Genomic DNA, 141,605 nt, shown 5'->3' with positions numbered 1-141,605 from the left:
TTATAGGAGTAATATAGGGGCTAATTATAGTCTTAGTCTTATCGTGGAAGCTAAGGCAGGATTGCTCTGAATTTGAGGCCAGCCAATGGTAATTAGCAAAAAAAAAAAAAAACTTTGTCAGAGGAAGGGGGGACTTCTTGGAGTAATTTATTGAGTCTAATTACTGTAGTAGCCACTAATTACAGTATCTTTCGATTTATATCTTATGCTGGTATTTGTATAGACATATGTATAATCTCAATAATTGTAGCTAAGAATGGATGCCTTTGGATTTGATCTTTAGGTAGTATTACTGATAGTACACCTGACTTGTTCCATCTTTCTTAAAATAGGCACTGTATATTCAGGGTCTACCTCCAACTCGGCAATCCTACATATCACCTCAGACTGAGTACTAGGATTATAGGCATTAGCTACCACACCACATCTGTCTTGTTTTAACAGTTTGTTCATACCATGAGTAATACGTAACTTGATAAGAGTTCTGTCTTAGATGACAAGTAATCTGTTCGATAAATATTCTGTTAAATGAATACATTTCTCGAAATTGAAAGTTTTAGTAAAGCGATTGACACTAGTTTGACCAGAAAAGAATTTTAGTTGCAAAATAAAAGGAAATATAGCAAAATCCAGCTTTGATAAGCAGGGCATAGTTACTAATACTTTGGAGGCACTTCTTGACAACGTGTCTGCAGAAGGGAATTTTTAGGGTTTTAATTTTTGAGAGAAGGCGAAAAGAATAGTAAGGTGGAAGCTCCAGTGGTCTAGAAGGAAATAGACCCCCTCACTCAGGGCCAGAATGGGATCTGGAGAGTTGTTTCTGTAAGCATGAGGAGGTGGGTATATTCCTGACTACTCAGTGCACTTGCCTCAGTCATTAAATAGTAACTGCTTCAGAGCTGAGCCTTAGTGATCCTAGCCAGTTAAAAGTAGACAAAGCAGAGATTTTGTTCATTTGTGAATGGCCTCCTTGCATTAAATATATGTTGTGTTCATGCTTTGAGAGAGTTGCTCTGACCTAGGTAGCCTACAGTTCACAAAAGTATTCCTTCAGCCTTCTGAGATCTGAAATTACAGATATGTGCCATAACATTTGAGTATTGCTGTTACTTTTATACTAATTTAAAACGAGAATACTGGGATGAACCACTGTCCACTTAAGCATCTAGCTTTAACAGTATATACCTGTGCATTTCCAATTTTGAAGGTAACCCATATTGGTCCAAAATAAATCAGTATTAGGTAGTTTCACAGTTCTGGTTTTGCTAGTTGGAATCTGTGTTTTGCATTTGCTGTAAATGGGTAGATTTTAGACAGTTTTTTCACCTAAACCATCACCTGGGAAATTGATAGAAACCTCAGGTCCAAACCCTGAAAACGCTAATTCAGAAATACTAAGCAGAATTCAGTTTTAACATGGCCCTAAAAAGTTGTCAAGAGGTTCTGGTGAGATTTTGAGAAGGGCATTGGTTTATCAGGTCTGAAGAGATGAACTGGGCAATGACTAGATTCCTTCTGGCCAGAAAAGGAAGTCCCTTCTACTTTTGACCTTTACAAGAACAGTGAAGTAAAGGACCTCATTCTGTTGCTTCATTTTCCTCTGCCTCTGAAGCCAATGCTCAGCAAATCAGAGCACTTGATTTCTAAAGTAGATGAAGAACAAAAGTAATTTTAGCTTTAAATTTCTATTTTAATACAAGTTATTTGTAGTATTTTGGTAGTTAATGAGTACACTCAGTTTTATGTTACAGAAAGGTTACCAAAATAAGCTTGAGACCTAACGTGTACTTAGTAATGGGTTAATACCCAGTGCTGCAGACCACACCACTGCCATCACAGAGACCATTGCCAAGTGTTTCGTTCATTTCAGTTTCCGTTGGCCCTGCCCTCAAGCTCGGTGGTGGTATGTTTCAGTACAGTTGAGTCACTCTCAGGCCAGGAGTGTTAGCAGCTGGAATGTTGTCAAAGCACATACAAAGCCCTAGGTTCAATGCCTGCCACCATAAAAACTTTTCAAGAAAATGGAACCACACCCAAGTTTTCAGGAAACTGCTGTGTGACCATTGGCAATATGGCTGGTATGTATGTGAATGTCAGACTGCTTTCAGAAGTCCTGCCATATGTGTTTTGGGAATTTGAGCTCAAGTGACCAGAATTAGCAAGTTTCTTAAGCCACTGAGACATCTGGTCTTGGTTGTATTCTGATGAGTTGTAGTGCCCTCAGCAGTGCATACTTCTTCCACTCCCAGTTTACCGTTTAGTGACTGACTCTTTAAGGCATGAAGAACAAGCTCACTATAGTTGAATGTTGGAACCCTTAAAGCTTAAGTGGTTTCAATGCTCAGCTCAGGAAGTTGGAGCTAACCAGTTGCATCAATGAGTATAAAAGAAAAATCTCAAAAGCTCCTAAACTAAGTCTTTATGTAATTGTTGTCCCTTTTGGACTATTTAGCCGGCTCAGTGACAAGTCACATGTTCATGCTTATTGATAGCCTGAGCAACAAAACAAGGTGGATACAGGAAGAAGGAAAGTCAGTTCACCCTTCCCCTCAGTGGACTAATACACAGTAACAAGCAAGGGGAACTTCAGCAGTGGGGCTTGAGTTGCAGGGCTGGATTCCATTGTTTCTTTGTCCTATATTTGGATCTTGATTCTGCTCAGCTGAATTACCTGTCTAGAGCATCTGGAACCTTGTACATTTTTAAAGGGCCTGATCATAGTGAGTCATGGCTGCCCCATATTTCCCCCCTCTGCTCTTGAAGTTATTCTGCACTACTACTAAGATATCTCAAATCCCAGACTTCTGAGGGTGGGTTCAAAAAATGGCAGTATCGGCAGTCTAAGGGCAGGCTTGTGAGCCAAAATCATGAGCTTCCCTTCTTATGGTGACTATCTTGGGAAAGCTCTCGGGCCCATTGCTTTAGATTGAGCTCAAGAACTAACACCCCCACACATACACAACCTAGACCAAATGGGACTCCAAAGATGGCTCAACAGGTAAAAGCACCTTGCCACTAGGCCTGATAAAACCTGAGTTTGGTCCTTGAGATCTGTGTCATCTAAAGAGAACTGCAAACTGCTGTTTGGACACATGAGCATGTGTGTGCCTTAGAATGTGTAAACACAACCAAACTAGAGAAGTTATTCCTGTTAGAGCTACTTGGCTGACCTTCCAAAAGATCAAGTGAAAGCTGTATTTCTAAGCAGGATGGCTTAGTAGTTGAGAACAGGGCTTGCTTCCCTTCCAGAGGACCCAGGTTCAAGTACCAGCACCTGCATGATGGTTCAACAACTTCCATTCCAGTCCCAGGGGAGCCAGTCATAGAGAACACAGACATAACTTGTTTTTGTGGGCAGAACACTCATACAAAGTCTGAAGGTAACCTCCTAACAATACCAGAACTGGACTCCATCATTCCTATGTGAATATGTCTTTGTGTCCTGATGTTTTCAAATTGTACTATCTCAATGTGGATGCTATTCCCCAACAGGTCTGGTGGTTAAATGGGCATGTTCCAATGACTGGTGGTGTCTCTTTGGGCCAGTAGTACATTTAATTCTACAAGTGAACAGCTTGCCCAGAACCAATTTTACATTACCTTTCTGGCTTCAGTATGACTGCCAAAAAGGGTAGGCCCAAGGAGATGGTATAGCAGGTAAAAGCTTTTGCTGCACAAGCTTGATGTGTTTGATCCCTGGTGGAAGAAAAGTACTGGTTCTTCAGTCTTACTCTAACCTCCATTCATGAGCCATCGGCACATGTATGCCTGCACTCACACACATACACACGGTACTTTGTAAAGGGTGGGGCAAACCTAGCATTCCAGTGCATATGGGAATGAGCTTAGGGATTTGATCTCCATGGATGACTAAGTACTGAGCATCCAAGTAACATGATTCCTGAGCCACATCCCAAATGGCCTGTATTTTCCTAGCCCTTCATATAGTCTAGTAAGGTTGTCACAGGCCTATTACACGGTCCCCAAAAACCAAATTTGGTGATCTGCCAAAGCAATGAGCTCTAAACCACTGAGCCACCTCTCCAAACCCTCTGGTGGTATCTTTATGTATCCCTTCTGGGTTTCTGTTAATGATTCCCAGTTTGCACAGTCTGGTGTATCAATAGAAGCAGAAATGTTTTCATGCACGAGGGCAAACCCTACTTGGTATTCTGAGATCCTTAAATTACTGAATCAGTGACTTCAATTCTGATAGAAACAGGAAGTATGGGCTGCTTCAAAATGGTTCCCTCTATGCTTCTGTATGGCAACACCATATGGGCCCATTCTTGGGAGGAGGGTGGAATATGAAGGTAACATTGGACTTAACACCTGAAAGCAGGCTGGGAGCTCACAGGGTAAAGTGAGCATAGGAGCAGAGCTGCCCACATCACATTAGCCTGGAAGGGTCTCTCCATCCCTGAGGATGCTGGAATGAGCAGTAAGGTATTAAGACTAGTGACTATGGAAATGAGCAAAAAGTAGCAACTGGTGTCTATATGAGCTGTTCTGGGTTCCACCTGTTCAAATTCCACGCATCTGTTTGAATCACTAAAAAAGATTGGTAATTGAGAAACCATGTGTTCAAATAGATTTACCACTTTAATTCTTACCATTTTGGAATCTCTAAGTAGAGACCGGATAGAGATGAGAGTGGTGTGTATGTGTACAGAGGCTTCTATGGTTATCTCCATCCTAATCTTGTTCCTAAAAATACAAAATGTGATTAAAACCTTGGAGGCAAGGCAGAACACATGCAAAAGAATAGTTAAGATCTATATAAATTTAAGCTGTTGATCACAGCAGTTGGAAGAATATCCCGTTAAAATAACTTTTTCATCTGGACTAAGTCTAAATAAAAATGTGTCTGATGGCTACCACATAAACCACATAGACCTGTTTTCTGCGAAATAAAGGAGTAAAATTAAAAATCAGTGTATAAGAGAGAACAGGGGCACTGAAGAGTTGACCTCTTTCACGTGGATTAGTCAATCAGAAGACATTTATTAGTACCCACTCTGCTAGGAACGGGGATGCTAAAAACTGAAGGATTTCCTTGCTAGAGTGCAGGGTCTCAAACTCCCGAGTTACTCAAGTCTCTGATGATACAGACATGGTGCCAGAGTAAGAACCAATAAAAATAGCCGTCTGGTAGCGACAGATCAATTAAGGAAATGGAAGACACAAGAGGAGCAATAATTTACTCAAATCAACACAAAAGGAACCATTCTCGAACTCTAGAATATGGCGTGATAGCCTTCCAATGTTCAGTGGAAGTGGAGGAGGTAGTGATGTTCCCAAAGCACATCATCAACCAGCGGCAGTGGGTCATCCAAAGGCTGGTGTGGCTGGGGTTCTTGATGCAAAGCAAGCCCAAGGCGTCGCTACTCTGACTGTGTTCTTCACCCATCCTAGGAGTTCCCTGAAACTCCTTAAGTCCCCTTCTCCAAATCTGGAACCCGACTTAAGCAGGGTTGCAGCCTTGCGGGATACAGACCAGCTAGCTGGAGAGCATCCATCAGGCTGCCTGCATCTCCCAGCTTCCCAGGATACTATAAAAATCTCCACCCACTTCTCCAGTGCAGCTAGCCGGTCTCGCAGGGAAGAGGCAATTAGGCCTGCATCCCCAAAGCTCCGACGGAAAGCAAAACCTGCAACCTGGGGCCACGGCCATGCAGACCCGCCAGCTAAGGAGCTCCGCGCCCGCTCTGCAGGGAACAGGCCCGCCCCCCTGTGTGCGCAGGCGCGCGCCGCACCAGGCTCCCACGGTTGCTCGGTGCGGGCGGCAACCGCTAGCCTTGCAGGTAAGCACGGGGCAGTGGTTTCGGGCTGGGTGCTCCCAGGACGCCACACCCAGGTCCCGGCCAGCACGACGAGTGCTGGGGGCCTGCAGGCACCGTTCCAGGTCCTCTTCCAGCTCCTTCGGCACCGGCTGTGGGCTGGGGAGATGGCTCCGAAGACCCCGGGCCGTGGCGCTGCAGGTGGGGGGCTGCCGGCCATGGGCGAGCGAGCCCACCGGCACTATCTGCATCCAGAGCCGCAGAGAGGGGCAGAGCCTCGGCCTTACAGAGAGATGCAATCAAGAGTTTTCTTTAATGAGAGGTTATAGAGGGCTAGTTTGGGCTATCCATAGACCATTTGGCAAACTTTCCCCGTAATTGATTTTTCAATACTTTTAGCAGAAAACAGGATTTTTTAAATTTTGGCTATAAAAGGGGGACGGGCGGTGGTGTCTAAAGAATTCCGCCATTTTAACGTTTAAAAAAGTAACCCTTCTGCAGAGCGGAGAGATCAGTGACCGCCCCGCCCGCGACTGTCTGCATTAGTCCAAGAAGGTGGGTGGTGGCTTTGGACACTCCAGCCCTGCAGAGCTGCTTCCACAGGCTGGCTGCCGCAGGGAGTGAGCTGGGGGAATTCCCCGCCCCACCCCCGCCCCAAGTGTGCTGTGTGCATCCAGCACTAGCACCTACCCTACCACCTTTTACTGGATGTCTGCTGTTTGTATGATGGTCTCAAAGGACTCTGGGGTGGGGGGAGGGAGGGAGAGAGACAGAGACTAAAGCTTGACAGCAAGTGACAGCAGCAGAGACATGTCCAGAAAATGTTTATTGAGCAACTGCTATGTGCAACTGCTCTTGTTTTAGGTAGGATTCCCTGGAATCACAGACTAGGTTTATGAGAGTAGCCTTGTGAAATCAGCAAGATTGGGCAGAGATGGTGAAATGCTGACCTAGTCCCAGCAGAGGCCTCAGCCTGGGGAGCAGGAAGCCCTGAACCTGAGATGGCCCTGCAGAGACCCACCAAATGAAGGTAAAGGCATGGGGTCTTCCTAGTCCTCTCTGATAATCATCTATGGCTGACTTAGGGAGAGAGCACTTGAGAGACACTTCACCTGGCCACTTCCAGAGAACCTGAGGCAGGCCGACAGTTGTCACTCCAGAAGGACCTCACTGAATGCTTTCCTCTCACTGGCAGAACTCTCCTTTGCCCTCCCAACCTGTAACTGTTTTGGTTCTCCAAGGCTCCACTCCTGTAGTTCTTCCTCTGTCTCAAATACCATCTGCACACGACATCTTTCAGATCTGTCCCCAGTTCCAACATCATCCTCTATCGTTATAAGCCTCACAAGAGCCCTTTGTCTTGGTGGCACCTATGTCCTCAGAATGCAGAGCAGTGTTAACATTTCTTTGGTTCTTCTAGTATTACTGAGACCAGGCATCAAACCAGATCAGAAGGACCATCTTCGGCTTCTTCTCTGAGACACCCGCTGCGCAGGACTGGTTTAAAAGAGAGTTCTTTGACTAAGCCACCATTCTTGATCTCCAGTGTTTGAAACAAAAGATTTATTTTGTTTAAAATAATTAAAAGTGATGCAACTGTGGGTATGGAGAGATGGCTCAGGGTTAAGAGCACTTGTTGCTTTTGCCTAGGACCCAGGTTCAGTTCTCAGCACTCACATGGTGTCTGACAACCATCTAGACCTTCAGTGGGGTGGGTGGGGTGGGTGGGATAAGGTGCGGGGGAAATCAGAAGCCCTCTGGTGGCCTCAAAAGGTACTGCATGCACATGGCAAACCCATACATTCCAGCAAAAGCAGCCATACACGAAAAATAAAAGTAAGTATTTCAAAGTGGTACAAACTCTTCAGCTGTGAGAAGCAAATTAATTAGGACCGAAATTCATTTCTGGATTACAAGTTTTAAAAACTCATCTTGTTTGACCTTGTCAGCCTATTTATACTTCTAGTGATAGACATCTGAAATATCGTCTACATTTTAGGGAGGAAAACCTAGGAAGTAAATGAACATACAAAAACAGCAGGAGGGAGGGAGGGTGGGCCTTTGCAACCTGAGTTTGCAAGTGGGCTCAAGGTCCATGTTACTGGCCGGAAGCTGCCAAGCTCCCTGGGGTTTCTGTCTGAAGGGAGAGAAAGGGTTGCTATTGGTTGAAGGCCTGCTGGTATCAACAGGTCACATCCAGCATTTACCAGAGCCCCCTGAGGTGGGTGCCATTACAATTTTTGTTCTTTATACTTAAGAAACTGGGGCTCAGAGTGGGAACGTTACTTATCTGGAATCACGGGTATTAAGTAAACGTGGAGAAGCTAAGAGTCTGATTCAAAACTGTCCTAAGCTAAGCCACATATCCCTTCCTTATCACATATGCTAGATGCCATCGCCAAGTGCCAAGAAGCAGGTGAGTAGCAATCACACCACGGAATACAGTTCCTTCTCTTTTCTCTCCATCCATTCCCCAAGCCCTCTGCTGGATTTGAATCCAGGTTTCGTGCTTGCTAGGCAAGTGCTTTGCCAGTGAGTTATATTCCTAGCTTCTGGATCTTGTGCTGACTAGGTTTCACATGCCAGCCTTTCGCCGCTCAGGTGTGTGCTTGTTCAGCAGATGCTTTGGTGGAGATTTTACAAGCCCTCTTTCGGCCTAATCATCCACGGCTCTGCCTGGGCTTGGGTGGCGTGGTGTACAGGGAAACACAAAAGAACAGGGTCAGGGAAGACGTCACCTGCCACAGGGACCAGTCCTGTTTGGATGGAGTAGAATAAGGTTCATGGAGACTCTGAGTTCTCAAAGACAGGGAATGGAAGTGACCAAGAAAGTCGTGAATTTGAACTTAGTCTAGCTTTGTCAGTGGCCAAAGCCGGACCTTGGCCTGACTCACGTGTCCTATCATCCGTTTCTGTACACATCCTGGGCATGGTGTTAGGGGTACCTCACACATACCGCTATGCCCACCCTCACAAGTAAGGGCAAAGGAGAATGCAGGACCAGGCCAGAGTTCTAGAAATAACCTAGGTAAAGGCGAGGAGTCAGACCTGCTGCTGGCATCCTAAAGTATCTACTCAGAGATGAGACCTGTCTCTCCATGGTGCCGACTTGAGGATGGCCAGTTTCTCTTCCAAGAAGCCCCTTCCCTCCCTGTCCTCATCACCCTGGTGGCTGTGTTTGGTTTGTAGACACATCTGGATGGAGGGGCACAGTGACATGGAGATACTAAGGGCAGTGAAAGGGTCTGCCACAGGGGAGGTCAGTGTGCACCTGGTGGCCAGAGACAGCGCAGGTTCCCATCCTCACCTGCCTACAACCGCCTTCATCATTCCTAGTAAGTCAGGGTCAGTGGTCGGGAGATTCCATATTTGCTCAAGGTGTGTATAGTGGGAAGATGCTTTTCACTCTTTTTGTTATTGTTTTTGTTTGTTTGGTTGGCTTGGTTTTGTTTTCTTGAGACAAGGTTTCTCTATATAGCCCTGGCTGTCCTTGAACTTGCTTTGTAGATCAGGCTGGTCTGAAACTTAGACTCCTCCCCTAATTCTGCCTCCCAAGTGCTGGGATTAAAAGCCTGTTCCACCTCAGCCAGCCGTTTTAACCCTTCTGTAACTGTTTTCACCTTTATACGCATGTGTGGCAGGAGTGAGGCAGGGTCACCAGACTTATCTGTGCTTTGTCTTATCTATGTATCTGTTTCCAGCCAATGCAGCTACCCTTGGTCTGCCTAGCACTGCCCTGGATGTGTCCTACCCACGGGAGCCAGTCCACGTGGGTGCCCTGGAGCAATTGGCTGGCAGTGAACCCGTAACAGCCACCATTCTGCCACAACTAAGCACTGGACCAGGGACCAATAGCACAGTCAGGCTTCTGGATTGGACAGGGGTTTCCTCACCTCTAGCTGGGAGTGGCATGCGGGTCAGTTTTTGAAAAGATTGACAGCTGCAGGGCGGGGCCGGTGGGCTTGAAGGCGGGGCTTGAGGCGGAAAGACTGGAAGCTGCTGGTAAAAACTGAGGCTTTTTGTGGTAGGGGGCTTGGCCAGAGGGGTTCTGGAGCATGGCCCTAGAGGCCTCCTAAAGTTAAGTGGGTGACCCAAGGTATGGAGAGCTGATACAAAGGACCTAGTCCTCAGAATTTCCTGCATCCTAGTTCCGGATAAACGAGTACGCGCCCCTGAACATGATGGGAGTGGAACGACCACGAAGCCCGGAGCAGCGACATGAAGGTGGCACGGCTGGAAGCGATGCAGGCATCCAACACCCTGGTAGGACCCTGCTCCCAAGTGCAATACGTGGGTCGGTGTGGCTTGTGCTCTCCCACCCCCAACTTGATTAGATGAGCACGTGACCAGATGCGATCTTAAGTGGGAAAGGCTGCGGATGCTGTCCAATAGGAAATGGGTTGTAGGGGGATATGGGCGGAGCCTGAGTGTGCTAAGAGTGGGAAGACTGAGGCCCAGCGGGCTCCCACAGATGTTCACCCTGACCCTCAAGAAGTCACTTCTCAAGAACCCCCCGTAGACGCGAGCTCTTGCAAATGCCAGGCTTGTGGGCCTCAACAAAGTATTGGCCTAGACGTTGGTTCATCGGGAAACCCATGCCCTCAGCCTTTCCAGAAGCGGTAAGAACAAGGGCTTGCAGCTTTTCTTACCCTGATTTTAATTTTTAAAGCCTCGTTCCGGTTCCGGGCTTAGGAGAATGTGGATATACTGGATGCTACTGAATGTATAGAATTTTTTTTTCTAATAAGACCGTTCCATTTGTAGGTCAGTCATAGTAGAGAACTCAGGCTGTACCATCGCTTCTGAGCTCCTAAAACCTATGAAAAAGAGGAAACATAAGGAATATCAGAGCCCATCAGAAGAGTCCGAGCCGGAGGCCATGGTAAAATGAGGGCCGCGGGGAGAGAAATACGATGCTGGAACCTCAGTTTCAGATGCTTGTCAATCCAAGTTAGGGGGCTGGGTCAAAAAAGACTCCTGTTGCATATTTTCAGATCCCATCTTGAATCACGCGGTAGATTAGAGGATGGAAGAAAGGGAGAGAGGAAGGGAGGGAGGGAAGGAAGAAAGGCGGAGAGAAAAGAATAGGATTCCTCTAGGATTCCTCTAGGAATACAGCAGGAAGATTCTCTTGGGCAGGTAAAAATAAAAAAAAAAAAACAAAAAAACAAAAAAAAAAAAAAACTGTTCGTGTACTCAGTTTCCCCACTGGGAATGAGAATTGTAGTTAGACTGTATAACAGGGACTTACGTACTCACGGGGATCTGTTCCTCTCAGTGGTACAGACCCAAGCAATGGACTGACTGCAAGAACTCTGGAAGACTGCACGTACCCTAGAGGAAAAACCTCTTTCAATTCCAGGCATAACATTGGACCAGAGAGCCGGGCATGGGCCAGGGATCAGAGGCTGAACTTGTGTCCCGGCCCATGAGGACAATAAGCTGGCATTAGGCTTTCTCTTTACAGAAGCAAGGAGAGGAAAAAGACTCAGAGAGAGAGCCCGCCCCCAGCACCCCAGAAAACGAAGAGTGGAGCAGAAGCCAGCCGGGTATGGTAGCCTGCGTGTGTATTTGTTCCTGTGAAGTGTTTATATACTTCTTGAAGTGTGAGATTGAAGGTGCGGGGCATGGTTATAGCTGTATATGGTACACGTGAGCACAGGTTAGTGTATATGAAAGATAGTAAGGCCATTTGTGGTTTATTTGTGACTATATGTTTATTCTTGGGGTTGTTTATTTTGTGTATACTTGTATTATACTTCCTAGAGGAGGTCCTAGGAAGGCTGGGCTCTGAGGACTTGAGGAGCCATATGGCATTATTTTCCTTTTGGTGGGATTGGTAAGCCCACACTAGTCATTGGCCTGACCTTCCTGTTTAGGCCCCTTTCTTTTCTTTTCTTTTCTTTCTGTCTTTAGTAGAATGACACCAAGTTTCAGATTTGAAGTTTATTTATTTATCTTATGGATGTGAGCACACTGTCACTGTCTTCAGACACACAAGAAGAGGGCATCAGATCCCTTTATAGATGGTCGTGAGCCACCAGCTGGTTTCTGGGATTTGAACTCAGGACCTCTGGAAGAACAGTCAGTGCCTTTAACCGCTGAGCCATCTCTCCAGCCCCTAGGCCCCTTTCTTGGTCTTTTGGCTCTAAGGGGTCATCAGAGTTGGCTTCTGCTCTCAGGTCTGCTGTTAGTATGTCTATTGTCCCTGGTGACAGCTGTCAGCTGGATCTAAGCAGAACATATGATACTAATTATCATCAATGTAGAAATCTGTATGTCTTCCCCCACACACTTAAACTCTATCAACGCTGGGCCTGAACGTATTTATCTATTTATTTCTAGTTTTATTACACTGAGGAGAGGTGCATGTGCCTCAGAGTCTGTTGGGGGTCAGAGGACAATTTTCCAGAGTCATTTCTCTTCTTCTACCACATGGGTCCTGGGGAACCAACGACTGGTCATTAGACTTGGCAGCAAGTGCTTTTACACTGAGCCATCTTGCCAGTCTGGGGCCAAATCAGAGGTTGGCAGGATCACTGTGTCCTGGCTGCTAAATCTAGAGCCTGGTATGGAATGGATTCTCAATGAATGTTTGTTCAGTTGGTGAATTAATGGTGTGTGTGTGTGTGTGTGTGTGTGTGTGTGTGTGTGTTGGTGAGTCGTCGTGGACTGTACTTCAGTTGCACAAGTTTTCCCATCTTAGGGAGAAACGGAAGAGTGAGCTCAGAAGAAGCACCATGTGCCACCTTTCCTATGTACTCATTTTAAGGACAATGATAGGTGGGGATTGGTGTTGCACACCTTAAATCCCAGCACTACTGAGTCAGAGACAAGTCTCCGTAAATTCGTACACAAGCCTAGTCTACATATCAAACTCTATTGGTCTACATATCAAGCCAACTTCACTGTTCTGTTGCTGTAAAAAGAAACTATGACCAAGGCAGTTCTTACAAGAGAACCTTTAATTGTGGGTCTGCCTTACAGTTTCAGAGGTTAGTTCATTAGTATCATGGTGGAGAACATGGAGATAGGCAGGAGGAGCTGGAGAAGTGGCTCAGAGCTACATCTTGGTTGACAGGCAGAATGAGAGAGAGAATGCGTACATGAGAACTGGGCCTAGCATGGGATTTTCAAATCTTAAAACCTGCCCACTCCTAGTCACTCACTTCCTCCAACAAGGCTACACCTATTCCCACAAGGCCACACCCACTCCAACAAGGCCACACCTCCTAATCCTTCTAATCTTTTCAAACAGTTCTACTTCCTAGTGACCAGGCATTCAAATATATGAGCCTATTGAGGCCATTCTTATTCAAACCCCAACACCAACCATGGCCTCACAGTCTCAAACAACAAAGCGGGGTGGGGGGGGAGAAGACAAGGACATATTAGGGAGACCACTCAGCAGTTAAAGTTCTTCTGGACAACCAGGATTGGAGGGCCAACACTCACAGGGTTACTCAGCCATCTAACTCAAGTTCAAAGGATCCAGCATGCTCTTCTGGTCTCTACAGACACATGAAAAAAAATTAATCATTCTTAAAAAGATGGTAATTTGAGAACCTTATTCCACAGTGCTGGGTATAGCTGCAAAGATGTCCAAGCATTTGGGATTTGAGGACAAACTATATCCAATCTCTCATTCCATACACATCCAGATCCATAATCTAGTGGCACTTCAGTCGTGACCTTTTCAGATTCAGAGCATCGCTCTCTATTTCTTTATACTTCCTTCCTTACTTACTTTATTTATTTTTATCTTTTATATTGCTGGGGATGAAATCCAGGAGCTCACATGTTCCAGCCTCTGGGCTATAGACCCAGATACTTATTCTTAATTTAGGCAAATAGAATTTGGCCAGTTATCTTCTACTATTACTTATTTTGATATATTTGCTACTTTTTTTATTTTTGGGTCTTATGACAGAATCTCTGCAACTGCCTGAGACTGGTGATCTTCTTGCCTCTGTTCCTCAAATGCTGGGATTACACACCCATATGCTACCATATCCAGCACCATTAATTCTTTTTTTTTTAATTTTTCAAGCCTGTTTTAGTTGTTTTAAATATTTGTTTTTAATCTTATGTATGTGGGTTATTCTGCTTACATGTATGTCTATGAATCACATGTGTAGAGTGCCCACAAGGACTAAGAGAAGGCATTGGATTCCCTGGGACTGGAGTTATAAATGCTTATGAGCTTCCATGTAAGTGCAGGGAACCAAATTCGGATCATCTGGAAGAGCATCAAGCGTTCTTAACCTCTGAGCCATTGTACTGGCTGGTTCTGTGTCAACTTGACACAAGCTGGAGTTGTCACAGAGAAAGGAGCCTCAGTTGAGGAAATGCCTCCATGAGATCCAGCTGGAAGGCATTTTCTCAACCAGTGATCAAGAGGGAACACCCAGCCCATTGTGGGTGGTGCCATCCCTGGGCTGGTAGACCTGGGTTCTATAAGAAAGCAGGCTGAGCAAGCCAGGGGAAGCAAGCCAGTAACATCCCTCCATGGTTTCTGCATCAGCTCCTGCTTCCTGACCTGCTTGAGTTCCAGTCCTGACTTCCTTTGGTGATAAACAGCAATATGGAAGTGTGAGCTGAATAAACCCTTTCCTCCCCAACTTGCTTCTTGGTCATGATGTTTGTGCAGGAATAGAAACCCTGACTAGGATAGCCATCTCTCCAGTCCCCTCTCGCCCATTAATTCTTTCTGTATTCCAGATACAAGTCTTATGTCAGAGGCAAATACAGATTTTTTTTTTGCTTTGCCTTTTCTTTTATAAATGGTGTCTTTAGAAAAACAAAAGTTTTCAGTTGATTATATCCAGTTTGTCTTTAGGGGAATTATTGGGACAGGATCTATGTAACCTTGGCTGTCCTAGGGCTCACTCTGTAGACCAGGTTAGCTTGGAACTCAGAGATACACCTGCCTTTGCCTCCCAAGTGCTGGGATTAAAGGTGTGTGTTACCCCACCGAGTTAGTTCATCATGTTTAACAGTTAGTGCTTTAGGCATAAATGTTTATGAAGTGTAGGGTTTTAACAGCTTTATTCAGCTATAATTCACACAGACTACATCCCATCTGTTTGAAATATGTAGTTGTGGCATACTTTGTATGCTGAATCATGTATCACCACAGTAGACTTTTAAACATTTCCCTCCAAAGCAATCTCATGCCCATCAGTGGCCATCCCCACAAGTTACCATTAGCCCCCAATAATCAGCAATTTACCATATATATATATATATATATATATATATATATATATATATATATATGTATGTATATATATGTATATATATATACATATATTTCTTTGCTTGGGACATTGCATTCAATGCCACTGCTTGAGGCATCATACATGTGGTAGTCATAGTTTAGTACGCATGGGGACTTTATGCCCTTAGGTTAAGTAGTATCTGACCATCACTCGATGGACTGATTGCTTCTGTGTTGGGTTGTTATGCTCTCTCATCTAAATATTGTACATGTTTTTGTGTGGGTATATGCTTCAGTTTTATTGGGCAGTTTCATTTATCTGTGTAGCTCTCTCTGGCTAGCCTGAGACTTGCTCCATAGACCAGGCTGGCCTCAAACTCACAGAGCTCCATCTGCTTCCCTGGTGCTGGGATGATAGATGCGGGCCAGCACTCCCAGCCCTTTTCTGTTTTCAAATCATAGCCTATACTACCCAGGCTGACCTCAAAGGCATGGCTCTCCTGCCTCAACTACTGAGCTTCCAAGGCATGTACCACTGTGTCTGGTTTAGTGAGGTGTTTGTTTTTTTGAGACAAGGTCTCACCCTTTGCTTTCAGCTAACCTCCAACTCAGGTTTCCTGCCTCAGCTCTGCAGATCCTGAATCACAAGCAGGAGCCACCTCACTTGGCTTAGAAACAGTTTCTGACCTAGCTTAGAAACGAGTTCTGATTTCTGCTTGCTTTTTGAAATATGCTCTCACCCCATAAGAACAACAATACCAACCAACCAGAGCTCTCAGGGACTAAACCACTATCCAAAGAGTACACATGGATGGACCCATGGCTCCAGCTGCATATGTAGCAGAGGATGGCCTTGTTGGGCATCAAAGGGAAGAGAAGCCCTTGGTCCTGCCAAAGCTCTATGCCCCAATGTGGGGGAATGTCAGGGCATGGAGACAGGAGGGGATGGGTGGGTGGGGCCACTCTCATAGAAGCAGGGGCAGGGGAGAGGGGATAGGGGTTTTATGGAGGGGAAACCAGAAAAGGGGATAAGATTTGAAATGTAACTAAAATATATCCCAAAAAAAAGATTAACAATAAATAAACGGGGCCTCATGAAACTGAAAAAAATAAATAAGCAGGAAAGAAAATTATACCCTCTCCATGGACAGATGAAATAAGTACCATTTCATCTTCAAAAAAGGAAGAAAGACAGAAAGACAGACAGAAAGAAAGTTGCTCTCATTCTGTAAGCCCAGGCTGGCCTGGGACTCCCTATGTACCTCTGGCTGGTCTTGGTTTTGTGTCCATAGAGCTAGGCATGTGCTCAGCTATGTGAACACTTTAACTCAAGTTCCTAATCTAAAGTTGGATGCAAATTTTTACAAACTCTTGGTTTGTGGGGAGAAGACATTTCCCTGGCTTTCACTAGCTTCTCAAAGTAGTTCCTCAGTAGCAGTGTGTTCATGAGGCATTGCCCTCCTGACCTGGTCATCTGTCCCCACCCCACCCCTTTTTTAGACAGCATCTCACTATGTAGCCTTAGATGGCTCTTGAACACTGGCTAACTCTAGGTCCTGTCTACTGCGTATCAGGCACTGGCTAGGAGCTAGAGTTCAGAGTGAGCTAGACACCAAAGTTCAATCAAGAGGCTCACAGTTGCAGAGATGGATTTGCAGACAGGTAGCTATCATATAGCAGTATGATGCATTATATATCATTTAACAGTATGTTCTACATCATATAACAATATGTCAGGCATCACATGTGGGGTACATAAACACAAAGCCATTTCGCAGGACAACTCCCTCATTCCATGACTCCGTCTGTCCTTTTCTCCAGTCACATAACAAGCACCTGTTCAGCATCTACTCCTTGTAAAGCCCTAGCCAGATGTTGCAGCTGGGTCTAGGTCTTAGAGGGTAAGGAAAGTTAGGAGGATGGAAGAAAGTTGGGTGCCAGATACTCAAACCAGAGGGCTCTCAGCCTATGCAGAGCCACAGACAGAAAGGCCTAGAGCTTCCCAATACAGTGTGAGCCGGAAGGAGTGGCTAGTTTACAGAGGCTTTGTGGGTTGTGGACACATGTATGTTTTGTTCTTTAGTTGGAGATAAGATATTTTGGGACTTAAAAAAAAAAGTTCTTGATGTGCCAGAGCCAGGGTGGGGTGATACCCAGGGAGGGGCTCCCCCTTCTCAGAGGGGCAGAAGAAGGGGGAACTGGGAGAGGAGCTCTGTAAGGGGGGGGGGGGACTGGGAGGAGACAGGGGACTGATAGTGGGAAGTAAAATGAACAAATAAATAATGGATAAAAATATTCTTTACTTTGGAGACACTTTGGCAATGTGATGAGTTTGGAACAGGAAGATCAAGAAGGGGGATTGTGGGCTGGTTCGAAGCAAGAACTAATGAGGAGCAGTGGAGACAGGCTCAGGAGCTGGAACCAGCAGGACTGCAGGATTCTGGGGAGTAGAGCGGCATACAGGTTCCTAGCTGGATGAATGGAGAGACTGCCACCATCTGTGATTTAAAAAAAGGATCACAGGCTTTGGTGTAGTCATTTCCAGGTTAGCTTTGACCAGGCTGAGCTTTCCAAGGGCATGTGAGGAAACAGGAGCAAGCAAAGAAGTCTATCTGGAAGCTGGAGCACCACTGGAAGTTGGAGCACCACTGGGAGCTGGAGCACCTCTGGAAGTTGGAGCACCTCTGGAAGTTGGAGTACCACTGGAAGCTGGAGTACCGCCGATAGCTGGAGCATCACTGGGAGCTGGAGCACCACTGGAAGTTGGAGCACCACTGGGAGCTGGAGCACCTCTGGAAGTTGGAGCACCTCTGGAAGTTGGAGCACCTCTGGAAGTTGGAGTACCGCCGATAGCTGGAACATCACTGGGAGCTGGAGCACCACTGGGAGCTGGAGCACTGCTGATAGCTGGAGCATCCCTGGAAGCTGGAGCATCATGGAAGCTGAAGCACCTCTGGAAGCTGGAGCACTCCTGGAAGCTGGAGCATTATGGAAGCTGGAGCACCCCTGGAATCTGGAACACTGCAGCAAGCTGGAGCACCCCCGGAAGCTGGAGCATCATGGGAGCTGGAGCACCCCTGGAAGCTGGAGGCATCTGTTATACAGATTACCTCTGTGATGCCTTTATACATGTCATATAAATATGCCTATTCTTAGTAGACCAATCAGAAGAGGGCTTTTTCTTCACGATAGATATAGCACATGGCTTGGCAGGGAACCCAGCCTGGATGGCAGCCCCATGTGGCCCCTTCGCCAGGTATCAGTGTATAGTACACAGATTGTGCAACCACAGATGGGAGTTTTGTGACTTATTTGGGATAAGACTAAAAGTTCACCAGGAGAAAGGATACAAGAAACTAGAGGAAACTGGAACTTGCCCACGGAAAGAATTCAGATATTACAGGGAGGTATGGGAGCCAGGCCTCTTTTAAGTGGCTGATACGCAGTAATTGATCTCTTTTCTTGTCTATGAAAAGGATGCTAGCAGCCTTTCCTGTCTAAAAGAGCACCGACGTTCTAAAAGAGATGGCTATGAAATCCCCAAAGCATCCCTGGACTCCCAGTTCCGGGCAGCAGGTGTATCACACAGGAGACTCCGCAAATGGTGAAAGGAATAGTTAAGATAAAACCTGGTGGTGGTGACAAGAGACAGAAGGCCAAAGACCTGGTACATACCATGTCCGATGAGAGTATCACATTAGCACTGGTGGGAGCTCTCGAGATGGCTCAATGATTAAAAGCACTGTAAACTGGGCAGTGCTGGCATACACACATCTTTAATCCCAGCACTTGGGAGGCAGAGGCAGACAGATCTCTGAGTCCCACGACAGCTAGGGCTACACAGAGAAACCGATCTTGAAAACAAACAACAAAAATTAAAGAATACTAGCCTCTCTTCCCAAGAACCACATGGTAATTCACAACCATTTGTAACTCCAGTCCCAGGGGATTTGACGCCCTCTTCTGGCCTCCATGGGAACTGTATGCCCATGGTGCACAAATGGACGTGCATGAAAGGCACCAATGTACATTTTTAAAAAAAGAAAGAAAGAAAGAAGAAAGAGTAAGTACTGGTCCAGGCAAGGAATTGATGTGAGGGGGCTGATGCTGTAAGAGCTGACATCAACATGGTACCTATGAGAAGTGTCAGATGTGGCGGCGTGGCATGGGCATCTTAGAGCTTGGCTGCATCGGAAGATGGGTAAAGGGGAGTAAACTCAGGACTGGAGTATCTAGGAGCAACAGAAACCCGCATTTGTGTGTCTGTTCCTCTTAGTACTTGGGAGGACAGTGTTTAGAAAGGGTTCTTGTTTCTGTGGGTTCTCTCCTTCACTTCCTCTTCATTTCTCCCCCTGCTTCTGTATTTCTTCTCTTTGTCGGCTCAGGTAGCACCGTTAAGTCCTCTGGCTCATCAATAATCCTCATCCTGTACATTTCCAAGGACAGTGGCTGAGTCTTTGTGACCTCTGTTGCTGTATAATCCCAAGGGCTTCTGCTGGCAGTGGCTTGGGGGTGGAGGAGAAGCAGATAATCCTGTGGCCTCACCTCAGGTCTGAGCCCCCTGTGCCTGTCACTGTCTTAGCTGAGTAGGGCAGTAATGAAATGTTAGGAGACAAAGGTTTGCTTGGAAGTTAAGCAAGAGCTCAGGCAGGAGAAGCAGGGCAAATGCCCATGTCTCAGGAGCAAACCAGGAGCCAACCCGCCTCTCCTGTCTCTACAGTGTCTGCTGAGAAGAAGGAAGACTGGTCCTGGGAGTCCTACCTGGAGGAGCAGAAGGCCATCACGGCCCCAGTTAGCCTCTTCCAGGACGTGAGTTGGGCAGTTTTGGCCCAAGCAGAGTTTATTCTCTTAGTTCAGGGACTCACCACGTAGAGCAAGCCTTCTGGTGTTTTCTACTGAACAATCCTTGATGCACTAGCAGAATGAAGAAGTCCAGGGTTGAAAGGGGTGCCCTGTAAGGAACTTTCTGGATAGGGAGAAATAGGGAAGCCTCTAAGCTCACCTCTCACCACCTGACTTGTGGATGCTAGGACCTTTGACCCAGTTCAGCACTGACCTCACCATGAGGCAGCTGAGAAAACCCTTACGTCTATCCCTAACGCGGCCCTTCAGGATAGTTCTGCAGCTCTCTCGTCCTCTGGTAACCCCTACAGGACAGAGCCCCAATATGTCACCCTTTGAGGTCAGCAAGACAGATGGGGCCTAAAGACAGCTCCTTCACCCCAAGTCCACTAGGCAAAGATAAGGTTGGATGGAAGCTGGGTCCTCTCAACTCTGTGCGTTGACAGTCCCAGGCAGTCACCCATAACAAGAACGGCTTCAAACTGGGCATGAAGCTGGAAGGCATTGACCCCGAACACCCATCCATGTACTTCATCCTCACTGTGGCTGAGGTGAGCCGGAAATACCCTCCTCTCCCGCGATGTTTCAATGGAGCGTGATGGAGCCTTGATGGGAGGGGGCAGGGGAAGGGAGGTACTCTCTGGCCTCAGGAAACCCGGACATCCGGGAGGCGGGATCCATTGGAATATAGGGAGATCGAAAAGTAAACACTGGAGAGCCGATGAGAAGCCGTGGGACACCGCTATTATTGAATGCTATAAATTGTCTATGCTGGGGGCGGGGCACATGTCAAAGATACCAATGGTGGGGATGCTATCTCAGATCGAATAAGGCCCCGTCCTCTAGGAAGGCAGGAAGGGTCTACCTGCTAGAGCAGGAAGTCCCCAGCAGGTGCGGCAGCACAGGCCCTGAGGCATGAGATAGAAAGGAGCATAGCAAGGTGCACTGAGGGGGTACAGTAAGAGGAGGTGGCAGAGAGAGAGAGACCCCAGAGGCACAGAGCAATCTGTGGTCCTTTCCACATCCGGTCTGGGGTTTAGGGAGGCAGGAGAGTACCTACCTTGCACTCAGCACTCAGGGGACCTGTTAGCACTGGATCCCTGAGACCGCAGGCTGGACCGGAAGAGGTGAAGAAGGCAGAGGGAGGCGCCTGCTGGCGCTGACCTGCTTCTGATCCTTTTCCACGGCCAGGTGTGTGGCTACCGTATGCGCCTGCACTTTGATGGCTATTCTGAGTGCCACGACTTCTGGGTCAATGCCAACTCCCCAGACATTCATCCCGCTGGCTGGTTTGAGAAGACTGGACACAAACTGCAGCCTCCCAAAGGTAAGATCTCCCTGCGTTGGTCCCTGGAAGACCGTGAGTCCCAGAGCCATCTCTTTCTCCCTTCGGGTCACCCTGCAACCCACTTGGTTTCTTCATTGTTGTTTTGTTTTTATTCTAAATGCAGGGCAGTCTCTCCATCCCATTCTGATACAGCTCCCCTCTACCCCCAGGCTTCTCTAAACCCTTTGAATGTTCGCCAGTTCTGTCTTCCTTTAGCAGAGGGTCCCTAAGGGGCTTGGGGACTTCAGACCTGCCTGTTTCTACTTTATTATGGGGTCTTCGCTATGGCTCAAGCCTCTGCAAGGTGCTCTGTTCCTTCCCCCCCTCGAGGGGCCCAGGTTACAAGGAAGAGGAGTTCAGCTGGAGCCAGTACCTGCGCAGCACAAAAGCTCAGGCAGCCCCCAAGCACCTGTTTGTAAGCCAGAGCCACGTGAGTATCTGAGTAAAGGTGAGCATCACGCCTGAGGCCAAAGGCAATGCAGCCGGCCAGGGGAAGCTGACTCAGCAGAGTGGAACTCGGCTCTCCACTGGTTCAAAAGGCATGTCCTCGGAAAGACCAAAGCCAAATGGGGATGTGCTCTTTATGCACCCCGCCCCTGCTCCCTCCTTCATCTTGTCTTCATCCATTTTTTAAAATTACCTTTTAAATATTTTTTTAAAATTTTTGTGTGTGGGATGCACATGCCACATAGCTCACAACAAAGTCAGAGGACAGCTCATGGTAATGGGTTTTCTGCTTCCATGTGTGGACCCAGGGATTCAAACTCAGATTGTATGGCTAACCCTTCCCTGCTCCCTCTCCCCCCACCCCAGCCATCTCATCAGCTCTCATTCATTTTCTGTTGCTATTTTTTAAAAAAGTATCTAAACCTGAATAATATAGAAAGAAATAAGCGTTGTTTTGTCCTGTAGCTTCAGAAGAGGAAAGTCTATGATTAGGTAGCTCTTTCTGTTCTGAGGCTCCATGGGAGGTGACCCCACACTGCTGAAGACCTGTATGGAAGAAATCACAAGAGTTAGAGGCACTTGCTTGTTTGCTTGCTTGCTTGCTTGCTTGCTGCTTGTTTGCTGCTTGCTTGCTTGCTTGCTTGCTTGCTTGCTTGCTTGCTGCTTGTTTGCTTGCTTGCTTCCTCTCTTTTCTCCCTAACTTCCTTTATTTTATTTTATTTTTTCTTCTTTTGGGTTTTTGTTTTGTTTGTTTGGTTTTGGGGGGGGGGAAGTTTTGGGGTTTTTTGTTGTTTGTTTTTATTGTTTGTTTGTTTTGCTTTTTGTTTGTTTGTTTTTTGAGACATGGTTTCTCTGTGTATGTAACCCTGGCTATCCTGGAACTCACTCTGTAGAGCAGGCTAGCCTTGAACTCAGAGATCCAACTGCTTCTGCCTCCCAAGTGCTGAGATTAAAAGTGTGTGCCTCCACTACCTAGCTCAAACTTTAATTTTTTTTAATTTATTTTATTTGTTTGTGTGTGTGTGTGTGTGTGTGTGTGTGTGTTGTCTGTGTGTGTTGTCTATATGTGTATGTGTTGTCTGTATGTGTCTGTATATGTATTGTCTATGTTTGTGTGTGTTGTCTATGTCTGTGTGTTTGTCTCTGTGTGTGTTGTCTCTGTGTGTGTCTGTGTGTATGTGTCTGTATGTGTTGTCTATGTGTATGTGAGTGTGTGTTGTCTGTGTATATCTGTGTCTGTGTGTCTCTGTGTGTGTTGTCTGTGTGTGTGTCTGTTTGTATGTGTCTGTGTGTGTGTGTGTTGTCTGTACAGATACCAGTACCTATGTGCTGCACAGCCCAGAAGTGGCCATTGGAACCTGGAGCTGAAGTTACAAACATTCACAGGTCACGGGTGCTGGGATCTGAACTCCAGGCCTTATGACTAAGCAGCAAGAACTCTTAATCACCAAGCCATCTCTCCAGCTTGCTTTCTATTCTTTCAGTAAGGATTCAATCTTTCAGTGACCAGCCAGGGTCCTCCAGGACCCTTTAGAGGACACACCTAAACCATATTACTCTCTGCAGCAGAATTCTCCCCTGTACATCACAGAGGCCCTTGCTGGCCCTACAGCCTGGACACTGACTTGTCACTGCTCAGATATGCATCCTTTGGTTTGCTCAGCAGCTTATCGCATATGGTCAGGGTCTATCCTGATAGCCTTTTCCTCTTATCTCTGACATTGCCCCTAGCTCCCCTCCTGTGGCAGGTAGCTAGTTAGCAGTTATATATCACATAATCTCCAGCAAAGGGTCTGAGAGAGGGGGAGCCCTCACTCAAAATACTTCCACACTGGGGACTGGGTGTGCAGCTTGGGAGTAGAGGGCCCCTCCCAGATGACCATAGCCAAGAGCCAGGGACTCGACTCTGCTGTTCACAGGACCAGTTGCTCTTCCCAGTCCAGCTTCAGAGACTATAGTTGGGGTAACAGGTGATTAATAGGGTCCTGCCTCCTATGGTAACGGGAAATGCAGGGTTTTTTGTTTTTTTTAAAGTCAAACTACTTTAATTCTGGCCCTGCCATTAACTGACATTGTGCCCTGGGCTACAGATGTCACTTCTAAAAGGAGATGTTTGTGTGGGACATCTTGGAAGACAAGGGGGTGCTGGTTATGTTTTGTTTTGTTCTAAAGCTTTTGCCTGGTTGTGGCAACTCCCCACCCAATACTAGCATCCTTCCCACTCCCTGTACCCTTCAGGGACAGAACATGTCAGTGCCTCCTCCCCAACCATTCCACTACTGCCCCGGCTGCCTTGGACAAGCATGACAAGGCTTGTTCAGGTAGGGGAGACTTGTCCTCAGCCTGCCCAAACTTTTGGGTGAATACATTCTGACAGTCACCTACCTTCTCCCACAAGTCAGCTTGTGATGATCATTGCACTTGGAGGACAGGAAGTCCCTGAGTGTCCCAGAGCAACCTTCATTCCTGACCTGTTCCCCCACCCCCACCCCTTGTATTCATTTTCCCCCTCCCAAGCAACCCTTGTAGAGAACCTGCTCCTGTGTTTGCCAGGCGCTCTGGGCTAGCTCCAGCCAGCCTTGCCCTGGCTGTGGCAATCCTCTTCTTGCTCCTAGAGTCCTCCACCAGTGGGCTTCCAGGTGGGCATGAAGCTAGAAGCTGTGGACCGCATGAACCCATCCCTCGTCTGTGTGGCCAGTGTGACTGATGTGGTGGACAGTCGCTTCCTAGTGCACTTTGATGACTGGGATGATACTTATGACTACTGGTACTGGGACCTGTTGGGGAGGGAACACAGGGGGAAGGGCATCTTCTCTAGAACCTTGGACAGCATGTGGCTCCATCTAGTCCACTCCTGATATTTAGATCTTGTTCCAGATTGGGAGAGGGGAATAGGTCGTGAGCTGTCCTGTACATCTGAGGGTCGTGGGCTGTGCGGCTCAGTTTTTCCAATTTCATCAAAAAATACCTTGGTTCAGATGCACACACATCCCTTCATAGATCTCCACTCGCTATTATGGTGTGCTAGAGTTTTCAACTAATGTAGCCTTCTGACCCTATGTCAACCACACATCCCTTTCTCACACCAAGAAGGTAGGTGTGGAAGTCCTCGATACCATCTGTGAGGATGCCAGACTCAGCTCTCCCCATCTGTCCTGAGACAATGATATACTCTTGGGTTTCAGGTGTGATCCCAGCAGCCCCTATATCCACCCAGTAGGCTGGTGCCAGAAGCAAGGAAAGCCCCTCACCCCTCCACAAGGTGAGGTTGCTGTCCCAGCATGCATCCTTCCCAGGCCTGGTTCTCTCTCCTTGTCTATTAGCATGTTAAACAAATTCCCTGTACCTCATTAGCAGGTCCTTGAGGATAAGAGTAGGGAACAAATAGGGCCTGGAGCCCAGACTTTTTGGAGTTTCGGAAAAGAAATTTAGATGACTACCTCAAGCATGCAGGATCTCAAGCAAAGGACATATGTCCTTCCTCCTAGGACTGTCACATGCTCAAGTGTAGCAGAGGTTTGGACAGGACTAACTAGGAGCGATAGGCTCGTAAGTGATGGGAGCCAGGATTCCAACAACTCTGAGCTCTTAGAGTCCTGTGTGCTTTGTTCTCTCCAGGATCCATCTGCCCCGGGAGCCCCATGCAAACAGCTAACTGTGGTCACATGGGGGAAGTTTCTTCTCCAAGAGTCCCTACCCCTTCTATATTCATTTGTTTGTTTTCTGTGGGGCTGGGTTTTTCTGTGTAGCCCTGGCTGTCCTGGAACTGGCTCTGTAGACCAGGCTGGCCTTTATCCACCTGCCTCTGCCTACCAAGGGCTGGAATTAAAGGTGTGCACTACCATGCTGGGCTTCCCTCCGAGTTCATGATCCTGGTGACAGAGAGTTTCTTGAGTTCCTTGGCTGGCTCAGATACTGTTCTCACCTCTACTCTAGACTACCCAGACCCTGACAGCTTCTGCTGGGAGAAATATCTAGAAGAAACTGGAACCTCAGCTGTGCCAACTTGGGCCTTCAAAGTGGTAAGTTGACTCTTGCCGTCTCCAGAACTGAGCTTAGGAAGATGTGACCCTGTCAGCCAGCAAGAAGAGTCTTAGCCAAAACTCAAGTCTCCCCCGTAGCTCTCTTCTTGGAGCCTCAGATCTTCCAAGCTGAGCCTTAACCTGAAAATCTCTTATCTCCCTACAGCGACCCCCTCACAGCTTCCTGGTCAACATGAAGCTAGAGGCTGTGGACCGCCGGAACCCAGCACTGATTCGGGTGGCCAGTGTGGAAGATGTGGAGGATCATCGGATAAAGGTGACTCTGGGACCCTAGGCTGGAGATGGGGTGGGCAGGTCAGTGGGACAGAAATTCCATGGAATATTTAGAGATTAATCAAATTCATAGCAGGAAATGGGAAGCTGAAGACCTCAAATGACATTCCTTTCTTATCTGTGATTGGCTTTTGTGGGCTTGGATAGGTCCCTTTGCCTCTTCAAGCCAATCTTACCATCTGCAAAATGGGCCTAACAATTCTTGTCCTACACCAGGACTAAATGGAAATGAATGACATTTTAACCAGCAAATCGCTGAGGATACAAGGCCAAAAGCAGTTACTGTGTAGGTGGCCTCTATATTCTTCCTCTCCAAGATCTTGACCCAGGCTTGGAGAGAACCCCTGAGCCCAGCCTACCTCCTGACTGAGCTGGGCTCTGAGTGCAATACCTGACCCCTGAAGGCCTTTCTTCCCCAGCTCCACTTTGATGGCTGGAGCCACAACTATGATTTCTGGATTGATGCGGATCACCCGGACATCCACCCTGCAGGCTGGTGCTCCAAGACAGGACATCCCCTGGAACCTCCTCTCCGTGTGTACCCCCAGGGGACTCTACCATTCTTTCTATCTCTGACAACCCTCCAGGGATCCAGTGCCCACAGTGAGCCTGGGATGCCTATCCCAATACTTAGCCCCAGGACTTCCTGCTACACTAAACCAGGGCATACCCCCAGCCCCCAGCAAAGTATACCGGAGCCAAACCTTCCTTCTCCACTGATAGCTGTTACCCAATGGCAGGAATGGCACAGCCTGACTCTGAGTCTGGTCTCCAGAGAACTAGTTCTGAGTACTCTTCCCCCTACAGGGAAACTGTTGCTTCCTTATCCCATTCCCCTGTCTCCAGGACCCTATGCCAGCTTCTCTTTTTGCCTGTGCAGGACCCAGAGAGTCCAGCTCTGCCTCCCCTGGGGGTTGCCCCCCTCTCAGCCACAGGAGCCCACCCCACACAAAGACCTCCAAATATAACTTTCACCACCGGTAAGTAAAGCCACAGGTGAGGCCCAGAGGCAAGCAGGTATTGTTTAGGGAAGAGACTTTTACAACTGTAGAGTGAGACCCCTCAGCATTTCCTAGGACCTGAACAGGGCCAAGGTTAGGGAGGTTCTGTAGAGACTCTTGGGTCCACCCAACTAAAGCCTTCGTCTCTCCAGGAAGTGCCCCACTCCTGGCTGTGACGGTTCTGGCCATGTCACTGGCAAATTCACAGCTCACCATTGTGTCTCTGGCTGCCCACTGGCCGAGAGGAACCAAAGCCGGCTGAAAGCGGAGCTGTCTGACTCAGAGACCGCAGCCAAGAAGAAGAACCCGTCTAGTTTGTCCCCAAGGAAAAAGCCTCGCCATCAAGGCCGGTGCGGAGGCCAGGGATTCAGGTCCTGGGCTTCACGGGTGTGGGGCCTCACGATCTCTTGAGGCAGCCACTGATCCTCTGCTGTGGCCCTGGTCCCTCTCTCTCCAGGATTGGACGCCCTCCAAAGTATCGCAAGATTCCCGAAGAAGATTTCCAAGGTGAGTACAGTGCCCCGCTCAGGGTCCCCCTGCAAGTGGGTGCACGGAACGGAACACTCTGTGATTGATGGGCTCAGATCCCAGGGCGCCAGGGAGAGGGGGGCTGGGAAGGAGGCCGCTGCTTTGAGTTATTGGGGGCACAGAGCAGTGTAGACACAGAATGAGACTTTGAGTGACATCTGTTCCTACGGACCGGCTAGGAGTCTTTAGAAATGGTGAGAAGCAGGAAGAGTGCTGTATTTCCCCAAGGTGGAGCCCTGCTCCACTCTCCTGTGATTCTAGGCTTTCTCGGGAGACCGTGGCTGTCAGTAGTGTGTGACCTTGGGCAAGTTGCTGGACATCTCCGAACCTCCCTTTCCTCACTTGAAAGCGTAGCCAGAACCTCTCTGTAGAGCCAGTGGCTGAAATGATGACGGTCACTGTTTATGGAGCCATGATTTACATCCGCCCTCTCTAGCTCTCCAGCCTCCTGCCTTGTGTGGAACGAAGGAGGGACAGGAGGTTCGGAGGCAAAATCATTTGCTCCGGGTCGTTCACCTTGTGAGAGGCAGAGCTGGAATTCAGACTTGGACCAGACTTCTGCTACACGGCTCTAAACTTTAAGCACTGCACCCTAATGTCATGTTGGTCCCCTTAGATTCATTTGCATGGATTTCTATAACAGAGTGCCACAGACCCGGTGGTCTGAAGAGCAGGCATTTGTTTCTCACGGTTATAGACACGCAGGCAGGGTGTCTGGATTGGTATCTTGTCAGACCTTTCTCCCTACCCTGCAAGCTCCTGGTCTGTCTTGCGTGAGCATCCCAGGTATCTCATTATGTATCCAGAGTCCTTGAGCCTGCGTCATCAGTCAGATGCTGACCCTAGTTAAAGGACCCAGCCATCCTTGAGGGCTAGCCCAGGGGCAGGCTCTGGCTCCTCTCCTGCTTGTCATGGTGCACCAAGTCAGCTCCCAACTGCAGGACTACATTCTAACCACCAGAGGGCATGCCCTGATTGTAGTTGTAGACCATTCTTGTTGGCTTGTGCTTGGTGTGTGTGTGTGTGTGTGTGTGTGTGTGTGTGTGTGTGTTTGTGTGTGGTGCTTGTCTGTCTGTTTGGGGGCTCCAATTCAAGTTCTCAGACTTTCATAGCCCTTCACCTGCTAAGCCATCTCAGCAGCTCAGAAGATCCATGGCCCAAAAGAGAAGGCTCACTCAGGACTCACCCAAGCCCCTGAAGCATCCCAGGGACAGAGTGTAGGTGTCTCACCCCCATAGAGGACTCCCTACTGCACCAGCAGGCCTTTAACCAAAGAGGAGACGCCTCACACATCCATGGCAGACCTCAGTATAGGTTCTGCATGGGGCGGAGCACATCTTTCACTTCTGTGAAAGAACCTTTAGGCTCTGTGGATAGGTGGTTTTAAAAAATGCTATAAGTACTCAAGAGAGTCTGACTCTGCTCTGAGGACTAAGGTAGAACCCAGGGCATCAAAGGAGGGTTTGCAAGGAAGAGAACATATGGCCAGGCAAGGGAGGCATAGCCGTTGGGTCATAGGAGGAGCTGGCCATCAGTCACAGGGCACAACCCCTTAGTACTGCTTAGGTGAGCGGTGCACGGGTATGGGTCGAGATACAAAGACTGTAGGGAGTGGCAGCCAGGCCTGGCCTTAGGTGGAGATATGAGGAACCAAGAGGCTGAGGCTTAGGGGACAAGGGTGAGTGGGATGTTCTTTATAGCAGGGGCTACCATAGGGAATATGGCTACCTAAGGCAGAGTAAAGCCTGCAGAAAAATGGCCAAGCTGCCTGAGGTCTCTGGACCTGCTGGAGAAGATGGGGTCATGTTGTCAGCAGATGAATTGTGTAAAGTGCAAGGGATGAGTGCCGGGCCTGCTAAAGAAGAAGCCAAGCAGAGTAGCATCAGTCACCTGACCCATGGAGCCCGGGGCTCCTGAGCAGATCAGAAAGCAAGCAATAGGCAGCCCAGGGTTGGAGAGCTGATAAGAAGTCCTTCTCCAGGGCCAGAACCACCCTAGGCTAAGAGAATTGATCAGAGAGCTGATAAGAACTCATTCTCCAGGGCCAGAACCACCCTAGGCTAAGAGAATTGATCAGAGTTCAAAAGGACTTCAGAAAGGACACACAGAACTCTCCTCTGATGTCAGGGACGAGATTTTTATACACTGGAGACTTCTTGAGGCCAACAGCTCCAAAAGAGCATCCTCATGGGGTCACTCTAGACAGTGGGTGCTGAAGGCTGGGACCAAACAGCCCATCTGCCCTGCAGTAATAAGCGCCAGGTCACCCATGTGGCTCTACAGGCTTTCAGGAGGGGCCGAGTTCCATCTGCTGAGCAGCCAGTGTCCCCTGTGACACAGACGTGAGCCATCCCTAGTTCTGCCTGTCATGTTCTGCTTCTGCCTTCTAGCCCTCCCTCCCAGTGTGGTACACCAGTCCCTCTTCATGTCCACCGTGCCGACTCATGCCGATCGCCCACTCTCTGTGTGCTGGGAGCAACACTGCAAGCTGTTGCCAGGAGTGGCGGGCATCTCAGCCTCCACAGTCTCCAAGTGGACCATTGAAGAGGTACAGAGCCCTTCCTCAGCCTTCTCTTCTTCCTCCTTCCCCTCCTCTTCCTCTTCTTCCTTCCTTCCTCCTCTTTCCTTCTGCCTCCTTCCTTCTTCCTCTCTCCTCCCCTTTCTCTTTCTCCTCTTCCTCCTTCTCCTCCTTCTCTCCCTTCTCTTCCTCCTCTTCCTTCTCCTCCTTCTCTCCCTTCTCTTCCTCCTCTTCCTTCTCCTCCTTCTCTCACTTCTCCTCCTCCTCTTCCTTCTTCCTGCCCTAAGTCTCCCTCTAAACCATACCCTCTCAGGAGTCTCAGGCCAGAGCCTGCTCAAATGGAGCTGCATACCGCTCCCAACCCTGTGCCCACCCCTCCTAGCCACAGTCCCTTGATCTGGCCAACCAAAACAGAGTCCTTGTGGTAGATAGAAAGGGTGCCTCCTGTCAGCCAGGCTTAAGGAACAAGGGACTTTCCCTCGTGTGCCTTAAGACATGAGGATCCCCTGAGGCTGATAAGAAAGAACCTGCTGACACAGTTTAAGGGCACAAAGACCATGTAGTCTCATCCCCTGTCTCATCCCCTGCTCAATATATCTCCCTTAATTCCCAAGGTCTTTGGCTTCGTTCAGACCTTGACAGGCTCTGAGGACCAAGCACGCCTCTTCAAAGACGAGGTAAGGTACAAGTGCAGAGGGACAGAGAGGAAGTCACTGTCACTCAGCCGGCAAGAAACCGTCACCAGCATTACCTGAGCCTCAGAGAGGCCTGTGACCAATCGTAGTCACCCACCCGTAGTCTGTGGGAGAAATCTTGTAGGGACTGTGGCCCAGTTTAGGGATACTGTGTTCAGATTCCCTTTGGGAAGGAATCTGTTTTCTCTTGTGCTCTCTGCCCAGGGCTTTTTGAATGGAAGCATTTCATAGATTGGGTGCTGGGGAGAGAACGCAGCTTCAACAAGGCTGAGCAGCTATTCCAGGACTGAGCCACATCCCTACATGAATACCACTGAGCCCAGAGGAGATATCGGGTGGCATAGGTATAGGTGTTTGCTGGAGAGATTCTAACACACTGCAATACCCCCAGAGCTCAGGAAAGATCTGAACCGTGAGTTATAGGGAAGATATGCCAGGTTTGAAGACAGCCTGGGTTGCAATCCTAGACCTCCCAATTTGAGCATCTTGTCTCCGAGCACACATCTTCCTGTTTTTATGATGGAGGGAGAGCAAGTGCATTGAGGGCTGCCTTGCAAGTCATTATGAACTTTGGAAAGAAGGAGCGGGTCTTCACTGCAGTCATATCTAGCAGGGTCATATCCCTGGCACATGTGTATCTATCCGGCAACATTATAGAGTCAAATAGAAATCCCACCAATATACCAAAAGCCCAGTATGGCGGAGATCTCGATAAGTGGTAGTCTGACTTTTTGTGCGCAGTTGTCCCTAAATAAAGAACATTCTTTGTGACTCTTTTAATTTGTAGAGTTTGAAACTGGAAGGAGCCCTTGAGTGTATTTAAGGCCTCCTTCCAAAACAACAGAAGCATTCCCCTGCAGCAGCACGATGTGGTCTCTGGTCTCAGTGCTGGTCTTGCCCCTATATTGCCAATCTTGTTTATGCTCTCTGGGTGTCCAGACTGACTCCTATTTCTAGAACATTCTGACCATCATGGAGAAAAATCCACTGAGCTCCTTATCCCTGGGATGGCTTTTTTTTTTTTTTTTTACTTTCATTAGCTTGGGGTTTGGTTTGGTTTAGTTTTGGTTAAGCCCCAAGCTTCTTGCATGCTAAGACTGTTCTTTACCACTGCTCAGTAGCGATGCGCTCCGTCCACCCACTCCAGATGACCGAGGTGAATAGCCAGTGTCACACATTTAATGAAACACGTGTACTTGAATCCTCTTCCATCAAGACAGAACATCCCTATCACACCAGAAAGTTCTACCTCAGCCCCTTCTAGTCAGGACTCACACCAAAACATAACCACTGTAGAGCGTCATAATTTTTTAGCGCTGTAGACTTATAGTACTGTAGATTGGCTCTGTGGGCCTCTCTTTGTCCCCTGTCGTGTCAGGGGCGAGGGGCGTTGTGTAATGCTGCATACACGCATAGTTTTTCTCCATTTTATGCTCAGATGGCAGCCCTCCTGTTCATGGACATTTAAGTGTTTCCCCCTCTGAGTCCCTTGCCTCAGACAGCCCCCTACTCCTGCTTTCTTTGCCCACTCCCTCCTCACAAGTGGCTTTTCTCCTCCCTGACTGGAACGCACGCTCCTCAGCCTTTCACACACTTGTTCTGTCTGTCTTGGGGATGAGGCTGTTTGAAGTAAATTACAGGCACCACAGCGTTTCACCCCTGACCACTGCAACTCATGACTGTTTTTTACAATGCTTTTATTGCGCAATCAGTGCTAGCTCCTCCGACCGCCCACACCCTGCCTGTCCCCACATTTCCTGTCACCTCCGAACATTTAAAATCATTCTTAAGCTAAGGCCTATATAAATAATTTCCAGGGTTTTGTAACCCTTTTGTACCCCCATTCTAGGATAGTATACTTTTTTCTTCTCTCTTTTTACCTTGAGACATTTTTTAAAGTCTAGGAGTCGGAACCAGAAAGTTGGCTAATAAGCAGACAAAAAAAACTGCCTGAAGACCTGAGTTTGATCCCTGAGACTCCATGATGGAAGAGGAGCGCTGACTCCCAGGAATTGCCCTCTGTCCCCCACATACATGTAGTAACATGCAGGCATCCAACACTAACCCCCACACTTGTACATGCACAAAATAAATAACTTTAATAGAAAAAGATTTAAACCAGAAATCAGATGGAAAGACTTGTTTACATTCAGGCGTCCTCTGTGTCTCTGATTTGGGGTCAGGAATAGGTCAGAGGTAACAGTGAACGCCCTATGATAGTCCTCAAAATCCAATGTGTGCCCTGCTTGCTCTTAGGAGCACTGAGATTGACAGGTGGGTGGGTCCCCAAGGGCCGCTGTGGGGTTTCTGTTGTCTTTGTTTTCGTTTGTCTTTCCTCTGTTTTGGCTTCAGGCATTTCACAAATGCTAGATCACATGTGTGGATATGGGGGCTGTTGCCCAGGTTACAAATGAGTCCAGGCAGCATTTTTGAAGCTGATGACTAATGAAAGAAGCCGCTCGGACCAGGAGCCAGGCTGGCTCCTGGGGTGGGCGTGTGACCTGTGCAACAACATCCTGGGGCCCTGTGCTTAGAAGAACCTGGCGATTGGCTCCGTGCTGGGCTGTCACTATTTTGAAATTCTTACTAACTTTCAAGCAAGGAGCTCCATGCTTTTATTTGGTAGCAGACCCCACAACTGTGTCAGCAGCAACTGGTTTCTCGAAGCTACTGTCTGTAAGGGCTCCAAAGACACGTTTCCAGTGTAGATGCTGACACAGACTAGGCAGTAGAAAGACAAAGAAAACCTGTACGTGTGTGACGCGGGGACCAGGCTTCTTGCTTTCCTTCTCCATCCCCACTGTTGTCTTCCTTCTCTCCTTTTTCCCTTCCTTGTCCTTTCTCTTTGCCCTTCCTCCTCCTCCCTTCCCCACCCCCACATGCCCTTCCTCCCCTCCCATACTTCCCATCATACCTGCCTCTACCTTCCTTTCTCCTCATCCCCACCATGCCCGAACTCCCCCACACACCTTCCCCCCCCCCTCCGATATCCTCCTCACTCTCCCGCCCCCTCAGATGATTGACGGCGAGGCCTTCCTTTTGCTGACACAGGCGGACATTGTGAAGATCATGAGTGTCAAGCTGGGCCCAGCCTTGAAGATCTATAACGCCATTCTCATGTTCAAAAACACTGACGATGCCTTTAAGTGACTGGTTGGAGGGTGGCGGGGACTCTCTTCCCACCCTCGCTGGGCTCCCTCTGCAGTTGGTGCTTCTCTCCCAACTTGAGTTCTGCACCCCTGCCCTCACTGTCTGACTAGGTGTACGGGAGTTGGAGGAGCCCGGGGAAGGGGGTCTAAGCCCTCAGTCCTGGAGTTCATTTGTCTCCAGTTGCCCCAGGGAGGGTGTGACTAAACTGAGGCCTGACTGAGAGAAAGGGCCAGCAGGTATCCTGGCTAGGGCAGCCTGGATCTGCGGCCACCTTGGTTATTGTCTTAGGAAATAGGAGGGCCTAGGTATGGTAGGAATCCTCTATTCAGACCTATGTCCTTTTTGGCATCTCTATGTCCTTTCTCCTCCTACTAAGAAATGACCATGACCTGGGCATTCACATTTACAAATGAAAGGTGCCTCCTCCCTTTCCGCTTGTTGGCTGTGTACCCTTGCTCTCCATTCCTGGTCCAGCCAGGCCTCATGGCTCTTCCCCTGAAGATGCTTAAGTCTCAGAAATATGGGAACTTCCTCCTAGGAACCTCTGGCTGTCTTTTCCCTTAGAGATTCCGAGCCAAGGCCCCTTCCTGAACACCGTCAGTTCAGGATCACTCAGCTTTGACATGGGCAGTCCGACATGAGCAGATGGTTAGAGCCCATGTCAGAACAAGCAGGGCCTAAGTTCCCTGATGCTGTCTCTGCTGGGTGTGGGGCAGATGAAGTCTGGCCTGACAAGCAGTCCAGGCTAGGATGTCAGCCACATTCTCTGACCCGAAGAGTAGCCCCAGAGAGCATGATGGTAGGATCATTTTGTCTGTGGATCTCAGCCAAGGTATTGCACACGAGGGAGAGGCCCCTGCCAGCCCAGCCTGCCAGGGCACACAACCTCTGTGACATCACATTTGCTCCGTCCCTTAAACGTGTCTCATTTTGCTCTTGGGTCTAACAAAGGCCACATACAGTAGAGAGTTGGAAAGGTTCCCTCTCCTGTCTCTGAACACTCTGGCCCTTCTTGCCAGTCTCCGACAGTCTCTCACTGCCAGCTAGGTTCCTGCTGGGGCTCTAGGACTCGGACCTTGCTGTCCACTCAGTTACTGCCAAACTCACTTCCCAGCCTACGTGGGGAGTGTCAGAGCCCAGGAGGAGCCACCCCTCCGATAGGTGGGAGCCAGTGCCCAAGCATCATCTGGTGTTGACGTGGGGCTGCAGGCTGAAGAGCAGGGTCGGCCTGCAGTCCAGTATACTAATAAGTCATGCGGTGTGTGTCCTTCTGTGTGTGTGTGGGGGGGGGGGTGTACACAGGTGTCGGTCACTCAGCAGTATCTTTCAGGTGCAGGTGTGAGGTGCAGTGGTGGGAATAGTAAGGGCCTCTGTTAAACTATGAGGTTTTATTTTTGCCTCAGAAATGGGAAGCCAAAACTCCTGTTGATTTCCTGTTTCAGCACCTTGGGGACCTCCCCTCCCTAGGCCAGACAGCTTCTGGGGAACAGCCAAGTGGCACCCAGCTAGCCTGGCAGAGACTCAGATTTCTTTTCAGCCCTCGGGGGTAACTCTGAGCACAACCTTCCCAGGAGGACACTGGGCAAGGCCAGCCAAGCGGGGAGGGCGGGCTAGGCTGACAGATGTGACATCACTGCCCCTTTCCTGGAAGGAAAGAACCGGCTCTCCAGCCTCGGTTGTCTGGGTTACAGTGGAAACTACCCCCTCCTGGCCTTTAGTCTGCCCTGCCACACACTGAGTCTGAGGCAGCAGATGTTCTGTGTTCTTGACTGATACTAGAGGATCACACAGCTCCCAAGGAAATGGGCTGCTCAGCCTTTGCCATGTGATGGCTGCCTGCGGGAAAGACAGACGGATTAATGGCCTTGGAGAAGAAGATTTGCAGCCTCCCAACTCTAGGCCGCACCCCCTAGATCTTAAGAAGTTAAAAGAAACCTGCCTTCGAACCATCCCCCAACCATCCACCCCACTGGGTCCCCAGATGAGACCATTGCACCTTAACCTGGGAGTGCAGGCAGCAGGTAGCCATTTCTGTCACTTGTACCCTGATCTCGAGCAACGGGAACTACTGACATTTTGTCTGCAACAGGCTTGTCTAGCCTCTGCCCAGCCCTGGACTAGGACAGAGATGAACTTTGTCTAATTTCTAAGAGAATGGTTCAGAGTCTAAAAAATGAAACCTGTTTGTACCTTTATTCACACACACTATGATGGGGTTATGTCTTTTTTACTTGCTCTCTCTCTCTCTCTCTCTCTCTCTCTCTCTCTCTGTGTGTGTGTGTGTGTGTGTGTGTGTGTGTGTGTGTGTGTGTGTGCTCTTGAGCATACATTCTTAAAAATCCTCTGGTTTAAACTAAAGTGACTCTTGAAAGAGGAAACACTACAAAGAAAATATAGTATGATTTGTCTGTGTATTGAAACAAGATAAATAAATAAATGGTTGACCAGTCTGCGGCCAGAGTCTATTTCTCTTTTCGTGGTGAAATGCCCAGAGCACACAGGTGAACATCAGTACTGAGTGTCTGAGGAGACTAATTCCTCCCCTCTGCTGCTTGGTAGAGGTCTTAAGAGCAGTGTTTCTCAGCCTATGGATCGAGGCCCCGATGCTTTCACGGGGTAGCCTGAGACCACTGGAGAGTACAGGTGTTTACATTACGATTCATAACGGGAAAAATTATAAAGTAGCAACAAAAATAATGTTAAGGCTGGAAATCACCACTGCATGAAGGTCACAGCATGAGAAAGGTTGAGAAGCACTGCCCTAGAGAATCGGAATTTTTATACTTTAAAGGATCCAGTTTATAAAAATGCAAGTGTATTGAAAGAAGAAAGCCAAATTGAGACCACTATGGAAGGGATTTCCCACTTAGAAACACCTGCCTGGGAACACAGTAGGCCATCAAGGTGCACAGAGGCGTGAGCCAGATTATACCTCAGGCTGAAAGGGGACCTTGGCACCAGTTTTGCAAGCAGAAGAAATGTAAGTGTGGTGGGGGTCGTGGAAACTTACTCCAAGGCTCCAGAAAGCTGCCAAGGAAGACAGTGTGCTGTAGTCTTTCCAGGAGGCCTCGAGTGGCCATTGTACGAATCAATAAGGGTGGACCCCAAGTTACAGTGAAGACATCAAGATTTTTGATGTGCCAGGACTGTGGGCTCTCGACCACAGAAAGCTGCAGGTTGGAAGTAGAACTAGGCTAAGACAGGTTACCTGTGTCTCTGGCTGCAGAGTTGGAGATGCTGGGGTGCTGAAGGCTAAGGGCCCAAATGGTTCCATCAAGAGCACCAGATGTCAGATGCGGAGCTTAGGAATCTGATTTTAGCTGGGAGTGGGGGCTGGTTTGTAGAGGGCTTGCCTCACACAGAGGATGCCTAAGGTTGTTCCCCAGCACGAATGAACCAGGTCTGGGGGTGTACCTCTACAATCCCAGCACTGGGAAGAGAGACAGAAGGATGAGACGCTGAGGCCATTTTGCTACATAGTGAGTTTGAGGTTAGTTCTCATGAAATGATATCTCTAAGGAAAAAAGATATATAATATATAATAACTACATACCTGCTTGCCTTAAAAGTAATCCAGAGAGAGGTTCTGAGTTCAATTCCCAGAAACCACATGGTGGCTCACAACCATCTGTAATGGGATCTGATGCCCTCTTCTGGTGTGTCTGGAGACAGCAATAGTATAAACATTTTTTTTTTCTTTTTTAGAAAAGTGTAATGAGCTGGGGCTGGAAGGTTACCTCAGTGGTGAAGAACATTCCTGTTCTTGCAGAGGACCCAGGTTCAGTTCCCAGCATGCACCTGGCAGCTTCCAACTGTCTGTAACTCCAGGTCTAGGCGACCTGACACCCTTTTCTCACCCTTCAGGCACCAGGCATGCACTCACTGCACAGATATACGTGCAAGAAAAGCATATAAAATCACTGCATGGCACAGAGAAGTGTGCTCAATAGATATCTGTTGAGTAATTAAATCCACACTTTTATAAAAGTATTAAAAACAGGGCTGGGGAGATGATTCAGTCAATAAAGTGCCTGCCTAGCCAGGCAAAGATCTAAGTTCAGGTTCCCGGAAGCTCACTGGCCAGCTAGTCTAGACTTGAGGACCTAAGACCTCTAGACCAACACAGAATCTTTCTTTGACCACCCACCCCAGATATGCACCCATATATATACAGATAAGCACACACATACATACTTTTTTAAAAATTAAAAACAAGAGCAATAAGAACTGGGGTCTAATAACAACATTTTATATACATAGTCAAGGCCAGAGAATTCAATGGTGCCCTCTGGTTTTAAAATTAGCACGAGGGTTTCCAGTGTTGAAATGTCAACCTGGAGGGCTCAACTTTACGGTGACCAGTCATGCACAGTCCTTGTAACCGGCTCATCAAAATCTTTGATTCCTTTGCTCCACTGCCCTTCCAAACCACGTGACTAAGAATGCCAACCATGGAGCTGTCTGGAGAGCTCAGCTTCCTCCTCTAGAGCAGGAACTTCCCAGACCGGACAGATTGGTGTCAGGGTCGACTGATAGCATCAGGCTTCTGTGAATGGAGCTTCCATAGCTATCTAAGGGACAGCTTCACCTTAAGGAGCTTGGCCCCAGCTTCCCTTTACACGGTCCCCAAGCCTCCTCACCATGATGTTTCCCATCATCTCCTGTATGACCTCAAATTCAGTGTCACAGGAAACAGAGCTTGCACCTCCCTGCCACCCACATCTCTTCTCCTCCATTTCTATTGCAGTGGGTAAGTTGATTCTTCTTCCTGGAAGCTAATCCTTGACCAGCTCACTACAATAAACACACACACACACACACACACATGCACACACACATTCACATATAAGAAAAGGCTTTGGAACATTCCAGTGTGATTGCAGAAATAAAATTTTAATACACAGGTCAAAAGGGAAAGCAGAGGACGCCTCCTGGAAAGAGTATGGGGTGAGAGGATGCCTGCAGTTAACCAGAGATCCTCACCCTCAGGAGGCAGAGGCAGGAAGACCGTACAAGTTCAAGGATAGTCTGTTTCCAAAAACACAAAAACAATGAGATCAAAAATAGGAAAAATATTTGAAAATAGGCAGACCAGACAAGCACCAGATTATTTTAATAAACAAAGTCGGGGGCTGGCACGAAGGCTCAGTGGTTAAAACACAGGACCTGTGTTCAAGCTCACAAGTATCTGTACTTCTAGTTCCAGAGGATCCAACACCCTCTTCTGGCCTTCCTTGGGTCCCAGGTATGCATGTGGTACACAGACCTACATGCAGGAAAAACATCCACACACAGAAAATAATAAAACTAAGGAATAAAAGAACGATTCTGGAACTGAGATCATCAGTGTCCAAACCTAGGGGTCACACTGAATGCCAGAAGCCATGGCACATGACAGAACTGTAAATAATCAGGATTAAAAGAAGCTATATAAAAAGAAGAAAATAAAAAGAAGACAGGAAAGCTTCCAAGGAGAAGAAAACCAAGGAACAGCACGAATGATAATGTGGTTGGGCCTCTCTACATCGGAAACACCAGTAGAACTTAATTAGTTTAAAGGGGAAGAGATAATGGAGAAGTAGTTCAGAGGTAGAATATGTGTCTATCTCTCAGGCATGAAGCCTGGGACCCCATTACCATCAAGGAAAGGGGGGGAGAATATAGTTGAAGAGACGTGTGCACCCAAGGTGAGGTTGTCAATCAATCACTAAGACAGAGGAACATTTGCAAGCATACAACTCTTCTGACTTTCACCAGTGCACCTGTCATCAGGATGATATCAGCTCTTCAATAAAATTTGAAATTAGCTAGCCATGGTAGCACCTGCCTTTAGTCCCAAGCACTTGGGAAGTAGAGGCAGGCAGAGCTCTGTGAGTTCGAGGCCATCCTGGTCTGCATAAAAAGTTCCAGGCCTGCCAGAGTTACCTGGTGAGACCCTATCTCAAAGGCTCCCCACCTCAAAAAGGAGAGAAAGAATAGATAGACAGACAGACAGACAGACAGATAGACAGACATATGATAAACAGAGAGAAAGAGATAAAGACAATGGTTTTTGAAACAGGGTTTCTCTGTGTAGCCCTGGCTGTCCTGGAACTCATTCTGTAGACCAGGCTGGCCTTGAACTCACAGAGATCTTCCTGCTTCTGCCTCTGGACTCTCGAAAAACAAAAAGGAAAACCTAGGTGATAATACATTAATCAAACAGGAGGGAAACAAGTGGCAATCCCAAATGACACAAAAGCATCTGACAAAATTCAACCTTCTCCCATGAGAAGAAATGTTCAGAAAACATGAAAGTAAATGTCTGCCATACGGCAAAGGGCATTTGCACAAAGTCAGCAGCTAGTGCCATACCTGGTGGCGAAGTCCAAACATCTCTGTCAAAGGCCAAGAACAAGACAAGCTTCCCCCGCTGCTATTCTGACTCACAGATGCTTCAACCAGAGGAACTAGAGAAGAAAAATAAATTAAAAAAAAATCCCAAGTCGGAAAAGAAGAAGTAAAATTACGTTCAGAAATGATATGACCTTATTTCTAGAGAAGTCCCAAGTCAATAGGGAGCCGTTAGGCTGCAGAACAAGTGAGGCCATCAGAGAAAGACGATCAACACACAAAAATCAGGTGCATTTTTATCCACCTGCAATGACCAACCCGTAAGTGTGTCAGCATCACACTGCCATACAAATTATCCCATAGCCAAGCACAGAGGGCATTTTCTTTTCAAAGTCTTAGGGCTGGTTAGAATTAAATACTACCTAATATATATTTACCACTGTAAAGCCCAACCATTTTTTTTTTAGAGGAAGCTCTATTTTGTGCAAAGGGTCTAAACTCCAATTCCAGGAGGAAAATCACAAAGTCCACTAGAGCAAACATCCCATGACAATCCCCCGCACCCCCAAACCCCCTCCTCCTGCTTAACAACAGCCAGTTACAGACGCAGGGTCAAGGAACATAGAGATAACCTAAGACATCCTGCAGAAAGCAGATAACCTAGCCATCCTGTTTGTCAAGTGGCTTTGCCCCTGTGTTTGGTTCCTGCAGACTATGCCAGAAATGCAGTTTTTAAAATATTAACTTGCTGACCCGTATGGAAATTCCCCCAGCTTGTTGTAACCATGATAAACACCCTGCACCCCTAGATTCCAGGTTCTCCCTTCTGACCCACTGTGATGGTGAGTCCTTGCTTACACAATCCTAATAAAGACCCTTATGTGTTTTATCGGTGGTCTTTGAGATCCCTGCAACTTGGGCATGACAAGGACAATCATGTAATTTGTGTGTGTGTGAGTGTGGGCATGCACACACCTCTTGGAGTGTGTGTTTGAGGATCAGAGGACAGTCTTGGGATGTCGATCCGCGCCTTCCAACTTGTTTGAGACAGGGTATCTCTCGTTCACCTCTTTGTACACTAATTGAGCTGGACTGGGAGCTTCTGGTTATCTAGTCCCCGGTTCTGCTTCCCAATAGGGCCTCATTGGCATGACAGATACTCGAGTTACTTTGTCCAGCTTTTACTAGGCTTGGGGGTCCAAACTTGATGCCTCAGGCTTATCCGGCCAGCACCTTACCCATGGAGCCATCTCCTGGTGCACAATAAAATAATTGGTAAGGGGAATGCATAGGGTCCATTGAGGATGTAAAACAAGAGAGATACAGTGGTGGGAATGGAAGGGCCAGCGTGATACCAGACACTATGAACAACAGGAGAATGAGAAGGACCAGAAAGGATGGGAAAGATCTGAATAAACTCAGACCGACAGGTTAAGAGAATCCACTGTTTTATCAGAATTGAGTATGGCAATGCATAATTCTGGGTAAGGATGTTTAATATGTAGTCATGCACGGGTTCTGTTTCCAGCCCATGTGGGTCAGTTTTCTGGTCTGACTGGGTGGAAATTTCTGGACTGAATGTGAACATGTGATTCACTCTGCTTGTGGGAGAGTCTGCAGGTGGCCGTCATGGAGGGCGGAGAAGTCAGGCCAAAGGACAAAGTGCACCAGAGCATGTCAAGTCAGGGAGTCTTCATGGAGATGTGTCTGCACTGACTCAGTGTCATGTGTCCCCAGCTTCATCCCCAAGACTATATCTTTTTGTTAAATTTATTTTCACTCTATTCATGGGCATGTTTGGCAAATATGTTAAGCGCCCCAAGAAGAGGGTGTCCCCCAGAACTGAAGTTGCAGATGTTTTAAGCTGACACATAGGCACTGGGAACTGAACTTAGGTCCTCTGCAAAAGCAGCCAGGGCTCTTAACCACTGAGCCATCCAGCCCCAAGAATGTATCTTTGGCCTTTATACCCACACAACATAGTTTATGCAAAAGAGGAGGGAAGGGAAAAGAAGAAGGAAGAAAGGCCAGGAGAAGGTGTGTATGACAACACAGGAGACATCTTGGCTATTTTCTTTCAGGTCACAGAGAAAGGACAAGTTTGACCGTGGCGGGGAGCCATGGTGATTGTTATAGTAAGTTGGTAGATGAGCTAAAACCCACCCAGCTTTCCCAGTTACAGAGCACACAGAAGTGCTAGTTCAGGGCCACTGCTGTTCTCTGGGGTCTCAATTAAAGTATCATGAAATTAGTAACGCACAAATGCTTTGGGACAAAGAACAGACTAGGAACCCTGAAAGTAATCCCACCCTACAGAGTGCTGCAAACCATAGGAAAAGATAAAGATGGACTGGCAAGATGGCTCAGTGGGTGGAGGCACTTGCCGCACGGGCCTGATGACTTCAGGTTGGTCCCCAGAAGCCACGTAAAAGTGGAAGGAGAAAGTCAACTCCCAGAACCTCCTGACCTCCAGTTTTAAGGCGTAGCAAGTTGACTCGTGCCTTACGAGCAGAGGACCAAGGTTTGGTTCCCATCCAGCTTCTATGACAGGGAGCACACAACCACTATAACTCCAGTACCAGGGGACCAGACACCCTCTTCTGACCTCCTCAGGTGCCTGACGCATGAAGTACATATACACTCAGGCACACATACACATAAGATATTGGGGGGGGGAGAAGGAGGGGGGAGAGAGGGGGAGAGAGAGAGAGAGAAAGATATCAAACCTGTGATGATGTGAAAATATATACATGAGAAAATAAATTCCTGAGATTCAGTTTTGCAGGCAGGTGTGTCCACTAGGGCACAGACTGGAGGAGCTGTCACTGTTTAATTAACAGCACATACCTCCAGAAATATGAGGGATGCTGGGTGTGGAGGGAGCTTTCACTTTCAGTTTAACATTCTTCTGTAAGATGAAATTCATGCGTACGGCCCGTACAATTGATGTCATTGCGTGCGAGTGGCTCTTTTCTTTTTTTGTTTTTTTAGTACTGATTTGCTCTGTACACTCAGGGCCAGGGCCAGCTGCCTCCCCTCTCTGGACCAGGGCCAGACATGTGCTGGTGTGTGTCTTGAGAAAGGTGGTAAACTGAGGCCACCTGAGGTCACCTGAGTGCTCTGCAGAGCACGGCAGTGGTAGTTTTTAAGGCACTAATTTTGACCACTGAGTTGTTGGCAGGTTTCTGTTTTCCTTTGTTTTTAACAGAGTCCATGTAAACAGCTGTGGGGAAAGCCTGCATAATACACTCCCTTAGCATATGCAGGGTGCTGGCTTTGAACCCCAGCACCATATAAATTCTGGGCATGATAGTACCTCTCGTAATCCCAGCACTTCAGAGGTGGCATGGGGGAACCAGAAATTGAAATTGGTCTCAGTTATACAGGGAGTTCCAGGCCAGCCTAGGATACTTGGCACACTGTTTAAAACAGAGTGAAACCAAACTCTAAACACTGAAGTCAAAATCAAACACTGCAGAGAGGTCACTGGGAAGAACTTGTCCCCACCTGCCTAGTTACCCAACCCTGCCCCCCGACCTGAGTCAGAATGCCTGGTCTGGGAGCTTCAGGTCATTCACAAAAAATTCTTCAGTTCAGCTGAGCCCTGGAGCGGTGCCTGGCCCTCATATTTCCAACATTCCGAGCAGGAGCTCAATTCCACTCCACATCGTCCTCCTAAAATGATGTCAGGGTAGGTGAACCCCTGGGTGGTTAGGCAGCGGCTCGATACAAGAGAGACTGAGAGGCATCCCGCACAGCAGGAACGAGCTGCCGTTCCTGAGAGCTTTCAAGGAAGAAGGCTGCACACAGAGGCAGGTGGCCCTCATCAGGGAAATGGTGTAGGGAGCTGGAGGGAACAGGTCTTTTTATTGTCTGTTCTCCATATTCCAGGAAAAGTAGGAAGTGACTCAGATGGTGGCATCTGGGAAGGTTAAGTGGACAAGCCTAATTCCTGTCCGGGACTATGGATAGGGGAATGATTTCAAGAATGAAGGTGTTACAGTGTCCGAAGAGACTTAGGAAAGCCTTCGTGGAGGCTCAGGGATTCATGTGAGGCTCTGAGAGCTGGAGTCATTCACCCAAGGTCACACAGTTTGTTTGCAGTCTTTTAACAGTTTGGAGGGTCCCCAGGGCACAGCTGTCCCGGAGCCAGAGGTTCAGCAACCACGGTGATTCAGTCCAGCAGTTAATTAGTAACTGGAAGGTCCTGAAGCTGGCTGGCAGCTGGCAGTCTGGGAGGCTGAACCTGTGCTGGTTTGAGAGTCAGGCAAGTGGGTGACAGGTCACTCCTGCTTGGGAAGGTTGTAAGGTGAGTCAGGATTGGGTTTTAGGTCAGAAGGACGGTGCAGAGGAAGAGAACATAATTCCCCAGGACCTACGCTGGAACCCGGGGTTTCCAGGTAAGGAGCTTTCCGAGGGCACCTGCCTTACTCTCAGCTTAAAGCAGCGTCTGAGTTTTTCTGACTTAGGCTAGATTCTTTTCAAACCTACGCACCTTAGTTTTTTATACCCTTCTCCCCCTTTCCTTCCATAACTTCATCACTCCATTCCTCCTTTTCTTCTATCCAAGTTTTCTTCCTCCCTAACTCCTCTTCCCTTTCTGGAGTGAGAATTTTGATTTCTTTAAAAACTCAGACCGCTTCTTGGCCCTTTGGCTCAGATCACTTGTAAGACCACCGAAATATCCGTGTTTTCATTTTAATCGCAGGTGCGGGATGAGGCTGCTTCAGATTGTTCACGGCAGCTGACTATGACTTGCCTCATGCTCTAGAGTGGGGTGGGGGTGTATAGTTTTGCTAGCTGCAGAGAATTTTTTTTGTGATTGTGTGATGTTTGGAGTTGACTTTTCAGAAGGTATGTAGATGCCAGGGTCCCAGAGGCTGTGTGCGTCGTTGGTTGGTTGCTGTTGATTTCTTCAGTTTGTCACATAATTGTGCATGCAGTTTGTCACATAATTGTGCACAAAGAACATGCAACAAGAAGAAATTAGATATCCTGACTGTGAAGCCCAAACTTACCCTGAAGGGACTCAACACCCCTAATCAGCAGAAAGGAATCTAGAGATATCGCCCCCTTTTTCCTTCTCTCCTTTTCTCCTCTCCTATCAAGTGTCGGGGTTGAAAGGGTGGAAGAAGAGGGGTGGAAAAGAAAAGAATCCACCCACAATGTGGTGAAAGTCTGGCTAAGGCTTAGCTTCCCAGCCAACAGACTTTGGATTTTATATTTTTTAAAGGTTTATTTATTTATACGAGTATACTGTAACTGTCTTCAGACACACCAGAAGAGGCATCGGATCCCATTACAGATGACTGTGAGCCACCATGTGGTTGCTAGGATTTGAACTCAGGACCTCTGGAACAGCAGACAGTGCTCTTAACCACTGAGCCACCTTTCAGCCCGAAATTTCTATTTTCTTAATGAACCAGCCCATCACAGATTCACTTCCTCTCCACTTTCATTATTTCTGTCTAAATTCTTCTGGAGATTCTAGGCTGTGGATTTTGGGGTCATCTTGCCTGGGTTCAAATCCCGTTTAGATCTCTGATTAGCGCGGTGTCTCACTCGTGTCCTTTTTCTTCGGCATACCTTGGTTTCCTCCTCATTTAACCAGGGCTGGGAGTGGAGCTTACAGGAAGAGAACTTGGTTTGCAGTGCTGGTTTCAATCTTCAGCAGCACACACAGATACACACACATACACAGGTACACACAGCATGGACGGTGATAGTTCCTATGCTATGGGGTTCATAGGAACAAAAGAAGGCTAAGCTAGCCCTTGAGCTAAGAAGGCAGGTAAATGACATTCCAATGGAGTGAAGGCGGGACTGATGACAGAAGCAGATAGGAGAAGGGACACTGGACAAAGATTTTAGAGGTGGCAGATGAAGACCCATGAAAGGGTTAGGCAGGCAGGCCATGTGGGCAGGGAGGGGTTCTCAAGAGAGATCCGTATGTTGTTCCTAACTAGCCCATCATCAGGTCTAGGGATGTGGAAGCCGGCCTACCAGACATGGCCAGGGGAAGGCAAGTCTAAGCAGCAGATGATGGGAGGGATCATATTAAAGGCTCACGGATAAGAAAAGGGCTGGTGAGATTGCTCACTGGGTAAAGTGATGCCACCAAGCCTGATGACCTGAGTTTGATCTCAGGGACCCTTATGGTGGGAGAAAAGTATTGACTTCTGCAAGTTGTCAAGTTGTCCTCTAACACACACACACACACACACACACACACACACACACACAGATTCCAAGCTGGGCCAGGTTGTATCACAAGACAGTAATACAATATCGAAGGAACTCTGTGGGGGTGGGGAGAGTGGTCAGTGAACATTTTGAAGGGCTGCTGGGGCTTGATACTTTAGTAATTAAACAGGGACACTGTGAGAAATCTTCTGCAATAGTTCAAAAATAAAAAGCAAATAGCCAAACCCAACCATGGCTTCCTGCCCTTGTTGTAGGTATTCATGCAAATGCCTGTTGTCTTTTTTTCCCCACTTTAATAAATGATTACCCCCCCCATAGTGCACCCACTGTTCTTAAAATTTGCTTTCTCCTTGGAAATTGTATCGTCGGTGTGTGCCCCCCTTTTGATCCATGTAGGCGTCTATAGACAGAGGTTTCGGTTATATAATTTCTCATTTTGTGTGTAACAATTGATCGCTCCATTCCTTGCCTTCATTAGTCAAATGTACCATGAACACTGCCTCTATTTCAGGCCTGTTCTAGGTGTGGAGAAGTCAATACCAAGAAGAAGAGTCTGCCGTCATGGGCAGATATTCCAGTTTGAGAGCAGAGGCTCAGCACCGGAAACCCTAAACCCCAGATAGATCAAGACATCAGTCATCACAGGTGCCTAGAGGTGCCGCTGAGACAGAGGCCTCTGCCGTGTTATTGGAACTCAGCCATGTGATGTCCGGCATCACTGAACTTGTTATGAGTGTAGGAAATAAATTGAGACCCAAGGACTGAGCCAGAGATGAAGGAGAAGAGGAGAGTCCAGTAAGGGACCACAGGACATCTCAGAAAAGAGTGGGTAAAGGGAGAGAGACTGGTAGGTTGTCAAAGCCTGGGATGGTTGAATGAGATGAAGACACCGGTGTCATCACTGGCACATGAGTGTCCTCTACTGTCCACTGATCCCTTAGGATGCTGGGATGAAACCTGAGAGCGGTACAAGAGGGGGACAGAAAAGGGGTGAGATCGTGAAGGCAGACAACTCTTTGGAGGAGTTTAATGAAGAAAGAAAGAGGAGAATCAGGCAGTCTAGCCAGGATGCAAAGTGAGGAGCCCCAACATGGCTTGAGGCATTCCTAAGTGCCAGGCGTGGACATTTAGGCTGTCCTTAGCTTTTGTCCAGTGAATAGCCAGTGGAGATCTTGTTACTGAAATGTCCTTGGAATGTTTTGTCAACATGTCACCTTACAGATTTGTGTATTGGTTCAACATTTCTATTTGGTGGGAAAATGAAAGACTTTGATACTGTTTACTGTAGTATTCTTGGATCAATATCTCCAGGTCCCTTGAAGTTGACAGCCTATAAGAATGCCCAACCCACCCACTCTCGGTCAATTCCTTTCCCTCCCCTAAGCTGATTGAATAGCCACACAGAAAACTCTAGAAGACAGTTGCTGTGTTGATCCCCATCCTTTCCTTCCTCAGAATGCCTGTCCACCCCTCCCAATCTCCCATGAGGATCAGTATGTGAGAACCTACCTTTGTAAGCTCTTGAGATGTCAGCCCTCACACAGCAAAAGAGCTGTGAACCAGCCAGGTCAGCTTTAGGGACAGTGGCCCAGAGCTCTTGAAGAGCCCATGGGGAAGACCGAAGCAGTCAAGGGCTCAGCAGTTCAAGACCACAGCCAGCTGGATGGAGAGCCAGCTCCAGCTTTCCTGAAGCATCTACAGGATTTTGGCAGGTGGATTGTTCTCCATGGCCGTAGCTCAGTTCCCTGGACCTCTCCTCTAGATCACATGGTCTTTATGGTGCCTGGATAAGCCCCATGTTCTAACAGATGGAACACACACACACACACACACACACACACACACATGAGAGAGAGAGAGAGAGAGAGAGAGAGAGAGAGAGAGAGAGAGAGGGAGAGAGAGAGAGAGATGGACCTATATACATACATGTGATTATATAGTCAATGTGTACATAGTACTAGATACGTTTCTTGTCTGAAGACAGACACAAAGACACTCAAAAGCAGACTCACACACATAGTAAATAGAATATATATATATGTATATATATATATCCACATATAAAATATATACACATATAAAAATAGATGCTGGCAACCCTGAATTCTCGTGCGCACTCCCAGGCTAAGCTCTGTGTTGAAGACAACCCTCTGGCCCCTGCACTTTCTCCAGTGTCCAGTAACAGCAGCTGCACTGGACTTTGGACTAGAATCACAGAGTTCCCCGAACAGCCAGTGTGCACTGAGGTCAGATGGTAGAAGCAGTGGGCAGCTGGTCTATGTGCCCAGCGGCACAGTAGACGTGGTTGACTGTCTAGGATTTGGTTCAGGGCCTTGGAACCACCTAGAACTATACAGAGACACACTCAATGTCTGGGGATATTACATCCACTGCACACACAGCAAAAACAATGATGAACTCAGCACAGGTGTACACTCACATGTACACATGCTGTCACACCAACACGTGTACACATTCTTACACACACACACTGACACAAATATCTGAGATCCAGGGCCACACAGTGACACACTGGCACATATCTGCATGGAACTCTTACAGAGAGCACATACTCTGACCTACACAGTCACACATACATTTTTACAGTCCCCAGGTTCTTCTGTGACTGCTGCGTGATCCTTCATTTCTTAGGGAGAAATGGTGACCCCGGGAGAACAGAGGTCTCCCATCCCATCCTAAGAGCTGCTGAATCCTGTGTGACATCACCAGTCCCCTCACTACTGCCACTGCTAGGAGCTCTGCGCTCTGTGCTGGGGGCACCAGGCACTGACACTTGGCTCTTGTTGCGAGAACAGAGAGAGTCTCTCTTGTCCACGGCCTGTGCTCCGCTCCAACCACTGCATCTCCCAGAAGCTCTGCTCTGACCAGGCTGCGTAGGTATGTGGGGCCTGGGTAGGCAGCTGGAGCCAGGCACAGGGCCCATGGGGGACCACCTGGGCAGGGGTGGAGGCGGTGTCACAGCCTGGCTGTGGGAGCATTAGAGAGGCCAGAATGCACTCCCTCTGGTGGAATGAATTCTACAGCCACGCAGGAGTTTGGCAGTGCTGAGCCTTTAGGTCAGCCTAGCTGGGGGATACCCTCCCTTCCCCTGAAGCTACTGTCTCTGCTGCTGATAGCCTCCAGCCTGATGGAAGTTCCTGGCCACAGGTGAATGGGTTTCAATGTCCCACCTGGCAACAAGAATGGTGCCTCTTAGACCTTCCCAGGAAAGCAAGTGATCTAAGAGATATTAGGCCACATAGCCCAGGCCCTGCAGCAACCAAAACTGGGGTCTTTAGATGAACAGTTCTCACCTACCCCTGTGGGAGGGGTAGGTTCTAGGAGGTTCCAAGGCCCTGAACCAAATCCTAGACAGTCAACCACGTCTACTGTGCCGCTGGGCACATAGACCAGCTGCCCACTGCTTCTACCATCTGACCTCAGTGCACACTGGCTGTTCGGGGAACTCTGTGATTCTAGTCCAAAGTCCAGTGCAGCTGCTGTTACTGGACACTGGAGAAAGTGCAGGGGCCAGAGGGTTGTCTTCAACACAGAGCTTAGCCTGGTAGTGACCATGAGAATTCGGGGTCGCTAACATGCCTAGGTGGGAGTCTGGGAAGCCCAATCTACCCACAAAAGGTGGGACCCTGGGAAGTCCTTTTCTAAATCAAGTGTGGTGGCCTATTTCCTCATTCTCACCATTTGGGAGGCTAAGGCAGTTCTAGGCCAGCCTAGGATTTATAGCAAGTTCAAGGCCAGCAGGAGCTCCCAAGTAAGACCCTGTCTAAAACAATAGAGAAACAAAAGTACATAATGCCTTTTAAAAGATTTGGGGTTCCTCACTGAGAAGTATAGGGAAATATTCAGCTTGAGGCCTGCAAGGGTCCTTCCTGCCCTGGCCACCTTGGAGTTCTGGAACTTTTATGAACCGAAAGGGTCCTTTTGTCCTGGATGTCCCCAACCTTTACAGAGACCCAACCAGGAAGGATCCACCCTCTGTCCCTGTCCACTCCTCTGACTTGTTTAGTGAGAAAGGCTGGGCTGGCAAATGTCCTTTGTCCTACCCATACATGGACTGCTGGCTTTTGGAATGGAAGGCCAACCTCCTTCGTTCCTGTCCTTCCCTGTGCCCCCAGAGCCTACCTGATCACAGCTACAGAATGGCCTCCAGCCCAGTTGGAGTTCCTAGCCCACAGGTAAGTGGTTCTTGATCCTTTTCCCAATACCCAGCACCCTGCACCAGGGACTCACTTTCTCCCAAGGCTGAGGAAATCTGTAGAGATACTGACCAGCTCCATGGGCTTGCTACCAGAAGTCGGATCTTCCAGGTTAGTGTGAATTCACTGGGATGGCCACTTGCAAGGAAAACTGAAGAGAGATTTAGCTGGTGGGGGTGGTGTTACAAGAAGTAAATTTGGTTAGAAAAAAAATTATGACATTGGCTTTGAAAATACATGGTTCAAATCCCACCCCGGCTGCCTGTGAGGCCTTGAGCAACTCCTCTCTGGTTTTCATTTTCTTTCTTTATAATTGTCATGGTCTGTTAGATGTGGATGGTTAGATGGAGGAGTGAGAGGTGGGCATAAGAGACAAAAACCAAAGGAGAAATGAGGGTGGGGAGGGCGGGGGAGGGGTAAGCTAGTAGTGATGTTGGCAGAACTGGGGCCTAGGTCAAAGGAAAAAGAGGGGGCTTGCCGATCCTCATTGTTTCTTTCTTTATATGTCTTCAGCCCTCTAGGGCCAATGGGAACATCAACCTGGGGCCATCAGCCAACCCAAAGTGAGTTCTGGTTTCGAAGACAAAATTCCTACCTGGCTGTCCCATGGCTGGTTCTCCTTAGAAAGAAAATCTACGGTCCCTGGTGTACTCAAAGCCTTTGCCAGCTGGCCCAGAACCCTCTTCCCCTATGCCCACCCAGCTTCATCGCTCATTAACCTCTCTGCCTTGACCCAGGTTGAGCCTTCTGCCTGGAATGACCCCAAACATCTGCACTATCGGCAACCTTCCAGGCCCTTCTCCTACTGGGTGTGGGGGCAGGGATGGGGGTGGGGGACGGATGGGCAGACTGCCTTTTGCACCATGTACCTGATTTGTCTCTCCCAATATTAACTGGTCTGTGAGCTAGGTAGGAGGAGGGAGGTGTGTAAGGCTGAGTCTTTTAAGTTTCTTTGGGTCCTGAGACATGTTATTCAGGGGTAAGGCCATAAGGCTCCTGCCAGACCACCTGCCTTTTCCGGGTCTGAAGTTAACCAGAATCCTGGCTTCCTGAGCTTCCAAAGGCTAATCCTTGCTCTTCTGCCCACAGTGCCCGACCCACAGACTTTGATTTCCTCAAAGTCATTGGCAAAGGGAACTATGGCAGGGTAGGTAAGAACTGTGGGAGGCTGGGTTCTCTTCCTCCCACCTGCTGTCTCCATTAGCATATTAAGTGAAGGCTCATGTGCCATGTACCTGGAAAATGAGTGTGGGGGCTGTCAGGGGAACCTCATCATCCCTGACATCTTATATCTTTCCTTTATTCAGGTCCTACTGGCCAAGCGCAAGTCAGACGGAGCCTTCTATGCAGTGAAGGTGCTGCAAAAGAAATCCATCTTAAAGAATAAAGAGGTACCAGAGCTCAGGAAAGCTCACTGCCCTTCCTGCTTCTTGATCTCCAGCCTGGGGGGCGGGGGCTTCCAAAGATGGTCCCATCTCTGAGAAGTCTGGTGGAAACAACTCAGAAAGTTCAGCAGCACACAGGACCCTAACCTTTCTTGAGGAAGGCAAGCCAAGCCATCTCCCTAGGAGCCCCATGAAGGATGAAAAGGCTTGTCTATAACAGGATCCTCTGACGGACCAACTCTCTGCCCTCTCTAGGTATCAGGCTCCCAAATGCACACTGGGTTCACACCATGCCCTCTTCAAAGGGTTCCTTCAGTTGGGCCAGTTTGGAAGGGAGGTCTTCCTGCATGAATGGCCTTGAACACAGCCTGACAGTAAATAGCACTCCGATAGTTTGAGAAATAAACGTGGCATGGGAGATGGCTAAAGGCAGTAAAATACTCCCTGGGAAAGCTCGAGGACCTGAGTTTGATCCCCTAGAACCTACATAAATGTTAAGCATGGCAGTGTGTCTCTCTAATCCCAGTACTGCAGAGACAGGTCCAGTGAGACCCTGTCTCAAAGGATAAAGGAGAGGGGCTAAGGGAAGCATCGGTCATCAACTTATTACAGACTCTCTGGAACACACACACACAGAGCAGGGAGAAAGGGAGGCTTTTCAGATGGATAAAATAGCAGAGTCAGTCATGAGTTTTGCCATAGTATACGCTTTTCTTGTCACCCCAGGGCAGGGGTTTCTGAAGTTACACTAGTGTGAAGTGGCCGGGACTGAGGCTCAAGACACTGACTTCTAAGCACTAGACAGGGAAGAAGGCTGGAGACCATTGAGAACCTGTGTAGGCATTTGAACCAAGGCAGAAAGTCTTGGGCAGGACATTTCCATAAACAAGGTCCCCTGGAATGGACCAGACTGTGACATGGACCCCTGTCTGTGACCACAGCAGAGCCACATCATGGCAGAGCGCAATGTGCTCCTGAAGAACGTGCGGCACCCCTTCCTTGTGGGCCTGCGCTACTCCTTCCAGACCCCAGAGAAGCTCTACTTCGTGCTTGACTACGTCAACGGGGGAGAGGTGAGTGGACCGTGGAAAGGGAGCTGCTCTCCCACCTGCCCACCATGTACCCCACTGCACCCCGACAACAGACCCCACTTGGTAGCCCAAGAAACAGAGCTCAGTAAGTCACCTCTCAAGACAACCCAGTCTATACCAGGCAGGTCCTTTCCACACCTGCGGCTGTACTTCCTGGCCTTTCCCACGCAAGGTGGTTCAGACTCACTCTCATAAGAAAGGTCACTGCCGAGAGAAAATGGGTGGTCATTATTTCCAATACTGACATTTCCCACACCCAGGCCACAGGATAGAGATTACCCATTACTATCATTTCCTTGAAAATCTTACTTAGCTGGGCAATGGTGGTGTACACTTTTAATTCCAGCATCAGGCAGGCAGGGGCAGGTGAATTTCTGTGAGTTTGAGGCCAGCCTGGTCTACAGAGTGAGTTCCAGGATAGCCAAGGCTACACAGAGAGACCCTGTCTTGAAAAAATACAAAGGGGAAAAAATCTTATTTATTTCCATGTGTGTGTATTGTACTTACATTTTATGTGCAGGGCAAACATGTGAGCATGTGTGCATTTGCACGTAGAGGCCAGAGACTGACGTCATAGGTCATCCCCAGGTTCTCTTCCATCTTTTTCATCAAGCCTGGGTCTTGTAAGCAGACCCAGAGCTTGACATGTGGCTAGTCTTGCTAGCCAGCTTGCTCTGATGTCCCTCCATCTCCATCTTTTAAGGAGGAGTTTCAGATAGGCAGGCACGGCCACATGGCATTTATATTGGTTTCTGGGGATCTGGACTCTGTGATGCCCATTTCAGGTCAGAGGAGGGTCCTCACTTTAACCACCGAGCCATCTCAGTATCCTGATATCACTGCCCGAGTAGAGGCCCGAGCCACCTGCTAACCCCAGAACAGGGCAGGGACCTGCTGGGCACAATCTCGGGCTTCGCTTTGTCTCCCTGAGCAAGGGGCAAAATTTAGTGGGGCTCCCCTCAGGTGCATCAGGTTTCACCTGGAACCCAGTGTTCTTCAGCCTGAGTCCAGCAGGGGAGGCTTCATGCTGCACACCCCTAAATGATGGCTTCGAAACTCACAAAGACCAAACCAGGAGCTCTGATCCATGTGATATCCTAATGCTTAAAAAAAAGCACACGTTTGCTGGGCATGTATTACATGCTGTGCCTCACATGTAATCCCAACATATGGGATACAGAGGTCGAAGGACTGTGAGTTCAAGGCCAGGCTGGGTTACATATAGTCTACTCCCTGTTCTAACACACCCTCCCCCCACATACACAAGGTATGTCTTGAACTACCTGGTGTCAAGTTCTAGCCCTGCCAACTCTGAGCTGAGGGACCTTACACAAATCACTTAACTCCTCCTTCTCTGGCGTGAAACGGGCATCACGGTAGAGATTTTGAAGATGGTCATGAAGATTAAATAACAGGCGTGAAGGAGCCCGACTTGCAGCCTGGAATACAGTAGCTGATTAATTATGCTGACCGGAGCCACAGAGAGCCCAAGTGCCCGGAGGGGTGGGGTCAGCACGCACTCTTGGTTCGTTTACACTGCAGTTTAGAATAGGGCGACTAGTCTACACGGAGCAGAGAGTCTTGATGGCCCCTGTCTTGTGCGCCCGGAGCCCGGAGCTGGGAGCCGGGAGAGCCGGGAGCCATCTTTCTCTTCTGTCTTCCAGCTCTTCTTCCATCTACAGCGGGAACGCAGGTTCCTGGAGCCCCGGGCCCGGTTCTACACAGCAGAGGTGGCAAGCGCCATTGGCTATCTTCATTCTCTCAACATCATCTACAGGTGAAGACTCATCAGTCCCAGAACCTTCTTGCTCCACCAGGCAGGGACTGTGTGGGCTGTGACATCCCAGTAAACTCGATCCTTTGCTGAGGAGGACTCTCCTCCTTTGGGCGGGGGTGGGGCTTTTCCAAGACTGTTCTCTGTTTGCAGTCAACCCTTGGATTTCCTTATTCACCTCTGGGAGCTTCCATGAGTAGTTCTCCTGCTAGGACCGGAGTCCCTAATTCACTCAGGAAATAGCTGTTTTATTTTTCTTATTTTCTGCAGAGACCTGAAGCCAGAAAACATTCTCTTGGACTGCCAGGTGTGTGAGGTGTGTGTGTGTGTGTGTGTGTGTGTGTGTGTGTGTTTATACATGAAGCTCAAATCTGTATTCTCTAAACATGGTCTGTATACATTGGTACTTATGTATTACATATGTACGCACATGGTAGCATTCATTCTTGAGTGTATATGTACATATGTAATATTGCACATGTGTATGTATAGACTCATGTGTACAGGAGTCTATGTGCGTGAGCAGATATCAGTGCAGAAAAGTATACGGTATACATATACAGAACTGGTACACTGTGGTTGCAAGAGGCGCCTCAACACACTTCACAGGATTGGGGCCTAAGCAGGGATTGCTCTTTAGGATGGGAATAAATTGAGACAAGGGGATTTGGGCCTCCATGACCCTCAGCGCTCAGTTGCGGGATGGGGATTGTCCTCTAGGGGGCAGCATAACGTTGGAAAAGAGTAGAATCCCAGCGATGCTGTGAGGATTAAGCATGGCAGCTTCAGGAGTCTCATAAGAGCCCCTCGGTATCTCTCTCTGTCTTCTCCATCCTCACACCCAGTTAGCGCTGGTGGGCTTGTCAGACTCCAGCCCACCATCAACAGGACTGCTACCCAAAAAGAACCTCCCAGACTTGCCGGACTTGCCCCTGTGGTGGGAACAGGCCTGAATCATAATAAACTAGGGAAGATACCAGATTGCCACACCCACTGCCTGTGCACTGAGATCTCCTGGCGTCCGGGCCATGAATCTGGGTCAGCATAAAGCACACAGCTTGTGTCTCCTCACCGTACCCCACAGCCACTACTCTAGGGTGCGGAGTCCAAGTTGTGACCACGTTTCTCACCCACACAGGGTCATGTGGTACTGACAGATTTCGGCCTTTGCAAGGAATGTGTAGAGCCTGAGGAGACCACGTCCACCTTCTGCGGCACCCCTGAGGTATGTGGAAAATCTGTGGAGAAAGCAGACCATGAATGGCTGAGATCACAGACACTAAATGCTACAGTAGAAGAGCCTTATTCTCCCAAGCTCTTCCCCGAGTCAGCCCTATGTTCAATCTTTATTTCCTTGTGAGTGTCAGGGAACTGGCTTTCGGGGACCCAGCTACCTCTGGTGATTTCAGCTGCTGCCCAATGGAAACAGGTCAACTATAGCTGCATGTGGGGTTGCACGCCTGCAATTCCAGCGCTTGAGAAGTGGGGACAGGATTTTGAAGGCAGCCTCAATTATATAGTAGGTTCCAGGTCAGCTGGGAACTCCACGGAACCAAAACCAAATACATATAAACTTGATCTATTTATTGTGATGCTAGGGGATGAACTCAGAGCCTCAGGCATGCTAGGAAACTATATATTTTTAAAAAGTAAAGTAATGTGCTGGAGAGATGGCTCAGTGGTTAAGAGCAGTGGTTCCTTTTTCCAAAGAACCTGGCTTTGGTTCCCAACAATAACACGGCAGCTTCCAACTGTCTGTAAATCCAGGTCCAAAGGATTCAATGCCCTCTTCTGGCCTCCAGGGATGCTGCATGTAAGTGGTGCAAGCAAAACACCCATACATACAAAATTGAAATAAATAAATCATACGTATGTGTGTATACATGTGTCTATACATGTATGTATGTGTGTATGTATGTGTGTATATGTATGTATGTATGTATGTATGTATGTATAAAGACAGGGATGGAGAGATGTCTCAGCAGTTAAGAGCATTTATTTCTCTTGCAGGGGATCAGGAATTGGGTACTAGAACCCCAGGGCAGTTTACAGACATCTGTAACTCCAGTTTAAGATGATATGACATCCTCTTTTGGCATTTGTGGGCACTACACACATGTGGCACACAGACATACATGTAGGCAAAACACCCATACACATAAAGTAAAATTAAATAAGTCTTTAAGAAAAGCAAAACAGACAGGAATGGGGTCGTAGCTTGATGGTAAAGCATTGGTCAAGGCCCTGGGTTAGATTCCCAGCACCAAATACACACAAAGAAAAAAGAAACGGGCAATGCTATGACATGTTGACACATGCTCTTAATCCCAGCTTTCAAAGGGGGAGACAAGTAGATCTCTGCCAACCAATTAATCAATCAACCAATCAATCAGTAAATATTGCATATCTAGGCAGGAATTCATATGTCTATCTGACTTGCCTTGGGTATAAAACCTTTCCTTGAACACCCACAGTCTTGGATGTTGACCCTTGAACCTGGAGGGCTCCTGTAGCTTGAGCAAGCATCAGGAGGGGCAAAGGACTGAGGCTGAAAAGTGGAGCTGCTCCTCTCTGTTCACCCTGGGGCAGGGCTTTAGAGCCTCCCTGTTTGTCTCCATTAGCCTGCAAAGTTGTTCTGGACCTTCAGAGGGGTTCCTCCAGTTGGTACTCAGGGAGCTGATGGTCTGGCAACCTCTCCCAGCAGGTACCATTAGCTATGTTTGTACGTAGGGTACTGGATGAAGCTGACCAAAGACTGACAATAGTCAGTTCTTCCTTGGGCACAACTAGCAATAGGGGGCGGGGAGATATGGAATTGCTACTCATGTAGATAGAGGTTCCTTCTTCTAGAAATGTCACGGCTGAAGTCCCAGGCACACAGACAAGAGTTTCTACCTTTGATCCTGTGTCCCCAGTAGGGACTCCATGTCTTTTTTTCCTACTGTGTGTGTGTTTGTGTGTGTGTGTGTGTGTGTTATAGACAGGCTCATGTGTACATGTGTATAGAGGTCAGTAGATGGTGGCAAGTGTCTTCCCTAATCACTCTCACATTATTTTTTTGAGAAAATGTTCCAAACTGAACTTGGAGTCCTTCCGTTTGGCTAGGGTAGCTGACCAACAATCTAGAGATCTGCTTGTGTCTACCCCAACCCTGTGGCCTATCACGGGGGCTACAAACATAAGCCATCTCACATATACTGGCTTGTATGTGACTGCTGGGGATTTAGATATAGGTCTTCATGCCTATACACCAAGGATATCTCCAGCTACCACTCTGATCATGTTTCCATTTAAGGATACAGAAGCCAAAGTTCTGGCGGGTCAAGTGCTCTTTCTAGATACATACACTGAAGACGGCTCAGAGCTGTATGGTTTTCTCCCTTTCCATAGACCCATATAGTCCTTTAGGGCAGCTTTTTCTGTGGCTGGGACTCCATTCCCAAGCAGCAAAGAACTCCAGGCTAAGAGATCATCAAGCCCCTAGGATGGGCTGAAACACTGCAGTGTCTCAGCTTTTTTCCCTGTGCCAGACATGGATGGCTCCCTGGCATGTTCCCATCAGGATGGCCTGGAATGTACCTCTTTCTGACCTTCTCCCCTGGCATTAAGGTATCCAAACAGAGGTATGCCACATTCCTTTAGCTTTGCCCCTCTGTCACCTCGATGCCCTGTGAGGTGCTGCCAAGGCTTTCCCAGTCTTGGGACACAGGTAGCCTATAGGTGACCATATATAATTAAGAAGGCTTGGCTGCTTCTGAACGGCAGATCTGGCTTGGTGAGGAGGTCACAGACAGGCTGTAGATCCCTTTACCCCTTTGGCTGGTACTCTTGTGAGATATACAACACGCATAACCATGCAGGACAGTCTTGTCTGATTTCTGGTGTGCCCCAGTGCACTGCAAAGGGCCCGTCACCAACCAGACCTCTAGTGAGCAAGTGAGAAGCTATGACATTTTGATGGCAGAAACAACCCTCTGCTGATGTTCTCCTTTGAGTTCCTTGTTTATAGAGAAGGTGAGACTAGGGGGTCCTCAAATAACTATACTTCCTCGACAGTACTTGGCTCCAGAAATTCTTCGTAAAGAGCCTTATGATCGAACAGTGGACTGGTGGTGCCTAGGGGCGGTCCTCTATGAAATGCTACATGGCCTGGTGAGTCAACAGATATGTCTACAGGGCACGTGTGGCTTGGGATAGCTGAGGGTGGTCCCTGTTTTATGTAAAGTGAGTTTAGCAGCTTCCATTTATAACACGCCCTTTTTGGAGAGTAACCACTTTTATTGTGCCAAGAGGGAAACTGAGGTTGAAAGGTCACAGTGCTGATAGATTGGGAGCCACCCTGGGATATATGCTTAGGTGGAAGCTGTGTACACCTTCCTGAGGCTGGATTTCCTCTGGCTGAGTTCTTCAGCATGGCCTGGTGCCGCCTGGCCTGGTGCTGCAGAAAGAATCAGTTCTGAGCACGTAGAAGGACCAGTGGGCAGAAGAGCTGGAGGAAGAGCAAGGAGGGGTAGACTATGAAGGTAGTCTAGAGCTCTGCTCTTTTCTCTTTTTAAAATTATGTATTTAATGTATATGAGTGCACTATAGCTGTCTTCAGACACACCAGAAGAGGGCATCAGATCCTATTACAGATGGTTGTGAGCCACCATGTGGTTGCTGGGAATTGAACTCCAGACCTCTGGAAGAGCAGTCAGAGCTCTTAACTGCTGAGCCATCTCTCCAGCCCGCCCTGTTCTTTTCTTAGCTATGATTTAATGGTCTCCAGCTTTGTCTTCTCTCATCTGCCGGAAGCCTCTGGCAGAAGATGGCTGTGAGGCCAGGAAGAGATGAGTAAGGTGAGAATAAAATACTTAGTGCACAGGTGGTCCAAGGCGCTCCGGGAGCTTCCCATGGAGTGAGAAACCCTGTGACTTTCTCAGCAATCCTTTGTCCAGCACTGGAAGCCTGGAGGTCCTTTCTCTCTCTATCTGCCCCATGAGCTGTGGCCCTGGACACAGGCCCGGACAAATCCTCTGGGCTATCCAGCGTGCTCTAACACTCTGAAACCCCTTTCCGGCTGAACCTTCAGCTTTTCTCCCTGTCTCCCTAGCCCCCCTTCTTCAACACAGACGTGGCCCAGATGTATGAGAACATTTTGCACCAGCCGCTACAGATCCCTGGAGGGCGGACAGTGGCTGCCTGTGACCTCCTGCAAGGCCTTCTCCACAAGGACCAGAGGCAGCGGCTGGGTTCCAAGGAAGACTTTGTAGGTGACCAAGCAGAAGAGCATGGGTCTAGTGCATCTTCCTAGAAATTACCTTCCTGTCAGTTGAGCTCTCTCTCTTTTCCTTTCCCCTCTCTCCTTCCCCTTCCATCCCTCCCCCACTCTTTGTGCGTGTGTGTGTGTGTGTGTGTGTGTGTGTGTGTGTGTGTGTGTGTAGGGCAGGGGTTGATGCCAAGTGTCTTCTCCAATAGTCTACTTTATTTCTTGGGACAGAGTTTCTTGCTGAACCTGTAGATTGCCAATTGGCTATACTGGCTGCCCAGTGAATCCCAGGGAGCCTCCTGTCTTTGCCTCCTCAGCTCTGAGATTAGACAATATGCCCTCATCCTCAGCCTTTACCTAAGTGCTAGCGATCCAGACTTAGGTCCTCAAGCACTTTACCAACTGCCATCTCCCTAGCCCCTATGTTCGTAAAAAATGCAGAACTTTTGGGTCAGCCAATATTTGCTGAACACTCGTTTGTACCAGTGCTGAGGCAGGTGCTAGGGATTTAATGACCCTATGGCATGGTCTCTGGTATGGTTAAGCTTGAAGGTGGAAGACGGACAAAGAGCAGAACCTCTGTGCAGTTGTCACCAAGTGCGATGAATTTCAGGAAGGAAACGAAGGATGAACAGAGATAGAAAAGGAGAGTGTATGGGGACCACACCATCTCACACTGGCACGGCCAGACATGTCCTCTCTAAGGAGGTGACAAGTCGAACTTGGAATATGAGGAGCCATGCAAAGAGCCAGAAGAAGGCTCCCCAGCCGTGGGCACAGCATATGCAAGAGTCTTGTAGGATGAACAGGGAGGAGAATGGCAAGAAAGAGTGTGTCTGCTGAGCAGAGGCATGGTATGATCTAAGTATTCTTAGATCCCTCTGCTTCTGTGCAGAGGGACTTCACAGATATCTTGCTTTTCACAAATATCTAAAATTTTTTAAAAAAAGATTAAGGCATCACTTTAAAGATGATCTTAGTTATTACTCACTGTAAGATCATCTCAGGGTCAGCAAGAGAGTTTGGGTGTAAGCTGCCAGCTATCAAGCCTGACTACTTGAGTTCAATTCTCAGGATCCAGATGGCAGAAAAGAACTGACTCCCCAAAGTTGTTCTCTGACTTCCACATGTGGCATCTAAAGGACAGGTTCCAGTACTGCCCCCCTCCCCACCTCTACGGATAGCCCAGCTTTTGACCCATGTCTGGCATAGAACGTGGGTTTGTATCATATACACTAAAGGATCTCCATGCCAGGTACTGTGACGGGTGAGAACGTTTTGGCTATCTGCCTGTCTGTTCCCACAGCCAGCTTAAAGATCCAGACTTCTCTGTAGACGGATTCCCTTCCTTCCAAAGAGAAGTTTGCATCTTAGAACATGCCTGTGACTCTTTAGATAAACTATGCTGTGTTCACATGAGTCAAGCCTCTGGAAGGCTGTACTGATAGAAGGAGCTGCAGAACTGTTCAGTGCAAAGCACACAGACGGAGGACCCTGCTGGAAGGGAAGGGATGTTAGGAAAGAAGTGGGGAATCATGCCTAGGACTCACTCCTCACTTCTGGGACTCTGGAAATCTGGGGTTATTCATGGGCCTTTACTCCTCATGTCTTCGTTAGTGAGTGTGGGCTTGTTCTATATCTCTGGATTGCATTCTGAAGAATCAAGATGTATTAATTTGTGTGGAAGTTGGGGGTTGTCTTCAAGCGCCCCCTGCTTACCCTAGCCCTCTATAACCAGTTCGAAGCTTTGCTCACAGAAATGCCTCCAGAGCCTGGTACGGCGTGGGTGCTGAACTCTAACTGTGGAAAATCTAACTGTGCTGTAGGGAAGAATTCAGGTTCAGATGATGTGGGAGGTGAGATGTCTGTTGACTGAATGCTCTCTTAACTGGGTAGACTAGCCAGAGCTGCAAAGGTCTATATCTGTCTGTCTGTCATCTAGTTGGTGGCCAATAGTAGGTACCAGTTGGGAGCTGCTATGGCGAGGACTGCTTCTGATCAGTGCCTTATTTCTACAGCTCGACATAAAGAACCATATGTTCTTCAGTCCCATAAACTGGGATGATCTGTACCACAAGAGGCTGACTCCACCTTTCAACCCAAACGTGGTAAGCAAGCACAGGGTTCTCTCCAGATTTTGGCTTCTGGATTCCCAGGGCTGGTAGAATTTAGGCCGACTAGCTTTACATAACTGGCAAAGCCAAGGACTGGAGAGTCCCAGGGATTTGTGCAAGGCAGCAGGAATCCGAACTGGCTCTAGCCCCTGGAGGCTAGTTCAGCCCTAGAAGGATGAGCCATGGCTGCTCCTTCATCTTTCATCGCCAACCCCACAAAACTGATACAATGCTTGTTTTTGAGACGTGATAGCCCAGAGTAGCCTTAAGCTTAGGATCCTCCTATGTTGCCTTCACAGGCACTGGTCACCCCCACCCAGTGCCTGTACAGACCTTTCTAGTGTTCTGTGTCACAGTGGTACACCTAGGCAGAGCCATATCTTTAGACCCTTTCCTGATGATAAAAGTTACATGTATCCTTGTGCAAAGTGTGTAAGGTGAAGTTGAAAGCAGCAAGGGGGAAATTGCTGGGTTTCTCACCAGCCAACAGTTGGCAGACTCCCTTCCACACCCAGACACTGCCAGGACTCGTTCCCTATCTTCATTTTTTCTTTGGGGAGTTCCTGCCCATGAATGTGACACTAGATTTCTTTTTCCTTATTTTTCCAGGAGTCTAGATACTATCTTATTATCCCTATATTCCTGGCTGGCTTCAAACCAAGCACCAGGGCCAGCTATCACCAGTTTTGTGTGTGTGTGTGTGTGTGTGTACATGCATACATACATACATGCATACAAACAAACACATGCACATTTTTTTGAGATGGGGACTCTGTATGTAGCCCCTGGCTATCTTGAAATTCACTCTGTGTATCAGGCTAGCATCAAAGTCAGAGATCCACCTGTCTCTGTCATGTGATTATATTCAATGCAATGCTACATCACAAATGAATATGAATCTGTGGAGGAGCTGCAAAAGCGAAGATGACAGAGCAGTTGAGGGAACCCATATAGACTAAGGTTAGTTTGCCCTGCAGCGAGGAAGGACTACACATGCCAAGGCCAGCAATAGTGAGATTCTTAACCGTGGGATTTGCGCACCACTGAGGTGTTTGAAAACAATGGCTACTGCTGCCTTTGGCCTGGCAGTATAGGTGTGAAGCTATGAGCGCATGCCTAAAATCTCTACAAATGCAGTTTCCAAAGACAAGCCTAGAACCAAGCCCGCCCCCACCCCCGGCTTGCTCTTGGGACAAAATCATCATCATTTGATGATACCTGGATGCTCTCTCCTCCTGGAGTTTTCTGATAAGTCTGACTCGTCACTCATCCTGACTAACAGACTCCAGGGTTCACAAGAGGCCACCAGTCTGAGACACTGCTCACTGGGGACTAGGTTCTAGCACCAGGTTCTTGATAAAATGTTGTCAGATAGGATCTATAGTGCAGGGTCCTGAGACGTTACTTTCCTTTCAGATTTTATTTTTGTCTTGGGAATGGAACTGAGCCTCACATGCTAGACAAGTACTCTATCACTGAGTTATACCCCGGCTTTTGTTTTCTTTCTTGGGACTTAAAATGACAGTAAAGATGGTATAGCGACAGTTTCATGAAAATTGTATAATAAAAGAACAAAGAAAGTCATAATCAAGGCACTCTTCAAATATTCTGGTGGAAACATTAGGTAGGTGGGTTACAGCAAAATGGAGACATCTACTAAAGACATTCTTATGGTCTTTTATGCATTCCACTAATTTTATCTGGGCTACAGAGATGGCTCAGTGGTTAAGAGCACTGATGACTCTTCCAGAGGTCCTGAGTTCAATTCCTAGAAACTACATGGTGACTCATAATCATCTGTAATGAGATCTGATGCTCCCTTTCTTCCTGTGTGTCTGAAGAGAGCAACAATGTACTCACATAAATGAATCTTAAAAAGAAAACAAACAAAACTTTATCTGTTAGCCACAGGATGCTAGGTCAGACACAGAAGAGGGTAAGGAATCCTGATAATGGAGAGGAATGGCTAATGACAGCTCAAGGTAAATTGTAATTAGGTTCTAGACCTGCAACGTCCCAACCTCTCTATAATTATTGAAGTTTTAATCAGTTAATCAGACTGATGGCAGGTGTGGTTCCTTTTAGGAATGTTGGTTCACAAGATAGAATGCTCACAGAATCCTAGAAGAGATATAGGAAAATACAGTGATGTATGGGCCTTCCAGCGAGACATGGGGGAGGATTCCTGGTTCTGCTATTACTGTTGAGAGCTTGTCCACATTTCTTTAGTACCACGTTCTTCATTTGTAGAAAGTGGAAACGAATTGGTTGTCAAGACCTACGTAGCTAATGTTAGCCAAGGAGCATGAGAGAAATTCACATTCTGGTCCAGGAACTCTGAGCCTGGGCTGGACCACTGCACCCTGTGGCCCTTCTGAGAAGCTGGAAGCCGTGGCTCATTTGTTTCCTCAGTCCAAGACCTGCAGGCTAAAGCAGCTCTGCAGAGCCTTCCACCACCACTCACCTGATTATGTCAGAAACCCCAGGGGCAGTGTCTCCTCTGCAGGAACACAGTATTGCTTTGTTCCTGCCCTCTAAACGACAATCTTTTTAAAGATTTTATTTTAATTGAGTACATACTATATAGGTGAATATGTGCAGACTGGTATGGTGTAGGGCCCAGCGGAAGCCAGAAGAGGGCATCAGATTCCCTAGAGCTGGAGTTAAAGGTGGTTGTGTAGCTTTCCAGAGGGTGCTGGAAACCAAACTTAAGTCCTCTGCAAGAGCACCAAGCACTCTTAACTACTGAGTAGTCTCTCTGGGCCCTGAATAAGCTTCTACCTGGAGTCTATGGGTTTTTCAGAGTATACCAGGCCAGCATTTCTCTGTGGAGCCTCAACCTGTGGTTAACAGTGAAACAGCTGGTGCTAATGGTCTGGGATTATCTCACTTGTGGTGTTTTCCTGACTCCTCTTCACCTCCATCAAGCCAGTTTTGAGCCTGTGTATACGGTGGCCTCAGAGTACCGAGAGGGACACCTCCTAAGGTACCTTTTACAAGCCTTTGGTTAGTTGGCAGTATGATGACTGGGTAGTCACATGACTAGCCCATGTTAGCCATATATATATACATATATATATATATAGGAGTGGAAATGGAGAATCTATTATCTGTTTTTGAGACAGGGTCTGACTATGTTTCCCTGTCCCTGGCTGTCCTAGAACTCTTTATGTAGGTACAGCAGTAGACCAGGCTGGCCTGAAACTCATAGAGAACCACTTGTCTCTGTCTCCCTAGTCTGAAGATTAAGGGGGTTCAACCACTATGGCCAGCATTGTGTGCTTTTAAAGACAGGATCTATGTACTCCTAGATAACCTCAAACTTACCTTGTAGCCAAGGATAACCTGGGAATTCTAATCTCCCTGTCTTCTCCTCCCAAGAGATGTGATTCAAATGTGCACCACTGTGCTGTTTGTCTGTGATCATTTTTTTCCCATTTCCCTCCGATATGGCCTGCCTGCCCCAGTGTCCCCACCACATTACCTTATTTTACCTCTATTATCTAGGACTTTATTAGTCCTCTAAATGATCCTCCTGACTTTCCTCTGTTGTGTTCAGTCCTTGAAAGTAGAGGTTACTTTGTCCTCCCATATTCCCAGTGCTATGAGCTGAGCATACAGTAAGCATTTAGGATGTAGACATGACTAACGGCTTGTCTGAGGATGGTGTGGGGCATGAGATACTGTTAAATATGAAGGACCAGGAGGACTGAGACAGGAAGGCCTGATACCCCTCTTCCAGCTCTGGGATCCTTAGTTGACTCTGATCCCTGCCTCCCTTCTCACCCTTGGCTTCTACTGACAGGAAGGACCCGCTGACTTGAAACACTTTGACCCAGAGTTCACCCAGGAAGCTGTGTCCAAGTCCATTGGCTGCACCCCTGACACCATGGCCAGCAGTTCTGGGGCCTCCAGTGCATTCCTTGGATTTTCCTACGCACAGGACGATGATGATGTCTTGGACTCTTGAGAGACAAGCACTTGGGAAGCCACCAAGCCCAGCTGGCACCTTTGGGAACTACCTCCTGCTTCACTAAGACACAATGAGCCCCAAAGAAGTAAGACACAGTGGCTCAGACAAGATGGGAGTGTTTTCCATAACATAAAAGAGCAGTTCAGGGCTCAGGCTGTCTGCATAGGCTCCCAAGTACCCAGCCATCTGCATCTGCGGTTCTGGCTTGCCCTTCTTGAGAAATGACTTCTGTGCTTGGTTTTTCGTTTTTGTTTTGCTTGTTGTTGCTGAGGCAGTGACAAAATATGAAAGAATAGTAACGTAAAGAACATCTATTTGGGCTCAGATGGTTCAGCTCAGAGTTGGCTGATCCATCCATTGCTGTGGGTTTTTAGCCAAAGCTGAGTCATCTTGCTAGAAGGATGACTTCCTTATGCCTACCAGGAAGCAGAAACCTGAAGTCTGGGCTGGGAATAAAATACCTTCAAATAAGATATTCCCAAGAAGGATATCCTACTCCCTTCAAGCAGGGCCCACCTCCGAGTTATCACCTCTCCATGCTATAAAATTACAAATCTATGAATGGACTAAATTGCCGAGGAAGCCTGAGCACCCCTCCCCCATTGGATAGTGGTCCAATCATTTACTAAAGGCCTCATCAGCTAAACTCGGCAACCTTTAGAAAACACTTCATATCAGAACTGGGATAGCTTTGAATACTGAGTTACAAGATCACAAAGTGGTTACTGGTCACTTTTGTATTCTAACCAAGAGAAAAGGAGGAACGGGATAGAAGTGGGTTGCCCAGAAGCCCTGTCTGGTGGCTTCTTTTAGTGTGTCATAAATCCTCCAGCTCTACTGGAATGAAGCCCAGGTGCAAGCTACCTCTCTTTGTAAAAGGGTTCAGATGCTGAGGGAAAGGAGAGAATGCTGCACAGGTGACCAGTACTCTGGGAGAGGACCTCTTGGTATTTGGATTTTTATTTCAGTGAATAAACTGGTGAAATGTAGTATTCCTGTCGTGTGTTGCCTTCGGTTTCACATTGCTCTGTGGCTGGTGTCTTTGTTTCAAGTAGTATTAGATGCACTGGATATTTGTTACTCGATATGGTTGCCTCAACACCTTTTAATATTCAAGAAATTCCCTATTTTTGCGCCTCTGTTGGAGGGGGAAGGGTGGCAACCTCCATTTAAGAGTTGCAGGAAATGGTAGATTCTGACTTCATCTTCCTCTTAGCTCAAGTGAGACATTTGCTTCAGAGATGCATCTGTGCCATACCTGACTTCTGCCTGTCAAAGTGTCCACAGTGCAGACTGTAGCAGCCAGTCCCTAGAAGCCTTGAGCTTTCCTTTGAAGATGTCAAGGTCTTTAACACGCTCCCTTTTTACTTAGTTATCCAAAGTCAGCTTCAGAGCATGTCTCTTGGCCAAGTTGCAGAGCTGATGATGTTCATGTTTGTTAGCAATCTTCATTCAAATGACCCTGAGGTAGAAATTGCTTCCCCTTCTATTGCCAATGAAGAGACCAGGTCAGAGACCTACTCCTGTGGCTTGAAAGCCACACTACTAACAGGCTGGGATGTTGAACTGTATTTGACCTAGGGCTTTACTTTGTAACCTTTGGACAGGTCTACTCCTCACTAGGACACTTAGGGCCAAGAAATTAGCATTTCTCATGAGAGACGGGAATAGTGCACATGTCCGGAAGACCAGGGAGGTCAAGATGTGTGAATCTGTGAGTTCCAGGGCAGCCTGGTCTACAAAGTGAGTTCCAGGCATTCAAGGAGACACAATGAGATCGTATCTGGAAAAAAAAAAATAAAAAAGAAAGAAAATCTCTTAGAATAAAGCAAGAATTGGCTAGAACAAACCCGAGAGTGATAAAGGGAGGCCCTCACTCCTGATCTGGGCCTGGTTATCAAGTTCATGTGCTTTACCTTAAGGACAGAGCTGATCTTGGAGGCCGATATCCTGGCTAGCTACTAAGTTGGAGGTGTTCAAAATTCATCATTTCAGAAGGCAATTCACTAGCCAGACTTGGGCATGTGGTGTATGTTCAGGAAACTGCCCATGTCGGGGAGATTATTTTGCTTTATTTCAGTTTCTTTTCCACAAACTTCTGGAACATACTTCAAGGTAACCTCATTAAGCTGGCAGTTTTGGGGACAATGGGAGGACTTTCTTTGAGTCAGGGTATGCTGGTAATTTTTACTGACTTTTCCTCTATACTTGGCCCCACTCCTTTCTTCTTAGTTTTGTTGTCTTTGTCCCCTGCCCCAGGAATGAAGAGGGGAGGCAAGGTTGGGACACATAAAAACAAAAGAAAACCTCAGTAACACTGGTCCACTGGAGATCAAAGCTCAGTCAAGAATTAGTATTAAGCTTTGATATGGAAAGGAACTGATTCTTATTTTCCCTACTGTGGATTAACTGCTAGAGGTAGGACACAAGGAGAGGACAAATCTTCCATCTTACAGGAGTGTGACTCTCAGAAGCCTGAACATGCTGTTAAAAGTCCACAGTCAGCTGGTTCTTTTCTAAGATTGTAAAGTCACAATCTTTACAGGATAAAGACTGCTTCACCAGGATAAAGAATGAAAATGAGCAAGTACTCTATGAAACTGGCAGTGAGATTCTATGTCTATCTATATATATATTAGAATATCCCATTAAAATTTGTATTTGTGGGGGCTGAAGAGATGGCTCAGAGGTTAAGAATACTAGCTGTTCTTCCAGAGGTCCTGAGTTCAATTCCCAGTAACTACATGGTGGCTCCCAACAATGTATAATGAGACCTAGTGCCCTCTTCTGGTGTACATACATATATGTAGACAGAACACTGTATACATAGTAAATAGATCTTTTAAAAATAATGTATCTGTATGTGTGTGTGCATAAACATGCCACAGAATACTTGTAGAGGTCAAAGGACAATTTATAAAAATAGGTTCTCTATTTCCATTATGTGGGACTCAGGGATTTTAAACTCAGGGTGTCAGGCTTAGCCTTTACCTGCTGAACCATTTCAAAGGCCCCATCCCAATTCCATACAATCCTCACAATAAACCTTAGAATCTATTGTCAATTCACATGTAGAACATACTCCGATAAAGCAGCATGTCTAAGTTCACCAGATACAAGTCATTTTCAGAAACTGGACTTCGGAGCGGCTGACTGTAACTCTCAAGCTCCTTCTGCAACCTGGTAAGTGGAAGAAATGCTCTAGGATGCGCTCTCATTCTGGTGTACTCTAGTACACTTACGGTACAGAATAATCCTGTGACTTGCCCAACTCCAGATCATGTTCATTTGCATTCTTAACTGCACACTGTATTCAATCTTGCAGCATTCCTCTAGAATAGTTTCTGGACTGGGAATTAACTTAATGGTACATCTCACGATGTGGAGAGCACTGGGTTTGTTCTTCAGTGGGAGAAGAGATAGTTCTCCTTCACACTTTCCCCCCACTTTTTAAAATCGTAGCTTTGAAACCATAGTTTTGAAAGTGCCAGACAATTTGTGTGTTTAAAATATCCTAAACACACACTGCTCTCTGTATTAAGACATGGATGAAAATCAAAACAGCTAGGCTTCCTACATGTGCCTGCTCCAAGCTCTGAGGTTGCTGCAGCTTTAAACACAAATCCACAACCCTCTCAGTTAAGTGTCCGTTGAAGCAAGCGTGTTTCCCGTTTCCATGGCAATCATTTACACAAGCAAGCACCGAAACACTTCCTCAGCTCCACTACTTCTCCGGCGCCTCACAACTCCCTACTGCAGGTTCAATTTCTAAATTTTGGTAAGATCTGGCATTTTAGGTCTCCAGATCGCCACTCTGCAGGGGCTGGCTCGAAGCCTGACCCGTGTCCTGGCCAGGCCGGGGCGTGGCTTGCTGCAGCAGTCTCCGCCTACGGGAAGGCCCGAGCTCGCGGCCAGGGGCCTACCATCTTTATCGGTCTTTAATAGTTGTTAGTAAACAAACGAAAAGCACTTCTTATTGGAAAGTGACTCCTTAAGCTTGGAGACACCCTTCATCGGGAAAACCGGCCAACCCGGCGCTAGCCCCGCCCCTACCCCTGCCTCCCTCGTTCCCTGCCACCTGGCACAGTCCTGTCGCTCTGTCGTCATCAGGCCGCGACGGAAGTCGCTCGGGGCCTGGAGCCACGCCTTCTCGGCGCGCGGCCTTGGATACCTGGCGGCCTCTGGCCTCAGGTAAGGAGAGGTCGGGTTGTACGGGCCGCCAGGTCGTTGGGCTGGCTGGAGATGACGACGGCCTCGCCATGCCGCTCTAGAGATCCCTAGGCTAGCCTTGTGGGGATCCCGAGGTCGGCAGAGGTAAACTGAGGGCGCGTAAATTGGCTAGGAACTGGACCTGGAAATGCTCTAGAATGTCCAGCTCCTCAGACTGCGCGAATTTGTCGTAGTCCTGCAGAGTATGAAAGAAACCCTGGACGAGGAGCCGTCAAGTCAGACTCAGCTGTCATTACACCCTGGCACAATTTAGTATACCTCGTTAGGTTATTGAAGAGAAAATAAGAGAATGGTTGTACAACGCTACCCAAATATTGTTTTAATATTCTTATTATTACTGATTTTTAAGCCTTATCCTATTCTTAGGGAAACTCGTTTCTAATTCTAATAAGACAGGAACCCAGATATACTGCTTTCTCAGAAGGTGGTGGAGGTTCCCTCTAAGTGTATTCTTCCATTAAGAGCAATTCAATATTTGAGGAAGGTTATTAATTTTTCCCAGAAATCTGCTCCCGCCCCAAATACATCTCCAAAGCAGAAAAATGTAAACCCCAGAACTGTGATGTTTGGGTTCTTTCTGGCTCAGTGTCATACAGAGCTAATATAATCATAGTGTCACCATCAGGAAACTGGAGAAGGCAGAGTACAGTGTTGTATGTACACAAAATGAAAACAAACATGCCCAGGGATGGATGGAACAGGAAAATATAGCTGTTAGCCGGCTGTGATGATTCACACCTTTAATCCTAGCACTCAGGAAGCAGAGGCAGGTGGATCTCTGTGAGTGTGAGGCCAGCCTGGTCTACAGAGAGAGTGACAGGGCTACACAGAGGAACACTGTTTTGAAAAGCTGTTAATAAATGATGGAATAAATAGTGCAAAAAAAATAGCTCTGTCCTGTGGTGAAATCAACATCACAAAATGTTTTCAATTTCATTGAAGAGGTTAAGATGCAGCTTAGTAGAAAGCCTGCATGGCTGTATGAGGCCCTGGGTATTAGTCCTTAGAACAGGGGGGAAAAGTCATTCAAGAGGCAGTGACATGTCAGTAATTCCAGCACCCAGGAAATTAAGGCAAAATATTAAAGAGTTCAAGGTCATTCTCCACTGCATAGTGTATTAGAGGCTAACCTAGGTTCTATGAGACTGTCTCAAAAGAAACAGTATATTGACAGTATCTCCTATCAGTTCATGGAATTGTCTTCTAGTCATTTAGGTAAAAACAATGATACCCATTACGAGTACCAGAGTAAGCTTCAAATGGACCAAAAACATTCTTTTTAATTTACATTTGTTTGTTGTGTACATGCAGTACTGAGTGTTTGTGGAAGATAAAGGACATCATCCTTTGGGTGTTTCAGGCTTGGTGGCAAAGTGTCTGTAACTACTGAGCCATCTCTTCAATCTACAAATGGATCCAAATTTCGGTGTTAAAAAAATTATATCATGGGGCTGAAGGAATGGCTCAGTGGTTAAAAGTACGGGCTGCTCTTCCAGAGGACCCAGCTTCAAATCCCAGCACCCACATGGCAGCTCACAACTTCTGTAACTCCAGGGATTTGACACCCTCATTCAGACACACATACACATTGGCAAAACACCAATGACCATTAAAAAATACATATAGCATATTTGTCTGCACAAGACCCATAACAGATTGGGCCTGTCAATATTGTCTTGTCTCGTTGCCACACATTTCTCACATTCCCATAAGCAGTCCTAACTAAACTTTTTCTTTTTTAAGGCATGAAAGTAGAGAGAAGACTGGGAAGAAAGGAGTTAGTGGAGGGGACAAGAGTGCAAAAGGGAGAGGATGGTACAAACACATCATGTGCATTCGTGAAATTGTCACATTAATATATGCCAATAAGCGTCTTAATAAAAAGGAATATCACAGAAGCCTAAGGAAAACACTATTGGATATACTTAAAAGTCATACCACAGGAAAAGCTCCTCTAAATGTATCATGCTATCCAGAAGCCAGAAGGAGATTAATACTTCTGGATTTATAAAATAGATGACCTGCAAATTAAAAAAAAAAGTTACTAGAAGCCAAGACTGAAAGCAAATAAACTTGAAAAACTTGTTTGATGACTGATTAGAAAATTATAAAACCCCATGGAGAAATGACCAGAGGGCACAGACAGGAAAGTGAGAAGAGACACAAATGGCCGATGGCCAGTGTGGTAGTTTATCTACAGCAGCTCTCCTAAGGCAGCGGATGCCTGGGACTGCAGACTACCTTTAATCCCAACATTTGGGTCTCTGTGAGTTTGAGGCCAGTTTGGTCCACATAATGAGTGTCAGAATAGCCAGAGCTACATAGTGAGATGCTGTCTGAGATAGATAGATAGATAGATAGATAGATAGATAGATAGATAGATAGATAGATAGATAGATAGACAGACAGACAGACAGACAGACAGACAGATAGCCAGATAGATGATAGATAAGTAGAATTTTTAAATAAATCCAGATAAACAGATAAAAATGAAAAACAAGTTTAGGAATGTTTTAAGTATTTTACTAACAAGGAAAACTGAAAAAATGTCATTAAGTTTATGATTGGTTAAATAGTTGTATTATGTCATTAAAACAGAATACTATGTAGTTATTTGGAAAAATTGATTCATATGTAAACAAAGGTTGTCATCTATACAGTGTGTTTCAGAGTAGCATTTGTGGTAAGATCTTATTTTATAAAATATACTAAGTTATGCCTAAAATAATCTAGAGAGGTATACCTACTTGTCAGTAGTGAGCAGTCTCCGTATACAACAGGGGGGTGATGATAGGGAAAGTCATGAAAGTAGGCAGGTATGAGAGCCAGAGGCACAGCCTTGAGAGTTAAAGCCAGGCCCAGGCTGCGTTGGGTTTGGCCATTGGTTTTTCACTCTCAGCCTTTGAGAATCATTAGGGTTTAGAGGTATGTGCAGCTCTGTGCCCTTCTCCAGCTTTAGAGGGCACTTTTAAATTACTGCTTCTTTGGTTTGTCTTTTATCTATAAGGTAACCATGGAGAAGGAGCTGAGGAGTACCATTCTTTTCAATGCATACAAAAAGGAGGTGTTTACCACCAACACTGGCTACAAATCTTTGCAGAAAAGACTTCGGAGTAATTGGAAGATTCAGAGGTGACCGTGATCTTGGGCACTGCTTTCTGAGTGTTCATGGTGGCCTGATGGTAGAACTCGTCCATAGTTTGAAGATTAGTCAGCATATTATTAAGTTGCCTTCCAATAAAGAACAAAGATTCATTATAATTATGCATATATAATATTTTAAGATGTCAGACGTTTTCTCTGTATTTTATACTTTAGCTAAAAGTCAGACACATTTTAAGTTTAACACTTCAGCTTAGGGAAGGAAAAGTGAGAGTTAAATGAAAATGTCTTTGTTTTCAGATGCGCTTTCTTTAAATGTCTTCCCCCTGTGGTCATGAGGATGACTCTAACCCTACAGGCTACACAGTGCTCCACCACTTAGTTACAGCTCCGTCCCGAAATGTTTAGTTTTCTGTAGTTGTGTAAGTTGAGGGTAGAGCCAGGCTTTGTGCCATGTGCCTGGAGTCTCTGCACTTGGGAGGTTGTAGTAGGTAGAGAAGGACTTCAAGGTTAGACTTGGCTGCATAGTAAGTCTGGGGCCAGTCTGGGCTCTGAGTCCCTGTCTTAAAATATAGATAAACTAATGGAAGAGTTGGTTGAATTAGTATTTGGAAGACTTCTTTATACTTTAGTGGGGGTTAACTTGAACTTCTTTGCTTATTTGGAGTTTCTGAACATAAGCTTCTAACTCTCAATCTTTATAGTTCTAAGTAGTCAAGAGGCTACAATAACTCATAAATTGGCTTAAATTATGGCTCTAACTTATTCTTAAAATCACTCTCCAGCTTAAAAGATGAAATCACTTCTGAGAAGTTAATTGGGGTAAAACTGTGGATCACAGCTGGACCAAGGGAAAAATTTACTGCTGCCGAGGTAAGGAATATTCATACAGAAAACAAGAGAGGCCAGGGGCCAGCAAGAGTCTGAAATCCTGGATTTGAGTCTTCCTTCTACACCTTTTATGTTCCCTTAGAGTAGTCATCTACCCTCTGTGGCAATTAACTCTGACTCCCCACAGAGTACTAAACCCAGGGGTAAGGTGGTTAAGGGTCAGGCACACTTCTTTGCTATAATTTACTTTGAACAGAGAAAAACTGTGTAGTCCAATCTGACCTCAAATCTGTGATCTTCCTGTGTCCCCTTTCTAAGTGTTGGAACTTCAGGTGTGCCCCAGCATCCCCATAAGAAAGGTGGCACTTATTATATAGGTGGATGCTGGTCCTAAGTGTTGGGTCCTCTGTGCAGTGCTGGGGACTTTGTACCTACTAGGCAACCACTCTACCACCTGAGCTACTTCCTCAGTCCCCCTTTGAGCATTTTAACCCTTTGTGCTCAAAGGTAAACTTGGAGGTAGATCTTTTTGTTTTGTTTTTGATTTTGATTTTTTGAGACATGGTCTCTCTGCTGTCCTGAAACTTGTTTATAGACCAGGTTGGTCTCAAACTCACAGAGATCCACCTGCCTCTGCCTCCCAAGTGCTGGGATTGAAGGTGTGTGCCACCACCTACTGGATATCTTTTTGTTTTTGGAGACGGGGCTTCTATACATACCATGTTCATCCTGGAATGCGCTCTGTTGACTAATCTAGCCTTGAACTCACAGAAATCTACCTGACTCTGGCCCCGGGAGTGCTGGAATTGAAGACATGCACCACCACACCTGGAAGAGATAGATCTTACATAGAGAGAACATTTTATACTATCCTATGGCCATTTAAATGGCTAACAGATTTGAAGTATTGATTTGTATTAATGCCTTATTCGTGGTGTAGGTACTTTAACAAAAGTCCTTTGACCATATTCATTGTCTTTTCTTTTACATAGTTTGAAGTCCTGAAGAAGTACCTTGACAGTGGTGGGGATATCCTTGTGATGCTGGGGGAAGGAGGAGAATCCAGATTTGATACCAATATCAACTTTCTTCTAGAAGAATATGGAATCATGGTTAATAATGGTGATTATTATCTCACTACATTTTATTTGTTTGTTTGTCCACGAGTATGCCATGTATACACATGGAGGTCGGAGGGCAATGGGGTGGAATTTGCTCTCCTTCCACCATGTGGATTTCAAGGTTCAGTCTCAGGCTTTTAGGCTTGGTGGCAAGCACCTTTACTCACTGAACCATCTTTGGCTCAGTAATTATTTTAAGCAAAGGCATCAGTTGCCTGTTTAATATTTTTATCATTGTTCTCTTGACCTGCTGGTACAGTGGGACAAACAACTCTTGCCAAGGTGACATGGTTGCACATTCTGAGCTCATAGTAGACTGGACCGTAAATAAAATGGAAGGGATTTGAACTGAGTTCTAGTCATATTTTTCATTTCAAAATTTGGGTGAGTCTCTATGTCAAGCTTGTTTCTAATCTAAAATGTATCTTCCTGTTTTGCCCCATAAGATGCTGTGGTTAGGAATGTGTATTACAAGTATTTCCATCCTAAGGAAGCTCTGGTTTCAGACGGAGTGTTGAACAGGTAAGAGTGTTGAAGCCTCCATCCTTCACACACCGCCTCACGGCCACACCTCACGGCCACACCTCCCTTCTCAGCCTTCGTGTTTCATTCATTCTTTATTCCTCAGATTATATTCTTCCAGCTTTGGAAAGCTTCTCATTTACCTTTGACCAGGGTACTGTGCACTCTAACTAAAAGAAAAGCCCATCCAAATGGGATTAAACGATATGTTACTGGAAAGCCAGAGTAGGGTTGTGTTGATTATGGGTTGACATCATTAGGGCTCTAGTTCCATTGTTCCACTGTTCTCAGATTTGCATTTCTGTTTGCACAGCTGAATATCATGGTTTGTTTGTTTGTCTGTTAAAGTCATTATCTTCCCCCTTCCCCCTTTTGAAAAGTTGGTTTTTGGGGTTTTTTTTCTTTTCTTTTTTGGTTTTTGTTTTTGTTTTTTTATTAGGTCTCCGTATTTAGCCAGTCTAACTTCAGACTTCCTGGCTCACCCTCCCCAGTGCTGGAATTACAAGTGTGTGCTGCTTTAAGCATAGTCCAGCAGGTTAGGAACAGTCCCCTGACTCATGACTACTTGCCACACTGTCTAGAGATGGCATAATATGACTTGGTCTCACCATTCCCTCAAGAGTAGCCCCAGGGTTTGCTGTTTGAGCCATCCTAGGCCCCATGCCCACGCTAGACTGACCCTGATTTCACCCCATCGAGACTGAGACTGAACCAGCTTTTACTGCTCTAGATCCTAACAGATGAGGACTTTGGGAATTAAGAAGTGAGTATATGAGATGGTTGTATCAGATGGCCATGGGCTACTTCCTGAGTTTAAATTATTCATTCTACACTTCAGCTTGCCCTGTGTAAGTACTCTGCTGACCCTGGTCATACAGTGTAGAATGCGGATCTATGTTGTAGACCCTTTCCTCAGGACTCAAGATAGAGGAACTGAGAGTGCGGTTATACATGTCTGTGATCCCCACACTTAATAGTCTAAAATAGTGGACTGGTCTAATTTTAAGGCCAGACTGGGCTAAATAGTGGGTACCAACCATACCAACCAGTGCTACATGGAAAGACTTCCTTTTTCCCTCCCTTCCCTAGTCTCATTCTTTGAGAATTTTATATACTGGCTTTTGATCATATTACCTCCCACTCCTCCCCCTAATTCCTCCCAGATCCACCCCATCTTCTCACCCTACCCCGCCCCCGACAACTTTGTGTCCTCTCTTTTTAAGGCCCTATTCCTAAAGCACAACAAGGGAATTGAACTTAGCATTTGTCTACTTCTCTCTTTTTATGGTTTTGAGTCAGGCCTAAACTAACTTGACCTCCCTATCTTTCTGCCTCTCTCCCTCACACGCAAGTATTGAGTATGCCACCAGACCCTGTTTATGTCTTCCTAGGGACTGAACCCAGGCCTGGGACATGCCAGGCTAGCACTCTTCCAGCTGGGCTGTATCCCACCCCAAGCCTGGGTTCCTTGTTACTGCCATTCTGCTGGTTGGTTTATTTCTTGGCTTATTTATTGAGGCAGAGTTTCTCTATGTAGCCTTGGCTGTTCCTCAGACTCCCTTGCTCTGTAGACCAGGTTGACCTCCAATTCATATGGCTCTACCCACCTCTTCTTCCTGCGGAGATTAGAGGTATGCACCACCACCACCCCTAGTTTTTTGTTTGCTTTTGTTTGTTTGAGACCCATTGTATACTTATGTAGGCTTGGGTAGCCTAGAACTCACTCTGTAGGTCAGGTTTGACTGAAACTCACAGAGATCCATCTGCCTTTGCTTCTCAAGTACTGGGAATAAAGGCCCGAGAATAAACCACCATTCCTGGTTCAAGCCTAATTTCTTTAAATTTTTGCAAATATCTGAAAAGAATGTAGGTTTGTGGGTATGCTTTTATTTAATTTTTAAAACTGCCACAAAGTACAGAGTCCTTGTGTCTAGTTCACATTTACTGTTGATAAGGCAGTGTGAAGTCCCCAAACATTTTGCTTATTAGATTTTAATGTTTTTCTTTTAGAGAAATTAGCCGAGCTGCAGGGAAGGCTGTGCCTGGAGTCATTGATGAAGAGAACAGTGGAAACAATGCCCAGTGAGTGTTTCTGCAGCTCCCCGAGGAGGAAGGCACTCGCTCTCCCAAGAGTTGCCTTTTTCAAAATGAAGAGTTTCCTGCTTATAAAAGTAATTCTCACCAAAAGAACTTCAAAACCATCCCCCCCAAAACCAAATTGGGAGCTGGAGAGATAGTTAAAAGTACACACAGTTCATGCAGGTCGGCTCTCAGCATCCATGTCAAGCAGCTCACGGGCACCTGTAACTCAGGGACTCTGAAGTCCTGTTCTGGACACGCATGTGCACACGGTTAAAACCAAAAGAGAACTAGCTTAACCCATGATGATCTGATAAGATATAGAGGGTTATTTCAATGTTAGTGTACCTGTTGAGACTTAATTTGTGACTGAGTATGTGGTCAGTTTTGGAGAGGGTTCCATGAGGTCCTGAGAAGATATATTCTTTTGTGGGTTAGATGTTTTGTAGATATCTGTTAGGTCTATTTCAGTCATAACAACTGTTAGTGCCCTTATTTCTATTTAGTTTCTGTCTGGATGATCTGTTCATTTGAGACTCAGGTATTGAAATCTCCCACTATTAATGTGTGAGGTTCAATGTATGACTTAAGCTTTAGTAATGTCTCTTTTACAAATACCGGTGCCCTTGCATTTGGGGTAGAGAATTAAAAATTGAAACATCATCTTGGTGGATTTTTCCATTAATTGGTATGAAGTGTCCTTCCCCATCTCTTTTAATTAATTTTGGTTGGAAGTCTGTTTTGTTAGATACTAGAATTGCTTGCCACACCAGCTTGCTTCTTGGGTCTATTTGCTTGGAAAATCTTTTTCTAACCCTTTACTCTGAGGTAATGTCTCTGGGTTGCCTTGTCTAGCCTTAATACGAGGGGAGCTACCTAGTCTTACCACAACTTGTAGTCTTACTACAATCATACTTGGTTGACCTTCTTGAGATCACCCTTTTCTGAAGAGAAACAGAGAGGATGGGGGAGGACTGGGAGGAGAGGAGGGAGGGAAAACTAAGGTTGGGATGGAAACAAAACAAAGCAAAAACCCCAACCCATGGTATAGCTTAAAAGGAAGCAAAGTAGTAATTCTGCAGTGTAAATCTGTGTTCCTCCCCCAAAAGAATCATTGTATCTTATGAGGATGAAATTAAGATTTCTAGATCTCCCCCGAATATAATGATATAAGTACTTTAAATGATTCAACTGAATTGCTACATTCTAATTTATCTAAGTAGTGATAGAGGTGGAGGTAATTATTCAACTTCACATGTCTAATGTGTTGTCAGAACTTAGATTCAGGCCTATGTAGTAGGCTCCGGAGTCTTTTTTTAAAATTACTTTTTATTTTCGACAAAGCTTTGTGTGACAGGTTGGCCTGGAGCCTGCTGTGTAGTGTGTGAGCTGGCCTCACAGTCTTTTTGTGTCAGGTCTTGAGTCCTGGGATTTTTACTCATTGTCTGTGGGGGTGGGTAGACACATGTACATGAGCACATGTGTGGAACTTAGAGAAGAGCTTGCTGTTCTTAGTTCTGTCCTGCTGTGTGGGCTCTGGGGATTGAACTCAGGGTTGGTGGCAAGTGTCTTTACTTGCTGAGCCATCTCATGCTCCGAAAATCCACTGTGCCACCACTTGGGTGTTTGCTTTCTTACAGGGCTCTCACCTTTGTCTACCCTTATGGTGCTACATTAAGCGTCATGAAACCAGCAATGGCTGTTCTGTCCACAGGCTCTGTCTGCTTCCCACTGAATAGACCCATTCTGGCTTTCTATCACTCAAAGGTATTGACTTTCTTGGATATAGGGGGTATGGTTGTGTTGTTGAAGTGTTAAACTACTTTATGATAGGCACAACTTTAGTCCCAGTACTTGGGGTAGAGGCAGATGGAGCTCTGTGAGTTGAGTTCCAGGGCACCCAAGGGTATATAATGATGCCCTGATTTGAAAAAGAAAAAAACAACAACAGAATATTCATATTTTTCCTGTGAAGCATTTGCTTTTAATGAGGTAGAAGCTGAAGTCTGTTTCCCACTGAACAATTGAATTTATTTCTAATTATTTGTAATTATGATTATCCTATAGGATCTCTATATGTTTCAGATTGTTGGTTGCAGAGTTTTGGTTTTTTTTCTTTAAATTTTTTTTATATGTGTGTTTGGTGTTGGGGTGTGTGTGTGTGTGTGTGTGTGTGTGTGTGTGTGCGTGCATGCATACTCTTGCATGCATGCATCTGCATTTATATGTGTGAATATAGCCACAAGTATTCCATGGCACACAGGTGGAGGTCAGAGATCAGAAGACAAGCTTGGAAGTTGTCTTCATCTTGGACTTTGTTTGAGACAGGGTCTTGTTTTGTTGCTGTATGCCAGGCTAGCTGGCGCACAAAGGTCCGGATTTTCTTTTCTCCACCTCCACCCCCATAACCACACAGGAGTGCTGTGCTTATGGACACGTGCACTACCTCAGCTGGCTTTCTATGGGTTCTGAGGATTCAAGCTCAGGTCTTCTTGCTCACACAAGCCCTTTACCCAGCAAACTATCTCTCCAGCTTTGGCTGCAGATATTAATAATTTTAGTAGCAGTGTGGTGAAAGATGCGTTCATTGAAACCTAGCCAACACTAGTAATCCCATTTTTTCTTATTTATCAGAAAGGCAAAGCTACTTTGTAGTATTGTAGGGGGTGGCAGGATGGTTCAGTAGTTAGGAGCACTTGTTGCCCTTGCAGAGACCTGTTTAGTTCTTAGAGCCCACTTACAGGCTCACAAATCACTCGGAAGCTCATGCCTACTATAACTTTACACTAGGGGATCTGATGCCCTCCTCAGACTGGTACATGCACTTGCTGTACATATGTTCACATGTACATACTTCCATGTAGACGAGGCACTCAAGTACATAAATAAAAAATAAGTAAGTCTTTAAAAATAAATAACAGTAAAAGGAAATTGTTTTCAAGTTGATATTTTTAAAATATTAACTATGTGTGAATTGGCATTTGTTGGTGTATCAGACAGTTGCTAATATGATAAATGATACATGCAGGGTGTTTCAGGATCTAAGTATCTTGACATTGCTTTGTTACCCACAGAACCAAGGTTTCGGAAAGCTGGCCGTGCTTGGCTCATGTCATATGTTCAGTGACCAATATTTAGATAAAGAAGAAAATAGCAAAATTATGGTAAGCTTTTCTCTTTCTTCAAATTAATGCCCACTATGTAAGCATGCTTTCCACATCATTAGAAAATCCTAATCAGTATATTTATTACTCATTTACATGAGTGTGCTAAACATATCAGAAGGTAGGCACTAAAACTACAAAGTTGGGTCAGCAGAATTGGATAGTATGTCAGGAGGGTGACATACAGATGAGTGAATGTAGAGAGAGTGTTGCTGAATTAGAGAGGTAGCTGGCCCTGGGAAGGATGAGGAAGAAGGGCCTAACTTGTAGATTGAGTCGCTTACGTTCAGGGATGAGTACAAACAATTTAAGTGTATTCCCATTAGTTTACAAATAAATGAGACTCAGACTGTGGTTATTTTATTTGGCTTTGACAGTTACTGGGGATAACCACAAATCTACTCCTCTACCTTCAGGCCTGTCTAGCAGTGTACCCCAGATTTTTGCTGTTTCTCCTGGCCAAGTGCTCATGGGTCCCTCTCCCATTAAGGTGGCTTCCTCCTCCTTTCATGTTCCTCCTCTTTTTTCCTCCTCCAACCAGGTCCACCCTACCTACCTCTAGTGCCTTCCCAATTGGCTGCAGGCAATTTTATTTAACCAATATTTATAAATCAAGGAACAAGGTTAGCAAAACAAAAGCTTGTAAACAGGAAAAGTCACTCAACAAAAGCTTGTAAATGTGAGAAGTCACTTGTAGGCATAGACCTGCTGTATAGAATTTAGATTTAAAATACATAGCAATAGACCAACCTCCAGAGCTCTGGCTGGGTTTTAACACAATCTTGGTGGTGCTCAGACCCCTCTGTTGTGTGGCACAGAGAGGCCAACAAGAGTCAGGCAGGCAGGCAGGCAGGCAGACTAAGTCAAATGAAGGTGGTGACTAGAGAGGATGGCAGTGTGGGTAGTGAGTTATGTGTAGACCTGATCACTGATAAGGAACAAAGTCAGAGTGTGGTTTTGCTGTTAGCATAGCTGGAAGAGCTCATGGCTTGTGAGGATGATAACGGGGAAGCAAGCATTTTCCTAGTGCTGCTAGACCTGAACACTGGAACTCTAGCAACTCTGCCAGAGGAAGGTGTGTGCCTAGACTCTGTTAGTGGAATGAGCCCTTCTAGTCTTACATTAGTAGAAGGTGAATTAATGGGTCTACCAGGAGCTCCAAAGCCTTTCACTGTGTTCTGAAACCTAAAAATCTGCTTTTCAAACCTGGGTGTGTGTGTATGTATATATATGATTTTTGTCATATTACAATTGCCAAAAATGAAAAGGTGTGTCTTTAAAAGTTTAGACTGTCATCACAGTAAACAAAGGTTGCTTTAGGATTGTGAACATAGTTTAGTAAGTTTTGACTTGTAACATGTTAGAATGTCCTGAAGTAAATGACAAATGTCTGATAATAAAGAAAACTCATTAGTTGGCATCTTTTTTTTTTTTTTTTTTTTTTTTTGTCTATCTTATTGGGTTCTTATTATCTACCACACTTATAACTTCCCACCCAAATCCCTTCCAACCCCCTAATACTAGTTAGAAGAGAAAGAAGGTTAGAGGGAAAGGGTGTGTAGAACTCTTTAGACTACTTTCTGTTGATTTGCGAGTGTCAGGTTCCTTGGGACAAGTCCAATTTTGTCGTCAGGATATCTCCAATTTTTTCTTCTTTTCTCTTTACTCCTAACAATGTGACAAACCACAGCAAGAGGAACCAGCCATAGAAGGAACAGCAGCCACCACAGGACCCCTCGGGGCTCTCTCATTTATTCCCTCTCCAGACTCCTCACAATTAAACTATCTGCAGCTGGCAAAAATCACGCCCCTGCTAGTGCAGGAGGCAAATCATAACCACCTGCTGTTAAGCAGCTTCTTATCCCAGACCTGGGGTTAAAACAAAGAAATTCTCACTGGTTTCACAAGATTTTACCAGTAGAAGGCTGATCATCTTTTTTGAATTCTAGTTGTCTTTTCTCCCCACCTTAATTATTTCATCGAGCCTGACCTTCAGCATTCCCAAGTAGCTAGGGGTCTAACTGTATTTATCATTTCAAATGCAGGATGTTGTGTTCCAGTGGCTTACAACAGGAGACATCCACCTAAACCAGATTGATGCTGAGGACCCGGAGGTAGGAGACCTCTTCATAGAAGAACCACTTTCAGAGGAACAGAAAGATGTCTCTTAACTCACCCATAAGGAAGAGGGGCTAGAGAGACGGCTCAGCAATCTAAGAGCATTGACTGTTCTTGATTGAGTGCTTCCCTATAAACACCAGAATTTACGTTGCTCGGGAAGATTGCTTGGCTAAAGGGATGTTCCCAAGCCTTAGTTCAATCCCAGGGATCCACATGATGGAAGGAAAGCCAGCTCCTACATGCTGTCCTCTTACTGCCATGTGCATGCCTTGGCACACGTGTCCCCACTCATACAATAAATAAAATGCAAAATAAATGTAAAAAGAGAGCAAGTTAGGACAGCTGGTCATCCTGGGAGCACTTTGATGTTTCTGTTTGGATGTTACCCTGAGCTAGAATTCATGGAAGGCCAGAGAAGTGGAAACAGATGGCTAGCCTGTTTGCACTCTCTGAACTGTGTGCTGGGATGTGTCAGCCTCCTTGTCAGAACTCTCACTCTGCCCCCTCCCCCCCCCCCATTAGAGACTAAGTCTCTAAAGCAGCCACATGTTGCTGGGAAGGCATTTATCTGCTTATTTTTTGATTTTCAAAAAAGTTTAAGGACTGGAGAGGTCATTTGTTTTCCTTTTGTTTTGTTTGGGGGAGGGGTTGGTTTTTTTGTTTTGTTTAGGCTGGGTTTCATGGCATAGTTTTGGCTAGCCCGGAACTCAAAATGGATATCAGGCTATCCTTGAACTCACAGAGAGCCACCTGCCTCTGCCTCTGCCTCTGCCTCTGTACTGGGTTTAAATTGATCTTAGGACTACAAAGAAAAAAAAAGTGAATATATCTTATTATTTCTATAATGCTCAGGCAAATCTCCTGTGCTAAAGTTAAAGATTTTGTGAAACCAGTCTATCTGTTTGGTTGGTTGGTTTTGTGGTGGAGTTTCTTATATGCTAAGCATTCAATGTCTGAACCATCCCATGGTTCTTCAAATGACCAGAGCTTTTGTTCTTTATTTGGAACGGGATGTCCCTGTGTGGTCAGTGCTTGTGTTGAGCTCACAGCAGCCTTCCTGTCTCAGCCTCCTGAGTGCTGAGATCACAAGCTGGGCTGCCACATCTGGCTCCATATCAGGGCTTTTTGTTTGTGTGCTCAACCCTGGGCCAGCTAATTCTCCCACTCTGCAGTCATTAGCTGCCTGTAGTTCTTTGTCTAGGGATGAGACCCTGTAAGATTTGCCCCTTCCAAATTACCTCTCTATTGGTATTGTCATTGTTCAGGTCTTATTTAGGCTGCCACTTTGTTGAGGAACCAATAAAATATAGCTTCCCTGTCATTATGGGAGACAGTCTCTGCAGACTTGGTCCTCTGACTCTCAGTCTCTTACGGTCTTCTGCTCCCTCTTCCTGAGGATCCCTGAGCCTTAGTGCAGTTTTAAACTATTCCAGAGTGATGAGATTACAGCACACATTAACAGGTAATGCAGTCACATGGTTCTGAGTTTAAAAGGTCAAACAGTGATTAGTCGTCCTCTGTCTTTCAACCAGGCTCTTATTTCCCTCAAGTGACATCAACCATAGTGTCCCATAGGTTCTTCAGAGATAGTTGATACTTAGGTAAGCTTGTCTGTGTGTGCACTTTCCTTCCCTCATCTTTTATGCAAGTGATATAACACACGCTGTAGCTACACTGTTTAGCGCCTTTAACATGACTGTTGGAGCTGGGCATGATGGCATACACCTGCGTCCTAGCCTTCGGGAGATGGAAGCAGAGCCAGAAGAAGGCATCCTGGAGCTGGAGTAACAAGTGGTTAGGGCCACCTGATGTGGGTATTGGGAACCAAATTCCAGTCCTCTGAAAAGTTCTAGCACTGAGCCTTGTTTTCCCTTTACATGCTACTCTGTATTTAACGGTGTCCTCATGAGATGGAGATCTAGAGTGGGGATTTAGATTCTCCTGGTCTTCTGTCATTACTGAGTACGTGTCAGCTCTGTTTCTGAGCAGTGCTGGAGGTATCCTTGGCTAGGGGAGAAGGACTGGGGTGTGCAAGGGGAGCGAGCAGACCTGGCCCAGATACTGGTGCCGAATGTTGTAGTGGGGAGTTTATGAGCTTTCTCTTATCACTTCCAATTCTTAGTATAATAAAAAATTAAAAAGTTGTTCATTAGAATAACCTTAAGGAGAATTGTTTTTCACAAAGTTGAACTGATTAAAATGGATATTGATGGATAAAGGTGGAGATGTGAGTAAATTTGAGATCGAGAGTTGATTGCCAAGAATTCAAGAAAGACCATGATAGTGAAAGGGGAGTCAAGTCAGCCTGGCTCCAGCTGTGTCCAATGGTGAGTGTGATTAGAGAGTTGGACCCTGCTGGCCAGGTGAGCTTTGTTCCTTTTTCTGTGGCTGATTGAAGGGGTCAGTTGTGATGACAAGTGGCAGGGTCTCTCAGCAAGGAAATAGACGTTCTGTAGATTGAGACCTGAGATGGTAGAGACTCCACAGATTAAACTCCCACTTACTTGTGCTGAAAGGAACTCTCTCTTGGCTTTTAGATTTCCGACTACACGATGGTGCCAGACACAGCCACCCTTTCAGAGCAGCTCCGAGTGTGTCTCCAGGAGGGCGATGAGAATCCCCGGGACTTTACCACCCTCTTTGACCTGTCCATCTACCAGCTGGACACCACCTGCCTCCCCAAGGTCATCAAGTTAGTACTGAGGCTGCCTGGGCCACACACTGCAGTTCACTCTGCTTGGTTTGAAAACATGAGCCTGCCCATAGGAGTCAGGTCACTCGGATTGAACAGGATGACATTCTCAGATCTGTGGAAGTAGTAGGGAAATTGGTGTTGGCTGTATGGATGATGTAGAGGAACTGCTATTGATTACAATCCGCTGTGTTCCAGGATCTATAGGGCATTAGAGTAACCAAGCCTTTTCCACTTTGCCAACAGCTTTTCTGGGTTAACAGAGTCCTGGGTTCCAGGAACTTAGTACACAGATATATGTGATCCTCTTAGAAGCACTTAGCCCTAGAGAAAGTGCTGAGGCTCTTGGAGCTTGTCCATCACAGCCATTAGGCACATGCTGGTGTACTCTAGAGGTCCTTTAAAGCTCAGCTACGCTTCCTAGCTCCACCTGCCACCACTTCTCATCTACTCAGTTAGTGACAGCCTGGTGCATACTGTGTGTGCAGCTCGGTTCAAAAGCTCTCACCTAACACATAAGGCTCTCAGTCCCATTCCCAATACTGAAAAACAAAATGTATTGGCTATTTTGGCAAACAGATTAGAGCATGCACTTGTGCTAGAGGTCTTTCCTAGTTTCTCATAGATTGGACCCTGGCTCTGAGTCTCAGCTGCTCCCTCGCCAGGACTTCTACCACATGGGAAAATTTCCAGGGCTTTGCTTAGACAATGGAGCTTGCCCCAGAGTGCCCTGTCCCAGTGGATTCAGTTCCTAAAACCATTCTCAAGACAGCATGCAGTGCACAGCTTAGCAGACACGGGTTAACGAAATGCTCTTGAGCAGGGTGTGCTGGCACAAACTTGGAATATCAGCATGGGCTGTGAAGGGCCTGGAGGAGGATGACTGAGTTCAAACTCAGCCCAAGCCACATAAGGAGAATGATCTTGTCTGTCTCTAAAAGAATCAGCTACGTCAAGTCTCTACTCCTCTTGCTTCAGTAATTATGCCACAGTCTAGAGAGTGTCTTGAGGCCAAAATAAAAGAGTTCAGTGACCCCACAAGTACAGGGTCAAGCACATGGTGTGTGGGAGGCAAGTGCTCACCAGGAGTTACTTGTCTTCTTTCCCTGGGAATGTGTCCTTTTTTACCATGTGTAACTGAGCTGCAACTCCTAGTCCAATTTGACTTTTCTCCTTATTCTATTCATTCAGTTGTTTTGAGGTAGTGTCTAGCTTGTCTTGAACCCATAATCCTCATTCCTAGGAAAGGTTCTCCCTCTGGCCCTGAGAATATGGAGGCAGTAGTTGGTAGCAGTAACTCAGCTGACTGCCTCTCTCCAGACACAGCTCACTCCTGCCTGAAGTTGTATGCTCACTGGCATTTGCTTCTCTCAATTTTGAAAGGCCATCGATATGTATCAAATGTTCGTGTGGGGCAAGGTACAGAGTTGTCAGGTCCATAATTGCCACACTTACGAGGCTGAGGTAGGAGGATTACATGTTCAAGACAAGTCAGATTCTATCTCCAAAAAAAAAAAAAAAAAAAAAAAAAAAAAAACAAATGAATAGAATAAGGAGACAAATTAGATTGGACCAGGAGTTAGCTTGCAGAATTACCTTACAGTACAAAAGGACAACATGAGTGTTAAGATAGTGAAGGCAAAGCAGAAGCTATAGCAGCCCCTTGAGCTTGGCCCCTGAGTCTCTAGTGCCCTCTCACTGTTCTCCACTGCTGGTAACAAAGAAGGACTCTAGCCTCTTCTGCCTAGTCTTAGCTGCCTCCTAAAACCTTTTTACTTAAAATTAAATTTTACTTTGTACTTCAGGTTGGCCTAAAATTTACAATGTAGCCCAGGCTGACCTTGAATGACCTTTTTGCCATAGACTTTTGGGTATTGGGATTATAGTCATGGGGTACACATGCCTGACTCAACTTAGGATACTTTTCAAGATAACGTCCCCCTCTCTCTTACTCAGGCTCCTCTGAGCAGCCCTACTTCCAGCCCCCTTCTGCCTTTCTGTCCTTGCTTTGTTTTTCTCCACACTACTTACCAATTCCTGGTGTATTATCTGGTGTTCTCTAGAGTAAGTCTCAGGTAAGCCTCCTTTGTTTCTTGTTGCCACAGTGCTTGTGTCTGGTCCACAGTAGACATGCAGTCAGTACTTGCTGAGGAAAGTGAACACATGAGAGTTCAGATCCTCAGTGTGCTCACTCACCAGAAGCACTTCACACTGGACTGCTGTCTCCACTAGTGAAAACAAGTCCAGAAATTCAGTGAGCTACAAGGGTCACAGTACACATGGGATGAAACATAAAAGGGTGTTCTCTCAGCTCAGATAGGACTGCAGGATTTCTAGAGAAAGATGATTCTGGAGAGTAACACTTTTACATTATTTTTCTTTTGCATTACATTATATTTAGTTTTGTTCGTTATAGCTTGTGTTCTGTTTCTATAATAAACACATGACCAGAAGCAGCTTGGAGAGGAAAGGGATTATTTAATCTTACACTTCCCAGTCACATTTCATCACTGAGGGACGTTGGAGCAGGAGCTCATTGAAGTAGAAACCACAGAGGAATGTTTTTCCTGGCTTGCTCCCTCTGCTCAGCAAACTTGCTTTTAAAACTCTAGATAGTCTGCTCAGGGGCTGGTACTGTCCACAGCAGGCTGGGCTTTCCTATATCAGCAGTAGAACACGCCCCATAGGCCTCTGTGTGTGTGTGTGTGTGAGTGCGTGTGTGTGTGCGCGCGCGCATGTGCATATGAACAGAGGACAACTTACAGGAGTTAGTTTTCTACCATGTGGGTTCTGGGGATCAAACTCAGGTTAAGCTTGGTAGAAATATTTTTTTTTTTTTACCTGTTGAGCCATCTCACGAGCCCAGAAAAGGCTTTTGTCTTGTTTTGCTTTCTGGAAGCATTGAGGTTAAGCATATGTTGGGCATATACCTACCCCCCCCTTTTTTGTTTTTTGTGTCTTTGTTCAAGATTTTATTAAACATCTTTACAAGACAAGATCCAGCCTCCAGATGCAGCTGCCAAGACTGTTATGCTGTAGGCACTGGCTGGGGCTTGGTAGGAGGTGAGCAAGATTTCATCTTTAGGTTCCACAGTGCTCACATGATCAGGCAGAGGCTTCTTGGGACCAGTCTTACCACCTGGGTCCCAGGGCAGCATGATCGTCACTCTGATGCCCAGCACACCCTGACTGAGGAGCACATGGCACACAGCAGTGTCAGCATAGTAGTTAATATAGGGTCTCCATTGTGAATCATCAGACCATCCACAAACTTCATGGACATGGCCCTCTGTCCTCGGAGCTTCCCAGACACCACAGCCTGGAAGCCCTTGGCCTCACTCTTCATAATGAACCAAAGCACATCATAACAGGCCCTTTGAACCACAAGTCCTCCTAGGAGTTTGTAACATAGAGACTCTGCCTGGGCAATGGAACACAGACCTCTTGTGGCCACTTTTTCTGCATAAAGCTCTACACTCTCCTGGGAAGCCAGTCTGCTTCTGGACAACTGCAGTCAACTCTCTGATTCGATGACTGTCTCCCCAAGAACATTCTATGTTCTGGTGGCTAAAATAATGATTTCTGTTCTGGTTGGTATAACTCAAACTTCAACTCCAGAGTAGCTGTCTTCAGCCAGCTCTCGAGAGAGAAACTCATTCAGTTCAGCTTTGAAGATGCCATCAGCTGCAAACTTCCTCTTCTTGGAAATCTATACTGCCATCTTGCAACCGCGCGCCACTGAAAGGAAAGCAAGGGCATATGCCCTGTTACTGAGCTATTTTCCAAGCCTTTTATAACGACACACTTTGGATGTTTCCTGCACCCACAGTGTGAGCAGTTAGCTGTGCTTTACCAGTGTCTTACCTTTATTCCCATGTTTTTGTCTTTTTATTAACCCAGGGCTCATGAAGAACTAAATGTGAAACATGAACCACTGCAGCTTGTCCAACCTCAGTTTGAGATGCCGCTGCCAGCCCTTCAGCCTGCGGTGAGTGTATCATGGGCGCCTGCTGCAGAGCTCCACTGCCTGCCCTCTCTGTGCACCCTTGTCTGTACATGGCATCCTCACAGAGTTCCAGCGCACGACCTCTGAGCACAGTCAGATACCACATCTGTTAGCATTGGTAGGGCCTCCATGTGGGAAAGTGCCCGAGGAGTCAGAGCATGGGCTTTCCTGGTGATTGAACTTTTCCGTCTTGAGGGTACGGGGTTAGAAGGCATATATGAGACTACCTGAGCACCCTAGTCACTTTTCTATTGCTGTGAAGAAACACTGTGACCAAGGCAACTTATGAAAGAAAACATTGCACTAGGAGCTTGCTTACAGTTTCAGAAGGTGAGTCCATGCATCATGGTAAGGACTGGCAGCATGCAAGCAGGCATGGTATTGGAGCAGCAGCTGAGAGCTTACATCCACAAGTAGGAGGCAGAGAGAGCATAAGACTAGGCTTGGTATGGGCTTTTGAAACCTCAAAGCCAACCCTCAGTGGCAAACCTCCTCCAACAGTGACACACCTCCTCATCCTTCCCAATATAGTTCCACCAACTGAGGACCCAGGATACAAATGCATGAGCCTGTGGTTGCCATTCTCATTCAAACCACCACACTGGGTAATGAGGTAGAAAGTCTTTGAGACACTTTCCCAGGCACTAGGCACTCAGGTCCTTAGTTTGATTTTAACAGCCTGGGGGCATCTGCAGTATGACTTGCTGAGGACACATGAACAACCATGTTCACCATAGAGAACACTGATGACAGACCAGAAACATGATTCCACCCAAGTATATTTTAGTAGACCACAGAGTTTTTAAAAATTGGTTACTTATATGAGCATGGTGAGGAGTTATTCATAGGAGGACAGGGAAAGGGTGACTTCTCAGCGAGCTGCGTCACCAAAAAGCCCAACCCCAACATAGGTGAACACTCAGGAAAGCTGCGTCTTTGAGTTTCCTGCCCAAGGACGCTCCACTGAGAGTAACACCTCCCTCTCCTCACAATGTATTGCTTCTTTAACCTCCAGATAGATTGGTGACTCTTGTAATTTTGTGAGCTTCCTACATCTTAAGTTTCCTGACTCCAGTGAGTCTTTGTTTTCCTTTCTTGGGGTAATGTTTCAGTTTGGAAGCAACAGCTACAGAATAGCAGCCATATATATGGCATTGTGCAACTTTTGAGTACAGCATTAACTGAATACTCATTATCTTTCCTTATCCCCATACATTCTGTTCATGGGGCGGGGCATTGTTTGTTTTTCTGACCTTGCTTTGTAGTCCAGGGCGGCTTCAAACTCAAAGATCCACCTGGTCTCTGCACCCTAGTGCTTGCACACATTCTGGAATCTGAAAGTGCTAGTTGGTCAATTTGCTAGCTTGAAGTTGGTGATGGTGATGTTTATATCCTAAAAAATGGCAAATTCTACAGGTCAGGTTACTTGTCATGAGAGCTGGTAGTTACCAGCTCACCGATAGTCCACACCTAGGAATATTAAGTGTCTTAGTCAGGGTTTCTGTTCCTGCACAAACATTATGATCAAGAAACAAGTTGGGAGGGAAAGGGTTTATTCAGCTTACACTTCTACATGCTGTTCATCACCAAAGGAAGTCAGGACTGGAACTCAAGCAGGTCAGGAAGAAGGAGCTGATGCAGAGGCTATGGAGGGATGTTAATTACTGGCTTGCTTCCCCTGATTTGCTCAGCTTTCTTTTTATAGAACCCAGGTCTGCCAGCCTAGGGATGGCACCACCCACAATGGGCTGGACCCTCCCCCCTTGATCACTAGTTGAGAAAATGCCTTACAGCTGGATCTCATGGAGGCATTTCCCCAACTGAGGCTCCTTTCTCTGTGATAACTCCAGCTTGTGTCAAGTTGACACAAAACCAGCCGGTATATTAAGTTTAGCCCTTTGTATACTAATATACATCTGTTTCTCCAGTGACTTCTGTTTCTAAAGAACACATACTAGCTAGCTGACTGTAGTGACATAAGAAAGGCATAAGTATGTAGGAACAAGTTGTGACATCACTGCACAACCCTCAGTGCCAGGCTTAGCTGAATTCATGCACTGTTATGGTGGCTTGGTCAGTTTAGTGGTGTGGTTAAAGCCGGTTCTGCTTGGTTGCTTACTGAAGTCTCAGCCATACTTGTTATGGGCCTAATGGTTGAAGTGATGGAGCTGGGACGGTTCCTCGCAGGGGACAGGCTCAGTCAGCTTTGCATGGCTTGTGCTCTTGTCACTGCTAGGCTCTGAGACTCTTGGCTAAAAGACTGCATTTCCCTAGGTCTTCCCTCCGAGTTTCCGGGAGTTGCCACCCCCTCCCCTGGAGCTGTTTGACCTAGATGAAACATTCTCTTCTGAGAAGGCTCGGCTTGCTCAGATCACCAACAAGTGTGAGTACTGGCCAGTTACATTGTTTCTCTTATTAATTTTATTTACCAGGAACCTCTGTGACTTGCTTAAAGAGAATGCTTAAAGATGATTCCTGGAGAACTGAATCTGGGTAGATGGATGAACAGAGCATGTCTTCATTGCATGTGAATGGTCCTCTGAGGTCAGTCAGCATGGTGCAGAAAACTGAAGTGTCACTTTTGACCCTATAGCCTCTTAGTTCTGATGGACTCAGTGACCCAAGTTGAATACTAACCCTGCTGTCTACCTTGCAGTCCTGGGTCATTGGTCACAGGAACATTTAGATTAGAAAGATTCACAGGCTGGCAAGGATGGCTCCACAGGTACAGGAGCTTGTAGAGAAAGCCAGATGACCTGAGTTTCAGTCCTGGAACCCACTTACAGGTGAAAGGAGAGAGCCAACACTATAAGTCTGCCCTCTGAACTCCACATGGGCCATGTACAAACCTCTGCCCCAGCACACACATACAGGCAGTAATAATAGAACAATTAAGTCATCTTTTAAAAACAAGAACAAAAAAGGAGTCAGAGCCAAAAGGAGTTAGGACCAAAAGATTTCTGTAGACTTGAAATTGGAGTGCCTCCCTGCCTGCTGACCTCTGATATGCTCTGCTTCTAACACAGCAGACAGGCCTGCACCCAATGGTAAGAGACATAAAATTAACCACCCACTGCAAGCAGTGGTCCTACTCCTAAAACACAATTTAAGAAAAAAAAATGAGCATGCACAGATGAAATTATTTATTTAAAAAAATGCAACGAGCTGTACATTATAGTGATGTCTTTAATCCCAGTACTCAGGAGACAGAGACAAATAGATCTGTGAGTTCTAGGACAGTCAGAACTATGTGAGAGACCACATCCCTCAAAGCAAAAAAAAAAAAAAAAAAAAAAAAAAAAAAAGAACTTGGGAATAGCCTTCATGGCAACTAGCAAAGGAATGGTAGTCACTTTTAATCTGTGGCATGGAGCTTGGTTAACAACAGCTCACCTAATCCCAGCACTCAGAAGGCTGAGACAGGAGGATAACTGAGTTCAAGGCCAGCCTTGGCTACAGTGTGCTACCCTATCTCAAGAAGAATAGTAATGACTCCACATCTTAGGACTGCTAGGAATGGCTTTATAGAAGATCATTGTTATGACAGGTAAATTTTTCTTTGTGTTTTCTAATTTTCTGAGGCTGGGATGAGGGCTGAGATGGGTTCGTATAGCCAGGCTGACCTTGAACTAAGTATGTAACTGAGACTGACTTTGAACCCCTGACTCACCGGTGTCCACCTCCAATCAGGCCCTGCTTCTTTTTGGTTTTTTGAAACAGGGTTTCATAATGTGTTGTAAACTGGCTCTTGAAACTCAGCTGGGTCACTTCAGTTGACCTCAAGTTCATGACACACCTGTATTAGCCCTTCGAATGTTGTGAGGACAGATATGAGCCACCTTGTGTCATGTCCTACTTTTCTTTCTCTCTTCTTTAAAAATTTTATTTATTTTTTATTGTATGTGAGCACACTGCAGCTCTCTTTAGACACACCAGAAGAGGGCATCAGATCCCATTACAGATGGTTGTGAACCACCATGTGGTTGCTGGGAATTGAACTCAGGACCTCTGGAAGAGCAGTCGGTGCTCCTAACCACTGAGCTATCCCTCCATCCCCTGCTTTTCTGTAATAATATACAGTAAATGGTGGAGTTTTGTTTCTGTCTATTAAAGATTGAACCCACAACTTTACTTTTCTCTAATAGTCTTATGATAATGCCACTCCTTCTCTCAGGAGACTGAGGATTGGACCTCAGCACTGCAGTGCGCTACTATACCTCTGAATCATGTCCCTGGTCTTATGTTTCTTTATTTGCCAGAGTCTTTCTGTGTCACCTAGGCTCGGCTCAAATTTGTAATCTTCTTTCCCCAGCCTCCCAAATGCTGGGATTCTGGGTATGTACCACCATGGCCGGCATAAGCATTACTTTAAACTTTGTATATGACCGTTTCACAGTGGCTTTTCTATTTAGAGCCTGGTACCTTGAGTTCTTTCGATTGTTGTTGTGCCTTGTGGTGTACTAGTGCTTGATTTGGGGACTGGGAAAGCTGGAAGAGACCAGCTGGGCATATTGGCTCACTCCTGTAACCCCAGCACTCAGGGAACTTGTCTAAGGCAGGAAGACTGTTAGAAGTTTGAGGCCAGCCTGGGTGAACATGAGGCTGCCTCACTGGAAAAGGACAAAGTATGACACCTTATCTATGAAAGCAGCACATCCACGATGACATCACTGTAGGAAGACCTGAGTAGCGAGCAGAAGGGAACACTTCAAACAGATGTCTGAATTCTGGAAAGAGTGGAAGTTAAGGGTTAACCAGACTGTTCTGTGTTTAGGTACTGATGAAGACCTGGAATTCTATGTCAGGAAGTGTGGTGACATTCTTGGAGTAACCAGTAAACTTCCAAAGGATCAACAGGATGCCAAACATATCCTTGAACACATCTTCTTCCAAGTGGTAGAGTTCAAGAAACTGAACCAGGAGGCCCACTGAGGTGGCAGCCCTTCAGGTGATGTCACCCACTGTTTGCAACATTCGTTAGTCCTTCAGTGCTTACTAAGTGTCTCCCAGAAGAACAACCTGAAGATGATGATCTTTCGAGAATGGAACTTCTGTTCTAGCTGGAGGGTCCCAACAAACACTAGCAAAATATGTAAGCAAACAAGTAGGCGCTAGAGGGTGGTAAGGGCTGTGGTGTAGCAACAATAGAGCCAGGCCAGAGGGATCTCATGTGCCAGCATTCAGTAGAGGGAGCAGAGCTGGCTCAGAGCACATTGAAGCCAGAGTCTGCTGTGCTGTTTGTGCCAGAGCCCTCAGTGGCACTGTGTGCACATGGTTGCTGTGGCAGTGGGCAGAATCTGTCCTGGAGTTGTGAGAACTTCATCCTGGGCTTACAGTCAGCCTTTAGGCCAGCTAATCCCCACGTATCCCAGCTAATGGTGATTCTGAATGTCGAATTAATGTTCAAAATACCAAAGAGTTCCTGTTTCAGGCTCTGAACTGAAATAAAATAAATTTTCGTGTTTCCTGTCTCATCCTGGAACGTGATATTGATGTGACTGAAATGACATTCCAGAACCTCTGAGGACTGTAGAGCACCTTCTTCCCGCTGAGCTCTGTGGCTTTGAATTCTTCTTCCCATGAAAGTATCTGTACTTGTTTTTCTCTAATGCTGTGGAAGGTTTGCCCATCCTCTGTAGTGCCAGATGGGAGAGATGATTTCATTTGCTTAAATTAAATCTGTGATTGAACTTTTGTAATTTATAAAATGGTCTGTCACTGATATCTTTTTTTCTTATTCCTGCTCAAGGTTTGAATCTCTTATTGAAGATATACCTAATGCTTGAGCTCATTAAAATCCTGTGCAGACTTCTGGGCTGGTTCAAAGTCAGATGAGAGACTAGCAGGAAATAACTGCTCAAGCTAAAGGTGACCTTGTGAACTAATTTTAAACAATACAAAACAAGGTACATGTGTGGCAAGGACATTTATCCCAGGACATTTTGAGAACCAAGCATGATAGCATGTGATTTTAGTCCCAGGATTTGAGAGACCGAGGCAGGAGAATTGCCAATCTGAGCTTTGGAAACCTTATTTCAAAAAGAAAGAAGTATAGCTGGAGAGATGGCTTAGTGGTTAAGACACTGGCTGTTCTTACCAGGCTTTCAATTCCCAGCATGCAAATGGTGGCTCGTAGCCGTCCATAACTCCATTTCAGGGTGAACTGTCTCCCTCTTCTAGCCTTCATGGATATGGGACACACACATGGTGCACATATCTACATGCAGGAAAAACACACAAAATAAAATAAATCTAACAAAATTAAGCACATGGGGGAGAGTTCAGGTGTTAGCATATATGACAGATGTGATAACGACATTATATAATGAAATATTCAGGAGGCAAGCCCTTTTACACTGATCTGTACCCATCCTCTATTGCTGTAAATTCAGGACCAGTGTGGCTCATGTCTGCAGTCAAGCTCCTGTGAAACTGTGGAAAAGGATTGCTGAGGATTGAGAGGAGCCTGTCATACCAAGTTAATTCCAGGCCAGCCTGGGCCAAACAGCAACACCCCTGTCTCAAATCCAAAGAATCTATATGCTACTTCTAGATACCAACTAGTACAGTGTAGCACCCTGTAATCATAACTGCCTGGGAGGCTGAAGGAGGAGGGTCTAGGCTGGACTTGGGTCATAAGAACAACAAAAGCCACACAAGCATCTGTTTAAAACTGTTCTTAGAGTTGTTCCTGAGTCTTCCAGAAATCAGGGGAGTGTTGCTTGTTTGTCTACTTGGTAATTTGTGGTTTTGTTTCTTTTAGACATTGTTTCTCTGTGTAGCCTTGGTCATTCTGGAACTCACTCTGTAGACCAGACTGGCCTCAAACTCAGAGATTTATCTGCCTCTGCTGCCCAAGTGCTGGGATTAAAGGCCTCTGGCCACCACCTGGCTGGGTTTGTTTGTTTGGATTGTTTTGTTTGTTTGTTTTGGCTACGGGGTTTCTGGGTTTATTGGCACATTCCTTTAATCCTAGCACTAGGGAGGCAGAGGCACACAGATCTCTGAGTCTGGGGCCAGCCTGGTCTTCATAGCTAGTTCTGGGATAGCCAGGGCTACACAGAGAAACCCTGTCTTGAAAAGTTTTAATTTTTTTATTTTATGTGTATGCATGAGTGTGCACCATGTCTGTGCTTGGTACCAGTGGATCCAGAAGATGGTACCAGGTCTCCTGAAACTGAAATAAACCACATTTGTGTGTCATTAAACTCTGATTTAGTTATTAATTTAAAATAATTAACAGTATAAGTCTTGAGCAGTAAACTGTAGGGTGTAAAGGGAAAGAACTCCACCCTCTTCAGCCATCCACCTGCCCTCTTTGCAACCAGTGTTACCATAGATGCAAATATATGCATTAACTTTGCAATCGGGGACAAATCTACTGCGTGTCAAAACTAGGCCTCCCCCTGCAGAGAGGGGAACAGTGTGAGGCCACAGCCACTAGGGGCCGCCAGCTCTGTCGATTCACACTGTCAAGCTGACTAGATTGATTGCTGGCGACTCAGCGCTGGAAAAGAGCCAAGGTCCTGATGTGCAGGTCTTCAGGCTCCACACATTTCTTCCAGTGAGTCTGGAGAGACCCCTAGAGTGACACAAATGGAGGAAATTTGCTGCGACCCGCTGCGAGCCTCTCCTCTTCAGCCACTGCTACTTTTGTAGGTGGGATTGCATTTCCTGGAGTTTGATACAAATGGCAGCAATCATCCTGTTCTCTGTGGCTTCTTTCAGCATAGTAATTTCAAAATCAACTTCTATCTGTAATTTGTTTACCCATTCAGTTGTTGAGCGTTTGGGATGTCTTCATATTGGATTCATGTGAATGTCTGTGTGGAAATATACATTTATTCTTTTGAAGGCTAGATCATACAGTAGGTGAATAGATGTGAAGTTTTCCTTCCTGTTCTGGGGGAGGAGTTTTGTCTTGAGTGGGTTTGTCTGGTTGATTTGGGGTTTGATTTTTGGGAATTTCACTACAGAACCCAGGGTAGAATGTACCAAGTAGAACAAACAGGGCTCAAAGTTGCAGTGATGTTACTGCTTCTGCCTCTGGTTTCAGGTCTGGGCCACCAGGCCTGGTTTATGTGGGTAATAGAAATCATACCCAAGCCTTCATGTATATTCAGTAAGCACAGTAACATGCTTCTTCCCACTCCACCCCCAACTCCCCGACTCTTGCCATGTAGGCCAGCCATTGGATCTTTAGCAACCTTTTCCCTACATCCCCAGTGCCAGGATTACAGTCATGTGCTTGTCTGAGGTTTTCATTGCTATGAAGAAACACCATGACCAAAGCAACTCTTAACTGGGGCAACATTTAATTGGGGCTGGCTTACAGTTTCAGAGGTTCAGCCCATTATCATCATAATGAGAAACATAGCTGCGTGCAGGCAGACATGATGCTGGAAGATCTGAGAATTCTACATCTTGATCCCAGGCAACCAGGAGGAAACTACTTCTTCCCTGCATTGGACGGAGTTCAAGCATAAGCCCTCAAAGCCCACTTCCTCCAATAAGGCCAAACCTACTAACAGTGTCACTTCTCATGGGCCAAGTGTATTCAAACCACCATGGCACTTTTCATTATTCTTTTTCTTTGAGACAGGGACTTCTGTTGCCTAGGCTGGTCTTGAACTCCAGGGCTTAGTTAATCCTCCCATACCAGCTTCCTTCTGGCTGGTACTATAGGCTTGTATCACACCTATTTATGTCTTTAAGAAACAACTATGGGGGAGAGACCCATGGCCCCAGGTGCATATGCAGCGGAGGATAACATTCTCTGGCATCAGTGGGAGGAGAGGCCTTTGGTCCAGTGAAGGCTCGTTTTCCTATTGTAGGGGAATGCCAAGGCGCTGAGGTGGAGAGGGTGGTTGGAAGAGGAAGCACCTTCATGGAGGCAATGGGATGGGAAGGGAGGAATGGGATTGGGGGATAAGGGGATAACATCTGAAATGTAAATACAGAGAATATCCAGTAAAAAATTTTTAAAAATTAATGAATATGAAAAAAAGAAAGAACTATGGGATAAAGCAGAATTAAAAGTTTAAGGTTGGTTGTAGAGCAGTGGCTCTCAACCTCCATAATGCCGCAACCCTTTAATACAGTTGCTCATGTCATGGTGACCCCCCAACCTCAAATTATTTTTGTTGTTACTTCATAATTGTAATTTTGCTACTGTCATGGATCAATTGTAAATACCTACGCAGGATATCTACATGCAACTCCCGTGAAAGGGTCATTTGACCCCCAAGGGGTCGTGACCTGCAGGTGAGAACTGCTGCTATAGCTTGAGTTTTAGGCTAGCCTGGGTTACATGGAAAGGCCACCTCCTATGTCTTTTCCTCCCTCCCTCCCTCCCTCCCTCCCTTCCTTCCTTCCTTCCTTCAGTCCGAACCTCACTCCTTAGCTCTGGGTGGCTTCAATTTACAACCCTCTTGCCTCCAGAGTGCTAGGATTACATAAGTCCATCAGTATTTCATGAACTTTCCCTGGGAGACTAGAATGACCATTTACCTCAGACGGCACCACAAACAAACCAAAGTAAGTATTCCCCTAGAGTCCATTTTGGAGAACGAGTGAGTTTATTGGGCTGACTTGCAGAACTCACTGTGACACTGAGCCCTTCCTTCTCGCATCTCAGCTGTGAAGATGGAGTTCCCCTTGAGTTAACACATACTATATGTCCTCTAGCCCCAGCCCAAGTCTACAGGAAACCTTGATAGAGTTACATACGGTTGGGAGGGAGATGTAGGAAGGAGGTTGGGATCTCACGTGAGGGTCTAATGAGGGTCCCCCTACCCTTCTGTGAAGAGATGTCAACAGGCCATTGAGAGACACTTCCAAGTAGTCAAAGCTGCTCTGATGAAGTTATTAAGGGCTGTCTAGGCTTGGAGAGTAGCTGTCTACGATAAACACTATGCTTCTTTTTAGGATCTGACAATGTGGTCTTGGCTGGCTTGGAACTTGCTCTGTAGACCAGGCTGTCCTGGAATGCTTGCCTCTGCCTCATGAGTGCTGTTACAGGCATGTGCCATCATGCTCAGCCTTTTCCTTCTCCGTCCTTCCTTTCTTTCGTTCTTTCTTCCGGTTTTTGTTTTGATGATGCTGATACTGTTAGAGATTGTACTTAGGGACTCAGGGTTACTACACAAGTGCTGAACTTCTGAGTTATGTTATTAGCCCTCTTTTTAATTTTTTGTAAGGTTTCACTGAGTTGCCCAGGCTGGCCTTGAATTTGTAATCCTCCTGCCTCAACTTCCTAAGAAGCAAGAATTCCAGATCCTTGTCATTGCCAGCTTTTAAACATCTTTTGTGCTTTTGGTACTGAGTGCATTTTGAAATGAGAGCTGGTAGGATTTGTAGCCGGTCATGGTTGTTACTTGAAAGGACTCAAGAATGGCTTTGAAGTCTTGCCAGTCTCTGAGAATCCTCCTCACCTACCCCTCCTTTTGGTCTTTTCCTCTCTCCCACCACTTTCTTCCCCTCCCCCTTTTCTCTTTTGTTTGGGCTGGTCTTGAATTTGGGATTCTCTTACCTTGGCCTTCCAAGTACAGAGGTTAGACATGTACCACACCTTGCATAGATTTTTCAAACTGTTCTTCTCCCTGCGATCCGTGGGTGTTCTCTGTCATTCCCTCCATTATCCACCTGGATCCTAAGTTGATCTGATTGGATGGGTACACAGAGCTTCCTTCTGCCAGCCCAGTACCTGTGTGATCAGTGCAATTTACTGAATGGCTTTTTGTCTCAGTTTACTTGGTTGAGCATGTAGCTTATTTATAGGTTGGTTGCCTGGTAGGCTGACGGCCCAGAGTTTAAGCACAGCCCTACAAAGCAAAACAAAACCAAAACAAAAGTTACTTCGTAGATGGATACCTTGGCTCTGGACAGAAAGGCAGGTGATTCTATTTATTACTTATCATCAGTCAATAACTTTGAGTCCTCCGTTGCTAGGCCACATGTGTATTTTAACAAGAGTTGATCTTTGTCTTCTTTACAAAGGAATAGCCTGGAATTTGGAACCCAGATAATAGAATAGCTAAATGGATAAAGCCTTTTCATCCCAGGAGGGTACGTCCATACCCCTCCCCCTAGGCAATTCAGAAGGTTTGTTATCTGCTTTGAGTCTAGAGACCACTCCCAGGTATGATAGCGCCGGGAAGCTCCGGGTTATGTGTTGATATGCTGATAACTAGAGGACTCACATGTGGAGGTCACCGGATTCCTTGTGACACTGGAGTGCCTGCCCTTGCTGCCCCAACACTGATCTCCAGGCTCCTCTAGCTCTGGAGTCCTGATAACTGGCTTCCAGGTACCAGGTGGACTCTGCATCTGCTCTTCTGCCTTTTGCCTTGGGCACACATTTCTTGTGCAAAGTTCTAGGTCCTGCTTGTGCCCAGAGGGAGACTGGTAATCTAAACGGGAGTGAGTGCAGCCTGCCGAGCAGCTTCTCAGACCTCAGAGGACAAGTGTGAAGACAGGTGGAGTCAGAATACAATCTTCGGACCTACAGAAGGTGTTGAGAGTAAGAGCCATAGGAAACCCCAGGTCTAACCTCAGCAACAAACCCACCTGTGATATAATTCTTATGTGCCTTACACGTATTTATATACTTGATCCTATAACCACCATAGAGGGTAAGTATCACTGTAGTGCTTAGAATTAAAGGTTTGTACCACAGTACCCCAAAATAAAGTGTAGGAGACAATAATCTCCCACTTTTTCAGCATGCTTTGACTTGGTTATTCTGCAAAAACTGAAGACTAGGAGATATTTCGAAAGGCAGTTCTTTTGTAAAAGAAATTTACATTTGTAAAGGTAATCTACATTCACCAGCATTCTGTACTAGGAACTGCTGCCCTTAACTTTTTTTTAACTGGGAGACTTTTATCTTCATGACAAGACCACCTATTTGCCACACAATTGCTTTCCCAATCCCCCAAGTAGCTTTGTGGCACCACCATCTGACCGACTGAAGTCCTAGGACCCCATTCCTTTCTTGTACCTCAGGAAGCTTCAAACGTCTGAGCCTTTCTATGACGTAATTTTACGGTACAACATTGGATATGCAAATAATTAAACATGAGTTTTCTCTACCTATCTATTTAATTTGCAAACAAGCCAAAGACACAATGGGGAAAAGACATTTGCCCCTTTCTTTACTATAAATACTAGAATTACAGTTTGGGGAAGTCAGTGCCTCAGTTTCTCCATCTGCTACCAGGTAACTCATTGGATTGTTAGGAAGATAGATCAAAGATTTTTATGAACTGTTTTTGTAGACGAGGAAACAGGCCTGAAGAAGTTTGATAATTTGAGATAATGGAACTTGGGAAAGGTAGGCTGGGAACCCACCCTTAGGAAATCCGGCAGTAAAGCCCACTAGCAGTGAAAAGCAAATGTCCATATAAATTCTTTTGAAGGGAGAGGGGTGGGGGAAAGCCTTGAATTAAGTGGAAACTTATAGCTTTTAAGTCTTCATTCTGCTGTAGTAAATGAAGTTTTCAGAGCTGTACTATCTAAAGGTGGCCAGCAGTTTTCGGAAAGAGATCTGAGGCCTGAGCCTAAAGGACGTTTGGCTGTAAGATGACACCCAATATTTTAGTAAATAACAGCCTAAAACAGACAACCCTTGAGAGCTTGAACCCTTAATAGGAAAGGCTGCTGGAATCCCAGGATCCTCACAGTTCAGCTGGGGAAATGCACAAAGCAGCAAGCAGATGGGCAAGAGACCCCAGTGCGGGGAGGTGGGGGGAAGTTACTGCCCACAAATAAGGACCCAGCAAAGGCTGGGAGGTCAAACTTGGAAGACCTTTACAATAATGGAGTAACAAAGATTTAACCTGTGAGTAGAGAGGTTTAAGTTTGGTGAGAGAAATGTTGGGATTTTTTTGATCTGGGTCTCTCTGAGGCAGCTGAAGAAGTAAAAAGATTTGCAAAGGAAAAGATGCAAACCCAGTCAAAGGGAGCATGGGGGAATCTAGGGACAGTGGCTTGGACCGTCCCAAGCAGTGACAATTTGGGCGGGAAGTTTCTCTCATTCAGTTCTTTCAGTATTTGCTATGTGTGTTGCTCGGACACCACCTAAGTTCCACACAGAGCCGGGCCTCGCGCCTCATTGAATCTCAAGGTAGGTGTATCTGGACATTAGTAGATTACCAACCGCTGGACTTGCACTTTCCGCCTTATCCGCTGGTAAACTGCTCCCCTCCTCCTTCCTTGGGCTCTGCCCCTCCCGTAGGCTCCTCCTAGGGCCCCCGGGCGCGCGGGCTCCGCCCTTTGCCTCTTGTACGCCTCGCCCCTTCCGTATGCTCCGCCCCTGCGCTCGCGCGCCAGGGCCGGGCGGCGCCGACGCACTTGGCGGGAGATAGGAAAGTGGTTCTGTGCGCTCCCTATGCAGCTGCAGTTCCTGGGAACGTGCGACGAGACCTGCAGACAAGCTGACGCCCTCAGAGCACCGCCTGGGGCCCGGAGCGGCCAGAGCAGCCTGAGTCCTGACCCCGGCCCGGCTCCCGCTCCGGGCTCGGCCGGCGGGCGTAAGGGCGCGGCGGGGTCCGGGCCGGGGGGATGTCTCGGCGGACGCGCTGGTGAGAGGCTGCGGGCGCGCCGGGGTTCTCGCCCTTCTTTTTGGGTCAGCAAACGTGAGATGGGGATCCTCGGGAGAAATGCATCCCGCGCCGCCCGGTGTAGGGGCGCGCGCCACGTTAAGAAGCTCAAGGGACCCCTCGCTCGGTTCTCGGGCCTCCTGGGCCCGGGAGAATGAAAGCGCGGGTTCCCCCCTCTAGACCCAGTCTCGGCCTTGGGTGAGGTTCCTCGTCTCCCGCCTAATTGCTGGGTGGGGAAGGAAGGCTGTTGCCCGCGGTGTCAGCTGGGGACCCATTACAGGGTAGGGAGAAATGTCTCCCCTTGTCGCAGCGAGTGGCAGGCAGAAGTCTGGGAGACACTTGTCGTTCAAGAGTGGCTGGAATTTGCTGGCGTTCCTTTCTAGTTAACATTCCGGGAAGCACAAAGCCCCTGCTCCGCGGTATGTGAGGCTGGGGATTCGTTGTCTCCTGGGGATTCGGCAGCCGGTTCGGGTTGGTTTCAGAATCCCTCTTCCTGTCCCACGCTAGTTTTGGGCAGCTGGGGATGAGTAAAGACTAATGGTTTGCAATGAGACTGCCTTGCCACAGCAGCCGCTGGGCCAAAGGCAGGAACTGCGTTTCCCTCTTAATTTCCTAGTGGTTAAGTGGCCGGGTCAAGGCTGGACCTTGGGTACACCTGTGTATCTGGGGCCTAATCGCGGGGCTTTCCAGCCTTTCTAAGGAGTGGGATAATAGGGTTCCGCTGTGTTCCCTCTGGGTCTCTCCAATTCAGAACAACCTTACCCACGTCTTCAGATGGCCGAACTAGGTTCGGTTGAGGATAAGGAACAGAGATGCCTGCTTCCTTACTTTCAGAGTTCCTCGTGGCTGGGGTGGGTATTGGTCGGCTCCGTGGGCGCTGATCTGGGTGGTTTCCCATGTCCCAGTTTCTAGGGCAGTTCAGTGCCCAGGAAGAGCATCCGGAAGTACTACTCCGAGAGCTCCGGGGCTCGTTGGAGGGACCCTTTTGTGAAGCATGGGCTCGGTGTCCCTGCATCCTCACGAGCCTCGCTCCTTTCTCTGCCACATGGTGTAACTCCCTGTACCCCAGTGGCCCACTTCCCCCTTGGTCTCTGACTCACCTTTCCCTGGAGCATAGCCCAGAACCTACAAGGGTAGGTGTGCATACAAAATGTGACTTTTCTTTAAACAGTACACTGGCCTCTGCTTTTTCTTTTTCATGCTATCGTTACCAGGGAGGTTAGGGTGTAAGAAGTGTAGAGCTTGATGTGGCATAAGCTCTGTTGGCCTCACTTTTCACATCTGTTAAATGGAGCCCTTGAGAATGTGCAAGAAGGCATGGGAATGATGGATGCCCCCATCTGTTTAATAGTGTGACCATGCCGGGTGACAGCATGCGCCTTTAATCTCAGCACCCAGGCAGGCGAACCTGAGTTCAAGGAACAGCGGTTTACAGCATGGTTTACAGCACGAGTTCCAGGGCTGCCAGGGCTACATAGGGAAGCCCTGTCTCAAAGACACGCCCTCTGAACCTCCAAAATTCGTGTCCCCAGTCCATAGCACTGAGGCTTCAGAGCTCTGCCGCACAGATACCCTTCTTCCTGGGACACTGGCTGATCTCTAACAGTCTGGGCCTTGTGCAGGGTTTTGGAGAAGCAAACTCGATTGTTAGGACTTAGATTTTTTGCCTCCTCTACAGTGGTAGGTGGTGCGGTGCGTGCGTTGGGTCAGAAGTGATGGAACAAATCTGCCTTCCAGGTCCTGTTGCTAGGTGGGTTTGGAAACCTCATTTTAGTTAGGATTTCTAGAATTGTTTGGTAGGCAGCATCTTTGCAAGTATTCATTCATTCACAAATCCACTCCTTCCCTGGGCAAATATTTTCTTAGGCCTTTTCTGTGCCAAATTCCAGGGTGTGAAGGTGGAGCTGACCTTTGTGGGTGATGTCAAGACCAGAGGTTGGAGCAGAGGGCAGAGCCTGGTTTTCCAAAGTGCTTTGGGTGTGTAGGAGTGACTGGGGCGGGGGTCTGTGCCGAATGTTAGGGGAAGGAGGGGTGTGTAGGCACAAAGTGTGGCCTGTCTTGCTTGTTTGGAAATCTCTACTTTTCCTAGTTACATATGACTGACTACTAACCTTTAGTATTTGCTAGAGGTGACCCAGTGCAGGTCCTGGGGGGAGGATTAAACAAATTCTGTGAATACCTGGTTTTCCTTCCTTAGTTATGTATTTGTGTGGCTATGTGCACTTGAGTGTTGGTACCCAGAGTGGTCAGAGTTGGCTGGATCCTCCTGGACCTGGGAGGTGGTGGGAAAGGTTCTAGAGGCTGAATTTGGGTCCTCATCAAGAACAGTGTGTTTCTTAGCAGAGCCACCTCTCCGGTCCCTAACGAGCCTTCTTACAGCTTCATAGTAGGAGCTCCTTTCTCAAAACCAATTAACTAGATAGTTTAAACTAGATAATAGGATTTTAGTAACAGTTAAAATATTCCATGTTAGCCACGAGGTGCAGGGAGACTGGCGGGCGGATCTCAGATTGAGTTCCAGGATAGCCAGGGCTATACAGAAACTGTCTTTTTTTTTTTTTTTAAAGACTTATTTATTTACCTATTATTTATTTATTTATGTATATAAGTACATTGTAGCTGTCTTCAGACATACCAGAAGAGGGTATAGGATCCCATTACAGATGGTTGTGAGCCACCATGTGGTTGCTGAGATTTGAACTTGGGACCTCTGGAAGAGCAGCCAGTGCTCTTAACTGCTGAGCCATCTCTCTAGGCCCAGAAACTCTGTCTTAAACGAACAGAAAACAATGAAAACTTCCATGTTAGTTTTTTTTTTTTTTTTTTTTCCTTAAGGCCTCCAGACGTCAAACAATTATATTCTGAGGTTTTTGCTCTTCATTAATTGTGCCCATGTGCAAGCAAGGATTGGGAAGAGACAAGCAAGAATGAATGGAGTTAGGCTTGGTGTGGTGCGATATGCCTTTAATCCAGATAGAAAGAATGGGAAAAGTTGTTGAGGACACACTTGAGATGTTTAAAGTTTTGAACGTTTGATGATCTCAGGTTATCTTTAAAATATCCAATGCCGGGGACTGGAGAGATGCCTCAGAGGTTAGAACACTTAATGCTCTTTCAGAATATCCAGGTTCAGTTCCAGGATCGCCTGCTGGTTTACAGTCATCCGGAACTCTAGTTCTAGGGGATCACTATTCTAACTCTGCAAGTACCAGGCAGATATGTGGTGTGCAGATGCAGGCAAAAAATAGCTAATGCTCAGTTTGTTATTGAGAAGAAAAAGTGGGACTATGGCTTTGAATATAATTTTTCATAGAGATAGGTCTGTCACTGGCTCATGCTGGCCTTGAATCTGCAGCGGATCTGTCTCGGCCTCCAGAGTCCTGGGGTTGTAGGACTGAACAAAAATGGCTCAGCCGAATTCCGCAGTCTTTGAAGGGTTTGGGTTTTGTATTTGTGGTGAGGTGGAGATTAGGAGCCAAGGCTTTGTGCACGCTGGACAGTTTTATCCCCCAAAAAAAATGACAAGAAGGGAAATAAAGACAGGCTCGGTGGCCTAAGTTTATAATTGCAATTTATAATCACAGAGGTTAAGATTTATTGATTTATTTTATGTGCGTACACTGTTGCTGTTTTGAGACACACCAGAAGAGGGCATCTGACCCCATTACAGATGGTTGTGAGCCACCATGTGGTTTTGGGGAATTGAGCTCAGGACCTTTGGAAGAACGATGCTCTTAATCGCTGAACACGATCTCTCCAGCCCAATAAATGTAATTCTTAAATCCCAGTCCCATTTCATTGAAAAGGCCAGAGGCTGGTAGAACATGCCTTTAATACCAACGCTGGCAAGTTTGGGGCCAGCCTGGTCTACACAGCAAGTTCCAGGACAGTCAGGAGAGAGATACTACATAGACCCTTTGTTGAAAAAGAAACAAAGTAAAATTTTACACACACACACACACACACACACACACACACACACACACACACATATTTGGCTTTTTGAGACAGTGCTTGCTTATTTAGCCTAGCCTGGGCGTGACTTGAGCCCATCTTTTCTGCCACCAGAACGCTGGATTACCAGTATGGACCACCACACCCGGCCTCTACCTACCTTTGTACAAGTTGAAAAGAAGGCCTGCCCCCCCAAACCTCCTTATAGCTGCTTTGCCCCTGCCCCACACTACCATCCCTAGGTAGAGTGTGTAATCAAACAGCCTGTGACCTTTAGCTTGCTTCCGCAGTGAGGAGCTGGATGAGTTGCGTTACCAGGACACGGACTCGGACCTCCTGGAGCAGAGAGACAACAAGTGTAAGGTCAAATGGACCCACGAGGAGGTGAGCCTCAGCTGCTCCGTGGGGTGGGGGAGGGGAGCTGGTCAGTCAGCTGAATGATGTCCCCATCTGTGGACAGTGGAAAAGCTGATGGGCCATCTACTTCTCGTTGCCTCCCCAGAGCATTCTCGGGCTCTAAGATGTGGGGATTGGGGGTCGGGTCTCAGAGCCTCAGTCCCTTGTGTGCTTCTTGCCCTCTTAGCTGGTGTTCTGCGGTCACAGCCTAGCTCCAGAGATTAGAATACAGGTTTATTCATCTCACCAATCTGGGATGCATGTAATTGGAAGGCAATTACTAATGGGGGCTGTGTTCCAGGGCAGTGTGGAGCCTTTCTCTGTAAGAGGGATACACGAGAGACAGGGCCAAACTGGGTTAAGTAACAGACCTATTCCAAGATGCAAAACCATCCATCCATGTGTTGATGATCTATACTGAGGGCAGAGGTTGTGATTTAAAACACCTCCAAACCTCCTTGGACTGCCTCCTACTGCAGAGGAGATTATTAAATTTAAACACCGTGAGGGGGGCGGAATTTGACCAAGTACTGTTGGCTGCAAGGAAGCTAGATCTGCATCCTTGTTTTGTTTTTTAGAAAGTTACTTTTAAAAGATTTGAAACGAAATGATTATATTTTTTCATATGGGTATTTTTGCCAGCATGTGTGTAGGTGCACCACTTGTGTGACTGGTGTCAACAGGCCAGAACAGGGTGCCATGTCCTCTGGAACTGGAGTCACCGATGGTTGTGAGCTGCAGTGTGGGTGCTGGGCATTGAACCCATGAAAGAGTAACCAGTGCTCTTAAACACTGAGCTAGGGACTCCAGTCCCTTTAATTAATTAATTTTATGTATTTTTAGATGAGAGAGGGCTGGTGTGTGCTACAAGTTTTTCTTTGTTTTTATTACGTGTGTGTGTGTGTGTGTGTGTGTGTGTGTGTGTGTGTGTGTGTGTGCTTGCACATGCAAGGCATTGGGGCAACTTTTGGGGGTCAGTTCTCTCCTATTTGGGTCCCAGGGATTGTACTCAGGTTGTCAGGCTTAGCAAGTACCTTTATCCACTGAGCAATCTCTTTGGCCCTTTTTGTTTTGAGACAGGGTTTCTCCTGTTTGCTGGGCAGGCCTCCCAATTAGTTATGCAGCCGAGGTTGATCTTGAGTTTCTTTTTCCTGAAGTAGGTGCTGGAGATGGCACATGGTGCCAACCAGGCAGGCGCCCTAGCGGCTCAGCTGCATTCCGAGCCCTAAATGCCAAAACCAATTCCTGTTTGTGGGATTTGGTTGTTTGGATTTGGTTTCAGGTGGATCTTGTATCCCAGGCTGCTCTGGAATGCTAGCTAACGGTATGTTTTTCCACGGCCTCTGTCTGCGACGGAGCCCCCTTGCCTGGCTGTTTTCTACAACTTTCCCACTCTAAGGCGGCTCTCGGATACTTTGTAACGACACTGAGCCTTGATCATTGAGCTTCCCAATGAAGTAGTCCTGAATAATCCTACTGACCTATCGCCATCATCCTCTCCAGCCTCCCTCCCTTCTCCCCAATTTACTCATCTTTTCTTTTAAAACCATCCACCTGCCTGAAGAGGTGGCAACTGTAGCTCCCGGCATATCCTCCAGCACATGAGGGTTCCACTTCGGGAGGCTTTGATTGGCACCTGCCTGCTACTGTGACTAACACTTGGCACTTAGTAGGCACTCCTTTCCTGAGTAATGTATAAATATGTCTCTTATCATGACGTCTATGAGACGTTCCATACATGGAAGCTAAGCCAAGCCCTGTGTCTTTCTTACATTGGCAGGATGAGCAGTTGAGGGCCCTGGTGAGGCAGTTTGGACAGCAAGACTGGAAATTCCTGGCCAGTCACTTTCCCGTGAGTATTGCCCTTCCCCCAGGGCAAGGGTTCTGGGTGACCCCTTGTGAGCATTGTCTAGGAAACTTAGAAAGCATGGGTGGAGGTGAGGCTGGGAGGCCAGGCTTCCTGCACTTTGCCCTTAATCCTGGCACTTGGGGAGGCAGAGGCAGGTGGATGTCTGAGTTTGAGGTCAGCCTGGTCTGCAGAGTGAGCTCCAGCACAGCCAGGGCTCCACAGAGAAACCTTGTAGTAAAACCAATTTATGCTTGTTCCTGCCTAGCTTACAAATAAACAGGACTCTGACTATGGTTCTTTTATTTGGCTTTGACAATTGCTGGGGACATCACCCCTAAATTGACTCTTCTAACTGCTGTCGTGGCTACCTCCCCAGCGGTGTACCCCAGATACTTGCCGATTCTCCTGGCCACGTGTTCCTGGTTCCTCTCTCTTTATAGAGACTTCCTTCTTCCTCTCCCCCTGGTCTCTTCTCCATCCAGATCACTCCAAACCCACTTACCTCTATCTCCAGTAATTGGCTGTAACCATCCAGCCAATAGTTTTCAATCAAGGAACAAGGTTTACACAACAAAAACTTGTAAACATGAGGAGTTAGCATTATAATACAGTAGTTGGCCAAGCCTCTGCAAAGCTCAGCCTGAAAAACCAAAAAGAAAAGAAAATCTAGCAAATAAACAAAACAAGAAAGTGCCCAGGGAGAGGATGTCCCATAGCTGCCTTAGCAAGTCCTTCAGCTGAGGCTCTAAGGTACGTTCGTTTTTCTTCCTGCAAGTCAGGTGCGGCTGTATACTGAGCCACTGCATTAACATTCAAAGCCCCCCAATGAGAGCTCCCTTCTACACACCCTCGACAGGACTGCAGGCACCTGGAAAGGCCGGAGTGTCTTGGGTTGAGTCATCACCCTTCTTTCTGCCCTTCTGCCTTTTCCCTTGTAATCTGGATTCTTTAAAAGACTAAAAAATTCTTCAAGAAGAAAGGAGGGATAACTAATAATTTCCACAGAACTTTCATAGACTCTGAGGTAGTGCACCCCACACACATACTAGATTCAGAGGGTTGGAGGTCCCTTTCCACAAGGCCTAAGTTCACCCATGTTCTGGTATGTCGACTTCCGGTGTGTGGTGGGTGCGTGGCACAGGACACAGCTACCTAAGGTGTGCTTGTACCCTGCCCCCTGAGCTCAGGGTTCAATCTTCTGGTCTCAGCATTCTCTCTGTTCCTGTTGTAGAACCGCACAGACCAGCAATGCCAGTACCGGTGGCTGAGGGTTTTGAATCCAGACCTTGTGAAGGGACCATGGACCAAAGAGGAAGATCAGAAGGTAAGTGTTGGCAAAGGGGCTGCATACACAGTGGGCTGGCTTGCAGTAAATCTGAACATCCCTGTACCTCGCAGCGTCTTCAGGAACTTGTGTGCATATGCTTGTGTAGTGAGAGGCCAGCTTTGTAGCTTGGCTGAGCTCGCTACAGCATAAGCTGACCCAGAGCTCAGTACGCCTCAAACCCCAGCCTTCCGAGTGCCGGGCTGTGTGGCTTATCCAGACAGCCGTCTGTTGTTGGTTGTTTTTCAGACAGGGTTTCTCTGTGTAGGCTTGGCTTTCCTGGAACAACACACTGTAGATCAGGCCTCGAACTCACAGAAATCCAAGTGCCAGGAGCCACCACCATCAGGTGAAACTACCCAGCTTCTTAACTGGTAGCCATACCTGCCACCTAGAACATGGAAAGGTAGTGGGCGGTCCGCACAAGGGGCTTGCTTAGCTTAGGCAGCTGCCTCTGAGGCTAGAATTGTGTGGTAGACAGTTATAGAGACGATACCACACAGCCATAATGCTCAGATGCCTGGGTTTACGCTGCTTCACGTGAAATCTACTTCCTGTTGGGCAAAGCTCTCTGCCACCGAGCTACCCCGCTAATCCCTTCTCTAGGATTCTTTTTAAAACAGTGTCTCACATAGCTTGGGCTAGCCTCAGACTTGCCGTGTAGCCAGAACTCACCTTAAACTCCTGCTTACTTTCCATGTGGATTACAGGAGTTTGCCACATTTGACATTCAGTGCTGTACTTCCATAGTCTTGCGAGGTGGGTTATTTGTTTTATAGGTGGGTAAATCAAGGCATAGAGAGGGATTTACTTACATTCACCCAGACTGATGACCCCGGGGCCGCTTTTCTGGTGTTTCTTGAACTATACAGAAATGATTACTCTTCCCTGATTTTGCCTGTGTGCACGTGAGAATATGTGTGTATCAAAAATCAAGAGGGGAGCCAGGCCAGGTGGTGGCGGCAAAGAGACCAGCAGACTTCTCTGAGTTCCAGGACAGCTAGGGGCTATTGGAGAAACCCTGTGTGGAAAAGCCAAAACAAACAAGAGTTGAGGTGCGGCCTAGCACAGGTGGCTGTGAAGGTCACAGTTTGTGTCCTGGGCAAGAGAGCCTTACTAAGGCGACTAAAGACTGAAATCTAGTTCTAGTTAACCACGACATGAGGCTGTGCACTGTACACACCTGGTATGATTTCCACATACATGCCCTCTGTATAGTATGGTTGGGGCTGATCTCTCCTAGGCCTGTAGCTGACCTCTCCTAGGCCTGTAACTGACCTCTCCTAGGCCTGTAGCTGACCTCTCCTAGGCCTGTAGCTGACCTCTTCTAGGCCTGTAGCTGACCTCTCCTAGGCCTGTAGCTGACCTCTCATAGGCTTGTAGCTGACCTCTCCTAGGCTTGTAGCTCTAAACTCCTGCAAATTGAGGCCCACCTGGATATCTAGATGCTTAAGTGAAGGCAATGGAGGAGCTGGCCTTTCACTGATGTTCTTTCTCTTTAAGGTCATTGAGCTGGTCAAGAAGTATGGCACAAAACAGTGGACGCTGATTGCCAAGCACCTGAAGGGCCGGCTAGGGAAGCAGTGCCGGGAGCGCTGGCACAACCACCTCAACCCTGAGGTGAAAAAGTCCTGCTGGACAGAGGAGGAAGATCGGATAATTTGTGAGGCCCATAAAGTACTGGGCAATCGCTGGGCGGAGATCGCCAAGATGCTGCCAGGGAGGTGAGCTATCTCCTGGTAGGTAGGTGCTAGGAGGGTGCTGTTCTAGGAGGTGAGGCCCATACTTGTGATAAAGGAGTGTCCCAGAGTACTGTGATCAGCCCCATATGGTCTTTTAACATTCAGCCAGCCAGGTCTTTTAGAGACATGCATTTTAAAGGAAGTAGGTCCCTCCCAGGAATGACCTGTCTAAAGAGACAGCACCAGGAAGTCCCGTTGAACCCTGTTAGAGGGAGTGTGATAGAAGACACACAAGTTTCTGTCCCCAGGCTGGCTTGGAGCTTGTGACCTTGGCTTCACAAGTGATATGGATAGGGGTGTGTACCGCCATGCCTGGCCAGTCTCTATTTATATGAATGGCATGTTCTGTCTTTAATAATGCTTTATTATTATTTCTTTAATGTGTATGAGTGTTTTGCCTGCTTGTGTGCCTGGTACCTAAGGAGGCCAGAAGAGAGCATTGGATGCCCTAGGACTAGAATAACAGCTGTGAGCTGGTCTGTGGGTGCTGGGTATCAAGTCAAGACCCTGTGGAAGAGGGAATGGTGCTGTTTGATGTTGCTGGGCCAGCTGTCCCTTCATCCACTGTGATGGTTTCCACCTTGGTTTTCAGCCATGGAGGATTTCACTTTCTGGGACTGACCCTCTCTATCAGCCCAGTGCCCATATTATATCCTGTTCTGGTTTCCTTTCTGTTGCTGTGATAAAACACTTTACCTAAAGCAAGTTGGGGAAGGGGTTACTTGCCTTGCACTTCCAGGTCACAGTTAAAACAAGAACTTGAAGCCAGAATCAAGGAGCAAACCTACTTGCTGGCTGCTTCTTGGCTTACTTGCACACTCATAGTTAGCAAACTTTTTTGGAAACGGGGTCCTTATATAGCCCTAGCTATCCTGGAACTCTGCCTATATTGGCTGGCCTTGATCTCACGGAAATCCACCTGCCTCTGCCCCTCAAGTGCTGGGGTTAAAGGTGTGCCTCCCAGCTGACCCCTAGTCATTAATTAAAATGAACTAGATGCTGGTCCAGATGCTGATGGTGCATGCCTTTCCCCCAGCACCAGGGAGGCAAAGGCAGGGGATCTCTTGAGTTTAAGGCCAGCCTGGTATATAGAGTTTCAATAGTTAGTTAGGTAGGACAACAGAACTTACACTATTATGCCTCAAACATAGAACTAATTAGCTATTATTGTCTGTGAGTATATTTCTTTACTTGGTTTTTGTTTTGTTCTAAGTGTTTCCCCTTCACAGTTTGGTTTTTTTTTTTTTTTTTTTTTTCTTTTTTAAATAAGGAAAATTTTATTAAAGTTTGAGAAAGATGTAGTTCAGGGAAGGTGGAAGTTCCAGCGCCCACCAGGAGATGGAGAGAAAGCCATGCCTTTTTAAGCTAGTCTGGAATAGATGTAGCTTATTAAGAAAGGTAAAAGCTGGGCAGTGGTGGTGCACACCTTTAATCCCAGCACTTGGAAGGCAGAGACAGATGGAGCTCTGAGTTAGGTCAGCCTGGTCTACAGACTGAGCTCCCAGGTCGTCAGGGCAACACAGAAATCCTCTTGAAAAACAGGGAGGGAGAGAAACAGGGTCGGAGAGATGACTCAGCATAACTTGCTGCTCTGAGGACCCAGGATCAATTCCCAGCAGTCACGTGGTGATACGGCCCTCTGTAACTCACTTCCAGGGATCCATTTGTGTTCTTCTGGCCCCTGCACTCACTTTGAGATAATGCATGTGGAGCACCCATTCCTTTGTGCTTGTGACTGCTGTCCGGTTCCCTGGCTGGCCTTCCACCTCCCACTGTTAGAATGAATCCCCACCCCACCTTTTTCTTTTTTTGTTGTTGTTTGTGTTTGTTTACTTCCTTGTTTTAGTGGAACACACCCTCATTTAAGTTCCAGAGCTCAGTCCTCAATTTTATCTTCCATTTAATAGACATTTGAGTAGCTGAAGATCTTGAAAATAGTTTTTGTTCTGAAGAATATTGAGAGCATTGTGGTGTCTTCATCTTTTTCTGTTCTCTCTCTGATTTCACTTCCTGGGACATTTCTTGGTTTTGTTTTTTGTTTGTTTACCTTCCAATTCTTTGGAAATTATTTTGACCGAAGAGTTTTGTTTGCTAAATTCTCCTTTTCGGGCCAAGTTTCTAATGTATGTTTGCAACTGCTAAAACAACCAAAAGACAACTTCTTCTGTGCACTGTATGTTTGCCTGGTATAGTGGTTCCACAGTCGTGACCCCTATCGAAGGTCAGATGCCAAACACACAGATATTGATTTACACTACCGATCACAACAGTAGCAAGATAACAGGAAGTAGCAGTAAGAGTAACTTTATGGTTGGGATCACCACAGCATTGGGACAGTTGAGAACCGCTGGTCGTGTGTTTCTTTCTCTTCTAGCCCGTCCGCACGGGTTAATGTGGGAGGTTTTGTTTGCTTTGGAGGAATGCTGGCCTGTGGATGCAGTTAGGAAGCACTCAGAGAACGTGGTTTGGAGCCCTGCACACTAGTTGAGCTTACCTACTGATGGCCTTCTCTGTGGTTGTTTGGTGTCCACAGGCCCTTTGGGGGGACATCCCAAGAACTAATACCTTTTCCCTGGAGTTAATCATTTCCCCAGAGGCAGACAGTTCCCTCTAAGAAGACTGTTGCCTGGGCCCCCAGGGTGGGTAGAAGGGGTCTGGGGATCTCGCCTCCAGGGTACAGATTTCCACAGAAGCCCAGTTTCTGACTCGTGTGTTGTGGCCACGGTCGCTGGGTTATTTCTTTCTAAAGAGGAACCCTCCTGCCTGGAGGTGAGGGTTAGGAGCTGGAGATTGGACAGCTGCTACGCTTCTGTAACCTGTGTCCCTCGCTCCAAATCTGGGGCTCTCAGAGTTCTGGGAGGAGCCTGGGAATGAATTGGTTCTTTCTAGAATCCTCCTGTAAAGGTCAGTTCAGATTGAACTCCTGGGCTGGCTGTTGCTTGCCGGCCTGCTTTCCCTCTTCTGGTAGCTTCTACAGTCTCCCCTGCTGCCACTTACTGTCCAGGGTTCTTGCTCCTGCTATGCCTCTGTCCTCTCGTTTCCAGTCTTTCCTTTGTTGCTGCAGCGCGGTCTTGGGAGAAGAGTAGAGAGGAAGGCAGGAGCTGGGTGTCACCTGAGTCTGGGCTGGCTCTTTTCTTGGGGTTAACCCAGTGTGTGATCTTTGGGGGGGCCTCCTTTGATTCTTGGTTGGGAACTCCGCACGCCAGTAGCCTCACCTTTCTCTGCAGCCACCTTGGTTGCTGGTGGTCCTGAGCCATCCCCTCTACCTTCCTTTCCCACAGTTCCTGGGCTCTGACCATGAGCTTGCGTGTCTGTTGTCAGACCTACCAGCTCCGTCATTCCTCAGTGCTCTTTCTCCAAACAAGCGCTCTGGGTCAGTCAGCTTGTGCTCCGTCCATATTGGCTTATTCCAGAGAGAAACCATTGAGGGCTAGAACAGCGAGCCTTCATGGTGGTGCTGAACGCTGCCTTATGGTGAACCTTCACTTACAGGTGTGCGGCTAAGCTGCAGCAGCCGAGAGCTGCGTGTCAGAGGCCCTGGGTTTTTCCCCCACAGGACGGACAATGCTGTGAAGAATCACTGGAACTCCACCATCAAAAGGAAAGTAGACACGGGAGGTTTCCCGAACGAGTCCAGAGACTGCAAGCCTGTCTACTTGCTCTTGGAGCTTGAGGACAAGGATCACCACCAGAGCGTCCAGCCTGTGGATGGCCAGGTGAGTGGGTAGCCTTGGGGCTCAGTCTCTGGGCTCCGGTCCAGGCTGTTTGCTTTGCTTTGTTTCCTGATCATCTGACCCAATCTCTTCAAGAGCTTCCCCAGAGCCACTCACCCATTTCTGTCCTAGGGTCTGAGTGTGGCCAGCATGTTCCCAGAGCTTTCCTTGTGACAGACTAGCCCTGGTTCTCTTACAGGAGAGAACGGTATGATGGGTAGCACTGATGGTGGGCTGGGGAGGGATTCTCAACCTCTGTCCTCTCGGTGACTGTCTTGTCACCCTTGTGGGTGGGGTGGCCCATCTTTTGTGACAGGTTCTTTCTGTGTAGCTCTGTCTGTCCTGGAATGTGCTATGCGGGCCACGTTGGCCTTAGACTGCCTCCCAAGTACTGGGATTAAAGGCATGCACCACCATGTTCAGAGGCCAATGTGTAGAAGTTGGTTTTCTCCTTCTGCTGTATGAATTTCCACCCATTCTGTCTGCTGAGCCACTCATCAGCCCGTGTTTCCAATTGTAAAGTTATTTATCATGTGTGTGCGTGTACCATGTAGGAGCCCACAGGATCAGATGAGAACATTAGATCCCCTAAAACTGAAAGTATTCCATGTAGGTTCTGAGAACTGAACATAGGTTCTCTACAAGAGTAGTCAAGTCTTTTTAATTACTGAGTGATCTCTATAGCCAGTTTAAAAAAAAAAAAAACAGATTAAGATATTATATTCTGAGTTATGATAATTCTATAAATGCACATTGGTGCATTTCTAGTTGCTTAACTGCCACCATAAGTAAGATTTCCACATAGCATCTACCCAGAATTCTTTGTGCTTTTCTGTCAGACTTTAACTCCTGTTATCTCTCTGGTGGGGGTTTTCTGTCTGTCACAGTTATAGGTGTGTGTGCTAGATCTCCGCTCCCCAAACGACTGCATTTTCCCCTTATGTTCATGTATGTGTGAGTATGAGCACGTATGTAGAGGTCAGACGGTAACTTTTGGGTGTCAGTTCTCCCCAACCTTGGATTCTGGAAATTGAGCCCCAGTTGTTGAGCTTGTGCAGCAAGCAATCACCCACCCAACCATCTTGCTCATTCTGTCCACCCACTCCCATCTTTTTTGGAGATGGGGGCTTTTACCCAGGCTCAACTTCCTGTGTCATTAAGGATACCTTCGGCTTCTGGTCTTCTGCATGTAACTCCAGAGTGCTGGACTCAAACGCATATGCACTGCACATGCCCAGTTTATTTGGTGCTAGGGGTTGAATTTAGGGCTGTGTAGGGGAACAGCTTATGGACTCTGTGTGTGCGTGCCTGCCTGCCTATCTTAGGGTTTTACTGCTGTGAACAGACACCATGACCAAGGCAACTCTTACAAGGACAGAATTTAATTGGGACTGACTTAACAAGATCAGAGGCTCAGTTCATTATTGTCAAGGTGGGAACATGGTGGCATTCAGGCAGACATGGTGCAAGAGGAGCTGAAAGTTCTACATCTTCACCTGAAGAGATTAACTTCCAAGCAGCTAGGGTGAGGGTCTTAAAGCCCACACCTACTCTAGCAGGGCCACACCTTCTAAAAGTGCTACTCCCTGGGCTGAGCATATAGGAACCATCACAGTTTGTTTTGTACCCTTTGACTTGTTCTTTAGTTTAAAGATAATTTATACACATTAGGTTGTAACAGTATCCTTACTGCTCAGTGGAGACTTGCTGCTTTTCCACCTGCTAGAGATGCAGTTTGGCCCCCTGCTGACAATCTTAGCTGTGTAGGGGGTATGGCATTGATTGGTGTGGAAGGAGGAGAAAGTGGAGTAGAAGGTTGTCTCTAGCCCTAATTTTCGGGAGTCCTCTCAAAGGAGTCTGCTTCTGCCAGTTTCCTCAGTTTCTGTCACTTTGGGATGATGTGTTTTTAGACTCCATAATAAGTACCTGGAAGAGTTTCAGGACTAATGAAGGAGTCCCCATGTATACTTACTTACTGGTCCCATCTCCTTCCTAAAGGCCTTGCCCTTGCTAGATAAGCCCCTCCACAGACCTGCAACCCCAGAGCTTAGCTCAGTTAACCATTTGCCAGACCTACATAAACTGTATTACTTCTGTGTGTCCTGTTTAAGAGTCACTTTATCTAGGGCTGGGTGCTGGGTCCATGCCTTCAGTCTCGGTGCCTGAGGCAGGAGCTGGTCAACATAGACTTCTAAGCCAACTGGGGCTACATAGAGATGCTACTGCCTTAGAAAAAGAAAAAGGGAAATCCAAGACTACACTTTTATCCCCTGAATGACTGGTTCGTGCTTCGGCCTGTGGGCGGTCGCTCACGTGCTCCTGAGAGGTTTATGTCTAAGTCAGGGACTTCCGCATTGATCCTGAACCTTGCGGAGATAAAAGATTTGTTTTTGTTTGCTTGCTTTCAAAGACATTTAAAAACACACTGTGCACATGCTGCTGTGGAATTCCTGCTTTGGCCTTCCAAGGTCTGGGATAATAGACAAATGCTGTGCCCAGAATTAATCCCAGGGCCTCTGTTTCCTCTGCAGTGTGTTCCATTTTGTTAGCCTCTGTCACAATACTATGTTCTAAAGCGTTCAGTAGAGTTGGAATGTCTCTTGATCTCTGTTCGTATGAGTTCCTTTGATATTTGATTTGGGTTATGTGTTTTTAGCTACAGACAATATTAGCACAGTCAATATTTCAATAAAAATCAACAGTGTGCCCTTGCATCCGACAGGGAAGTCTCATGAGCAGCTGGCCCCTGGCGCCCTCTACTGTGAAGGAGGAGGAGAGCAGCGAGGAGGAGGCTGCAGTAGCTGCTACTTCTGCTAAGGAGCACGGGCATGAGCCTGTCCCTGCTGACCTGGGAGAAGTACGCACCCCAGAGCTCCTGGAATCCCTCAAGAGTGAATACCAGGAGGACTCCTCCCCAGAAACGAGTCTGCCCTACAAATGGGTGGTGGAGGCTGCAAACCTCCTCATCCCTGCTGTGGGGTCCAGCCTCTCTGAAGCTCTGGACTTGATCGAGTCGGTATGTTCCCAGCACGCACACAGCAAGTAGCGCTTCCCTTGTGAGCTGTCCCCCACCCACCACCACCATCCTCCTAGCGTTTATTGAATGACGGGGCTGCACAGCTCTGAGCAGGCTGGGGACATCAGCGAGGTCATTGCAGTCTTTACCCTTCAGCATGGAGTGGGGTGAAAAGGCTTCTCAGAGAAGGGGCTACATTGGTGTTACACAGTCAGACCTCACAGGGAGGAGCCCTGAAATGCCAGGAGTCATGGTTGCTCTGGAGCTATAAGAGGGTTTGGCAGCTCTCGGTTAAGGCCATGCTGCTGTGGCTGTGACCCCTGCGGAGACAAACACATACCTGTTTATCCCAGATGTATGGTACTAAGGACAGATGAAAGCAATTGCACACAGGTTTAGCATGACAAACTAATGAAATCCGTGGAGATACTTGCAGGGTTGTGGGTGACAGAAAGATGACTGCATGACCAGAAGCGTGACAGACTCATAAAGGCTATCTCCCTGGATTGTCCTGCCCAGCTTGCATGCAACCCCCAGGGCAGATTGTCTTATTCACTAGCTGTTATTTATAGCTTAAGAGTCCGGAGGAGGGACCTTGTGGCTCTTGTAACTTTTCTCTAGAAAGGGGATGTGTCATTTCTGAGAAAATAGCTCAACAATGGCTTTGCCTGAGAGTCTGTGAGTGGAGCCACTCCCTTAGGTGTGCCGTCCAGCTTTAGGCTCTGTCAGCCAGGACTCCTTATGTCTTAGCTCTTCCAAGGTGAAGATCAGGGAAAGATGCACAAGACCTGCTCTCTGTCCCCTCCAGCATCCTTCCCAAGCATTGCTGCAAGATATGTTTCCTACCACCAAGATGCCTTCAATCTCCAAGACCTCTGATCTCTGAGGTCAGCCCAGCTGCCAGCCAGTTTTCACTCTTAGGAATAAACTGTCCCTGGCTCCGGCAAGTCCTCACAACCACAGCTCGAAACCGGGCTCTGGATCTACTCAGGGCCACATTTCCAGGATCAAAGTGGGCCCTTCCTGTTTCCAGAAAGCTTTGGGGAAAGACAGAGGGCATGTGATTCCCATTTGTTCTTAGGAGCTTAGTGTGGGCTCCTTGATATGAAAGTGGACAAAGAATCTAGTGAGATGGCTCAGCAGATAGAGGTGCTTACCACCAAGCTTGGCCATCTGAACACAATCTTCAGGTCCCATGAGGTAGGAGAGACCTAACTTCTTACACTAACGCATAAATTTATGTAATGAATTGACAACATAAAACAGCAAAGACATGTTTCCCCAGCCGGTTGCTATGGGGACTGTAAAGCTGTTGATGGGCAAGCATCCCATTCAAGTTTCAGTATAATATGTGGAACACTGAAGAATTGAACGTAAACCGTAGTGACTAAGTGGATAAGGGACCAAATTTGACACTGGTCTATTGTCCTGTGTTCAATTAAGTTCTGCTGTGTTTGGAGGACCTTTAACCTCCCTTTCTGGCAGGACCCTGATGCTTGGTGTGACCTGAGCAAATTTGATCTTCCTGAAGAATCATCTGCAGAGGGCAGTGTCAGCAGCAGCCCAGTGCAGCCGCAGACGCAGCAGCAGCAGGCACTGTCATCCCACCAGGCCACCACCCCGGGGCCCAGTGTGACTGAGTATCGCCTTGATGGCCACACTATTTCAGACCTGAGCCGGAGCAGCCGGGGAGAGCTGATCCCCATTTCCCCAAGCACTGAGTTTGGGGGTTCAGGCATTGGTACACCGCCCTCGGTGCTCAAACGGCAGAAGAAACGGCGTGTGGCCCTGTCGCCTGTCACAGAGAACAGTGCCAACCTGTCCTTCCTGGACTCCTGTAACAGCCTCACCCCGAAGAGCACACCTGTCAAAACCCTTCCCTTCTCTCCTTCCCAGGTGTGTGGGCACCTCTGCATACCTTGGCTTCCATATATAAGCATTCCCTGCCCAGCGAGAGCCCGGCACAGGTACACACTAGATGATCAGTCCTCACTGTGCTCCAGTGCTAGAGAGGCTAGAGAGCCAGTGGTAAGCAAAGCCAGAGCTGGCCCTACCCTCATGGAGCTACCACTCTGGGTTGCAGCCCAGATGAGTGTTCACATGACAAAGGAAGAGGCTGTGGGGCCGGGAGTGGGGCTGACTAAGGTCATTAGTCACTTGTGGAAGCAACTGAAGGAAGGACAGCTTTATTTGGGCTTTAGGTCCAAGGTATAGTCCACCAAGGTGAGGGGCTCATGGTGGCAGGACCTGAAAGCAGCTGGTCACACAGCCAGCTCAGAGGCAGAATGGTGTTCCATTCGGCTTCCTTTCCCTCGGTCTAGGAACCCAGCCTGTGGACAGGCTCTGCCCATATCGGGGTGGGTAATCTCATCTCATTTAACTGAACCTAGGAAAAATACTTGCAGACTCTCTGAGGTTTGTTTGTTGCCATGGTGACTGTGTAAACACCATCAAGTTGATAACTAGGGATCCAGGACTTTTAGGGGTTGAGTAGTGGTTTGCATGGAGAAAACTGAAAGGCCTCCCTGGATGCTAATGATAAGACAGAAGGGCTGAGTCATGTTTGTTGATAGGAGTCTTTGGTGCCCTACAGGTTAGGACAAGAGGGAGGGGTGTCTAAGGAGCTGTCCCTCCTTCCCTGAAAGGCCTCACCTCACGGATGCTTACAAAGGTCGCTTTGTCACATGTCTTCTCTCTTCCCTGGCAGTTTCTGAACTTCTGGAACAAACAGGATACCCTGGAGTTGGAGAGTCCCTCACTGACGTCCACTCCAGTGTGCAGCCAAAAGGTGGTAGTCACCACACCCTTGCACAGGGATAAGACGCCCCTGCACCAGAAGTACCCATCGTGAGTCCCACGAGGCCACTCGTCCGTCTGGTCCTGGGGGGTGGCTGCCATGCCCCTGTCCTTGTCTAAAGAGCCTGGTTCTTAAACATCTCTTTCCCTCACTTCTGTTTTGTAACTTGATAGTCCTGCATCTCAGAAACTTCAGATGTCAGAAAACTCCTGATCATTCCCTCGGTTGATAGGCATCAGTGTGGATCAGATGTGTTTGAACCATAAGGTGCCCCTGGGCTTTGTCTGACTCTGAAGCTCAGCAGTGTGTCTGTCCTCAGCCTGCCGCGAGGAGGGCTGTCCAACTGTACCCACTTCCTCTCCACGGGGGTTCTGTCATTGCTCCTGTTCTTTGGTTTACTGTGAAGCATTGCAGTCTGTCCAAGAACTGTTTCAGGGGTTGTACAGTGTATCGAAATTCCTTCGGAAACAGTTTACCAACCACTCAGTCTGAAATGATAGGTCTTGTGAGAAGTCGTAGTTCTTACTACATTCAGACGAGCATCCTTTAATAGGGATGCTGAACCACAAAATAGGCCTGGCCTTCTGCCCAGTCGCATGACTAGAGGCCTTTGTTAGTTGTACTCTGGAGTATTATACATTCTGTTCTGTGGGTGCAGTTCAGTTATTTAGAAGTGGGTCCTTTAGAGGATCTATTAAGAGGGGACAGAGCAGGGTAGGCTTGGTGGTGCATGCCTTTATCCCAGCACTTGGGAGGAAGAAGCCATTGGGCCACTGAGTTCAAGGCCAACCTGGTCTTCATAGCAATTCCCAGGCCTGTCAAAGCTGCAGAGTAAGCCCCCGTCTCAAGAAGGTTTAGCACTCATCTAATGTAGCCAAAGAGAAAGAATGTCCTCCCTGGGCCTGAGCTGTTTCCTCCAGTTTCTCCTCACCTGCTGCACTGACACCATGACAGCCTGCCCTTCCTCTCAGGCACCACCTCATCGCCTGCAGCCGGTTGCTCAGTGTTGGATGGACCCTTTGTCTCTGCAGCTCACGTCTGCTAGGCTCCACCTGGGTGCCCCTCCCTGTTTTGGGGCTAGGAGATAGATAACTGGAATAGCCAAGGACTTGCCTCATTTTTCTCGGGGATCACTTTCTCCAGTTCCCCATGTCCCCAATACCACTGTTCATCTGTCTTTTCTGCTGCCGAGAGAGGGTACTTCTGGTTCTTGTTGCATTTTTGTTCTTACCATGTCTCTGCCTCCACCATGATGATTTGAGAAGATTGGTGGAGATCATGACCTCACAGGGTGTGGTCTTCCCAGGCCCGCCTGTCTCTGGGAAGTCCTAAATCTGTACTTTGATGGGGTAACACTCCATTGTCCTGGTCTCCTCCCCTCTTCCTGTCCTTTATTCGAGCCCCCTGACCTAGACTTGTGCAGGAAGGCATGCAGGCAGAATTGGACCAGTGTGCTAGGAAAGGGTATCTGGGGGAATCAGTGGTTCTGACCTGGAAAGTGAGATTCTGCTCTGTCCTTTGCTGAGCCGCCATCTCTGGCCTGTGGCAGGTTTGTGACCCCAGATCAGAAGTATTCTACGGACAACACTCCCCATACGCCAACCCCGTTCAAGAACGCTCTGGAGAAGTACGGACCCCTGAAGCCCCTGGTACGTGGCATGGGTGTTGTGAGTCTCTGGGATGGGTTCATCTAAGGGAAAATGAACCCTTTTCCCTCTGGGGTCTCTATGTTCTCCTAGCAAGGTGCAGTTTCTGCTTGTCACCTCATCTGCGTCCCCTGAGTCCCTTCAGCACACCAGGCAGGTGGACACTGGCTAGCTGTTGAGGTAGTGGCATCTTGGATAGGGGATGTGGACCTTAAAACACACTACCTAAGCAACAAGAGTTTACCGTAAAGAAAAGGGTCGTGAGGTGTTGGCAACACACCTTTAATACCAGTACTTGGCTGGTGGAGGAGGCAGGCGGATCAAAAGTTCAAGGTCATCTGCTGCTTAGCACGTTTAAGGCTAGCCTGACCAGCATGAGACCCTATTTTTAAGAAGAGGTTGGAAGCCAAGTATGGTTGTTGAATAACTTTTGTCTATGAAGCCAGTGTCTCAGGTTTCTGTTGCTTTGGTAAAAAGCATTGTGATCAAAAACAACTAAGAAAGATAAGATGTATTACGAAATCCAGCACTGAGGGACCCAGGAAAGGAAGCTGGAGGCAGGAACCTGATGCAGAGGCCTCGGAGGGGTGCTGCTTACTGGCTTGCTCCTTTGTGGCTTGCTCAATTGCTTTCTTACACACTCCTGGACCACCTGCCTGAGGGGCACAGCCCACACCGGCCTCTCCCGCATCCATCTCTAATGAAGAAAATTACCCCCCACAGATTTGCCTATAGCCCAGTCTCATTGGGAGTCTCATTTCTTAGTGGAGGTTCCCTCTTCTCAGATGACACCAATTTGTATCAAGACTGCTATGGTTTGGGCCAGGTGTGAGCCTGAGTTTCTGCTCTGGACATGATAATTGCTGCACAGGACCATGGGGCTGCAAAGCTGCTCCTGTGGACCCGGAGACCTTCAGGGTTAAGGGTTTCATCCATTAATAGTCATGAGCAATGCATGTGGGGCCAGCGTCCTGGCGTGGGCTCTCTGCTTGCCTAGTACTGCTAACCTCTCTTAGACCCACATCCTGCAGTAGGCCTTCTATGCTCACCCTCACCTCTGCCCCTCAGCCCCAGACCCCACACCTGGAAGAGGACTTGAAGGAAGTGCTCCGTTCCGAGGCTGGCATGGAACTCATCACTGAGGACGACATGAGACCCGAGAAACAGAAGAGAAAGCCTGGGGTGAGTGGCTATGGGCTTGAGACCCTCGCCTCTGCCTGGGCATTTTGGGTAGAAAATCAGGCATGAGAGCAGGATGGGACCCATGAAGTGCCCTATGTGACAACTCCTTCCAGAGAGGGCCCTGGCTTTTCACCTGGGTCCTCCTGGCCTTTGAGTGATGCAGCCCTTCATCCAGCATTGTGACTGGGTGTCCTGAAGTGAGCTTGGCTGTGTGTGTGGTCAGGGGAGATGGAGGGAGGCATGCGGCACAAGCTTCATGGCCATCTGAATCCATGTGGGAGGAAAGGCCAGTAGATGGGGACAGATCTCAAGGGTTCCTTTCAGACGTCGTCAGAGTGCCTTGGCCATGGAAGTAGCACAGGGTGTCACTGAGGGAGGTGTGACTCACAGGCTGCTGGGGGTATTCAGGAGGCACCATCTCTCTAGCACTTTTAGCCACAGGTGAACTCTCTCCTGGTTTCTATGCTTTTTTTCTAGATTGCTCGAAAGAGGGACGATAGTTAAAGCTAGGCAGTGAGGCTGGCAAGGAGCCACAGTTTCTGGCAGAGGGAGGTCCATCCAGGTCAGAATCCAATGTGGCCAAGGGCTCCCAGTCTCCCCTTATCCCTGGAGCAAGAGCTGCTAGGTTATGCTAGGCCTTGAAAGTCCCCCTCTCAAAAATTCCTGACTCTGACCGTGGTCGCTGAGGCACTGGCTGAGGGGACCTGATGGCTAAGGCCGAATGTCAGTTTTCTTCCTAACCCTCAGCTGCGGCGAAGCCCTATCAAGAAGGTCCGGAAGTCTCTGGCTCTTGACATTGTGGATGAAGATGGGAGGCTGATGTCATCGACCATGCCCAAAACTCTGTCTTTGGTAAGGAACTGACGGTGACCACCTGCCTCAGATCTTCAGGACCCTTCTGCCTTTGGAGCTGCCTAGTCATGGAGAGGATACTTTAGGTGGAGTGGGTTCTGGTTCTCCAGCTGGGCTCAGTGTTGGGAAGATGGGCAGGAGATGCCGGGCCAGGGGCACCAAGCTTCCTGATGTCTTTCCTAGGGTTTATTTGGCAGGTATGTTGCTAGAGCAATGTAGGCCCCCAGTACCACCCTTCTCACTGAGGGTCACCCATGTGTGCCCCCAAGCACAGCCTGTGTTTGAGGTATAACCCCAAGTGGCAACTGTCTGTCTTCTGGGCCTAGAACTCTGCCTCTAAGAGCCCAGAGCTGGTCCCTTGCAGCTGATGGCATGTGGCCTGGCTTTACTGCACCGACATGACGAGGCTGCTCTGGGATATGGTTAGGGAGAGCTTTCTAGTGCTTATGAGAACCGAGAGCAGCCCCGAGAGGCATCTGCGGTCCAGAGCAGAGAGAGAAAGCAGACTGAACATGAACAGCAGACTAGACGTGACCGGGGCCTCTAGATATGTGGGTGTGGGGAGGATGGCAGGGGAGGAGAGCAGAAACCGAGGTTGGGAGCTGCCAGGAGGGAGATGGAGCAGTTTAGAGGAGAGTGCTGGGATGCTTTGGGTGGACCCATTGGAATGTGTGACAGGTACTTGAGATACCGAGGGAGCCTGGGGCCATCATAGACTGATAGGATGGTGCCTATCTGTCCCATCTGCCAGAGGGACTGAAAACGCCTTCTTTTGGTAGAGGGGAACCGGCTTCACAAGTTTCTAAGGAATGCAGGCTCTTAACTGACTGCCAGAAATCCTGCTGTAGTTCAGGTTGAGCTCTTCTGGAGTTTGGAGGATTGGAGTTTCCTCTGGACCTGGCACGAGAAGAGAGGCGGTCAGGAGGGGGTGGGGAGCATGAATGAAGGATACGTGAACTGCTAAACAGATCTTACAAGTAGGCTGTGTCCCCTGTCCTTTTAAGCTTTTGTCCGGGAAGGCCTGCTAGGTAGGGGACTTGTTCCCTTGATTCAGACCCTTTTGGCTACCTCTGAAGTACTTTTTTAAAGCAGTACTGGGGGTTGAGCCCAGGGCCTCTGTGTGGAGCTGTGCTGTGGAGACGGGTGTGGGAAGTAATTAGCCTGTGTCCCAGCCCCAAGTGGGACATTAGGAAAGGCAGCACTGAGCAGAGTTCCTTGTCACCTCCCACCCACTTGATGCTTACTTGTTTCTAGACCAGGAAGCCTGATCCTCCCGATAGGAGCTGGCATTACTGGGCTCTGAAATGCGCAGTTCACAGACATTGCTTTAATCCTTTAAGTAAAAAGATTAAGGGAGCTCATCTAGACTTCCTATTGGAAAGGGAACTGAGGCTTAAAGAGTTACATCCTGCTCCCAGCGGCCCAGGGTGGTGCCAGGGTACCAGGTTGTTGGTTTTGTTGCGTTTTTCTCTCCTTGCAAAGATCTTGTGGCAAAGTGGTGACTAACTCGGTTTTGATTTCAGCCAACCAGTGTCCCATCCAGCTCCTCTGGCTTCACGATGCCAGATATCAAAGAAGATAACAGCCTGCTCAACCAGGGTTTCCTACAGGCCAAACCCGAGAAGGTGGGGGCCACCCAGAAGCCCCGGAGCCACATTCCAGCCCCTGCCCCTGTGAGTGCCTTCTGTCCACCCTTTTACCCCCAGGGCCTGACTTCTGCTGAGTTCCTGTGGCTGTTTGGCTGGCTGGTTGACTTTTACAATCTTAGCCCAAACGCTACTTCCTACAGGAAGCCATTCCTGACCTCGCTGGAGAGATGCCCCCACCCTCATTTCCTTCCTAAGGCCCAGACTTACTGTCACTGGGTCATTATCTGTGTTAGGTTTGCTTATTGTTCTGTTCCTGACAGAGCTGACCTGGGCCTTGCATCCCAGGGTCCTCATCTGCTTGGCTGGCTCCTCAAGATCTTTCCCTGTCCCAGCCTCCTGCTTTGTTTGTTTACTGTTAAAAGCCCAAAGATGAAGCCTGGCTTCCAGCATCTAGGGAGAGGTCTAGAAATGTCCCTCCTCTTACTAGTCAGGACCACTAGGGTTTGTACAGAGCTAACCCCCGCCCCCCATCTCCTTTCAGATGACCCGTGCCTGGAAGACAGTGGCTTGCGGGGGCACTAAAGACCAGCTCTTCATGCAAGAGAAAGCCCGGCAGCTCCTGGGCCGCCTGAAGTCCAGCCACACATCTCGGACCCTCATTCTGTCCTGAGGCTCGGAGGGAACAAGCTGGCTATCATGTTTACAGGGTTAGGGTGTGGGGTAAGGTGTGCATTGTCACACTAAATGACCAGCTTCAGGAAGTCTTCTGCCAACCCCTCAGACTACTCAGGTGGCAGAAGTCACATGGTATATCCTTTCCCCAGGTCTAGCTTTGGGAAGTTCCTGGTGCTAATAGAAGAACAAAGTCCCACACCTGGGGCTGCCTATCTTCCGCCTAGTGCCACAGGAGCCCTATTTGGGTCTCCCCAGTCTCTCATCCAGCCTGGCCTCACCTGCTTAGGATGGGGATGTGTGGCTAGGGGTGCTCCTTTCCTCATCTTTTGGTACACTCTCTCCACAATAAAATACCATTCTCCCTATGCAGCCCTGACTCTTCCCTGAGTCTTGAAGTGCCTCTGGCTTTCTCCCGGCATGTAGGCATGTAGACCTCTGTCCTTGGGTACAGCTTTACCCAGTGAGTATCTCTGCGAAGCTCCAGAGAACTGTGGTGGATAAAGTGGGTTCTGAGAAAGGAAGAAAAAAACCTTTGCCTTAATGTGTCGGGATCATGGCTTGCGCTGTGGATGGCTCTTACGGCTTCCAAGGAGCAGCTGCCTTAATTTGAGCCAGCCCTTAGGTAAGCCCATAATAGGAATGGCAGACCTTTCAACTCTGGCCAATGTGCAGAAGGCTACCCAGCTCCTGGATCCTGAGTTGGTGGCAGCAATTGCCTGGGCAGTTACCTCCCTTGGAATCAGTGGGTAGAGCATGGTCCATAGCTGATTGGTGTCCTAGGGTTGGGAGTTAGGTGGACCTATAGGAGGTCTATACTTAATCCTGGTCGCAAGGGAGACTTGAGGCAAATCCTCTCCAACAGGGCAAGAGCTGACATCTGAAGAAGTGACTGAGCTAGCAGAGCCCAGACATTTTCCTGCTCTTCTGCGGGCTCTGCTCTCCCACGGCCTCTACAGCCTCCTTGTCTGAACTCTACACTCACTGAGCGGCACCTGCCTCACCCCTGGCTTGTTAGGCCACTGGTGTGTGGTCTGTGCTGAGGGAGATGTGGTGGAGAACTGAGGCTGGCAGAGGATAAAGGCTGCTGGTGCCTAGCAGGCTTTCCACAGCCTGGACTCTCCCTAGGGTGCTGCAGCCTGCATTTAGGGCGGCTTTTTTTTCCCCTTAAGATATTTTTTATTTATATGAGTACACTGTAGCTGTCTTCAGACACATCAGAAGAGGATACCAGATCTCATTACAGATGGTTGAGAGCCACCATGTGGTTGCTGGGATTGAACTCAGGATGTCTGGAAGAGCAGCCAGTGAGTGCTCTTAACGGCTGAGCCATCTCTCTGGCCCTAGGGTGGCTTTTTAAACCTGGAATTTCCTCAAAGACACACCCAAATGTGTGTCTTGTCAGCCAAGTTGACAATAAAGGAGCAGCAAACTAGTCTGTGCCTCTGACTCTTCCTTTTTCTCTGCCATAAAAAGGCTGTCTGCTTCCTTGGGGAAGAGGCCTGAACTTGTTTCCAAAGGTTTCTACCAAGACTCTGGGGTTGCCACAGCTCTCCACTGCTGCCCAGAAGTGCAGATTCTTGGGTCTAAAGGCTTTCAAGAGGAGCCCAGCCCCCTGCCAGTCTGGCTGGGCTGATGAGGTAGCCTAGGAGAGAGACCTAAGGCTCTCCATTTGGTCCTGTTTTCTATCACTGGTCTGGTTCCCAGGAACTATTCCAGAGAAGGGAGCCCACTGGGAGAGGACCTGTTAGCACTTACTTTTGTTGTAGGTGATCCAGCTGCAGGTGAGTCAGGAAGGAAGATCTCCAATGCTGCGAGCGAGGCCTTACAACCTTTGGATCCACCCAGACTTGGTGTTTCCTGGTCTATTGTACTGGGAGCAGACTGTGGGCAGGTATATGGGCAGGGACCCTCTGTCTGTAGGTTGGAAACATGGCCTCAAAGTGAAGACAGGAAACTGAGGCTCTGGGATGTGGAAGATTAGAGCTGAAACTCAGGCTTGGGAGTGTGCCCTAACTACCCAGGCTCACCTGAAAACAGACTAGGTCACAGACTGAGGAGGCACTGAAGCAGGCCTAGGTAACAGTGGATGGCTGGATCCTGGGTTTGTAGGTAGGGCTTTGGCTTGGACAGCTGAACAAACCATGGTGATCGAGTAATGGATTCTCAGAACTTCCCTCTGCTTCCCTACCATCCTGTCTCACCAGGAAGAATGGCTGGTGCAGATCATCCACAAAACTCCAGACTAAATATGGATTTCACCAGGGGTTTTTTGTTTGATCTGTTTCTGTACTCCACCCTGGATGTCACGTGGCATTTAGCAGATGTATCTGAACTCCATTTTGGAAGACTTCAACCTTTTAAGGCCAAAGACATCAAGTGATAATGTGCGTGTTTAGTGTGTGCAAAGCCCTGGGTTTGGTCCTTAGCACCAAATGTACACAAAAGAATAAGATGCTAGATTTGATTTATATAAGAAATGAAAGTAAAATTCGTTATCAGTGACCAATTTAGCTTATAACCTACACAACTATTCCATTCACTCCTTCCCCTAGATAGCCATGTGGCTGTTCTCTAGTTAAGTTTTTGTTGATTATTAGAAGCCAGAGAGATGACTCTGGTTAAAATGCTGTTCCAGAGGGCGCTGTAACTCCCCCTCCAGTGGCACCTTCCAATACCCAGCATACATTCACACACATACACACAAGAATAAAATACTGGTATGTCTTGGGGGTGCTGCTCACTGTGCATGGAAGTCAGAGGACCTGCAGGAACTGACTTCCTATCTATGTGGGTTCCTGAGTTTGAATTCAGATCAGCAGGCTTGTCTGTTTAACCCGCTGAGTAATTGTGCCAAACTCCACACACTCAGAATCTTCAGTCTCTGGGGAGAGGGACACATTTTTGCTTTAAAAGCTTTTTTTTTCTTTTCTTTTTCTCCTTAACTGGGTGTGGTGGGGCACCTGTGATCCCAGGAGAAACAGAAAGCTTACTTCAAAGTTCCAGGCCAATTTGGTGAGTTCTAGGCTAGCTACACAGTAAAACCATGTCTCTAAAGATTTCTTAAGAGTTTATAGGAAGCCAGCCCTGTGGTCACAGCTGTGAACACCTTTAAGCCCAGCACTCGGGAGGCAGAGGCAGGTGGATTTCGGTGAGTTCAAGGACAGGCTCGCCAAGGCTACACAGAAAAACTGTCTTGAAAAAACAATGACTTACAAAAAACCCTAGTTTTACTTTCTAGTTGATATACACACATAAACCAGGCAACTTGTTCACATGAATACACAGGTGAAGGATGAGATGCTGCCCTACTCCTTGGTTACCCCGGCTTCCTTGAGGGTATTAAGTTTTAAGGAGGAAGCATTTTCTATAAGGGTCAATTTAAATATATGTGGATAGACTCCTATTGTATCTTGTGTGTACCTCAAAACAAGCACAGTAAAATGGCATGCTGTAATGTAGATTCCCCCTCCCCCCCCACCACTAGGCTTGCTGTTTAACTCAGGTTGGCAATCGACATACGGCTGGCCAAATCCAGCCTGCCGCTAGTCGGTGTAGACTGTTTTATTGGGACACTGCCTTAGGTGTTATCTTTGGCTGTTTTCATACAATAGAACAAAGTAGGTGGTCCTTCCTATAGACTTTCCTGAACAAAGCAATGTCTCAGACTTTCCACATCTATAGGAGGTTCCTACGCCTAGATAGTGAAGGTTTGTAAAGCTGCAACATGGTTTCCTTAGTATAAATAACACCTCACTGAATAACTTTGTACTCAACCCCATTTTCTGCGTGTGGCTGTCTGCACAGGATGATGTAGAATTACTTGATCAAAGCCTGTGTGTGTTAAGCATTTTCATAGCTACTGTTAAGTGTTCCCTGTGGAAGTTGGTTCAACTTACATTCCCAGTTCAGTCCTAAACCCCATTTCCACCTCAGCCTCTTCCTAAGCCTTTAGAAACAACCCCACATAGCTCCGATGGTTACTTTGCAGGTTTTTATTCAGATGAGACGCGAGTCCATCCACACATTTGAGAGCCCTCTTCCTCCTGCTAGAAGTTTGCCTTCCTGGTCCTAGTCTGAGGATCTTCTGGGCATTGGTCTCCCCGTGACTCTTGGGTGTCACTTTCACAAACAAGTTTTTGGGGAACAAAACTCTTAAGGACGAACATTGGGTGACAGTTGGCACCGTCAACATTCCAAATATCAGGGTTGGAAAGCCAACGGACCTGTAGCGTGTCCTCGCTCTGCGGCTGTGGGAGACTGACTTGTAGGGGGCCTAAAGTATCCTCTTCCTCCACGGAGCTTCTGTTGACACAGGTAGCTTCATGTTCAGCCAGCTTTCTGATGGGGACCACGTGGCAGGCGTTGTACTTACAGCTAGCCATCTTTTTGGCTTTCTTGGGGTTCTTCTTTCTGCATGACGCCAGGTGGTACTGGAATCTGCTGAGTGGGATTCGGTGATGTGGGTTATAAGGACAGATTTCTATAGATTCTGGCTCCATGGGGGAGTTGACTGGAAGCCAGATGTCCTGCTGCCCAGGGTAAGTGGCACACCTCACAAGGAAACCTTCCAAAGAAAGATTGTGCTGTCTTCTTCCAGGCTTTAGCCCTTGAGGCTCTGGAGTGAAATTCTTAACTCTTCAAGTTCTGTCAGCAACAGCTATGCAGAGAAAGCCATAAAAAATGGCCACCAGAGACGTTATTAATCCAGGCAGATACAAGAGCTCAAAACAGTAGCTTCCAAGGAGGTGAAGTTACCAGGTTATAATAACGCTTTGATTCAAAGGGCTAAGAGACCCTGTGTTGTCAAGGGACAGAATGGCTGGTCACAATGGGCAGCTTATGACATCAGGAACAAGGCTGTCCACTAGGTGGGGGCGTGGCTTAAGGAAAGCTGCTACTCAAATCTGTTTATGACACCGAGCCGTGAGCAGCTTCTGACTTCATTAGCGTGATTAAACCCTCTACTCAGTTTAAATCAGCTTACTTTGTTTGGTCTTTTGAAACATCTTTTTTACATCGTGTGTTTATTTTTAAGGAGTGGAATTGGTGGAACCCTTGGAGGTCGGAGAATGCCTTGTAGGAAGGACTTGGTTCACCCTCCATGTGGGTTCTGGGGATCAAATCTGGGTTATCAGGCTTGGCAGCAAGCACTTGACCCAGTGAGTCTTCCTGCCTCCTTTTCGTCCTTTGTCCTTTTGCTCCCCCCCTCCACTCTCTGTGACAAGGTCTCAATAGCTCAGGTTGGCCTTGACCTGTTAGACCCTTAAAACGAGGACCCCCACGCTCCGTCCCAGGAAAGGCTACACCCCAAATCACTCACGAGAAGCCGTCTTGATGCAAACTGCAAGAGGAATTTTATTCCAAGCGCTCTGGGCCCACAGTTGTACACCACGCAGGGGTAGAGGACTGCGGAACCCTAAGTGCAGGATCGGGACAGCTTTTATAGGGTTCACAAGGCCCGCGAGTTCTAAACCAATCATGGCAAAGCCTGCAACTCACAAACCAATTATTTTAAATTATCTAAGCCCGCGCTTTCTAGGCCAATCATTGTAGACCATCTAAGCCCGTGCTTCTAGGACCAATCAGTTCCTTATAGTCTTAGAGGTCTATATTTGCTTGGTCTCCTGGGTGGGGGTGACAATGGCAGTCAGAAGTCACTAGGGCAGGGGGGTTTCTATGGTGCAGTTTGCAGAAGCCAGATAAGCGGTTAAATCAGCTTCTCTCCTGTTAACTTACTAGGCCTGTCCTACACCCTCTACCCAGTTTCATACAGAAAGCAGGCTCCGGAACAACAAGGAGTGTGACCTTCTATCTGCTTACTGGCAGAGAGCAGGGTCTGAAATTTGAGTTATTTAGGGGTTCTTAGGTACGGGGGTTAAGGCTCCTTTAGCTTGGGGCCCTTGGAGGGGTTAGGCTATATTTTTTTTTACCCTTTCAGACCTTGATATGTAGCTGAGGATATAATCCCACTTTGTGTGCTGGGATTATAGATGTGTGTCTCTATATCCAGTTTACACGGGGCTGGGGACCAAGTCCAGGGCCTCATGTATTCATGGCAAACAATTTGTCAACTGAACTACATCCTCAGTCCTTACTGTCTGTCTGTCTCTCTCCAGTCTACCAGGTCACTTCTTACTGTAGGCAGTGACAAACGTGGAATCCTCTTGCCCCAGCCTCCCATGTGCTACAGTCTTTGCACGTGCAGCACGCCTGGCGTCATTCCTCATTTTAAAGACACTGTTAAAGAGACATTTCCACCCCTTCCTCAGTCCGTACCTTTCCCAATGCTTTGGTAATTTACAAACCGAAGTATCCATGGATGATTTACCAGCTTTTAAAAAAAAAATTGTCTTTAAATTTCGTGTGTGAGTGCTTTTCCTGCATGTGTGCACTGCATCTTGTGTGCCTGGAGCCGGTAGAGGCCAGAAGAGGGCGCTGTGGAGCTTCCGGAACCGGAGTTAGCCAGCTGTGAGCCACCATGCGGGTACTGAGAACTGAACTTGGGTCGTACGCAAGAGCAGCAAGTACTCTTAACCACTGAGACATCTCTCTGGTCCTTGATTTACCAAAATTTAAAGTTACTACTTTACCCTTTCTGAATCACATGGAGCTGTCTTTTGATTCACCCACCCACCCCCCTTTTTCCTTTTAGTGCAGGAGACTGAACTCAAGGTCTTACACAACAGTCTCTGCATTTTAAACCTGGTTTTATTACTATTATTTCTGACGAGGCTGAGTTAGGACTTTATAAATAGATTTCGGGGGAGTGGAACACACCTAACTTAAGCTTATCCCCGGCGAGCTTACAAATAGATGGGACTCAGACTATGGTTAGTTTACTTGGCTTTGATTCCCAGCAGTCCCCCAGATAACAGCGGGTTCTCCTGGCCTCATGCTCATGGTCCGTCTCCTCCCATGGTGCCCTCTCTTTTTTCCTCCTGGTCTTTCCTCTCTTCCTCTCACGGCTCCACCCCCAGCCTGGTAACTCAAAAATCCACCTACCTCTATTCCCTCCAGTAATTGGCTGTAGCCTTTTTTTTTTCTTTTTTTCTTTTTTTTTTTTTTCTTTTTTTTTTTTCTTTTTTTTTGTTTAACCAATAGTTTTAGATTAAGGAACAAGGTCTGCTGCACAACAGAAGCCGGTAACTGTGAGAAGCCAATCATAGACCTAGACTTTGGGTTCAGAATTGAGCGTTGTAACACACAGCAACAGACCAAACCACAACAGAAGACTGGAGAAAACCACTCAGTAGTTAAGAACACTTGCTGTTCTTCCCGAGGGTGGCGGTTCAGGCCCTTGTGATAGCTCACAGTTGTCTCTTACACCAGTTCTAGGGAAGCCTGGTGTCCCTCGTCTGGCCTCTGTGGACTTCTGCATGTATGTGTGCTTCTCAAGTGAGTCAGAGAAAAAAAGGACTTACATAAGAATGGAGTGGCTTCTTAAGGGAGAGTTACGTAATTCTGATCCAAAGGCCTCCCTTGAACCCCACTGCCCTTGTCATTTGGCGTTGTTGAGATTTCTTTCTCTTTCAAGAGGTTTCTCCTCTTGCAGGTGCTGGGAATGGAACCGGGGTCCTCTTGTTTCTGGAACCTGCACCCGCCTCTCCGCTGTTCCGGCTTACCTTGCCTCTTTTACCCTTAGGGAACCACTGTCCTTTCCATTCAAGTTCAACTTCCTGACTTCCCTTTGGCAGACTGGGCTGCCTCTGTCACACCCTAGTTTCACTTCTTTGGACCTTAGAGATTTATTTCATTTGTGTGTGTCTCCATGGAAGTGTATGCTGTGCGCATGTGGCATCCTCAGAGGCCAGAAGAAGGTGTTACAGGAGGTTGTCAGAACCTGATGTGGGTTCTCGGGCTGAGCAGTAAGGGCTTGTAACTGATGACCCTGTTCTCTAGCACCCACTTTTACTTATTTATTAAGATTTATTTTATGTTTATGCATGTTTTGCCTTGCTTGCATGTATGTAGGTGCACCAAGTGTGCACCTGGTGCTCTCAGAGGTCATATTGGATCTTGTAGGATGGGCATTACAGTTGTGATCCTCCATGTGGTAATCGAACCAGGGTCCTCTCTAAGAACAACAAATGCTCTAACCACTGAGCCAAATTTCCAGCAACCAACCCCCCCCTCCTTTATTCTTGAACAGTGTTTTCGTTGACTTGTAGTGAGTTGCTTTCTCTTTCCTCTTAAGCTAAATCCAGTTTTTATCAGCCTACATGAAGTTGAGGGTTCAGCTCAGGTACTCCCAATTGTGTGTGTGTGTGTATGTGTGTGTGTGTATGTGTGTGTGTGTGTATGTGTGTGTGTATGCGTGTATGTGTGTGTATGTGTGTATGTGTGTGTGTGTATGTGTGTGTATGTGTGTATGTGTGTGTGTGTATGTGTGTGTATGTGTGTGTATGTGTGTGTGTATGTGTGTGTATGTGTGTGTATGTGTGTGTGTGTATGTGTGTGTATGTGTGTGTATGTGTGTATGTGTGTGTGTATGTGTGTGTGTGTGTGCGTGCGCACGCGCATGCATATATGGAGCCAGTTGACTATTGTAGGCATTACCCACTGCTCACCTCCTTTGTGGAAGGGTCTTTCACTGGCCTGGTGCTCACTGTTAGGTTGGATTGACTGACTAGCAAGTCTCCACCTCCCATCTCTGGCACTGTGAGCAGGCACCACTATGTCGTGGCCTTTTCACCTGGGTTCCAGGGACTGAACTTGGCTCCTCAGGCTTGTGAGGCCAGAGCTTCACTGGTGAGCTATGTCCAAAGGTAGTCTATTTTCTTTTCTATGTCTGTCTTACAGGATTTTTTTTTTACGATTTATTTATTTATTTTATGTATGTGAGTACATTTTTGGGGGGTCTTCATACACAGCAGAAGAGGACACTGGATCCTATATCAGATGGTCATGAGCTACCATGTGGTGGCTGGGAATTGAACTCAGGACCTCTGGAAGAGCAGCCAGTGTTCCTAACTGCTGAGCCATCTCTCCAGCCCCTTACAGGATTTTTATGGTTGGTTTTTCCACAGCCCAATCTTTTTGTTAAGGTGAGATATTTCTCTTTCTTCTGTTCTTTTTTTGTGTGTTTGCAACTGTGACTCAGACCCACTGCCTTGCATAAGCTAAGCAAACAGTCTACACTCTGCCATGGAACTTATGGCCTCAAACTTTTTGTTTTCTATTGTTGAATTTGAGACAGAGTTTGGCTAAATTATCCAGGCTGGATTTGATCTTGCTCCTGGCTCAGCCTCCAACATGCCTCAGATAATTAGCAGGCCTGACGTAGTAGTGGTTTCTCTCTTTTATTCCTTTTCTGGTTTTGGAGCACACAGGTGGTCCATGAATGATGGATGCTCTGAGAGATTTCTGGGCCCTTGTGAGAAAACGCCAGGTAAACATGACATGAGTGTTGTAACCTCTGTCCCTCTATAACATGGGTTGTTCTAGGAGTGTGCCCCTCCCAGATGTAAGACTAGGAGTGGATTTTACTTTTGATGACTCATCACGTACACTATCCTTCAGGTTTTCACGCATGCGTTGTCCTAGCAACTGTACAGAGTTTGAACTAGTGTGACCTTGCCCTTGGGACTGTATAAGTCTGAACTCACTTGACGCTTGCTCGGGTGACCTTGCTTAATTTTCAAGAATACCCTCAGAGTATGAATTGTCAGAACTGGCTAATTGCATGAGACTTTAGCCCACCTCGGCTTTAGGATCTGCCCTCCCAGGTTCACGTGGCTAATAGACCAGTAGGTAACACCCTGTTTTTGCACATTCAGTTTCTGGAACCTGGGTGTGGCTATCTTGTGTTGGTTTTGGAAAGCTTTCGGCCACTCCTCAAATGCTGCTTCTCCCTCATTCTCCTCTTCCCCTCCCCCACTGAGGACCCTAGTGCTACACTCACTAATCCAAGCATCTCAGACCCTCTTCCACACGTGTGTGATAGACTCTCTGTGCTTTAGCTCACGGTTTCTTCTGCAGCCACAGATCTGTTGTCAGACGCCTCTTTTATGAGAATGTGTTGCACGTGTGTGTACATGTTTGTGTGGGTGTGCCTGTGTGAACAGAGGCTACAGGATGCCACTGGGCATCATCTTTAGTCACCCTTCACCTTATTTTTTTTTTAAGTGAGACAAAGTTTCTCAATAAACCTGGTGCTCACTGTTTTTTTTTTTTTTTTTTAAATCTGTAATCACGAATTCGTTGTCCTAGCAACTGTACAGAGTTTGAACTAGTGTGACCTTGCCCTTGGGACTGTATAAGTCTGAACTGTATAAGGCTGAGAATTGACCTACGGTCCTCAGAAATGCAACCAGTGCATTCTCTCTCTCTCTCTCTCTCTCTCTCTCTCTCTCTCTCTCATTATTTATTTATATACATGAGTACACCGTAGCTGTCTTCAAATACCAGAAGAAGGCATCAGATTCCATCACATATGGTTGTGAGCCACCATGTGGTTTCTGGGAATTGAACTCGGGACCTCTAGAAGAGCAGACAGTGCTCTTAACCACTGAGCCAACTCTCCAGCCTGCAACCAGTGCTCTTAACCACCAAGAATTCCCCTCACTCTACCATAGGCTCAGATATTTGAACAGTTGGTTTCCATTGGTGACTTTTGGGATGTACTGGCTGGTTTTATGCCAACTTGACACAAATTATCTGGAGCCGTGGAGGAGGGGCCTCAATTGAGAAAAGACCCCTATAAGATCCAGCTGTAGGGCATTGTCTTAATTAGTGATCAAGGAAGCAGGGTCCAGCCTATTGTGGGTGGGGCCACCCCTGGGTTCTATAAGAAACCATGTGACACAAGCCAGTAAACACCACCCCTCCATGGATCAGCTCCTGCCTCCAGGCTCCTGCCATTTGAGTTCCTGTCCTGACTTCCTTCAGTGATGAACAGTATAGTGGACGTCTAAGCTGAATAAACCCTTTCCTTCCCAGTGTGCTTTGGGCACTGTATTTCACTGTAGCAGTACACACCCTAGCTAAAATAGGGTGTGTGGTTATTTAAATGAGACAGTTCCCCTTTACGTTCAAATGCTTGAGTACTTAGTTCTTGGTGGCACTGTTTGGGTAGATTTAGGGGGCGTGGCCTTACTTCTGGTCATAGTGCTTTATAAGTGGAACACAGAAGTTAATGAACACACATCTGCCTCTGCCTCAGCACTGGTATTATAGGGGCCCATGCCCAGCTTTGTCTGTGAGTGCTGGGATCAAAACTCAGGTCCTGATGCTTGTGCAGCAAGCACTTTGCCTGCTGAGCCTTGTACCCAGCCCTTCCCCACTGGCTCATAATTTGGGTATTTATGGTTTGTGGGTCTTAGGCTATGGTGGTTTTTCCACTGCCTTGAACAGTTTCCTGCTCTATGCAGACAGAACAAGAAGTTTGCCGTTTCATGTTTTAAAGCTTGAGGTGATTAAAAACTGTGTTCTTGGGCTGGAGAGATGGCTCAGTGGTGAAGAGCACTGACTGCTCTTCCAGAGGTCCTGAATTCAAATCCCAGCAACCATGTGGTGGCTCACAACTATCTTTCATGGGATCCAATGCCCTCTTCTGGTGTGTCTGAAAACATCGACAGTGTACTTCCATAAAATAAATAAACAAATCTTAAAACAAAACAAAACACCTGTTCTGAAGCCTGTGGACCTATTTTTTGCAAATTCATTTTGGTTTGAGTAGAGAGGATCGATCCTATTAAGTAGTTTAAGCTAACCTTGAACTGGCAATCCTCCTGCCTCAGCGTCCTAAACTGAGCACTGGAATCATAGATGTATGCTACCCTTGCCATCTAACTAGTTTTATTTAGCAGCTTGCTGTTCATTACCTTTGGAAAATCCTTAGTAGCACAAATTCTGTTGCCCTAATGTGTAAAATAGATGTGTCTTCCTCCTGAAGAAGCTTGCCAAGTAGTAATTCAGTGCCAAGGACCGCCACAGTGCCAGGGACCACCTCCACCCAAGTCACAGCCTCCTTAGTTGGCAAGCTCCTATACCTCATAAAGACTGGCATAAGGGCATAAAAGCCCGCGAGCATGGCTCTCACTTTTACCCTCCTTTATCTTGTAGCTCAGCTGCTTCCCTGGGAAGCCTTCCAGAGCCTCACTGGGTGGAAAGAAACATTCAGATGCTTCCCTGTATTTGTGAAGCTGGAGCTCTCAGTACCTCGGCTAGACATGGGAAGCATCCCTTGCTCTGGGGGTGAGGGTGGGGTGGGGATTCTCACTACTGTTCCACTTGCACCACACAGGGCAGAACCGAAGCCCAAATTGCACATCATTCTAAGCGGGTTCCTGGTTTTTCTGTTTGAGGCAGTGCCTCCTATATCTCAGGCTGGCCTCAGACTCAGGTGCATCTGAGCATGCTCAGAACTTCTGACTCTGCCCACCTCCTGCTTCCACCTCCTGTTGTTAGTGCTGTGTGTGCATGAGAGGGAAGTGGGGAGGGAGAGGAAGAGGGAGAACGCAGTACCAGGGTCTCATGGCTGCTAGGCAAGCGCTATACAAAGTGAACTACATCCCAGTTCCTATCAGGTTTTTTTAAAAAACATATTTATGTATATGAGCGCACTGTAGCTGTCTTCAGACACACCAGAAGAGGGCATTAGATCCCATTACAGATGGTTGTGAGCCACCACGTGCTTGCTGGGATTTGAACTCAGGACCTCTGTAAGAGCAGTCAGTGCTCTTAACTGCTGAGCCATCTTTTCAGCCCTCTATAAGGTGTTTTGGGTCTCTGATACTTTGCTCATGTCTCTGTTTTTAGGTTTGCACCTAAAAATGGCCCCCGAGGCTGGAGAGGTGGCTAGGTGGTTCTCTTCCGGAGAACACATTTCTTTCCCAGCACTCATATCAGGGAGCTTCCAACTGCCCATCACTGCAGTTTCCGATCTGATGCCTTCTTCCGGCCTCACCCAAGGCACTGCATTCACATAAGCCTTGAGCTTCTTACAGGACCCGAGCGTCAGTACGAAGACCATATACCTAATAGTCACATAATTCATAAAGAAGCCCAGAAGTAGATTACAGTTGCTCTATATTAACACATACACATAATGCAACTTCAACAACAGCGCTGGGAGCTCTACTTCATGGGCTTTGCTCCCATTTTAGACCAAGTCTCTGCTTGTTATTTTGCCTCCAAAAAGGGGGCAAGGAAGGCATGACTGTTCTCAAGGATCTCTATTTTCCGGCCAGGCATCAATAAACTATGACCTGTGGCCTGAATCCAGATCTGCTCTTGTA

The 141,605-nt window shown here is 47.2% G+C and overlaps 5 protein-coding genes and 1 pseudogene across 9 annotated transcripts; 4 read left to right on the top strand and 2 right to left on the bottom strand.

Moving 5' to 3' along the window:
- Positions 1 to 8,979: 8,979 nt before the first annotated feature.
- On the top strand, positions 8,980 to 33,824 carry L3MBTL1 (L3MBTL histone methyl-lysine binding protein 1; the record flags this gene model as incomplete). Its single annotated transcript, XM_080924676.1, has 21 exons — positions 8,980 to 9,115; positions 9,482 to 9,696; positions 9,929 to 10,043; positions 10,252 to 10,399; positions 10,545 to 10,662; positions 11,248 to 11,329; positions 19,721 to 19,809; positions 20,289 to 20,393; positions 21,034 to 21,169; positions 21,508 to 21,599; positions 24,232 to 24,383; positions 24,802 to 24,878; positions 25,553 to 25,638; positions 25,805 to 25,915; positions 26,352 to 26,466; positions 26,813 to 26,912; positions 27,086 to 27,283; positions 27,391 to 27,440; positions 29,852 to 30,009; positions 30,594 to 30,656; positions 33,690 to 33,824. 21 exons carry the CDS (start codon positions 8,980 to 8,982, stop codon positions 33,822 to 33,824), a joined length of 2,481 nt encoding a protein of 826 aa, XP_080780802.1.
- Positions 33,825 to 50,521: 16,697 nt separating this feature from the next.
- SGK2 (serum/glucocorticoid regulated kinase 2) lies at positions 50,522 to 66,160 on the top strand (the record flags this gene model as incomplete). 3 transcript variants are annotated; one of them, XM_080924835.1, is made up of 12 exons in its annotated part: positions 50,522 to 50,557; positions 51,092 to 51,141; positions 51,668 to 51,725; positions 51,886 to 51,969; positions 52,908 to 53,036; positions 54,719 to 54,831; positions 55,099 to 55,135; positions 55,967 to 56,053; positions 58,885 to 58,980; positions 59,921 to 60,076; positions 62,095 to 62,184; positions 65,996 to 66,160. In XM_080924835.1, the coding sequence occupies 12 exons, from the start codon at positions 50,522 to 50,524 to the stop codon at positions 66,158 to 66,160; spliced, it is 1,101 nt and encodes a 366-aa protein (XP_080780961.1). The 3 variants fall into 3 exon arrangements, with proteins under 3 accessions (XP_080780961.1, XP_080780960.1, XP_080780962.1); XM_080924834.1 differs by having other exon boundaries at positions 52,905 to 53,036; XM_080924836.1 differs by lacking the exon at positions 55,967 to 56,053 and having other exon boundaries at positions 52,905 to 53,036.
- A 4,102-nt stretch (positions 66,161 to 70,262) lies between these two features.
- On the top strand, positions 70,263 to 95,671 carry IFT52 (intraflagellar transport 52). The gene is made up of 13 exons (XM_080924726.1): positions 70,263 to 70,354; positions 73,401 to 73,525; positions 74,281 to 74,368; positions 75,319 to 75,448; positions 75,894 to 75,969; positions 77,980 to 78,051; positions 79,689 to 79,815; positions 81,123 to 81,212; positions 83,258 to 83,326; positions 85,871 to 86,025; positions 89,926 to 90,013; positions 92,306 to 92,414; positions 94,806 to 95,671. The coding sequence occupies exons 2-13, from the start codon at positions 73,407 to 73,409 to the stop codon at positions 94,961 to 94,963; spliced, it is 1,281 nt and encodes a 426-aa protein (XP_080780852.1). The 5' UTR covers positions 70,263 to 70,354; positions 73,401 to 73,406; the 3' UTR covers positions 94,964 to 95,671.
- Positions 89,001 to 89,901, bottom strand: LOC308427065 (small ribosomal subunit protein uS3-like; annotated as a pseudogene). Its single transcript has 2 exons — positions 89,890 to 89,901; positions 89,001 to 89,800 (listed from the first exon to the last, which is right to left on the bottom strand). The product of its transcript is annotated as a small ribosomal subunit protein uS3-like (transcript).
- A 7,923-nt stretch (positions 95,672 to 103,594) lies between the features above and the next one.
- Positions 103,595 to 128,362, top strand: MYBL2 (MYB proto-oncogene like 2; the record flags this gene model as incomplete). Of its 2 annotated transcripts, XM_080924989.1 has the most annotated exons (14): positions 103,595 to 103,614; positions 107,877 to 107,970; positions 109,763 to 109,834; positions 111,063 to 111,155; positions 112,659 to 112,879; positions 116,454 to 116,613; positions 119,333 to 119,626; positions 121,112 to 121,522; positions 122,334 to 122,473; positions 123,973 to 124,072; positions 125,138 to 125,251; positions 125,999 to 126,103; positions 127,627 to 127,776; positions 128,234 to 128,362. In XM_080924989.1, 14 exons carry the CDS (start codon positions 103,595 to 103,597, stop codon positions 128,360 to 128,362), a joined length of 2,103 nt encoding a protein of 700 aa, XP_080781115.1. The 2 variants fall into 2 exon arrangements, with proteins under 2 accessions (XP_080781115.1, XP_080781116.1); XM_080924990.1 differs by lacking the exon at positions 109,763 to 109,834.
- A 4,051-nt stretch (positions 128,363 to 132,413) lies between these two features.
- Positions 132,414 to 132,866, bottom strand: GTSF1L (gametocyte specific factor 1 like; the record flags this gene model as incomplete). The annotated part of the gene is made up of 1 exon (XM_080924964.1): positions 132,414 to 132,866. The coding sequence occupies one exon, from the start codon at positions 132,864 to 132,866 to the stop codon at positions 132,414 to 132,416; it is 453 nt and encodes a 150-aa protein (XP_080781090.1).
- Between the last annotated feature and the right edge of the window lie 8,739 nt (positions 132,867 to 141,605).

This window comes from Micromys minutus (assembly GCF_963924665.1).
Source record: "Micromys minutus genome assembly, chromosome: 11".
NCBI lineage: Eukaryota > Metazoa > Chordata > Mammalia > Rodentia > Muridae > Micromys > Micromys minutus.
Note: the sequence above shows the minus strand (reverse complement) of the source record. Positions and strands in the feature narration are given on the sequence as shown.

Bases quoted from the DNA above. Each gene is read 5' to 3' on its own strand.
- IFT52 (XM_080924726.1), top strand. From the start codon at position 73,407: ATGGAGAAGGAGCTGAGGAGTACCATTCTTTTCAATGCATACAAAAAG. The intron at 73,526-74,280 runs GTGACCGTGATC...ATCACTCTCCAG, and splicing joins AGTAATTGGAAGATTCAGAG to CTTAAAAGATGAAATCACTT. The intron at 81,213-83,257 runs GTAAGCTTTTCT...TTTCAAATGCAG, and splicing joins AAGAAAATAGCAAAATTATG to GATGTTGTGTTCCAGTGGCT.